This window comes from Myxocyprinus asiaticus, chromosome 43 (genome assembly GCF_019703515.2).
Source record: "Myxocyprinus asiaticus isolate MX2 ecotype Aquarium Trade chromosome 43, UBuf_Myxa_2, whole genome shotgun sequence".
NCBI lineage: Eukaryota > Metazoa > Chordata > Actinopteri > Cypriniformes > Catostomidae > Myxocyprinus > Myxocyprinus asiaticus.
In genome coordinates, this window is record NC_059386.1 from 29,816,058 (window position 1) to 29,937,953 (window position 121,896).

General features: G+C 38.4%; 2 protein-coding genes and 1 long non-coding RNA gene across 4 annotated transcripts in view; all 3 read left to right on the forward strand.

The window, feature by feature from the left end:
* LOC127433866 (uncharacterized) overlaps nucleotides 1-446 on the forward strand; it is a 7,489-nt gene extending 7,043 nt beyond the window's left edge. Inside the window, exon 3 of the long non-coding RNA XR_007895952.1 lies at nucleotides 399-446. This is a non-coding gene — a long non-coding RNA (uncharacterized LOC127433866). The remainder of the gene's footprint in view (nucleotides 1-398) is intronic.
* Nucleotides 447-19,287: 18,841 nt separating this feature from the next.
* Nucleotides 19,288-120,187, forward strand: LOC127433933 (CXADR-like membrane protein). Of its 2 annotated transcripts, XM_051686311.1 has the most exons (7): nucleotides 19,288-19,558; nucleotides 101,607-101,764; nucleotides 107,016-107,214; nucleotides 111,161-111,328; nucleotides 114,786-114,908; nucleotides 116,206-116,353; nucleotides 119,839-120,187. In XM_051686311.1, the coding sequence occupies exons 1-7, from the start codon at nucleotides 19,528-19,530 to the stop codon at nucleotides 120,185-120,187; spliced, it is 1,176 nt and encodes a 391-aa protein (XP_051542271.1). In that variant the 5' UTR covers nucleotides 19,288-19,527. The 2 variants fall into 2 exon arrangements, 1 of the variants encoding a protein (XP_051542271.1); XR_007895958.1 differs by lacking the exons at nucleotides 101,607-101,764; nucleotides 107,016-107,214; nucleotides 111,161-111,328; ... (1 more) ...; nucleotides 116,206-116,353; nucleotides 119,839-120,187 and adding exons at nucleotides 28,449-28,692; nucleotides 42,380-42,470; nucleotides 47,017-47,814.
* Nucleotides 23,751-26,592, forward strand: LOC127433932 (uncharacterized). Its single transcript, XM_051686309.1, has 2 exons — nucleotides 23,751-25,711; nucleotides 25,838-26,592. Exons 1-2 carry the CDS (start codon nucleotides 25,350-25,352, stop codon nucleotides 26,283-26,285), a joined length of 810 nt encoding a protein of 269 aa, XP_051542269.1. The 5' UTR covers nucleotides 23,751-25,349; the 3' UTR covers nucleotides 26,286-26,592.
* Nucleotides 120,188-121,896: the final 1,709 nt, after the last annotated feature.

Here is a 121,896-nt window from a genome sequence, read left to right on the forward strand (position 1 = left end):
TGGCAGCCCTATGAACCGTACATAGTAAAATGATGAAATCTGGCACACTGATAAGAGTGGGCATGAACAGCCCCCATACCAAATTTGGGGTCTCTAGAACAATTGTATAGCGCCACCACCATGTCAAAAATTTACTTTTCTTTTGTGCGTATCTTTTGAACCATTTGTCCAAGAAACAATATTGCATTTGATATACTCTCCTCCTGATGGTTTCAGTGGACCACTTACATTAAAACTCTGCCTCATTACAGTGTCCACCATCTTGGATTATGACGTTTCCAGTTTAAGTTTTTCATATCCTTCAAACTTGATCTGATTTGCCCAAACAATGGCTCAAAATAATCTGCAGACTGAGGCATAACTGACCAGATACCATTTTAATTTGTGCTTCCTTTCAGAAATTATGCCAACGCGAATTTAACGAGGTCGACGTAAAACTGGGAGTGAGACTATATCTTGGCAACGCTTTGTCCTATTGAAATTTTGTATGCTTCATCAGGACCATGATCTGAGGGAACATGCACAGTTTGGTGACAGCATCACCAATGGGTCAAGAAATGTCAAAATTGGCTATTTTGGACCATAACTTTTGTTATCAAAATGTTTGTATTGCATAAATAAATACTGTATGTAATGAGTAACCAAATGTGTTCATAGACGTTTACTTTCTTAAAATACAGTGTTTGATAGGAGGTTAGCTAAAATTTGATGCCTGTATTGTACCAGTTTGAAATTCTGTTTGTTGATTGGTTGGTCTAAAAATTATTTCAATTATTACGAATTGTCATAAGATTATGTTGTTGTTTTTTGTTTTTTTGATGGACGAAGAAAAAAACGCCTCTCTGGAAAAAAACCTAGTTCTGTTTTTGGACAATTTTGAATTTTCTTGATGTGAAAAGGCCTTTGTTGATATAACATTGGGTGTTCGTTAAAGAACTTCCTCTGTAATGATTTGCAGGAAGCTTTGGGTGTTTCTATTAGCGTGATTTCCACACTCCCAGTGTTGTTGTTTTTATGGGACAGCCTGAAATGGCTTTTTGATGGACAGCATCAGTGTGCCTTCAGGTCTGCTGAACTGAATATATCCCTGTGTACTCAGCACTCCAGTGTCTCCATATAACCATGACAACTGCTATTGTCTGCTGTCAGTCCTGGTCCCTTTTAACATCTCATATTTTGGTATTCAATATTTTAACATCTGTGTCCATTGCTGGGTCTACCGGGGGCGAAGTATTCTGCAGTCTATACCAGATGAGAGCCTCTTATTAATAAAGTGTTGGGGCGTGCCCATCCCACCTGGGCTCATGGCCATTGACTGATCAATAACCGATCCTGTCTCACTGACTCCAGATTGCTTTGCCTGAGCAAAGAAGGCCCTGCAGTCTCACTACTTTAATTGAGAGTATAACTTAGGAGTGAGAAAGTCTATATTTTCTTTGAGCTGCAACTTTCCAAGTTGGGGTTTATCAATTAAAGAGTCATTAGATTGTAATTTGTAATTATGAATGTTGACATTACAATTTAGTTTAAATGCATTTTGATAAAGTGTCAAATAATCACATAATGCACACACTTTGCTCTTTATATTGTTGACATTAAAAAGCTTCCTGTCTTTGTTGGAAAGTGACAAGAGAGAAATAACAATAATTTTTAAATTTTTAATTGCCCAATGCATTAATTTTATTCCACCCAAAATCTCCAAACTGGTCTCACAGAATGGTGTTACTATACCTACAATTTTGCTAAATAATTTTTACGTGGCTCTTTGCACATTTCACGGCAGTTTTCTGGTGAAATGAACTCTAAAGGCGCTACAACAACAAATGATCAAATTGTGTGGCAGCTCACCTGATAAAGGTTGCACTTGTGATGCAAAGGACCGGGTACGAGTCCTGAAGAGTTTTGCGAGTTGATATGCTAGCAGAAAGTGTCATAGAAGCACTATTAAATGACATGGTTGCTTCAGCAATTTTGTTTTTCACTTTTGATAAGGTTTAGGTTTCAGGTTTAGAGTAGAGAGGTAAGTTTTGTTTATTTAAATTTTAATAAAGCAATAACCTTAAAAACTTCATCTGTATGGGCACATTTAACACGCTTTTAGCATAACACAGTGGATATTTCACCTCGGAGCTGCCGCAATACGTGTAATGAACCACATAATATCATTTTGCAAAAATGTTGTCATTGTCTAGGCTTGGGATTGATGCCTTTTTCACGTATCATAATCAGAAGATTTTCCAGATGATTATAGATATATATATTGGGAATTTTTCAGATATAAATAGGGCTACCTGTTGCACAATAGTCTTTGTCTTTTCAAATATATTTCTCAATAAAACTTTGGTAAAGTATGAATGACAGGGTAAATTAAAGGGGGTCGCACACAGGACGCATCTGGTGGACGACATGGTGCATTCTAAAATGAGAAACAATTATTTTCTATGAAGGTACATACACAGCGCAGGCTCACCATCTCTGGAGGCTGCTCACGGAGTGTAACTTGCATAGTTTTCCATTGAATTCGACCTAGATCACTATCAAAGGACAAACATTATTTATTTTAGCCATCAGTGGATGATATATTGTATATATGTATGTATCTTTCCAATAGCTTACACAATGTATTTTCAGTTACAAGTATGTCTTTTTGTGGTTTGACAGTCTGAATGAAACCCCTTCAAAGCTACATACAGGGAAATTGCATTATATTTTTTTCTAATCATTCAGTTTGCAAAGTTACACCAGTTTCATACACTAACCTGCAAACTCAACGTCACTTTCATTCTTGAAGTACAAAAACCTTTATAACTTTTGTATGTGTCTTATGCAAAGAGCTCTTTGTGTTGTGATATCTGTGCCTTGCAGCCTGCTTCAGTAAATGTTATATCACCCTCTTGTGGTCTCCCAATGCTATTACGCCAGACTGTTAAACAGAAGCCCAACTGAGTGAACTGGAAAGCATGCAAATGAGGCTTCTAATTTAAATGCCGGCTAATGTTAATATATCGATGCCTCAAAAATATATTGATAAAATAATGTGCCTATCAATAATCAATATATCGATATTTTATGACATGCCTACCGCTGTCACATAATTTTCTTGAGATCAAGCTGAAAAACGATTGAATGCACATAATTTTGTAACTACAACTTCTGAACTTGTAAGTAAAAAAGGACTCGGGCAGCATTTCTCTCTCGCTGTGATTGGTCTGTGTTCTTGGGCATGTGTTTTTGAAGGACTGCCTCATACCAGCAGTGTGTGTGTGTGTGTGGGCGGGTTTGGGTGGTTTACAAATTGGTAATAACAAGGGTAGTATGCTATAAATGTGGTTTATGAGGACATTTCTAGTGTCCCAATAATTCAAATCACTTAAATAACATACTAAACAATGTTTTTTTGAAAATGTAAAAATGCAGAATGTTTTTTGTGAGGGTTAGGGTTAGGGGATAGAATCTACAATTCGTACAGTATAAAAATCATTATGTCTATGGAGAGTCCTCATAAGGATAGCAGCACCAACATGTGTATGTGTGTGTCCAACTGAATCATTGCATTTTTGCTGACCATCTACTTAACAGTGTTTGTCATTCAGGGAGCACTCCTTTAAGTCAGAGCCAATTCAACACACCCTACACAAGTCAATATCTACTCTTACCCACTCAAAACACCTACAATACTCTTTAAAAATGCAAAGCTCTCAGAGGTGCCCAAACATCCTGAACATCAGACAGTATAATTGCATATATTGATTAGGATTGTTGTGGAGTGATGCAGCACAGTTGTTGCAATGCAAAAGAAGAATTTTACTGATGCATTTCTCGATACATTGTCTGGTGTGTATTATGGATAATCATAAGCTCCATTGTCTCAGTCTTTTGTTCACAGTTCGTTCTCCAGTGCAGCTGTGCTGGAAACTCAACATCAAGGTGACTTCTTGTCTTGTGCTGGAGCCAGACCCTCTCAATATGTCTGAGACAGATCAGTTACAGGGTGAAAAATTCAGCACTCGATCACACTATCTAGAATGGACCTCTCACTGTCTTTCTCTCTCTTTCCCAACAGTTAGACCACAAAACAATGTTTATGACGTGATGCTCATGTCAACCTCAAAAATGGTTAATATCATGTGTGATTCTACATAATTGACGCATGAAGAATCTGAAGGCAACATAAGAGTTTGATAAAAAAAAAATATATGTATTATTACATGGCTCTCTGTAATAATTGGTTCTGATTGGTCAATTGCAATATAATGATTGCTACACTGTATAATTGACTGTTGTCCCAGGCAACTGATTTCCAACATCATAGCTGTGCTAGTTTCATGTCTCTCATATCACAATTCTCTGCTGTACAGATTCTTACTCCCCGTCTACACTGAGAGCAAATGGGGCAACAGAACTAGAATTGTCCTGTTATAATCAACCATGCTATTTACACTGTTAAAGGAATATTACAGTTTCAATACAAGTTATACTCAATCGACAACATTTGTGGCATAATGTTGATTACCACTGAAAATAATTTTGACTCGTTCCTTGTTTATTTTTTAATGAAGCAAAAATTGCATTTACAATGGAAGTGAATGGGGCCAATCCTAAACATTAAAATACACACCGTTTCATTAGTAAAGTCACAAGATGTATATGTTATACATGTTAACATGATTTTAGTGTGATAAAATCAGAGATTTACTGGTGTTACGGCTTTTACCAGATTACAGATTACATGCTTTATGTTGTCATGACAACAAAGTTGTTATATTGGATATAACTTTACACAGATAAAGTTAGTAAGTGAGTTTTTTTTACACTAAAATCATGTTAGTATGTATAATGTTTACATCTTGTGGCTATACTTTTGAAACAGTGTGTATTTTAATGTTTATGGACTGGTCCCATTAACTTCAATTGTAAGTGCCTCACTGTAACTGTGGTTTTTGCTTTTTATATAAACAAACAAGGGTCAAGTCTATTTTTGGTCGTAATCAACATTCTGCCACAAATGCTGTTGATTGATCCTAACTTGTATTGAACCTAGAATATTCCTTTAACGTGTATCCTAACCAGCTGCATCAGAGAGAAATTAAGAGCAAAAATACATTTTGTCAGTCACTTTGTTCATTTATTTGTATTGCTCATGCTGGTAAGCACCACCCAAAATGCAATGTCATTGGATAAAATCCCACTACAAATATCTATATATGAAACATAGAATATATTCTGTTTGGCATCAATGTGTCATGTGTATTTTGTTGATTCATGTCTTTATTTTGAAATGTTTAGTTCCTGTTTCCCTTTTCATGTGATTTCATGTTTTCCCTCCATGTTCATGTGTCATGTTTTCATTGGTTTATTGGTTAATTGTCTTGTTAGCTTGTTATCAGTTCTGTCTGTTTATTGGTTCTTGTTCTCCCATGTCTTGTATTTAAGCCCTCATGTTTGCCATTGTCCATTGTCAAGTATTGAATGTGAATGTAACTTTGTAGTCAAGCCATAGTCAAGTCCATGTTCTATGTTTTCTTTCACATTTATAGTTAGGGTTATTGGTTATCACGTTTGTAAATAAACTGCACTTGGGTTCGTCTCATCATCACCGTCATTGCCAGCAGCCAGCACACGTTACACAATGTCTTCGCATCACACATAATTTTCACTTTCGGTCTGGACAGGCAACACAGTCTGCTAAAATGTTGTATGCCATGACAAAATGTCTGACAAATTGAAGTCAAACTATATTGAAGTTGCATGCTCATGGTGTAAACAGCTCCATTGATTGTCAGCAGTGTTACAAATCATGGATTTGTTGCGTTGCTCGATTGCAGTGTGGACATGGTGTTAGACAAGTCATGGACATTTCTTTACATGACAGATGAATGGGTGAAACATGGTTGGCATCCATTAGGATCTTAAGCCTCTCATCAAAAAAAACAAAAAAACAATTCTGTCTCAGAGATGAATGAGGTAAAATCAGACTCATGAAGCAGCACTTTGGTCTCCCTGTCTGTGTTTGTTGTCAGTATGCAAGTGCTGTAGTGTGTCCTGGATGGAGCAGAGTTATAATCTGGGATCTCATCTGTGTGAAAGAGTTGGAGGTGTCAGTACAGTAAGATAAGAGCTGGTATTAGCAACATTGGAGCAAACTGGAGCTAATTTTGAAGTAAATTGTGGTTGGCAACAGCTGAAGGAGCTGTATGACTTATGAAGAGGATGAAAAGTTCGTACTGAAACTTAAACTGCGAATTATTTTCTCTGAAATGCTTTTAATAATTAACTGGATTCAGGAGTAGTACAGAATGTGTTTTGGTTTTGTAATATGTTTGCATCACAACAGTTTCGTGTTAATTTTGAAATGGTCTGCATGGTCTGATGTATTGTTCTTGTTGCATATGTCACTCTGATAATCAACACCTGTTCCTTGTTTTTCAATTAACCTGTGTACTCATAACCCATTGTGTGGTTTCATTTGTCAGCTCTTTTTGGTGTAATTAGTGGTCCTTGCTAATGTAAGCATCACAATTACTATTACTGGTTCCACTCTATAGTTGGTGTCTTTAACTACTATGTACTAGTATTAAAATACATGCAATACAATGTACTTATTGTGTATCTACATGTTGTTTTGCAAAATCCTCACAAGATTCACATTTGATGCTACTGAGGTTAGGGTAAGGGTTGAGACAGGGTTAGGGTTAGGCTTTGATTAAACCAAACCCTATGAATTATATTTAGTTCTTAACTTGCTTGTGCTGTAAAAATTAAAGATATGTCAGTTTGTGCAGCTTGTTGAGGAGAGGTGTGCTATTAACACCTATTAATACTATTGGACTTATGACACCCGAACAAATATATTTAAAAAAGGCAAAGAACCATATCTAGAGATCAAAGTACCGTAGCGACTTGGACATGGGCTCTTTTACTTGGGACAGGAAACAACAACCCAGAACAACCTTGCAACCCCTTGACACGCTAAAACTATTCAGGATACCTTAGCAAGTGTGTAGCAACACCCTGGCCTTACACAGTGGCAAACACCACTGACATTTTCTTCCGAAAATGTACAAATATGGTGTTGTTTTGTAATTCTTGTTGGTGTTACATACTGCATACAGTACTATTCCACAAACTTTTTTTTATTTTTTACTTTTTTAAATAGTGCATTGAATGGTATATACAGTATGCTGTGTGGTAAGCAAGCAGTACACTAATATTCCATTTCGAAAATAGCCATGAATTGTATTTGAACCTGAATAAGTTTCAGTTCTGTTATTAAATGGAAAGGGCTAACTCTACATTTCTGTTTTCACATAACAATCATTGTGTGGGACAAATTATAAAAAATATTATTCTCCGAAGGTCATTTTTCTTCTCTTAAACAGCAGGGTATTGCAAATGAACAGAACGTTTAATTGCACAGATCCTGGCAGTATTAATCTCTGTTGTATTGAGTCATTTGATAACTGTAACATGCTTCAAACTCTAATGCAATCCAGGAGTCCCATGCGTGGCTTTGCAGGAGATTCTGAGCTATTTTTGCTGGAAATTTGGGTCAGCAGTTTATTGTCCTCTTTAACCAATGTCTTACATCCAGTGAAATGTACAACAGAAGAATGGCACGAGAGGTCGGAAAGTAATCCGATTTCTCTGTACAGAATCCCAGCAAACATTTCTCTCATGATGGTCTGACGTTAACATGTCAAATAAATATTTGCTTATAATTATTTTACTTTTGTTCACAGTCAAAAATACTCAAGAATACATAATGTAAAAGTCATTTCATGCTTCTTAAATCACTGACATTGGTTCATGCAGTTGATTCCCAGCCAGGGGTACTTGGAAATATTTACATTTTGCTTTGTAAAACCTATAAAACAAAAAAATTTATTCAAATAACTAATCAAGATTAATTGCATGATTTTGTTTTCCGGCTCCTTTAAAGGAAAGAAACCCAAATGTTTAATGTGTGCAAGTTTTAAAAATGTGAGTGGATGACGTTCATTGCAAATTATGTGGCACTTTGTGAGCAGTGTTGGGTAGTAATGGACTACATGTAATTTAGATTATGTAATCAGACTACAAAAATCAAGTTCTTGCAATTAGATTATATTATATTTTAAAATGTGTAATCAGATTACAGTTACTTTTTATGGATTACATTATCTATCAGACTTGACTTTAAAAGAGGTGCCAAAGTTTACTTGTTTACTAAATGTAAATATTTACTTTTGTTTTTTTTACTAGTGTTTAATGAAAGGAGTACAAATTGGTACTTAATACACTTAAAATTAATTTTCATTAAAAAGCATTGATTTTTCTACGTTTATGCCTCTCATCCACACTAGAGCGACGTTTTCCTCCACCAAAAAAGGAGACTTTTGTAAAAGCTCTGTATTACTGCACACTTCGGAAAATGTCACGTAAGGAAACTAAAAACAGAGTTCATGGAAACAGATTAGTGTGGACGTGGTCTGAGTGTTTGATCTTTGTTTCAAAATGTTGTTTAAAATTATTTTTACATAAATCCTTTTTTCACACAATCCCATTTTTAATCTTTGGGTAATATGTTTATAACACACTACAAAGAATTACATGTTTGAAAACTCACCTCTACATCACAATTGCTGTAGCCAACTGTTTGCTTGGACTTAATTAAGTCCTGTGCTCACAAAACTATGATCTCTTCAAATATTATTCTTTCATTTCCCTCTCAACTAACTCATCACTCGTTCAGCTAGTGAACGCAAACAGAGTGTGAGCAGAATATCCTTTCACTGCTTTAAAAAATGTGAAATCCATTGCCATTTGAAGCAGACCACTGCAGCAACATCATCTGCAAGTCTAATAATGTTGGCAGTTCATGTCGTTGCAGTATTTAATGAATTTAAATAACCCAATTTAAACAATGACATGCGTGCGCCGGATGATTGATGCGCCCGTCGGTTATGGCAGGTCTGTCTGATGGTGTGGGAACTCACTGTAGTTCCCAAACTGCACTGTTGGAGGTGGGTGCAGTTAAGAGAGGTTTGGCTGTTACTCATCTGACATTAAAATAAATGTGCCATGCACACCTACTAATCTCTCAAGGATAATTAGTGCAAAACCTAGTTTGCCATTTGGAAATAATCCTGTCAGACCCCTCAGCTGTTTGGCTTCCAAATTGATGTTTGCTCATTTTATTCGTCCCACAGTCATCCAAGTTCAAGCTGGAAAAAACAGGTTAATGAAACATTAGAAAGCATGGGGTGATGAATCTGTGCACATAAAAACGTCTGAGATTACAGTGTAAAACATTTTAAAAAGTGCAGTTGTTAACTTAAAGAGCAATTTCTACCTTACTTTTAAAAATGATTTTGTTGGTGTAACCAAAGTAAGTGAGGTTGATTCAGTCATATTAAGTAACATTTTCACTTTTTGAATACGGGACAGTGATGAATAAGTAACAAAAAAGATTTTGACGAGTAAATAAGGGATCATGTACAGCCAGGGGTTTATTTTGTGCTAATGACCAGCTGACAGTACATTGTCCTGCTAATTAAATGGCTACTTAGCAAGTAAATAAATAAATGAACATTAAATATTAATTTGAGTTGAATTGTTTTTTGGCAGGGGCTATTTACACTAAGTGTAAATCCAGACTTAGAAACAAAAAGCCTCTTCTTTGTACTAAGTGCAAATAGTGTTAGATGCTGTTTGTATTGAAATACTAACATACTGTATAGTGGCATCATTGCAGCATGTTTATTGTGTTTATTTAGAGCCCCACAGACACCCTAGATATTCCGTTACCCCTAAACCTAACCCTAACCTTACCTTACAAAAAATAACCATGGTTTTATTACAGTAACAATAGTATTGCCATGGTATTTATGGTATTCTGCCAAAACAAAAGGTGGATTAGAACCCGGGTCATCCGCATGAAAAAAGCACAGTAACACTTTCTAAGAAGCCCATATTTATAATGCAATATAAAAGCATTATAAATGCATTATACTGAATTAATAATCTCTCATAGACCTTCTAAAAAGTTATAACTTCTCATAAATAATTATAACTACAGTTATAATACATTATAAGTCTTCCCATATTCATAGTTATACTTTAGAGTATAATGCACTATAACACAAGCAACATCCAATTTTAATGCAGCAGAAGTTAATAGTTAATCGTATAAGTGCTGTATAGTGTAAACAGTCAAAAGGCTTTATGACATGATCATATTATAAGTGGTCTTTGCCTGCTTTAAGTAACAAAAGCAATATCTTCTTATAAACAGCCATAACATAAACTTGTAACATAAAATACATTATAAGTTAAACTTATATAATGGAAGTTATTTATAAAATAAGTCTCCAAATAAGATGCACAAACATTAAAGTTTATTGAATAGAGTCTGGTATAGAATCAGTTTGATTTTTATTTTATTTTTTATTCTTGGGTGTGTTTACATTTGTGATACACATTACATATTTAGAGTTTCTTATATATTTTAACCTTGTAGCTTTACAAGTGTTTTTCATAATATCTGAAAATTTACATTGAATATGTGTTATTTTGTATTTTGTGCATGTGTAATGTATATAACTTCCAGCATGACTTAATGTCTTATAACCACTTAAAAAATATCTTATGGATGTTTATAAGAAGACATTGCTTTTGTCACTTTACTTAAAGCATACCTATTATATATAATAACTTCTGCAGATAAATTTGGATGTTGCTTGTGTTATAATGCATTATACTCTTAAGGTATACTAAGAATAGATAATTATTATTACATATTATAATTGTGGTTGCAGTTATTTAGTTATAACATATTATAATGAGTATTATGAGACATTACTGATGCATTATAATGCATTTACAATGCGTTATAAATATGGGCTTCATAGAAAGTGTTACCAAAAGCACATTCATACCTTCTTTAAACACAACACCATTGGAGAAACACTAAGTGGTGCAGTTTGTCTTCAATTTCTGTGTTTCAGCCAGACTATTTGAGTGCAAACAGCCACACTGTGTGGCATGTACTATTTACTCCTAGTGCAAATTGTCACTCTGTAAAAAACAAAACAAAAGAGACTGCAGTGTTATACAAGAGACATGAAACTAGCACTAGTAAATAGGGTGCCCAGGAAAATGGTCAGTTATGCCGTATAGTAGTCATTATATTAAAATATTTGATCTCAGAATGCTACAATAGACCATCAGAATGAAGTATTCAAAAGAGCTTTGTAATAAAACACGTTAATTTAGATGTTACTACATCAGGTGCGTTTTTAGTGTAGAAATTAATCAAAATTTTAAAGTGGTACTGTCAAGTTTTAGTATGCATATCAGTATTGTATTAGTATTGGGATTTTAGAATTAATATTAAATATTATTAGCCTACATTTAATTGTGTTATATATAACATTTTATTTCCTATCTTTCATTTTCTAAATATTAATGCAATCACATTTTATAAAATTCAGCGGACCTCTTGTTTCTTGAGACTTTGAGATAACGAGGTGGATTTCAGTACAATGAATTTCATATTTTGTTCATTCCTTGTGTTTGTGTAATTTTCATGCATGGTTTCCTGTCAGTGTGTTTGTGTGAAAGCTGTAATGGCTCTCTTCTTTCTAAATGAGATGACTGACTTTCTTAATATCCGCTCACATGTTCAGCATCTGTGTCCACTCAGTTTGATGAGCTCACATTTGCCGCTAACAGTAAATTTGTCTGATTTAGTGCATGTCAGTTGCAGAAAAAAAAAGAAAAAGAAACCTCCAGTTTTCCCCGAAAGCAATCACTTTAATTAAAGCACCAAGCACAACAATGTACTGTATGTGTGCTGACCACATAAACAGACCCGTGCAGTAATCCACTGATATGTTTGGAATGGGCTCTGTTCACTCTCTCAGATAATGTTTTCTTATCTGCACTCAAAAACTGACTGACATTTATATGTTTCTGAGAAAAAGAGGACGGGGTTAGTGTGCTGGCAGACATTTGCTTTGCTCCAAAACCTAGTGACCAAATGGTAGGCAGCTTGAAAGGCTGCTCCTAAGATCATGTTTACCATCTTATACCATGTTTTCCCAAATTCTAAGGCAACATCCATTGTATCCTGTGCAAAGAAATCAATCCGATTATGCATTGCGACAGTGAAAAAAATCCATCTAAGATGACTGATGAAGCAAGTAAAGCACTGCACAACTTTGTCCAAAAATTTAAAATGCCAGTTGGACATAAATTAAAATTAGAAAGCTATATTAAACGAGTTACAACAGATAGCGTATAATTGCATCTGCATCTGATATTTCAACCTGCCGAAGCGTGCAAAGTTTTTACATATCAAATGCTATGAACATATTCATGTAGACAAATGTGGATTATATTACTTAAAGAAATAGCACAAATGTGATGTGTGTTATTTAAGACTATTATTTGCTAAAATATTGAAATAATGCAGATAATTATTCCATATATGATAAATTTTTTAGGGGAAGCCATGCTTCCCGTGCAGTCTTAACCTTAACCAAATCCGCATACACATGAGTGGACGTTGTATTTTGGCTTCGCTTTATGCAACGTATAATTTAAATTCATTTAAACCGAATGATCTCAGTTCAGGAGACTCTGTACTGTCAGTAAAGGGTCATGTGATAAAACAACATTGCCCCAACCACAGCAGACTTTGTGTTTGGGAGAAACGGCAACAAAATTCTGGTAAGAAACCTAATTACGTTTTTACACCGAAACCTGTTTGAGTCAAAAGATTAGAGTCTCTTCATCCGATATGCCTTTTTTTTTTTTTTTATTCAAGTGATTTATCGTAAAACGCCATGCTGATAAACACAATGTACACTGATGTGTACTGTAGCATATTATTTCCTTAGAAATCCTATATTTACTATACATTATCATACTGAAAATCAATGGGTTCACCCAAAAACTGAAAACATTTACTTTCAGAGGCTTTATATGGTGCTAGGATGAAAGTAAGGTGCATTTCGAACTGTTCTGAGACCAGTGCAGACAGACAGCATACTGGAGGTTAAGTCATACACAAAATAGGGAGCATAGGAGCATCCTATAGCTCTCAATGCAGCTAAGTGCATTCAATCCAAACTTCCAATCAAAAGTTCAGTTTCAGGCTGGAGATGATGTTTGGACCACTCAACATGTTTGGCAGACATGGGACAATGGTAATCAGTACTTAGATTCAGAATTTATAATGCATAATTTTATTTTAACATGCTTTACTTGGCAGTGATGGATGGCCATTACTTTGAATACTTTAATTATGCTAATTTATAATGTAATGTCTGTAACGTCTCAAAAACATGAATAACCAGCACTCCTGGAAACATAATAAACAATTTGATATTAACATTTCTGACTTTCTATAGCTTGGTATTATTAAAAATTTCACAACTTAGTCCCGCTGTCCACATATGTTGCCACCAGTTTGAGGAAACTATTTGATCTTTTTTTTTTTTTTTTTTTTTGCATGTTTATTTGGTGCAACTTGTTACAAATCAAAAAGGGAAATGGGAAATGCACGCAGCAGTCATGCTCGGGTCTCAGGAGGTTAAAGAAATCGATATTGCCTTTGACCAATAAATATCTATGACTTTTTCATCGATTTGCGATTACAGGATAAGGATTTGTTTAGTTTTTTGTTTTTTTAATAAATATATATTTTTTTATTTGCCCTTAAATATTTTTATTTTGCATTAAATATTTTATACCTGAACAAAACCAGAAAAATGTATATTTGCTACAGAAATTTCAATGCCTTTTCCATGACTTTTTCAGGAGTAGAAAAAAAAAATCACAATTTAAAAATATCTTGATATTTCCAGGTTTCCATGACTGTGAAAACCCTGTTCTGTAGCATCGCTAATAGTGGGTGTCCATTATGTTGCTAGTAATGAGGTAAACACTCACTGAAAATAATTGACTTCAGGTTGCTCTGCTGCTGCAAAACGCTGTCTGTGTGAACGCCCCTTTATTCTTGCCTATGTAGCATAGCAGCTCATTGGGCTTTGGAATAGGGGCAATCCCTTGCCTTGTTCTCTCCTTCTCTCCATCTCTCTCAGAGGGCTTGAAAATGGCCTTTGAGGAAATAGACTCCATCTTTGAAGGTAATTGAATCTCAGAGCCTTGGACTTTTTGGCTTTCCTTTCATTTATGTGGTGTTCCATGGTTGCATTGTCCCCAAGCAGTCTTTTAGGAACCATTCCTTTCAAGAGTGGTACATAAAAGCTTTGATCACTCTGATCATCCAGGCAGCCACTCCAGTGGCTGTGTCCTGATTGTGCTTTCTGATTGAATCAAGAGAAAATGCAAAGATGACCTAGTACCATTACAGCCTCTGAGCCCGAGACTATGGTGTAGACTTCCAATTTTTCATCACCATGGATTCCAGCAAGACCACATGCCAGAAAGATTGAGTGCATGGGAAAATCCACAGAAAAAGAGTTATATTCCCAATTTCAAGTTGGGATATCTTTGAAATTCCTCCAGTGTTTTGCATGAGAGTGGTAAGATCATTTGGCAGCGAGGGATCTTGATTAATCCCTGCTATGCTCTCAGCGAAGGTTATTAATTGAACATTTTGATGAATGAACACTTGCACTGAGTTATGGGTATTCTGCAGCAGTAGAAAGCTTGCAGATTTACGACGTTCTCCCTGGTGACGTGGGGTTTTAACTTCTCAGTCTAAAGGCTAAAACCAGAGAAGGTTCAGGCAGAGGCTTGTGGTTTACCCTACTTTTATTTAGTTATTGTCATAAAAGAAAGCTTATTGGCATCTAAATTTCCAGTTGAACTCACATTGGCTGGTTATCACCCTTGCATCACCAACCCTTGTGAGTTTTGAAAATGTATGAATGGATTAATGGATTGTTTTAAAGTTTCAAACCCTTTATGAATAATTAAATGACACCTCGGTATGTTCTAAAGAAGGTTTGAGAACATGTGGACATTTGGTTTTTAGACATTTCCTTCTTGTCTGACCTAAATTTAGTTGGTAAACTTGAGTGCCTTGTAACTGAAGCCATGATGAATTAATCATGGCAAAGAGAACTTTGTCCTGAATCTTCAGAACATAAAATAGTCAGTTGATTGCAGACTGAAATATACTGTAGGGGAGATCAGGGAATTATATATTTATTTTTTTTTGTACTTATTTCTTCATAATTTACAGATTAGTGCAAATCTAAATGACATCTTCTGGTTTAAAAAACCAGTAGTATATATGCCAATAGTAATATATACATCATGGAAAACTTGATTACAAGAGCACACCTCAAATTGATAACATCATTACTTTTTAATACTACTGATTTCTTATATAGTATAAAAATATATATTTATATGGTATACACTTTTTATATGGTACTAATTATTTTACCTGTCAGGAATAATTTGTGTTTAAAACAAAGTCTAAGTGTGACCTAATTATTTAAAAATTGTTAAACACTTCTTATTAAAATATATTGATCAGCTCATACTGTAAGAAGAACATTATTCAAGCAGACACTGTATTAAAATAATGTTCATAACATATTTTATAACTTTTACTTCATAACTTTTCTACCTTCTTAAAAAGTACAACAATTGCTTCTGCAAATTCTCAGGTGGAGAAAGAGAATTTTACTAAGCACGTGCTGAATACTGTAAGTGTCATCACTTTATTTTTGTGGTTGGCTGCACTGCATGTAAATGAACAATGCATCAAACTCTTGCCTCTGTTTTGAACACCATGAGCATGTGGGCATCCATTTCCAATTCCTCGTATGATTTGACATCTGTCTGCACCAAAATATGTGACTTTATTTAAAAGTCTAAGTAATCTGCATCTGCTGCTATCTGTAATCAGGTCATGGCAATAACTCCTGTCCTCCTTCAGTGCTACTTTTCATAAGACCTTCATGAATAATCAGAGCATAAACAGGCCACTGTTGGTCTTTGAAGTTTTTGCATATACTAAAATTAATCCCATAATGCATTACAATGAAAAACAATTTTTTGGTGTCATCATTGGAGATGAATTCAAAATGCTTCAGCCGTACAAACACAAACCAAAATCCAGCTGCCTCAGACAGAAACTGAGGACTTTGTTCTTAAAAGTGGAGGAAAAGTTGTCACACGGGGAAACTGTCACAAGGGTTATATCTATAATTATTTTGAGATTTTGAGTCAAAAGTCTAATCTCCAGCAGTGGTGTTGTATGTTGTAGGTGGTTTCAAACACCTGTGAACTGTATTAAATTATAATAAAAAAATGATCACCCAAACAGAATCTCTGATATTGTTTTTTTCTTTGTTGGACTAAACAAAATAAAATAATAATAAAAATAGCTAATAATAAAGATTAATGCATTAACAAAATTTCAATTTCATAGCACATAACAATGAATTGAGTAATCTTTAAAAAATAAATCAATACTTTAAGTTGTATTCATTTAATTTTGTTTTAGATTATATATGTTGTGAAATTGAAATGCACACATTTTAAAATAGGCTAAAATAAAATAATAAAAAAAAAAAAAACATTTTTGGGAGTATTGTCTTTTTGGAGCTTGACAGACATAATCACTGTTGTCAGTATTGGGCAAGCTACTCAAAAAATGTAGCAAGCTAAGCTACAAACTACTCAACAGAAAAATTAGTTAAGTTAAGCTAAAAGCTACACTTCAGAGAAAGTAGCAAATTACACTACAAGCTACACACCAAAAGTAGCTTGCTACATTTAAACTACTTAATATTTTTTCAACCGCAGATGCATGGAACATACCGTCATAGGCAAAGCATCTAAAAGACTTGTTCACATGATGTTTATCAAAGCTTTGGTACAGTATATTACAGTTTAGTGCAATACAGTATATACGTATACAGTATGGTGCAATATGTACCGGTATATGCATGTAAAAAAAACAAAAAAAAAACATGTAAATTCATATTTATACTACTACTTCTACAAACACGTGTGTGTGTGTGTATGTGTGTGTGTGTGTGGGCATGTTTATGTGGTTTACGAGGACAATTTTTTAGGTTACAAACTGGTAATTACAAGGGTATTATGCTATAAATGTGGTTTATGAGGACATTTCTAGTGTCCCCATATTTTAAATTGCTTAAAAAACATACTAAACAATGTTTTTTTGAAAATGTAAAAATGCAGAAAGTTTTTTGTGAGGGTTAGGTTTAGGGGTAGGTTTAGGGTTAGGGGATAGAATCTATAGTTCGTACAGTATAAAAATCATTATGTCTATGTAAAGTCCTCATAATGATAGGTAGACCAACGTGTGTGTGTGTGTGTGTGTGTGTGTGTGTGTGTGTGTGTGTGTGTGTGTGCGTTTGTGTGTGTGTGTGAGCACATCTGGGCAATAACAATGTGATTTCTGATAGTGTCAGATGGAAATACCATGGTACTTTGATATACAATTACCATATTTATGTACCATTCTGTATTTGCATGGTGCTTCAAAGTACTTCAAAGAATGCCATATTACTACCATGGTAAATTGATATATGATTACCATATTCATGCTATTGTATTTACATGGTGCTTCAAGATAATAAAAAAAAAATACCCTATATGATTACCATATTCATATAGCCTACCACTGTATTAGCATAGTGTGTCCAGGTAATTGTACATGTCCGAAAAACATGATAATGTCATGGTACTTTTTTCGTGTAGGCTAGTACATGTTTTGATACTTTTTTGGTTGGAAAATGTATTTACCCGCAGAAGACATTTACAAGCTGCAAACTTGTTGCAAACTTTATAAAGACCTTCTTCATCACTGGCAAATGATGGGACGCATTTGCAGGTTTAGTTCCATTGATTGTAGATCCAATGCAACCAACATTATCTTTATTTGCCGTGTTATAAAATACTCTGTGAGCTTATTGGAAAGTGAGAGCGCGCACCAAATGATTCAGCAGCGCCTGCGCAAGCTTTCTGAGGCATTCTGCTTTCCTATCACATGTGACCAATTCATTTTAAAGAACCGACTCAGATGAGCGATTCATTTGTGATCTGACATCTTTAGTTTTGATTAAAAACTGGCATTAGTAAACACCGGGTACAAGGCGTGATGTAGCGGCATAGCTTTTCTCAACGCTACGCCGCTACCTAGTCAAAAATCTAGCGAAGCTACCACCTCACTACTCAGAAATGTAGTTAAGCTAATAGCTTCGCTGCCCATCACTGACTGTTGTTGTATGTGAAAAAAATAAAAATAAAAAAATCCAGAAGATTGTTCAAAAAGTCCCCCTTTGTGTTCCATGGAAAAAATAACAACATGAGGGTGAGTAAATAATAACAGAATTATCATTTTTAACCATTCCTTTAAGTGCTACCCACTGACTTTCCTGAAAATATGTTTCCTTAAAAAACCCTTCTCTATTTGATTGATTGTTAACACTTTAGGCTATGATTTAAGCAATAAGGCATGAGAGGCCATGCTATACTGTAAATATAGTCACGGATGAAGGACACGGTCACCACATAATAATAAACATTTTAAAGACACAAATGTAAATGCAATCCTACTGCCAAAAAATGTAGTCCCTGGCAGTAAACGGTAAACAGAATGTTGCTAGGCAACAATAATAACTGTCAGCTATCGGTGCTGCCGAGTGATACAAATAGAAATTCCCAGAGCTGTGCTTTATCATGAATAAAGCATGGCTGTTGACCAATCAGTATCCAGGACTGGAACTATCCATTTTATAATTAAAATTAGCATACAATTTTGATTAATAGATCATTACTTCATTCAAACTGCAATTAAATTTAGCCTATTCATTATTTCGTGTGTTCAAACTATTGATCCATTAAGCATAATGTTGATTAATATTATTAATATTATTGATTAATTATATATAATGATATAAATACATATGTTTAATATATATATATACAGATATATATATATATATATATATATATATATATATATATATATATATATAATTTATGTTCATGAATATAAAGATGTAATATATTTGTTTATGTTGATATTTATTAAATGTATTTATTCATGCTTATTAATTAAAGTTATAATAAAGTATTTCCCTGAAGTGCATCTCATAGTATACAGGCATCGAAGAGAGACTTACAGCCAATGATCGTCTATCTGCATGTGTCCCGTAAGGATTTCTACAAAATAAAGTGTTCTCCTTTAACTGCAGAGGTCCCCACATCCCCTCACACACCTTTACCAGCCTGTGGTTCCTTCCCTTCACCACCGAGAGCGAGAGGAGGAGGAGAGGAGGACAGAGATCGCAGATACGCATCCTAGTTGAAGTCAAGGAGAACTTTGATTCTTCAGGCATCTCTCGCGGATAACACGGACTTTTCTGAAGGAGCGCGAGGACGTTTGGACACCTCAGAGATGCTTTTTATGGTTTCAGTCGGTGATATCGCTCCGTTTATGTTGAGTACAAAACTGAAAAAAATGTGCTCATTCTGAGGAGCAAAGGAGACGTTTCTGTTGGATTTTCATTACGGTCCGGAGACGTGATGTCTGCCAGCGCTCGAGCCCTGTTCTTAGGTAAGTTTTCACGTGCTTTTATGAGTGATTGATTTAGCTGGTGATGTCAGTAGTTTCTACTAATGACTGTGACTTTTAGATGCTATTGGAAACAGTAATAAACATTAAATGCGACTTGAGCGGATACTATTATCTTTTTCCGTTTTTGTGAAATATGTTATTCAGCGTTCAGATATGTTGTGCATTAATTTATTAATATATTCATGTCCGTAATATAAGGTATGCTTGCAAATGGGTTGCCCACAAGTTTTCTTGGTATCAGAGATAGATAGCTTGCATGTTTCTTAGCCCCATATTGCAATATTTGAGTTTAAGATATGAAAAGAGATAACTTCGAATGTATTACGTTGTTTAGACCAAATAATTACAAGCAAATTACTTTAAAATGATAAAATAACGGTTTTTTTATTATTATTATTTACATTTGTTATTGATAAAAATACATATTTACCACTAAAACATATACAAGTGCTATAGGCAAATAAAGTGTTAAATTGTATGTAATCTTCGGTTATAAGCTTTGTTTCAGTGGAAATGCCGCAATAGAGCATTCTCAAACTTTGCCGTTGTCATAACACTCAAACTGATGTCCTCTGTAAATGAGAGACTAATAACTCAGTACAGTAGGATGTGTTAGAAGTGCAAAGCTGGGTATAGACTGTTCAGTAAATATCAGGGGAAAACAAATCACAATTCAGTATGCAAATACATGCACAGTATGCAAACGCACATGGAATAATGTACACTGATGATTAATTTACTAGACACGGAACATGTACTAAGGAAGTAAATAGGATTGATGTCAGGTTGACGTTCATTCTGTAGCACTGTAAGAATACCTGTGTGCTTTCTTTTCCTGCCGTTTACTGAAATGTTGTGCCTGGATCATAATCGAAACCGAGAGACACAAGGCGCTTTAGTCCTCAGACTCATGCACATACAGTAGCAAACGCCACAGCAATTATCATGAAGCGTGCATTGATTAGCTGCATTAAACAACGGTGCCAGACAAGCCATGCAAACAACAAAACATCTCAAGGCATCATCATCCACCGCCCGCAGACACGCCAACAGAACATAAGAGAGAGGACACACTTTATACCTGTTTATAAACAAATCTATCTGTCTGCCCGTCTGTCTGTCTGTCCGTCCGTCTACACTGTAAAAGAAATCCCGTTGTTTAAAAAAAAAACAAAAAAAAAAAGAATTATTATGTAAAAAATACAGTAACATTTTTACAGTTGTTTTTACTGTAAATTACAGTGCAGTATCGTCATTTTTATTATTAAATGATAAACTTAATATATTAACCTTCTGAAACTGTAAACATCTGCTTTTCACTTTATAATGTATTTTTAATTACTGTAGTAATTACAAAAGGGCACATGATGACATGAAGTTTATCAATAGTGACTCTTCCAGGAGCAATGACAAATCAACATGTAGAAACAGTGCTCAGTGTCACTCATACAAACACTAATCACCATCAGGGTAACACATGTGAAATTAAAATAATGAAATAAATATTAACTAAACTTCATCAAATATAACACAGAACAATCCAAAGTACATAACTGATATTAAAAATAAGAAGAAACCTAACTATTCCCATAAAATATAATGAAATGTAATGGGTCATGCAGGGAATTCTGTGAACGCCCGATTATTGTTTTTTACCATAACTTTAAAAATAATTTACCGTAAAAAGTACATGTACTCTCTTGTTAAATATAATCTACATTTTAGCCATTAATTATACAGGAAAATCATACTTCTTACATCTAAAAAATGTAATTTTTACAACATTTTACCATAATACTACATGTTGTCACGAACACTGGTGAAGATTCCTCAATCGACCACCGGAGGTCTCGCTCACTGGAATATTAACATTGAACTACACTTCCCAAGTGCCCACATGCCTGGACTGATTACCCTACACCTGCCTCATATCACTCAGACTATTTAAGCCCGATGTGTGTTCATACATTGTGAAGTCTTGTTTGCCCCGGCTACATTTCTGAGCGTTATTACTTACTCTGTTGTTCTACCAGTGTTTGACTCTGCTTTGGATTTACCTTGTACGATTCTCTGCTGCCTGCCTATTACTGTGTTTGCCTGGACAATCTCTATTGCTGTTTTGCTGCCTGCCTGATCCTTTGCCTGTTTGACTACATTACTGCACTGTCTCTGATATTGTTAATTGCCCTGGTTATTTTACCCACACCTGTTGGTACTCTGAACTTGTTGTGTTAATAAACTGCACATGGATCCCACTCAGCCAGAGTCAGTGTTACAGAAGACTTTTCCAACTACCGAACCAGCGGTCCTCATGCATCTGTCCAGTGAACTCTCTGCCCAAGCTAACCTACTGGCATCTCACCAACAACAACTTTGCCGACTCACCACACTAACGGAAGAGTTAGTGAAATCCGTGCGGAGTCTCCATCAGCCCACACCTGATTCCGCTTCCACAACGCCTCAAGCAAGTCAGGTACCAGTCTCAATGCTTCATAGTACAGTGACTGCTAATCCACGTTTAGCCTTTCCAGAAAAATTTGATGGCACCCCAATCAAGTGTAAAGGCTTCTTTATGCAATGCTCTATGTTCCTGGCTCAACAGCCCTTGTTATACCCATCTGATGATAGTAAGATCTCTCTTGTGTGTTCCCTGCTTACGGATAAGGCGTTGGAATGGGCAACAGCTGTCTGGGCCAATCAAGGACTAAACTGCACCACTTTCAATGAATTTGTTCAACGTCTGAGAGAGGTGTTCGAACATTCTGAGGGAGGAAGGAGTGCTGGCTTCGTCAGGTTAGAAATACTGCAGCTGAATTCACTCTGTCTTTTCGCACTCTCGCTGTGCAGACTGTGTGGGTGGAGGACTCACTAAAACTGCTGTTTGTCAAGGATTAAACACTGACGTGCAATCTGAGCTGGCCTGGCGTGATGAAGGCAGAACCCTGGACCAATTCATTGACCTCGCTATTCGTATTGACAATATCATTCGCTCCAGGAGATCAAATCGATTTACCAGTCCTCTCACTCAAACGCATCAACCCAGTGATGTCGCTGAACCCATGCAAGTTGGTCGAACTCATCTCACCACAGAGGAGCTTGAACACCGCATCAGGAACCATCTCTGTTTATATTGTGGCCAAACAGGTCATTTAAGAGCTGACTGTCGGACACGACCCCCTCAAACACACATATCGCAGGGTAAGGGTGTTGATTCCCTCTATCCAAACCACTGCTTGTATTGAAGTGCCAATAAAATGAACGTTCCTGTCAGATACCATCATCACTAAAGCCTTGTTAGATTCGGGGGCAGCGGGCAACTTTATTGATGAAAATTTAGCCCGACAGCATAAGATACCACTAATTCCTTGCAACTCTTCTTTGGCAGTGGCAGCGCTAGATGAGCATCCCCTGGGGACCGACCAGGTTCTGTACACCAACATTGACCTCATTCTGCAAGTTGGAATTTTACACACTGAAACAACATGCCTCTTCATCATCCATTCTCCACACCACCCAGTTATTACCTCGGATTACCCTGGGTGCAGGACCATAACCCGCAAATTTCATGGCGTGAGAGACAGATCATGCGATGGGATCCCAGCTGCTCATCCAAGTGTCTCAAACCAATCATCCCTATGTCTGTGAGTACCACTATGGTGACTAACGAGTCCAACATAGCACCAAATATACCTTCTGAATATGCTGATTTGTTTGAAGCCTTCAGTAAAACCAAAGCCTCGCAACTACCACCGCATCGATCTAGTGACTGCGCCATTGATCTGTTACCTGGTAGAGGCAGAATCTTTCCCCTGTCAGAACCTGAGGCAAAAGCCATGAAATCGTACATTGAAGAAGAACTGGCCAAGGGTTTCATTTGTCTATCCACTTCACCGGCAGCAGCAGTATTCTTCTTCGTGGGAAAGAAGGATGGGGGCCTTCATCCTTGTATTGATTATCATGGTCTAAATGATATAACGGTTAAATTCAGATACCCCTTACCCCTGGTCCCCGCAGCTTTGGAACAACTAAGAACTGCTACATTTTACACTAAGCGTGATCTACGCTGCGCGTACAACCTCATTCACATTCGAGAGGGGGATGAGTGGAAAACTGCCTTTTCTACCAGCAGCGGGCACTATGAATATCTCGTTATGCCATTCGGACTGTCCAATAGTCCATCTGTGTTCCAGTCTTTCATAAATGATGTATTCAGAGACATGCTTAATCAGGGCTTAATTGTATATATAGATGACATCCTGATTTATTCAGACACCCTGGAGGAACACATCAAGCATGTCTGGGCAGTTCTGAAGCTTCTCATGAAACACCAATTGTATGCCAAAGCAGAGAAATTTGAATTCCACCAAACTTCAATTTCCTTCCTCGGTTATATCATCAGTCCAGAAGGGGTGTCTATGGATGAGGGCAAGGTACGAGCGTTTCTAAACTGGCCTCAACACACTACTGTAAAGGAACTACAACGATTCTTAGGATTTGCAAATTTTTACAGAAGATTCATTCGAAACTTCAGCACTGTCACCGCTCCACTCACTGCCATGACAAAGGGAGGTAATACCAAGCTTTGCTGGTCTTCTGACGCCATCCAAGCCTTTAATGAATTGAAAAGTCGCTTCACTTCTGCTCCTATTCTGCATCATCCTGATCCCAACGTACCTTTTGTGGTTGAAGTAGACACATCAAACACTGGTATTGGCGTTATCTTCTCTCAATGCCAAGGTAATCCTCCTAAGCTTTTCCTTTGTGCATACTACTCATGTAAACTCTCCTCTGCTGAACAGAATTATGATGTGGGCAATCGTGAACTGTTAGCCATAAAAGCAGCATTCGAAGAATGGCGACACTGGCTGGAGGGGGCCAGACATCCATTTCTGGTATTAACCGATCATCGCAACCTCGAATACTTGCGCTCAGCCAAAAGACTAAACCCCAGACAAGCCAGATGGGCACTATTTTTCACTCATTTTAACTTTTCAATCACTTAACATCTAGGATCAAAGAACATCAAAGCTGACTCACTATCCCATCAATTTGACTCCACTCCTCAGTATCCCTCTCCAGAACCCATCATCTCATCCTCTCTGATCCTAGCTCCGGTCCAGTGGGACATCATGTCCGAAATCTCCCAGACGCATGCACAGAACCTGGCCCCTCCAGAATGTACACCCAACCGAACATTTGTGCCACCTACTCTACGAGAAAAGATAATCCGCTGGGTGAACTCCTCCACAAGCTCTGGCCATCCAGGCATTACTACCACAGTACGATTGTTAAGAAATCGGTTCTGGTGGGAGACATTACAGGCAGACACCAGTACATTCGTGAACACTTGTCACACTGCGCCACAGCAAAAAACCCCAGACAACTACCGGCAGGGTTGCTACAACCTCTACCCATTCCACAACAACCTTGGTCCCACATCGCCATTGATTTTGTCACCAATCTACCCATCTCCCAAGGTAACACCACCATATTAACTGTCATTGATTATTTTTCTAAGGCATGTTGACTAATACCCCTGTCTAAGCTTCCATCAGCCTTTGAAACCGCAGAACATCTTTTCCATTATGTGTTCCGATACTATGGTCTTCCTGAAGACATTGTCTCTGACCGGGGCCCTCAGTTTACATCAAGGGTTTGGACAGCTTTCTTTTGACTACTTAATGTCCATATAAGTCTCACTTCAGGTTATCACCCCCAGTCTAATGGCCAGACAGAACGTCTGAATCAAGAACTCACCAAATTCCTTCACATGTACTGTCAACAGAATCAAGCCGACTGGAGCCGCTTTCTTCCCTGGGCAGAATATGTACAGAACTCGATCCTCAAACCCTCCACAAAATTGACGCCCTTTCAGTGTGTCCTGGGGTTCCAACCCCCTCTATTTCCATGGTCTGGTGAACTGTCTGATGTGCCTGCTGTTAACGACTGGTTTCAGCGTAGTGAGGCTGTTTGGGATCAAGCTCATGTCCATGTACAGCGTGCCATCAACAGGGGAAAGGAACAAGCAGACCGCCATCGTCATCCCTGTCCCAACTACGTTCCAGGACAGTGGGTGTGGCTTTCAACCCGGGACCTTCGTCTCCATCTACCTTGCAAGAAGCTCAGTCCCAGGTATGTGGGTCTGTTCAAAATCCTAAGACAAATCAATCCTGTGTCATATCGCCTCCAATTACCTGCTAATTATCGTATTTCTCCCATTTTTCATGTCTCTCTGCTGAAACCTGCCGGTGGTCCAAGGGTGGAGTTGGAAGGCGGTGATGCAGGCCCCTCACCCATGATCATGGATGGTGAGGAGGCATTCCTAGTACGAGATCTGCTAGATTCCAGACGTCTGGAAAGCCAGATCCAATATCTGGTAGACTGGGAGGGGTACGGTCCAGAGGAGAGGTCCTGGGTCAAGGCGGATGATATCCTCGACCCCAATCTCATCACAGAATTTCATAGGACTCACCCGGAGAAACCGGCCCCTCGACCTCGAGGAAGACCCCGACGTCAGATGTGCTCTCGCGTCAGGAGCCGCTCGCAGGGGGGTGGGGGGGCTCTGTCACAAACACCAGTGAATATTCCTCAATCGACCACCGGTGGTCTCACTCACCGGAATATTAACATCGAACTACACTTCCCAAATGCCCACATGCCTGGACTGATTACCCTACACCTGCCTCATATCACTCAGACTATTTAAGCCCGATGTGTGTGTTCATTCATTGTGAAGTCTTGTTTGCCCCGGCTACATTTCTGAGCATTATTACTTACTCTGTTGATCTACCCGTGTTTGACTCTGCTTTGGATTTACCTTGTACGATTCTCTGCTGCCTGCCTATTACTGTGTTTGCCTGGACTATCTCTATTGCTGTTTTACTGCCTGCCCTGATCCTTTGCCTGTTTGACTACATTACTGCCCTGTCTCTGATATTGTTGGTTGCCCTGGTTATTTTACCCATGCCTGTTTGTTCTCTGAACTTGTTGTGTTAATAAACCGCACATGGATCCCACTCAGCCTGAGTCAGTGTTACACATGTATTGTCTTTTTAAATATATTTAAAAATGTAACGTATATTTTACGGTAACTACTCGTTGACCAATTTATGTTTTTTACTGTAGCATTTTTACAGTCTTTTACTGTTACATTTTCGGAAATTTTTTACAGTGTACTCTGATTCTTTCTTTTGGCAATAGTTGATCACATCCTAATGGGAATTTATTCCCTGTAGCAACAATTAGCCTATCATTTGAAAGATGCATAATTTCTGTTTCAAAGGAGGTGTTTTTTTTTTTAGCAACACACACTGGATTATCCTCAATGCGGCTGTAATTTTCCCCAAAATCCACCCATGATTGGTCAGTAATGCCATATTGATGATAAACCATGTATTCTGTATTCTGGAAAGGCTGGAAAGATTAGGTAGTTAGTTTGTAAGTTAGTTAGTTATTTCACATTCAGTTTTTAAGACATGTCATTAAGATGTCATTGAGTCAATAAGACTTGCAATTAAGTCAATATTTTAGGGATTTCCGCCACAAAGCATTAAAGCTGGAGAGTGCAATTTCTGTGCCACTAGTGTTTCTATATATTAGATAGATGAATGTATTTGAACAATGAAAAAATACATATATAAAACACAAAAGCTTTTGCATGGTGTCTTAAAATCCACATGTTTTGCACCATACTAACATAAAGAGTGTGTTTGCAAGCAGATCTAAGATCAGTCTATTTTTAGATTGGATCTCCAGGGGCAGCAAAGCATCTGTCAAGTATAAAGATGACATGGGCATCCAGAAACAGAGGTCAGGAAGTGACATCCTGCTGTGTGGCGCTCTCTCTCTTTTTTTCTCTCTCTGCCCTGTGAATGTTGCTGTCAACTAGACTTTAATAACAAAAGCTGAGTGTAGCGTTCTGAAATATGGAATACTGTATCTCCTTACTTGACCTCAGTGTCTCTAACCCTAACCCTGATGAGGCCACAACCTTTTCAAGCCAATTGCTCATTTACCGTAAGTGATTCCTGCATCTGCCTTCACATATAGCACAAATGCAATGACATAACAGGACCATTTGTCTGTCATAAAGAACTGTTCTCTATATCAAAGTGAATTCCATTTGTTACCTTCCTCTAAGTACAGTTTATTCTAGTGCTCATTTGGTGTCTCAGATTACATTTAGACAGATGACAAATGTGACCCAAAATAGGGGTAAGGAACAGCATGAGAGTGAGTAAATGATGTCAGAATGTTCATTTTTTTGGGGGGTGAACAATCTCTTTAAACGAGTCTTTTAGATTATATAATGCAATTGTCACTCTTGTTTATAGTGGAACTATGTGTGAATGTAAAATTACATTTGCAGAGATAAACTGGCTTAAAGGAATAGTTCACCCAAAAATGAAAATTTGCTGATAATTTACTCACCTTCAGGCCATCCAAGATGTATCTTCATCTAAACAGAATTTAAGATTTTTAGGATTTCATTTCAGGCCTCCACCTTCAAACAATGCAAGTAAATGTACTCCATTTTTTGACGGTCCAAAATGCATATTTAGTGTGCATCAAAATAATCCACACGACTCCAGTCGACAAATAAAGTTCTTCTGATCCCAAACGATTGATTATTTTTAGAAACAAAACAATACTTATATACTTTTTAACTACAAATCTCTGTGATGCACGCTCATGAGAGGGATGATGTAAGCTTGTTGGTAAGGTCACGCGTCACATGGAGGAGGAGCCAGGAAGCGTGTCATTGTTTACAAGAGAAAGAGCGCTGTACAAAAGTTGAATTGTCTTTGCTGTAGATTTGTATTTGTATAAGTGTATTGTTCAAAATGGTCGTTTGGTGTGTGTATCCTAGATGCTTCAACCTTCAGAAACACCAAAGAAAATGCACGCCAGGAAAAATATTAACTTTTCATCGATTGCCTATACATGATCATGAGCAATTGAAGCTCTGGCTTATCTTGCTGAACCTGGATATCAGTATACCCCTACATTCTCTCAAATATTGGAGGGTGTGCATTGAACATTTGACCCCTGAGGATTTCAGACCATCGAAAGAAATAAAGGGTCGGTTGTGCTGTTTTTTACAGCAAACTCAGGTATGTGTGAAAACTTTGTCATTGTCACGCCTCCCTCGGGCTCTGCAGCTCCCTCAGCACTGCGCTCCTCATCACCCGATTACTAATTCACCGCACCTGCACTCAATTCACTCGCTCATCACTGCCTGCGTAAATAACTCATCTTCACGCCACTTCACTGTCAAGTCTCACACAAAGGACTCGCAGTGTATATTCACCTGTCTGTATTTGCTCTTGATCTTTGTCGATATCTGTTTAGTGCTTACCCTGTTGTTTCGCCTGTTACCTCTTCTTCAGTTTGTGAAGCTTCTCTTCTGTGATATCACCTGTACCATTGATCTCACTGTGTAAACCCTGTAAATCCTGTGAATCTCAGTAAACGCTCTCGCACTTGGTTTCACTAACTACAACTTGTGTGGCTTGAATTCCTGACAGTCATATAGCCTATATATTTCTGCTAAAGAAAAAGCACAAGTAGATAACGCAACGTCATTGCTCCAAAATAAAGGATGGTTATTTACTGCAGTAATGGTTTTTTTTTAATTATTATTATTTGGAAATTATTTTTTTATTATTTTATATTGTTTTGAAATTGTTTTGGACTGTTTTGGTTTGTGAACGGCGCTTGGTCTGTGGTCTGTGCAAGTTTCTCTTGTAAACAATGATGCGCTTCCTGCCTCCTCCACATGACGCGTGACCTTACCAATGAGCTTACGGCATCCATCTCCTGAACGTGCTTCACAGAGATGTATGGAAGTGAACATTTATAGTTAAAAAGTATATTTGTAGTAAAAAGTATTGTTCCCTATCTGTCACTCACTCGACGTTGTGTCGATATAGTGACAATAGGGGTCACTCTTGGGAGCCCCAAACACCTCTGCTTTTTTGAAAAAAGGCCAATGGGAATTGGTGAGTGGAATTTGCATGCCACTTCCCCGGACATACGGGTATAAAAGGAGCTGGTATGCAACCACTCATTCAGATTTTCTCTTCGGAGCCGAGCAGTTGTATTCAGTGCACTGAATTCAATTCCCTCTAAAGACGCACCTCAAAACTGCTGGACTTACGGCGCATTTCAGCGGCTTCACCCCCTCTGCACCTGTGGAGTGCAGAGAACGCCCCTGGGCGCTTCAGCAGAGCGAAAAAAGAGAGTATATTCTAAAAGAGTATATTTTCATTCACAAAAAGAGCGGCACACACGGAACGTCTTTTTAAAGATGCCTTTCTGTTTGTGTGTTATTCCTGGTTGCGGTCATTATCTCTCCACTTCTGACGGCCACGATTGCTGTCTTACGTGTCTGGGCGCTGCCCACGCGGAGACATCGCTCGTGGATGGATCGTGTCCTCATTGCGAGAACATGACCATGGCAATGTTGCCACCCCAGCAGCTCCCCGCACCGGTCCTTCTACCTATGGGTTTGAGGCCACGTCGGTTAGTACTGGAGGCGATTTGGGGACATCAATGGGACCACCTCCGCCGGGTATCCCCCCACAGACATCCCATTCCCCAGCATGCTCGCTTGCCCTGGTCGGGCACACGGACAAGACCGCCGGCTCATTTCAGGGTGAGTTCGACCTCTTGTTTGGAGCCCGGGAAGATGATAAGTTATCGAGCGCAGCATTGGAGAGTGGGCTCATCCAGTCGGACACAGAGGCTTCGGATGGGCTTCCTCCTTTGGGAATGGTCGCCCAGTCTCAGGCCGACGCGGAAATGATGGACATGCTTTTGAACCCTCCACTCTCCCCTGAACCCTCGCGGCTCGACGATTGGTTCCTGGGCTCGGAGCGTTGCCCAGCTATGTGTCCAAGGTTCCCACAACCCCTTTTAGGGATCAGGTGGTGAACCTGAAAACGCTGCCCCAAGAGGAGGCAGACCCAGCCTTGGCATTGCTGTGTTCGGTGCGAGCTTTACACATGTATTTGGATTGCACGCAGAGCTTTAGTAGCTCTGAGCAGCTCTTTGTCTGCTTTGGTGGACATTGGAAAGGAAGCACTGTCTCCAAACAGAGGATCGCCCACTGGGTCATTGACGCCATCGCAATGGCATATCAGGCTCAGGATGTGCCACCCCCTGCGGGTTTACGAGCCCACTCTACCAGGAGTGTGGCGGCCTCCTGGGCCCTGGACAGTGGCGCCTCTTTGGCAGACATCTGCAGAGCAGCGGGCTGGGCAGCACCCAACACTTTTGCGAGGTTCTACAATCTCTGGGTTGAGCCGGTCTCGTCCTGTGTATTGGCAGGCACGAGCAGGTAAGTTCCGATACAGCTGGCAGGGTGTACCACTTGCGCATAGCACCTTTCCCCTCCTTTGAGGTGAAGATATGTGCTCTTGACTCCCAGTCATGTTCACAGACTGTGATCCCTGGATGACTTTCCTCCTTAGCCCTTGGGCATTGAGTTTGCGGAGAAACTCGCTGCCAGCCCAGTACGTACGCTAATGAGGCCCTGTACTGAGGTAAGTGCTCCACATGTGCTGGTTCCCCAAAGGCGACCCCATGTGATATCTTCTGCAAAATCGTTCCCCTGGCGGTAAACTGCGTGGGTACCATGCTTTGTAGAAACTCCTCCCCCTTCGGATAGGACCTACCATGGGACCTCTCCACATGACATACTTCCGACAAGACTTGGTAAGACCATGTGACGTATTCCACTCAAAATACCCCCCCCCTTTTGGGTGGGGTGTGGTCTCCGCAGTGTCTTCCTCTTGGGAGGGACACCCCCCACCCCCGACGTAGACACTTATGGCTCCCAGTCGGTTAACAAATTCCACTATTTTTGGGGTGAAAAAAGAGGAAAAGTGGCTTCTGCTGGGCTAGCCTGTCCCTATTGTTGGGCAATCGACTTGTTCCTGAAGGACCGTTCGACGCTCGTAAGAGCGTTGGGGGAGGTTACATGACAGCCTGGTGTGCTGGCTATGAGGCACACAGCGGTCTGCCCATCATGCACAGCCAGTTCACATAACACAGTTCAGATAGTTGTGGCGTTTTGTATAGGGACCCCTAGTGTCACTATATCGACACAATGTCGAGTGAGAGACAGATAGGGAACGTCATGGTTACTTTCGTAACCTCTGTTCCCTGATGGGGGGAATGAGACATTGTGTCCCTCTTGCCACAAAGCTGAACTACCCACTGAAATGGCTGGGACCTGGTCTCGGCTCCTCAGCACAAAACCTGAATGAGTGGTTGCATACCAGCTCCTTTTATACTCGTATGTCCGGGGAAGTGGCATGCAAATTCCACTCGCCAATTCCCAAAAAGCAGAGGTGTTTGGGGCTCCCAAGAGTGACCCCTAGTGTCATCCACAACAGTATATTCACTTGCATTGTTTAAAAGAGGAGGCCTGAAATGAAATCCTAAAAATCTTAAATTCTGTTTTGATGAAGACAGAAACTCAGATACATCTTGGATGGCCTGAGGGTGAGTAAATTATCAGCAAATTTTCATTTTTGGGTGGATTATTCCTTTAAGTAAACACAAAAGAAGGTTTATACTCTTTCTCAAGATTATGGACCGTATTAATGATGGCGAAACCAACATAAAGCCGGGAGCAACTAGACTCTGTCTGTGTTTACAGAAGGCTGTGTTAATTTAATAACTTAAGTTAGAAACTGTACTGTGTTTTTTTAGCACCTAGCTCTAATTTTAACCTTGATGAGCCCAGCTTCACATGTATCATGTTAGCTGTGTGTGTGTGTGTGTGTGTGTGTGTGTGTGTCCACAGGGACCCAGTGCTGTCTTTAATTAGTAGAGCACATCACAGCAGGGTCAACCCTCACAGAGATGTGTCATTCCGTTCAGATAAATCACAGTGACATCCATTCTCCCCACCAGACACACAACACCAGCCACTTACCTCCTCTGTTTACATACATAGCCACACACACACAATTTAGCACACATTTATTCATTCACACTGCCTTACATGTGCACAGCACACCCATAGAACAGTCCAGTGTTGTTGCTGTAGGTGTGCATGCGTGCGTGCGTGTGTGTGATTGGCTGTTTTGATGGGTGCTATGAAAGTGTGATATTGTACCTCACACTGGTTAACTTTTTTACACCTTACCCAGCCTTAAAGGCCGACATCTGACTGACTGAACTAAGAAAGAAATAAAAAAGATCATGAATGAATCAACAAATAAAAGAAATAACGAGGAAAGAAAAAACAAACAAACAAAAGAGAATGAGGAAAGAATTAAATAAATAAACTGAAAGAGACTGAGGAAAGAATGAAAGAATACAAATGAAAGAGAATGAAGAAAAGTAAGCACAAATGATAAAAAAGAACAAACACAAGAAAGAACGAAAGACCAAACACATTAAAAATTAGGAAAGAAAGAATAAATGAAAAAAGAACAAATAAAAGAAGAAAATAAAGAAAGATAGACCAAAACAATGGACAAAAGAACAAGGAAAAAAGAACAAACAATCAAAATAAAGATGAAAGAACAAACAAAAAACAAACAAAAGAATGAGGAAAGAATGAAAGAACAAACAAACAAAAGAAAGAATGAAAGACCAAACAAATAAAAAAACAAGGGAAAAAAAAACTTGAACAGGTGAAAAAAACAACAAATGAAAGACGAAAGAACTAACAAATGAAATAAATAATTAAATAACAAACAAAGGAAAGAACAAACAAATTAAATAAAGAATGAGGAAAGAATGAAAGAACAAACAAACAAAAGAAAGAAATGGACAAAGAACAAACAGATGAATAAAGAATGTGGAAAGAAAAAAATTAAAAGAACAAACAAATGAAAAAATGAAGAAAGAATTGAAGAAAAAAGAGAATGAGGAAAATAATAAAAGAAATCAAAAGAAATCGAACGAGGAAAGAATGAAAAAACAAATAAATGAAAAAGAGAACAAACACAAGAAAAAACAAAAAACCAAACACATGAAAGAACAAATGAAAAAAATGAAAAAAGAAAGGAAAGAATGAAAGAAGAAATAATGAAAGAACAAACAAAAGAACAAAAAACTAAAGAATGAGAAAAGAAAGAAAGAACAAACAAACAAAAGAAAAACGAAAGACCAAACAAGTGAAAAAAGATAGAGGGAAGAAAGGATAAATGAGCAAAAAAAAGAAAGAGGAAAGAACGAACAAAAGACCAAATAAACGAAAGAAAGAACGAGAAAATAACAAACGAAAGAGGAAAGAACAAAAAACAAAACAAATGAAAGAGTAATGGAAGAAAGAAGGAAAGACAAAATAAACCAAAGCAAAAAAAAAAAAAAAAATCGAAAATGAGGAAATAGTGAAATAAACAAAAGAACAAACAAAATAAAGAGGAAAGAAAGAACAAACAAAAGAAAGAAAGAAAGAAGAATGAAAGAACAAACAAAAGAATAAACAACAAAAGAACAAATCAAAAGAATGAGGAAAGAATAAAAGAACAAACAAATGAAAAAGATTGAGGAAAGAAAGAATAAATCAACAAAAAAGAAAGAGGAAAGAACAAACAAATGACCAAACAAACGAAAGAAAGAATGAGAAAAGAACAAATGAAGGAAAGTACAAGGAAAAAACAAAAGACCAAACAAATTAAAGAGTGATGAAAGAAAGAATGAAAGACCAAACAAACAAAGGCAAAAACGAAGGTTTCGTTTCAGCGCTGCTGACGTCTGCAGGGTGTTACACCCCTGAGAGTTTTTTAAGTGTATCTAATAGATTTGATTATTTATTTTTTTGCTTTTTATTTATTTTTTTGCTTTTGAACACCCTGAAGTTAGCTACATTTATTTGGATATTTCTGTAAGAGTTATGTTTCTTGAAAAACAGGGGAGGGGAATCAAAGTCCAAACTTTTAGGCTAGTATAGAATTGCATTGTCTAAGCTTTTCGGGCCAAGAATGAAAGACTCAAAACATAACCCTCCACCAGGATTACAAATGATATATTTTAAATATTTATTAACTCTGCTGTCCACTGCAACATGTCATCCACTTGATAAATGAGAAAGAACATTTTAAATGAAAAGCAAGACAAACGTCCTGGTTTCTTGCGTAACCTCCATTCCCTGATGGAGAGAATGAGACGTTGTGTCGATGTAGTGACACTAGGGGACACAACGTCTCGTTCCCTCCATCAGGGAATGGAGGTTATGCAAGTAACCAGGATGTTCCCTATCTGTCACTCACTCGACGTTGTGTCGATGTAGTGACACTAGGGGTCACTCTTGGGAGCCCGAAACACCTCTGGTCTTTGATAAAAGGTCAATGAAAATTGGCGAGTGGTATTTGCAAACCACTCCCCCAGACACACGGGTATAAAAGGAGCTGGTATTCAACCACTCATTCAGGTTTTGTGCTGAGGAGCTGAGTCAAGGTCCCGGCCATTTCAGCGGGTAGTTCAGCGTACAACGTCTCGTTCCCTCCATCAGGGAACGGAGGTTACGCAAGTAACCAGGACGTTCCCTATCTGTCACTCATTCGATGTTTTGTTGATATAGTGACACTAGGGGTCCCTATACAAAACGCCACAACTATCTGAACTGTGTTATGTGAACTGGCGGTGCGTGACGGGCAGACCACTGTGTGCCTCATAGCCCGAGGCAGGGAGCCGCTGGGGTGGCTTGCTTTCTAACGAAGGCAAGCCGCGACCGCAATGTTGCCATGGTCATGTTCATGATTCATCCACAAATGCTGTCTTCGCATGGGTCGCGCCCAGACACAAAAGACAGCGATCGTGACCATCAGAAGTTGAGAGATAACGACCGCAATCAGGAATAACATACAAACGGAAGGCATTTTTAAAAAGACGCATCTTTAAAAAGACGTTACGTGTGTGCCGCTCTTTTAGAGAAATATACTCTTTTATTTCTGCCGAAGCACCCAGGGGCGTTCTCTGCAGTGCACCAGTGCAGAGGAGGGAGAAGCCGCTGAAATGCACCATCAGATCCAGCAGAGGTGAATGAACAGTCAGCTCAGTGAACATCGACCGTTCGGCTCCGAAGAGAAAATCTGAATGAGTGGTTGCATACCAGCTCCTTTTATACCCGTATGTCCGGGGGAGTGGTATGCAAATACCACTCACCAATTTTCATTGGCCTTTTATCAAAGACCAGAGGTGTTTCGGGCTCCCAAGAGTGACCCCTAGTGTCACTACATCGACACAACGTCGAGTGAGTGACAGATAGGTAATGTCCTGGTTACTTGCGTAACCTCCGTTCCCTGATGGAGGGAACGAGACGTTGTGTCCCCTAGTGTCACTACATCGACACAACGTCGAGTGAATGACAGATAGGGAACAAAGAGTGATATGTTCATATGTTATATAACGGGAATATTTGGGGTGTTTACAACTTAATGTCGATCATTGTGTTAAAACAAACAGAAAACGCTTTTATAGTAATACACTAATGGAAGCTCATAGGGCAAGCAGACCAGGGGGTTATCCACAGTAAATATTTTTATTTATTTATGTTTTTAAGACGTGACTACTTTTTGGTGGTTAAACCTTTGGTTATAATGTTGGATGTTGCCATACATGCTGGAAGAATATAATGAGGTTCTGTCTTTCACTCTCTCTCAATATTTCTTTCTCCCCGTGCTTTTTACCAAACAGATGGCACCACCATTTCTGTTTTTTACGAGTCGTTAGACATAACTTCTTAATGAAATTGAGCCATTCCACAGCACTGCACATGTGTGTATTTTTTGCTCTAATTGTCCTGTTGCATCAGTGCATTCAGTTCACTGATAAAACCAAAACAGCAGCAGTTTTCTTCCAGGTTCACATTGTTCATTCATTCATGGCTAATACACCCAGAAGATATATCACAGACGGTATTTGGCAACTTCCTGATTATGATGCAGGATTTGAGTTGTATTTAATATTAGGTGTCCCATTAAACAATAAAGTAAGCACACTGTTTATTGAAATAGGATTAGTTCACTACTATATGACTCAGGCCTGCCTGAGATAACCTGAAACCTGGTTTTATTTTCTTGTCTGTAAAAATGTGTTCACCACCCTAGCCTTTAGAAGCTGACACCTTCCTCCTATTGTTAGTTAAATACTGAGAGCCAGTCTGTGTGTGTGCTGTGAAAAGCTGTATTTTCAAAGGACTGTCTGGTGTTGTTTGAGGTATGGAGGAGGACGAGTCAATACAGGTGCTGCAGTTGTCTTTGTGGTCGCGTGTTTAGCTGCTGTTTCCTGCTGTGTCTATTCTGAGCAGCTTTACCTTAGTGCTCATGCGGTCTGACAGCTTAACTGCAGTGTGCGTCCCTGCTTGAACAGTGGAAAGGCGAAGGTCTCGCTTGGATGCCCGGTCTGCCTTAGCTTGAGCCCAAATCTGGCATTTAAAGAAAGACATGTCATTTACTGCATCTAACAACAGAGGAAAAACAAGATCTTTAGAGAAATCTGGCATTGGATAAGGGTTTTGTTAATAAAGTCATTTTTCAGTTTGATTTTATAGACCAAGGAGATGAATTTCTATTAGAAAGATCGAATGTTTTTATTTACTCTGAGGAATAGGGTGGTTGAATCTCTGGAAAAATTGTAAAGCAAAAAATAAATAGAAATCTGTTGTCATTTACTCACCCTCATGTTGTTCCAAACTCATATGTTGTTTTGTTTTTTGTTTTTTAAGAATCTTTACGCAGCTCTTTGCATTCAACAACAAGCTTACTATATAGTCATCCTGTTTTTCAGTCTTCAAAAATAAAAAAAATAAAACCACCATAAAAGCACCTTTGAAGTATCGTAAGAGTAGTCCATATGACTTGTTCACTATATACCAAGTGTTCTGAAGCCATCCAGTAAAGTTCGCGTGTAGCCTGTATTAAGTCCTAAATTAAACAATTGTGCGTCAATGCCGTTGATTATGTTGATGTGGCATTTTTAAATCTGGATGCAAACGTGGGCAAGACGTATGCTTCGGTGGAGAGGAAGATTATCAGTGAACAATGACATAAATTTAGTCTCTTTCCCACACAAAGCGCATGAGTCGTATGGACTACTTTCATGGTGGTTTTATAGGGGTTTTGGAGCTTTACAGACATGTTCACTAAGGCCACACTCATTGTTAAGTTTGAAAACTCCTTACATTTATTTGATAGTTTCCTAATGTCATTATTTTCCAAAGTATGCAGTTATGGTGAGCTTTTTCGAAAGTCTCCATTTTTGGTGGAGGAAAACACAGTTCCAGTGTGGATGAGAGACGTAAACATACCAAAATAGATGTGTTTTCAAACTAAAACATAGTGTGAACTTAATATTCATAACAATTCTTTAAAATTTTGTGTTCTACTGCAAACATAAAAGAAAATGTGGTCCCACTTTCTATTAGGTGTCTTTAACTACTATGTACTAACATTAAAATACATACAATACAATGTATTTACTGTGTAACTACATGTTGTTCTGCAAAATTATCTCAAGATTCACATTTGCTGCTACTGAAGTTGAGGTACGGATAGGTTTAGGAGTAGGGGTAGGGTTAAGATTGGGGTTAGGGGTTAGGGGTTAGAGTTAGGTTATGGGTAAGGGTTGGGTTAGGTTTATGGTTAGAGGTACTACAAATGTAATTAAATGCAGGTACTTTAAATGTAAGTACAATGCAACAACACGTATGTACATAATAATTACATTGTATCAAATGCTTAAAGGAATAGTTCACACAAAAATGAAAATTCTCTCATGACTGACTCACCTTTAAGCCATCCCAGATGTGTTCAACTTTCCTTCTTCAGCAGAACAGAAGTGAAGATTTTTATGAGCACATTTCTGCTCTTTTTGTCCATATAATGCAAGATAATGGGTGCCATTAGGCTGCTGGCTATTTGACATTCCAAAAGGCATATTTAGGCAGCATAAAAGTAATCCACATGACTCTAGTCGATCAATGAATGTCTTCTGAAGCAAACCGATTGGTTGGTGTAAGAAACAAATCCATAATTAAAATATTTTTAACTTTAAATCGTTGCTTCCACCACTGGCAGGAAGCAATTTTTTAAAGTTAATAAAGTTTTAATCCTCTATTTATTTTTTTACACAAACCTATCGATTTGCTTCAGAAGACATTCATTGATCGACTGGATTACTTTTATTCTGCCTAAATGTGTCTTTTGGACCGTCAAATAGCCAGCAGTCTAATGGCACCCATTATCTTGCATTGTATGAACAAAAAGAGCTGAAATGTACATATAAAAATCTTCACTTCGGTTCTGCTGAAGAAGGAAAGTCATACACATCTGGAATGGCTTAAAGGTAGTAAATCATGAGAGGATTTTCATTTTTGGGTGAACTAACCCTTTAAGTACATAGTAGTTAAAGACACCTAATATAAAGTGGGACCAAAAATGTTTTTGGAGCAACATGAGTATGTGTTAATAACAACAACTTTTCATTTTTGTATCCACTATTTCTTTAACTGATGTCTTTTCCATAGTCAAAATTACAATAGATTTGTTGAGGCGAACGGGGTGTTTGGTTCATTTCAGGAGTGGATTTGATAAGGAATAACAAGGGCCTTCCACTGGCTGAATGTCACTTGGTTAAACAAACATTACTCATGTCAACAGCATATGTCACTCTCTTCACTGACCTCCCCTCTCTACTGCTCTCATGACATTGAGTAATGCTGAAAACAGGGCAGCATTTCCACTGCCTCCCTTAATGAGCTAATTAAGTCCACGGCTCACAGTTCTGAAGTAGCTGTTGGTAGGCAGAAGGAATCTCAGCAAATATACATTCTCAGTGCAACAGCTTTTGTTGGGTTTCGATACAGTGCTTTAGCAGAACTAGAGGATGATGTGTCAATATATATATTTTTTTTTTTAGACACTTGGAAGCAAATAAGAACTGTATATTGTGTTTTGAATTTCGAATTTCAGATTTACCCAACATTTAAAGGGGTCATGACATGCCTTTTTTAGTATTTTAATATGTGCCTTGAGGCTGTTTTGCACAAAAACAGTCGTTTATTTGTAAAATATGATCATTTTCCACCCTCGTTCTGACCGCATGTCAGAAACGCTCATTTTGGTGCTGCTTCTCCTTTAAGACTTGACAGTAAATGCCCACTGTTATAATTGGCTCTCTGCTCTTGGTTGATCTGCTCTCTCCTTGCCATCTTACTGCTCACCTCTGCTGGTCAGGCTACAGAAGTGATAAGGTAAATTCGGATTTGATGTGTTGTTGTGGAGGTGGTCAAATGCAAATGTCTACCACTGTGTGACATCACAATGTGGAGGAAGTAGAGAACGACTCGCTTTGGCAGCTTGTTTTCAACAAATTATCTTTTTGCAGTAAGGAGGAAGTTTTGAGTTCTGAAACTTACAGTATGTTTTTATAGTACAATGACCTCTTATATGTCAAAAGATCAAGGACAATTTGATTCCTCATGTCATGACCCTTTACATATGTCATGTTTAAAACAAACTGTGGTTGGTCACTTTCCTTGTCTATCACACCTCAGGCCTCAACCATCTCAGTGGGTGGTTCTTGCAAAGTAGACCAGACTTTATGTTGATAGCAAAAGCCTGGAAACATGAGACTAGGACAACATTAATGACTGATTAGATGTCTTGTGTCTGTCATGTGTGTTAACAAGAGGGTGTAATATTATCTGATGACTGTTTTAATCTAATCTGTCAGCGCTGCATCTGCAGAAAGACCTAAACACAGCCTCTTATAAAAAAAACTGTTAGTTTTTGAGTTCTGACATGAAATGTGTCTTGAGGGGTAGTTCCTGTCTTCTCCTCGTTAACGTGCGAGAATCTACATGACGCAGGAGATTTTGACGAACTTTGACAGCGGCGTCTGATCTCGTCTGACTCATGTGAGATGACTGATGGACGGAGGGGTTGTTGATAATGAGTCTGCGTTCTTTGATGACATGGATCATGAAGAGCATCAGCATTAGAGAGATCTGAGTGACCTTGCATTATGCAAAAGCATGACACCCCACTATTCGTAAGAGGAGTGACGGTATAGTTGCCGTGCCCATTCTCGAATGCGTGAGAAGAAAGCTAGCTGGGGGGAAGTGTGTGGACTGCTCATCCCATGCTGTGAATGTGTGAGAGACAGATGTCAAGGTTAGCTGACGTGCAAGCACGGTGCATTCTGCAGTCAAAGGAGAGAGAAAGAGAAAGCCTGTGTTGGATACTAGGAAATGGAATACTAGCATGCTGATTACTGCTCTCTGCACAGTATATATATACTGTGCCTACTACTTTTTAAAAATAGTTGTTGCGAATGGAATACTAGCCTACTGATTACTGCATACTGCACAGTATATACAGAATACTACAGTATATATAGAATACTATTACTGCATATTGTGCAGTATATATTGTATATGGCCTACTACTTTTTAAAAATAGTTGTTCAGAATGGAACAATAGCCTATTGAATACTGCATACTGTGCAGTAAATACTGTACTGTATACTGCCCACTACTTTAAAAAAATAGTTGTACAGAATGGGACACTAGACTACTGAATACTGCATTCTGCACAGTATGTACTGTATACTGCCTACTACTTTTTTTAAATAGTTGTTCGGAATGGAACACTAGCCTACTGAATACTGCACACTGCGAAGTATATACTGCATACTGCCTACTAATGCCTACTACTTTTTAAAAATAGTTGTTCGGAATGAAACACTAGCCTACTGAATACTGCATACTGCGCAGTCTATACTGTATACCATCTGCTACTTTATTTAATTAGTTGTTCAGAATGGAACACTAGCTTACTGAATACTGCACACTGCGAAATATATACTGTGTACTGCCTATTACTTTTTAAAAATAGTTGTTTGGAATGAAACACAAGCCTACTGAATACTGCATACTGCGCAGTATATACTGTATACCGCCTACTACATTTTTTAAACAGTTATTCAGAATGGAACACTAGCCAACTCATTACTGCATACTGTGTATGCAGATATTCTTTTAGATATTCTTCTAAAAATCTTCATTTGTGTTCTGCAGAAGAAAGAAAGTCATGCACATCTGGGATGGCATGAGGGTGAGGAAATGATGAGAGAATTTTTATTTTTGGGTCAACTATTCTTTTTAGTAATTATTTTAAACATAAGGGGTGTAACAGTTCAATTTTCTGAAATAGATCAGTTCTGTTGTCACTGTGATTGTCAACTAACAAACACCATGATTGTTCAACATCACATACACCAGAGATGTGTTCAAAAACAAGAGCTATATATCCACAATTAGCACCAAAAGTCCTTTAGTGACAAGTCATGAAGATTTGTCCACACCCCTTAGTGTTTTGAAGTAGATCATTAAAAGCATTTGCTAGAAGGCATCTCAACGGCGTCACAGCAGGAAAAATTGTTATTTTTTTCCTTGAAATACTGTTGTCATGACAAATACATATCTCTGATGAGCTATTCCAGAGATTGGACAAATTTGCGCCATGTTGAGTAACTCTCAAGTGAGAAGGCGACCGACCACCATTTTCCTGTTCCTGTTGCTGCTGGCGCCTAGCTTGAGTCTGTGTTTGTAGACTGCTAGCATTTTTAGCATTGCTTATCTTTCTGTTTTCAGCATTTAATCTTTAATCTCTGCCATTTTTCAGCTTGCATCCTTTTTTCCCAGCAATATTCTCTTATCGCGATTCAACTGCGTGCATTTTTCCGCATGCATCCGCTTTCTATTTTTATCACGATTAAACTGCGTGCACACCCATTTTCTCCTCTGTGTTACATGGATTATTGCTTGTCAAGAACCAACATAACAACAAACAACTGTGTGAGAGATTCACATCGATCTCAAACCCACGCTGCCCAAGAAGAACCACAACAACAAACAATTGCGGTAGGTCATGGCATCAACACACGTTATTGCTACTTGCACTGCATTCCACATGTTTATGATAGCTTCATCCATCAGCAGAGAGGGATTTACATGTGATAAATGTAAGGAATTAGTCAGGTTGACAGAGAAGATTAATGAGTTAGAGACACGCATCCGAATGCTAGTGGAGGTCAGTGAAAAAGAGAAGCCTGTAGATATTGTTTCGGGGTAGAACAGTGAGCAACACACACACTACGGTTCCGGCTGTAGAGCCCCTGCAGCAGGGTGTTTGGGTGCCGTATCAGCAACATACTGGTAGGGCAAAGCGATACCACTCTCCTGTTCCTGTAAGGATTTCTAATAGATTCTACCCACTCAGTGATGCACCCACTAAGAAGCCTGTTGGAAACGCCCTGCTTATAGGTGATTCTATTGTAAGGATTCTTTTGTACAAGTGCTGGCTATATAGATTTGATAGATAATGTAGATGGTCTAAGATTGTTATTCATGTTGGCACTAACGATGTCTAGCTTCGCCACTCGGAGATCACTAATGTTAAAGAGGTGTGTGAACTGCAAAAACGATGTCAGACACTATAATATGCTCTGGTCCCCTACCTGCTCGTCGTGGTGACGAGAGTTTATGGTAGCATCACTAATGTGTTGCTGAATGGCTGGATGTCTGAGTGGTGTCTGCAGAATAGCATAAGATTCATAGACAATTGGATGACTTTTTGGGGTAGACCGGACCTGCTAAAGAGAGATGGACTACATAATAATTATAATTATAATTATCCCTCCAGGGAAGGTGCCACTCTCCTCTCTATTAATTTAGCTCATTTTCTTAATAGTGATAGTGTTTGACTAACTGGGGCCCAAGTCAGGAAGCAGACAAACTGTCTAATCTGAACATCTGCTAGCTGCGTTGAGTCATCACACAGATCACATAAAGGAAACTGTATCACCTAGATATCATATAGAGACTTGTGTCTGCTCCCCGAACTATCAAACACAAACTCTCACTAAGTCATTTAGAAAAAATCTGATTGATATCAAACTTGAAAATTTACAAAAATTTAAGATAAACATCATATAAAGGTAGGGCTACTAAACATTATATTGCTTTCATCCAAAGCACGGGTTGTAAATAAAATTATTACAGATCATAGTTTAGATTTGCTCTGTTTGACTGAAACATGGCTTAAACAGGATAAATATATTCGTTTAAATGAGTCTACTCCTCAAGGTTATTATTATAAACATGAGCCTTGCCTGAAAGGTCGAGGAGGAGGTGTTGCTACAATTTACAGTGATGTTTTGGTGTTACTCAGAGGTCAAGATATAAGTTAAATTCTTTTGAACTGATAATGCATAATGTGACATCGTCAGATATACAGTAAATAAAAAAATCTCTTTTGTTCTTGCTACAGTGTATATACCACCAGGGTCATATTCTGATTTCCTTAGAGAATTTGCTGATTTTCTGTCAGATCTAGTAGTTACTGCGGATAGAGCTTTAATCGTTGGTGACTTCAACATTCACATAGATAAAGAAAATTATACTCTGGGATTAGCATTTATCGATATTCTCAACTCTGTTGGGGTCATACTAAATGTGACAGGATCAACTCATCGCCATAATCATACGCTAGATTTAATTCTGTCATATGGAATTGATGTCAATAATATAGCAATTCTGCCGCAGAGCGAAAACGTCTCAGATCATTACCTCATCTCTTGTATGCTGCACTAAGCAAAGGTCACTGAATCTATGGTACATTATCGATCGGGTAGAACTATTCTTTTGAAAACTAAAGATAGCTTCACTAATAACCTTCCAGATTTGTCTAAAATACTCAGTAAACCAAAAAATCTAGAAGAACTTGATGTAATCACAGAAAATATAGATACAGTCTTCTCTAGCACTCTTTATAGTGTCGTCCCGCTTCGATTAAAGAAAATTAAAGAGAAAAGCCCTGCACCATGGTACAATGATCACACTCATGTTCTCAAGGGAGCAGCTCGAAAAATGGAACGTAAGTGATAGAGTACAAATTTAGAGGTCTTTCGTGGTGCATGGAATGATATTGTCTCTAGCTACAGAAAGGCTCTAAAAGCTGCCAGGTCTGCATATTTTTACAAACTCATAGAAAATAACCATAATAATCCTAGGTGTTTTTTTTAGTACTGTGGATAAATTGGTAAGGAAAAATCTTAGAATGAATCAGATATTCCATCGCAGCACAGTAGTAATGACTTTATGAATTTATTAACTGATAAAATGTAAATCATCAGAAACAAAATTGGAATTATGCAACCATCTGCAATAGCACCTCTGCAGATAGTGTCTCATATTATTCCCCAAGAGCAACTTCAATCCTTTGCTGTCATAGGACAGGAAGAGATAAACAAACTTATCAAAACGTCAAAATCAACAACATGTATGTTAGATTCAATACTGACCAAGCTATTAAAAGAAGTGTTTCCTATAATTTCAGAACCTCTTCTTAATATTATTAACTCCTCATTATCTGTAGGGCATGTCCCAAGAAAATTTAAGATAGCAGTTATTAAACCGCTTGTCAAGAAACCACAGCTTGATCCTGGAGAGTTGGCTAATTATAGACCAATCTCAAATCTCCCATTTACGTATGTCGAAAATACTTGAAAAGGTAGTGTTCTCCCAACTATGTTCATTTTTACAAAACAAAGGTATATATGAAGAATTTTAGTCAGGATTTAGGCACCATCATAGTACAGAGACTGCACTTATCAGAGTTACAAATGACTTGCACTTATCATCTGATCGTGGCTGCATTTCTCTTCTAGTGCTTTTAGATCTTAGTGCTGCCTTCGACACCATAGATCATGAAATTCTCTTGGATAGGCTTGAAAATTATGTTGGTATTTGTGGACAGGCATTAGCTTGGTTTAGGTCCTATTTATCCGACCGCTACCAATTGGATCAGTTTTAGGGCCTCTTCTTTTCTCCTTATATATGCCTCCTCTGGGTGACATTATCAGGAACCATGGAATTAGTTTTCACTGTTATGCAGATAATACCCAACTTTATATTTCCTCGAAACCCGACACAATTTCACAATTCTCCAAGTTAATAATGATAATAATACCTAGAATATCAAAATCCACAAAAGGAGCCTGCCAGATCCAGAGCCTGCCAGATCCAGCTCCGGTCCTGCATGATGTCCGACTCCGGTCTTGCCTGATGTCCGACTCCAACTACCGCTTGACCACCCCTGCTGCTATTTCTGAGTTAATTAAGAAATCGAACTTGTCAAGAAATCGAACTCGTCATCCTGTCATCCAGCTCGTACTTTCCTACTAAGAAACTGTGTGTCTGCTATTTCTAGGCCCATCGCACTCCTTATCTGCCAATTGCTGCACTTTGGTGTGGTTCCACTGGAGCTAAAGACTGCGGCTGTCATCCCAGTCCTAAAAAGGCCAGGTCTAGACCCCTCAGATTTGAATAACTTCCGTCCAATCTCTAATTTGCCATTTCTATCAAAGCTGTTAGACAAAGTTGTAACAGCGCAAATGCAATCATATTTATCCTCACATAACCTTCTCGAATGTTTTCAATCTGGTTTCCACCCTCGACACAATACTGAAACCACTCTCCTTAGAGTTTTAAACGACCTTCTCATAGCCGCTGATAACGGCAATGTCAGCATTCTGATTTTGTTAGACCTTAGCTCTGCGTTTGACACCATCTCTCACAGTACTTTTATCTCATGTCTATCTGCTATCGGTATTACTGGCACTGCCTTCTCCTGGTTTACTTTGTCAGTGCAAATCCACTACTGCTTCTGTTATGCATGGGGTCCCACAGGGTTCGGTGCTCGGACCACTACTCTTCATTATCTACATGCTTCTGTTTGGCTATATCATTCACCAACATGGTTTCAATTTCCATTGTTATGCTGATGATACTCAGCTCTACATTAGTTTTAAACCCACTGCTTCTATTCCTGCTGACTCCATATCAGCATGTCTTGAAGATATGAATACTTGGATGACTGGTAACTTTCTCTCACTTAACACTGATCATTTCTTTTTATTATTAATAGGTCCATCAAGCCTCACATCACGCCAATCTTCGCAACCTGTCAACATTGCTGCTGTCCTAGTTGACCCTCTGTTAAAAATCTAGGCATTATCTTTGATTCTTCTCTCTCCTTCCTTCCTCACATTTCCTCACTCACTAAATCAGCTTTCTTCCATCTCTGTCATATTGCTCAGCTTCGTCATGTATTAGATTTCAATGACGCAGAGACCCTAGTTCACACTTTCATTACTTCCCAAATTGATTACTGCAATTCACTTTTCTATGGCCTGCCTAAAAAGACAATAAATATACATCCAAAACTCTGTAGCTCAGGACCTCACTCACTCAAAGAAATGTTCTCATATCACGCCTATTCTTCAAAGACTACATTGGCTGCCAGTTCACTACCGCATTCAATACAAGATAATCCTCCTCACATTTAAAGTGTTACATGGTCTTGCTCCTCCATACATTTCTAATCTCATTCATTCTTACACCCCAGCTCACTCACTTTAGGTCCATGGACTCCAGCCTACTAAAGGTACCACGGTTCAAGCTTTCATCCTTCGGTGGCAGGGCTTTCTGTATCTCTGCACCCTCATTATGGAACTCCATTCCTCTTCCACTTCGCAACCTCACGACCCTACAAGTATTCAAAACCCAACTCAAAACATATCTCTTCTTTAGTTGTTACTCCATTTGATGTTGTTGTGTGAAATGTGTATAACCTTGTTATCTCTGTCATTGTGTCTCTCTGAAATGTAAAGTGACCTTGAGTACCCAGAAAGGTGCTATATAAAATAAACATTTATTATTTTTATTATAACTACTACATGTTGCTGTGTGATGATGACTAACTGCAGCCTGTGCCAGCCAGATATCACTTCAGTCTACTATGATGGACTTCACAGAGGATGAACAGATGCCAGCACCAACCGTCAGACATGGGATACTTCACTGGACACTGCCTGAAACTTGGACTTAAAATGGACTCCACCAGAAATTAATCTGCCACAAGCTTACAGTCAAACTGCAGTGCACCTTACTGACCACTGCCTGCATCACCTTGGTCAAAGGATGGACTACATTCTTAAAATGGAATACGTAGATAATAAATTAATTGCAGCCTTCATCAGCCAAATAACAATAGACAATGCATCTGTTTGCACTTCCGCAGTTAATTAATAATGTAAATTCTAAGATTTTAGTCATTAATCTTACAGTTAATACAATTTATTTTTGTTTAAACATTGGCCCCTAACACTTACTTAGTTTGCTAATTTTAAATCTTGACTTGTATGTAGAGGTGGGTAGAGTAGCCAAAAACTTTACTCAAGTAGAAGTAAAAGTAATGATGTTAAAAATTACTCGAGTAAGAGTAAGAAAGTATCCAATAAAAAGAATACTCAAGTAATGAGAACTAGTTACTTTCACATATAACGTAATGGGTGTTTACTCTCCTATGTTCCAGTACATGATACACATTTAACATGCATTACAGAATGATTAATAATGATAATAATACTATTAATATTATTGTAAATAATGGAAATTGTCATCATTCACCACCATGTTGTTCCAAATCCATATGACTTCTTTCTTCCATGCATCAAATTAATGTGATAGATAAACCAAAGAATTTAAATGCTCTAATTTTCTCACCCTCATGCCATCCCAGATGTGTATGACTTTCTTTCTTCTGCAGAACACAAGTTAAGATTTTTAGAAGAATATCTCAGCTCTGTTGGTCCATACAATGCAAGTGAATGGTGACCAGAACTTTGAAGCTCCAAAAATCAAATAGAGGCAACATAAAAGTAATTCATATGACTCCAGTGATTTTCAGAAGCAATATGATCGGTGTGGGTGAGAAACTTTAACTTTATAATATATAAAGTCCTTTTGTTTTTACTTTTAATTCTCCTCCCTGCCTAGTAGGGGGCGATATGCATAAAGAATTGAATCACTAAAAACACGAAGAAGAATGTGAAAGTGGAGATTTATTAGTAAAATGGATTTAAATATTGATCTGTTTCTCTCCCACACTTATCATATCCCTTCTGAAGACAGATTGAACCAGTGTCATTTTAATTCCTTTAATGCTGCCTTTATGTGCTTTCTGAGCTTCAGAGTTTTGGTACCCATTCACTTGCATTCTAGTATAAACTAACAGAGCTGAGATATTCTTCTAAAAGTCTTTGTGTTAAGCAGAAGATACAAAACACATCTGGGATGGCATGAGGGTGAGCAAATGATGCGAGAATTTTCCATTTTGGAAAAAGGGTGGAGAAATTATGATATAATATTAATTAAAGGCTGAACTATCACTTTAAGGATGCTTCTCTGATTTGGATGAATTTGTCAATTAGAAAAGAAGTTTGGAAACCTTTTTCTAGTAAATATTACGGTGAAAAATGTGAACAATGTCACACAGTCCCAAGTTATATATAATGTTTAATTATACACTGAAGCAAGATCATGCTTTATTCATGCCTGCTTTCGTTATTTCACAGCTTTTTATGCCCTGTGTGAATTTAGTTCAGTGACGGTCCAGCATTGTCAGTGTCTATAGAATTTAGATAATTAGCTCTGTATAAGGGTAAATTGCACCTTATCTCTGTGTTTGGAAACTTGTTTTCCATAAGAAAAAGCCGCCCGCATCTGTCAAACGCTGTGCACGCGCAGAAATGCTCGCAATCGTGATAGGCATGGCAAAACATTTGCACTTAATGCAGATGTTCACAAGGATTTATACAGTAGGCACTGATATGTTGCAGCGCTGATATAAAAATGCAAACTTAGAAACTGAGGTCATAAGAGCCCACAGTTACGGATTCATGCTGAAAATGAATGAGTAGCACCATGACACAGACAAGCCAACATTGTCACAATCTCTAAAATTTACCTCACCGTGTTTTCTTAAGTTGGAGCTTCAATTTTAATCTTGAAATATATCCTTGTATTGGTGTAAAATTAAGGCATTGTGTTGAGTGAAGAATTTTTTTATTTTGTTTGTGTGTGCGCTTGCTGCTGTAGTGTTGAGCGTGACTGGAGTGACAGCATGCAGCTGTGAATTTATGCTATCATAAGAGTCCCATTCAAAAATCTCAATAAATTATGCATGTATTAACACTTATTAAATTAAAACCAGTAATGTAATGACATACTGCGCAGTATATACTGTATACCGCCTACTGATTTTTAAAAATAGTTGTTCAGAATGGAACACTAGCCTACTGAATACTGCATACTGTGCAGTATATACTGTATACTGCCTACTACTTTTTTAAAATAGTTGTTCAGAATGGAACACTAGACAGCTGATTACTGCATACTGTGCAGTATATACTGTATACTGCCTGTTACTCTTTAAAAATAGTTGTTTGGAATGGAATATTAGCCAACTGATTACTGATAACTACATATTGTGCAGTATATACTGTATACTGCCTACTACTCTTTAAAAATAGTTGTTCGGAATGGAACACTAGCCTACTGAATACTGCATACTGCGCAGTATATACTGTATACTGCCTACTACTCTTTAAAAATAGTTGTTTGGAACGGAACACTAGCCTACTGAATACTGCATACTGCTCAGTATATACTGTATACTGCCTACTACTCTTTAAAAATAGTTGTTCGGAATGAAATATTAGCCATTTGATACTGATTACTGCATATTGCGCTGTATATACTGTATACTGCCTACTACTTTTTTTAAATAGTTGTTCTGAATGGAATATTAGCCAACTGATTACTTTATACTGTGCAATATGTACTGTATGCTGCCTACAAATTTTTTTAAATAGTTGTTTGGAATGGAATACTATTACTGCATACTTTGCAGTATATACTGTACATTGCCTACTACTTTTTAAAAATAGTTGTTCGGAATAGAATACTAGCCAACTGATAAATGCATACTTTGCAGTATAAATTGTATACTGCGTACCACTTTTTGAAAATAGTATGTGAAACAGTACGCACTAAAAACACTAGGTTTTGGCACACCTGCCAATGGCAGGTGGATTGAGAAAAATGTCCGGATATAGGCTGAAAATTTCTTACTGACAATTAAACTGTATTTTGCATAATTTTATTATCAAACATTTATTTTTATCCCTATGATAATAATACAAATAGAACACCGAAAGCTACAGTACATTGTTGCCATCACATTGCATGTTTTATTCAGTGAGAGGTGCCCAGTTATCATCTCAGAAATAAATACACTTATTTTGTATTTTTTATCCAAGTTTGTTATCTATATACAGTATGTTGCTGGGTTTTAATAAATTTTGCATGCTCAAAGCCAAGTGTGACCACACTTGAGTATTATGGTAGTCTGTTATTCCGAACAAAAGGTGTTGTTTTGCATTATTGGAATGAGGTTTATATGATTTCCCTTTCATTATCTGGCACATTTTGGCTGTTTTCTTTTCTGAGTACAATCAGGTGTTTGGCAGGTTCCTCTCGTTGTCTTCCTCTTGTTTTCTCTTTCCTGTCTGCCTACCTGGCTTCCTGCCTCTCTGCAGTATTCTGCCTCAGCTTGAGAGACTCTTCTCAAAGGACATCACACACGTCTCTCTCTCTCTCTCTCTCTCTCTCTCTCTCTCTCTCTCTCTCTCTCTCTCTCTCTCTCTCTCTCTCTCTCTCTCTCTCTCGAAAACTCCCTCTCTCTCGCTCCCTCTGCATTATATTACAGCATATCATTCTCACTATTTAAATGTCAGCTGGACTAAAGATGCCATCACTGCAGTGTGATCTCTTCCTCTGTCCATGACACTTTTATGAGAGGCAGAGCGAGGCTGTAATCACTGGACACATGCCCACCCTTTCTGTCCTCTCTCTCGCTCTCGCTCTCTCTGTGTGTGTGTGTGTTTGTGTGTGTGTGTATGTGGTCAATCTCTATAGGGATGAATCTCACATAAACATGTCGAGGTCATATTTCACGAATTTATATTGTGCAAAAAGAAAATTAAGCCTATTTTAAGGACCATCGAGATTATTTACATTGTGATATTACTTTTGTGACCATTAAGCACATTTTACCCCCAAATTCTCATTAATTAAATGTGTCTGGGTGTTTTACTTTTGAGTATTTTCCCCCCATTCTTCTTCTTCTTAGATTCTTATTAATACAGTAATTTTTTTAAGTATTTTTCGTAAAAGAAATACTGTGATATACTGATTTTAACACGAAAATAAATAAATAATGCAATTAGTGAAGAACGTTTTTGCATTATTGTAATGATAATTAAGTCGGGTGTGGTGCTTAATTGTTTTAAGAAGTAATTTCACAATCCAAATATCTTACTGGTCCTAAAAATTGACATTTTCTTCAAGCAAAATTAATTTTTTACATTAATGTGATTTTTGGGGTGAATTATCACCTGGACATCTTTTGTGAGATTCAGCAATAAATGGTGTGACATCTTCGTGTAAGGTGCCCATTGTAAATTCATAATGTTATTGCAGACTTGAATCCATATATCAACACACCTTAAGTCAGCAGCTTTCATAATTAATGCCTTTTTTAATGTTTGTTTGTTGTAGCTCTCATGTGCTGCAGGAGAGATGTGCTTGCTCTAGTCAATTAATGCTGCAAGTGTCCTCACATAATCAATGCAAAACTGCTGTGCTGATTAAATTATTTCCTATCTCTCTCCCTCTCTTACACATCCTTGAGGGAGAGAAGCACTTAGGAAGTGAACCGGAAAAAAGACAAACTCAGCCTGACCCTAAATTTTTGTCCATTTTAGCAACAACGTAAATATGGACTCGATACTTTAGAACAATTAAAGGGATACCCTAAAAATGAAATTTCTCTCAGCATTTACTCACCCTCATGCCATCCCAGATTTGTATAACTTTCTTTCTTCTGCAGAACACAAACAAAGATTTTTAGAAGAATATCTCAGCTGGGCCTTACAGTGCAAGTGAATGGTGACCAGACATTTGAAGCTCCAAAAATCACATAAAGGCCTTATAAAAGTAATCCATATTTCTCCAGTGGTTAAATCTATGTCTTTAGGAGAGATATAAAAGGTGTGGGTGAGAAACAGGTCAATATTTGTACATTTTAAATATAAATCTCCACTTTCACTTTTACATTCTTTCACATTTTAAAAGTGAAAGTGGAGATTTATTACTGTTTCACAATAAAATAGTAGGCAGTATACAGTGTATACTGTGTAGTAGGCAGGAAGCTAGTATTTTATTCTGAATTGTCAAGCAGTTCCGGGCCTGACCAGATGCTGCAGGTAAGGGGATGTCATGTGTTTTCATGTTGTGAAGACTTCCTGTTGCTTACTATACCTACAGGTATATTCAGGTCTTTCTACATTTAAACAATTTTAATTGCATTTTGTGAGAACAGCTACCTTTTTTTCTCTTGCTCCTCTGTTGTGCAGTTGAAATTCTGGTGGGTTTAGGATTATTTTGATGACACCATAATGAGCTAGCACTGTTGTGCCTGCTTATAATATCTCCCTGAATGTTCCTATCTTTCCACAGTCTCTGGTGGATATCAGCACATGCCTTTGAAGTTCTTGCACTGTTCCGAATCCACTCATGTGACTCATTTAGTTTCAGATTTTAGTTCCCACTGTTTTCACCACACTGATGAAAAGAAAAGAAGTGTCTGAGCTCCAATTACCGCCGACACTCATTAGGAAATAAAAAAAGTTCTAGTGGCACTTACAGTAATACTATGGAGAGTGAACATAGAGGAACAGATTTGTTTATCTTTTAAGGTTTCTACTTTTTTTCCAGAGATCCATTGCATTTATTAAGTGATGGCTGGGAATGTATTTTATAATATTTCACAATAAGTCTCCATTATCCTCATATTAGTCCAATAAAATGATGTATGCTGCAGCTGCTCTGTTACCAATAACACAAACATTCTTTAGTCGTTTTTGGCTTCCAAATGAATATTTTACAAAAACAGTTTTCACCCGAGTGAATTTAGGTAGATGGATGATACCTTTTTTCTTTAATAGAATCATTTACTCACCCTCATGTTGTTCCAAATGTGTATGACTTTCTATTTGCAATTGCTAGTTGGTTGCAGATGGTATAATGGAAAATTCTCATTTTATTGGATAAAAGTGTGTAAACACCCATGCAAACAAGATCATCAATATTTCTTTCCATTTCTGGTCCAATATTTGTGGTCCATTTTCCTAGAAAAAAAAGACTAAATTCATATTCATCAAGTTTTATTTGTCAACTTTTATGAGCACACTCCCATATAGATGGCCTCAAAGCTATTAGATATGCACTAAAAGAATCAGAATCAGAATGAGCTTTATTGCCACGTATGCTTACACACACAAGGAATTTGTCATGGTGACAGAAGCTTCCAATGCAAAGAGAATACAACCATATATACATACATACAAACATATACTGTACATTTAAACATATTCACATATAGTAACATAAAAAAATAATAATAATATTATACAATAGAGCAATAATGTTGTTCGAATATTTTATATACAGATATACAGTTATGTGCAGGTGATGTAACATATTGAAGAAGAGGTAGGGTATGTTAAAGAATATAAATGAAATATGGATATAAGTAGAAATGGATGGACTGAATATTGCACATGGTTGTATTGACAAAAGGAAAGTATTTGGGGTCAGTTTTAACTGTTCATGAGGTGGTTGACCTGAGGGAAATAAAACTGTGCCTGGCTGTTCTGGTGCCACAAAGCTTCAATTCTGTCTTCATTGGGTCTTTATTTATTACTGATTGGAACATATGAACAACAATCTGGTCCCTTAAAGAGGCCTGGATGTTTCTATATGCATTTACTTTACTATATTGTCACTGGAGTTAGTATTATTTCATATTGTCTCTTTCTTAAAGCGAGATTTGAGGTAATTCAGAAAGCAACAGCAGAAATGAACTCTGTGTCAATCCACGTTTCACTTTGTTTCTGTCTGTGCACTGGGCGAACACATTGGCGTCTGAGTAACGCTCTGTGTATGAATGTCTCGCACACATTTTCGCTCTGATATTAATGAGATGCTACAACAGAATTAAACAGAATTAACACCATCTTTGTGGCTCACCGCTGCTATAAAGCTCTTAACTAGAATACTGTGGTAATTTGGTTCCTTTCATTTATAAATCTGCTCTATGATGTAATTCCAGCATTAATTGGTCAATGACAGCGAACAGTCTCTGTTGTATTGTTCTCCATGGACTCAGAGTTCCACCGGCATTGCAAAAATGTTACGCTGTTCAGTAAATTCCGCAAAGATGAGGCTGTCTTAAATCTGATGAGAAATCTTAACGGGGCAGAAACAGTGCTGATCTTCCACACTTAGGCGTTTAAGTAGACATTAGCAGTGTTGAGGAAACTACAGTTTCAAAGTAGCTTCCCCAGCACAGCTAAACATAATTTTAAATTGAAGTGTGTATTGTTTTTATGCTAAAATTATTTCTCCTATCTCAGTTTTATTTGCAGAGACATAAGTAAGATAAGTAAATCATTTGTACTTTGATTCCCCCAAAAAGTGAAAATAATACATAAAATGTTGTCACTTTCAAAACATTGCTCTGTTTGAGTAACCCAATCAGCAACATTGGCACAACCAATGCTGTGAGTTTAGGGTGGGGCTATCTGTCTACCAATGTCAGACTGTTCGGGCAGACTGTTTGATTACACACTTAAAACTAAGAGGGGCAATATTTGAAAAATATATATATTAATATATTACTATCAGATCATGTCATTTATTTTTACAATCAGAGCAGTATTTATCTGGCATGAAAACATTATCAACTTATTAATGGTAACAGCAGCTACATTTACACTTAATACAACTAAGTAAACACCTTAATTTATATAAATGAGTCAAGACAGTGACAAATAGCCGTATTTAACTAAATATTTTGCTACACAAAATAAATTTTTTGGACTGTTATATTTACATAAATTGTTTGATTGAACCGATTCACACAAAAAAATACAAAAATAAATCAGGCTTCTCAATGGGTACGAGAAAAAAAACATAATAGTCAAGAATGTTTAATTATGTCCTTAGTTTCCATTCACTTTTACTGTATGGAAAAAAAGATGCAATGAAAGTAAAGGGTGGCTGAGGCTAACATACTGCTTAATGTCTCTTTTATTTGTTCCATGGAACAAAGAAAGTTGTATGAGATTGGAACAACATGATGACATAAATTTTATTTTTAGGCCTTTGTGTGCCCAGACATTGCACACTGAATCAAAGGGGGCTTCAAAACATGTTTCTAGTGATTGTGGAAGTGTGTTCCTCAGCCTGACTCTCAAACAAGTCACATATGTTCACAGACGGACTGACCAGCACCCCTCACTGGCTGGCAAACATGCCAGGTTTTTGTGCCATGCTTCTGGACTGTGTGAGGTGAGCACAAACATGAGTGTAAAACCACAACAGGTGAAAATAGATATGCCAGTTTTGCACATTTCTTGTAGGCACTGTGTGGAAATGCAGAAAATTTATTGGATTGTAAACAAGCTTCTCATTAGCAACACATTGATTTAATCAAACTCGATGGCTGGAACGGACAATGACACTGATTGCATGTTTGCTTTAAAATGCTAATTTTCTAAATCAAGACATGAAGCTCATTTGGGAAATGTTTTGGAGAGGAAACAAGTGTATACATTAGACTTATAAGAAGGGTCGACAGCGGGCACGTTTATATGTTTCAATATGCTAATAACTACCAAAAATCGACTTATTCAAAAAATCTGACAATGCAAGAAAACCTTGTTTATAAGAAGTTAAATTGCATTTATATGACTTTTTATTTTTATTTTACATCAAATGAAAACAGTCATGCGCACACTGACTAAACTGATAAGTACGGTGGTAAATGTGTTTACATGCAGAGCAAAATTGGGTAATGGGTAAAAATTTACTTGTGTCGATCTGTTTATGCTTAAACTGTTTATAACCTTACTTCGATAAAGGAAAGCCAGTTAAGCCATTTACGTGACCACTCATATTGTCGGCTTATTAAAGGGACAATTAACCTAAAAGTGAAAATTCTCTCATCATTTACTCACCCTCATGCCATCCCAGATATGTATGGCTTTGTTTCTTCTGCAGATCACTAACAAAGATGTTTAGAATAATATCTCTGTTTGTCCATACAATGCAAGTGAATGATGGCCAGAATTTTTAAGCTCCAGAAAGCATATTAAGGCAGCATGAATGTGATCCATTGGTTTCCAGTGGTTAATCCATGTCTTCAGAGACGTTATGATAGGTGTGGGTGAGAAACAGATCAATATATATTATACAATATATAAGTACTTTTTTTTAATTAAAAATTCTCCTCCCTGCCCAGTAGGTGGCGATATGTATGAAGAATGAGAATCACCAAAAACAAAAGAAGGAATGTGGAAGTGAAAGTGAAAGTGCAGATTTATAGAAAAAAGGGACTTAAATATTGATTTGTTTCTCACCAACACCTATCATATCACTTCTGAAGACATAGATTTAAGCACTGGAGTCGTATGGATTACTTTTATGCTGCCTTTATGTGGTTTTTGGAGCTTCAAAGTTCTGGCCACCATTCACTTTCATTGTATGGACCTACAGAGCTGAGATATCCTTCTAAAAGTCTTTGTTTGTGTTTGGGAGAAGAAATAAAGTCATAAACATCTGGGATGGCATGTTTCAATGATACCAGTCTGTCTACACCAGGAAAATAAATAAATAAATTTTATATATATATATATTATTTTCTTTATCAGTATTTTTTGTTTTCTAGTAAAAATATTGATACATCCTTAGGTCTTGCAGTGTAAATGTAGTCTAATAAACCTGCCACTGTCTATTATATCATTAATATTAACCAAACAACTGACAAGGAAACCACTATTATTAAAACGTCTCCTTGAATAATAATTTAATTGAGAAATACCTGAAGGCCACATGACATTTTATTTATTTAATTGGTTTAAACTGATGTGTTTAATGTTTACGATGTTAAAAATATTTTATCGTATGCCAGCTTAATATGCAGAATCATCAATAAGTAAGCCATTTGTAGGTTGATTTTACTTAAAGTGTAACACTGTGACTCTGGAGTGCTATTATAACATTCCTGTTTATTTCAGTGGCCCATCCTGCCTGACACAGCAACATTGGCTTGACCAATGGTGTAAGTTTGGGGCAGTGCTATATGTTTGTACAACCAATGGAAGATGGGAGTTTTCTTGAATCAGCGTTTGTTTTTTAAATTCCGTTTGGTGATGCTTGTGGCACAGGAATTACACACTATTTATGTTCATGTTTTACCTTGCTATGGTATCAAAAGTTTTATCGAGACTTGGTATCTACTACTGACATTTTGATATTGTAATAAGCGTTAAATCCCCATTGTTTTAGCCTGCCAAATCAGTGCAGCAGTCTCAGGGACAGTGAATGATGAGAAGTTTATTAAACACATTGCACAGACTCTTATTAAAAAAGAGAGAGAGCCACACTCTGAGGCCATGGGAAGCTAGAAAGAACTACAACACCGAATGCAGAGAGAGTGAGAGCATTCTTCGCACACAGCTTGAGGTGTTCCCCATCTGCTGCATGGCAATTCCGAAAGCTTTCACACTAACAGAGATGGATGAATTGATTACATTTACAGTTTTCCATAATAACCCTCCTCTTCTTCCCGTCTGGATATCCCATTTCATTTTTTTTTCATTGTCTCATGCTTTCTCTCAACATTTCCTATAAGTTTATTCTTAAGTCTCTCTTTCTGCTCCACAGAGAATTTCTAATCTCTCTTTCTCTTTCTTGTCTCTTTATCTATCGGGTTTGTTATTTCTTCTAACCAGGGGTGTAAGAACCATTATTACAGGGTTCCCAAAAAAAAAAAAAAAATTGACATTTCAGCAAAAAAGTGAAAGAAATGAATTAAATAATGGAAACGTGATCAATATGGTATAATCAATATATACTTATTTTCCAGTTATGGTCAGCTCTAAAATATTTAAGTAGCTAGAAAAAGCTCTTTGTGTGAGTGCAATCTCAGTTTAAAAATGATTTTAAAAATACTTATCCTGTATCAGAAGTCAAAATGTGTGGGAATGCTGCTTTCCACATACTCTTTATTTCTTTTTGCTTGGTCGTAGTAACACACACACACACCCCCCATCCCACTTTGCTGTTTATGCATACCTAGACTAACCTATTCTTTTATTCAATCGTTCATGATCATGAATTGAAATTCATCACACCACTAAATCTCATTTTATGTGTGGCCTTAAGTTCAAGATGGAGAGATTAAACCAGTGTTTGTCCACATTGAGTTTCACATTTGTCCAAACTCAATATCCCATTACCATCGTGCCTCATAATATCCTGCTTTGATTGGTTTAAATTGTCTTCTTGTGAGCAAAGTAATTGCAGTTTACCTCAGCTAAGATTGGAGACCACCCCTGATTGGTGCAGAAGCCAGATCAATTTCCATATCCATCAAAACCAGGTCCCTCCTGGATTAGCTGCCAGCACCGACATCCACGCTGATCTATGTGCACCACGGTGGCAGGCGGAGGCAGATTACGTTCGGGTTTGGGACTCCTAACTCACGCAGGCGTTGGTGTCTTTCCGCCCACCTGACAGATGCGGAATGCCTGCGGCTCTGAATGACGATAACAGTTTACATGACATGTTGTGACTATCAATCTCTCCTTCTTGATTAAAATACTGTGTGACGAATCGTATTTACTGCAAAGACACCAGCTGTGGGTGCTTCCACTGCTCTGTTTTCATAGAGAGTGATGCCCCCTTCCACATGTGGGTGTGAATATGAGGTCAGTCGCTGCTCTGTCGTATTCTTCATAGATCTCCTAGGAGCACACTGTCATTCTGTGGAGACCACAGGCTTGTTTTATGGAAGCATATTTGAGCAAAATCTCTTGTCTGTTCTTAGAACCTATTTAGTTTTTCATCTCAGTTTAATCAGCAATTAAACAGTGACGGACCACTTATATGTGTACAAAAGGGAGAAAATGTAACGCTTAAAATGCCAGCTGTAGTTCCTATAGGTTTACCATGATTTGTCTTGGTAAAGAGAGACAAAAGGAGGAACACAATTAAGAGCAAAATTGTCCACTACTGCATTGCACTTGAGTTACAGTGCGTTAGAGAGACTTAAAGGCTTGGTGGTAGAACATAAATCTAAGTGTACTCTGAATCACAAACCTGGCAAGATCTGAAGCCTCAGCACAGTGCATGATGGGATATGTCACTGGGTGCTGTAAAAGTGCTTCAGATCACCAAATATCCCAATTACTATCTCAGCGATCTCCTCAGAACTTTGCCTGTCTGTCTTTTACTTTCTGTAACCCAGAATTCATGACTCAGCAATAGACAGCAACTGTGCCCGCCCACTTTTTGAGCCATCTTGGTTCTGGAAATGTTCTTTCTTTTTCTTTTCTTTTTTTTTTTTTTTTTTTTTTTTTTTTACATCCTATTCTTTTTTTTTTTTTAAAGGGATTTAATAAAATCCTTCATAAAAGAGTTCTAAGCCATGAACCAATCTAACCAGCTCCGAGGTGTATCACAACATTACAAACTTTGATTTAAAGAAAAAAGTATTTGAAAATCAGACCAAAAGACAAAGCTACAAGAATATGTACTTAATCTTTAATGAGGGAATTAACTACAATCCTATGAACCATTGTGAATGATGTAATTGAATTAAAAATAATGGAAGAATGTAAAACTACTGATCTAAAGATGTTGATTGTAACTATAAAATTATTTTTTTTTAAAATCTATTTTAATTATATTGGCAAATATTAAGATATATTCAAATATATAAGTAGTTTGCAAGACTGCTGCAGAGCTTGATTGCCGTGCTTTGTAGTTCTTCACCAGGAATTCTGCATTTAAACACAATTTTTGAAGTTGAAATAACGCAGACGGATGGCTTAAGCAGAAGCATATAACATTGATTAACAAACTCTGAGTCCTTTAAGCAATATTTAGTATATATAAAGTATTTTTTTTCTCGTTTTTTTCAGGATATTTTTTATTAAATGTAAAGTAAAAAAAAAATTAAAAAATGTAACTACAACAGCTATAAATACACATACAGTGCAACACATAACTGATTAGTTTATACATTCATTTTCAACCCATTCAATAGCTCCGTGCCATTGGACCATCCGTATTAGTTGAGCCCTGGAATTCCACTCTTTTCTCTACTAAAAAGACCAGCATATGTTGTGTTTTAAATGCTGATGTGCTGGTTTAACAACAAGGCTTCTTAGCTTGCTTAACCAGGAAGACTTACTTGGTTCAACATCATCAGAAAGACCATGCTGGTCGACCAGCTTCCCCAACTTAGTTTTGCTGGTGAACATCGTGACTATGCAGGTCTACTAGCTAGACCAGCACCAAACAAGCTGGTATTTCTTAAGCCTGTTGCCTGCAGTGCAGCATTCCTGTAAAGGATTTTGTGTTGTCTCATCTCTAATGTGGAAAATATATTTTTCTTTGACAGTCTATGGCTCACTGAACATCTTTGTCTGTTTCCCGCATTTAATGCAACCCAGAATTGAGAGGATGTGGATAATGAATTATTGAGAGCGGATAGCTTGACCTTTGCTAGTGATATGAATCAAACATTAGTGGGAGATCAAGCTAAAGAAATTTACAGGGGCTACATCTAATAAACAGAGGCCAGCGGGTTAGGAGAAGTGCTGAGGCTGGAAAATCCAGAGATCCATTACCCAGTAATTCATTTGAAGGAAAGGCGGCTCGGGCAACCACAGATGCATTCGATCCCGAGGTGGAGCCATGGCAGGGTTGGGAGGGGACGGTCCTGTGGGGATTCTCTGGCTTGCTGCGATGTGCATGCTCTGGTGGAGTGCTGTCATGATTTTCTTGCGTTAAAACGATCTACGCTGCATTAAATGCTATACAGCCTTATGTTTTGATTTAGCTTCAGGCCCAGAGGAAAATTTTAGGTAACACTTTACAAAAAGGTTGTATATGTTAATATTAGTTCATGCGTTAGTTATCATGAACTAATAATAAACTGTATTTTTTGTTGTTGTTGTTGTTTTTGTTTTATTTACAGCATTTACTGTATTCATCTTGGTGAATGTTAATTTATAAATATACTGTTGTTTATTCTTAGTTCTAATAAACAATGTTACAATTGTAACGTAAATATATATATATATATATATATATATATATATATATATATATATATATATATATATATATATATACACTATATTGCCAAAAGTATTCGCTCACCCATCCAAATAACTGAATTCAGGTGTTCCAATCACTTCCATGGCCACAGGTGTATAAAATGAAGCACCTAAGCATGCAGACTGCTTCTACAAACATTTGTGAAAGAATGGGCCGCTCTTAGGAGCTCAGTGAATTCCAGCGTGGTACTGTGATAGGATGCCACCTGTGCAACAAGCCCAGTCGTGAAATTTCCTCGCTACTAAATATTCCACAGTCAACTGTCAGTGGTATTATAACAAAGTAGAAGCGATTGGGAATGACAGCAACTCAGCCACGAAGTGGTAGGCCACGTAAAATGACAGAGCGGGGTCGGCGGATGCTGAGGCGCATAGTGCGCAGAGGTCGCCAACTTTCTGCAGAGTCAATCGCTACGGACCTCCAAAGTTCATGTGGCCTTCAGATTAGCTCAAGAACAGTGCGTAGAGAGCTTCATGGAATGGGTTTCCATGGCCGAGCAGCTGCATCCAAGCCATACATCACCAAGTGCAATGCAAAGCGTCGGATGCAGTGGTGTAAAGCACGCCGCCACTGGACTCTAGAGCAGTGGAGACGCGTTCTCTGGAGTGACGAATCACGCTACTCCATCTGGCAATCTGAATGACGAGTCTGGGTTTGGCGGTTGCCAGGAGAACGGTACTTGTCTGACTGCATTGTGCCAACTGTGAAGTTTGGTGGAGGGGGGATTATGGTGTGGGGTTGTTTTTCAGGAGCTGGGCTTGGCCCCTTAGTTCCAGTGAAAGGAACTCTGAATGCTTCAGCATACCAAGAGATTTTGGACAATTCCATGCTCCCAACTTTGTGGGAACAGTTTGGGGATGGCCCCTTCCTGTTCCAACATGACTGCGCACCAGTGCACAAAGCAAGGTCCATAAAGACATGGATGAGCGAGTTTGGTATGGAAGAACTTGACTGGCCTGCACAGAGTCCTGACCTCAACCCGATAGAGCACCTTTGGGATGAATTAGAGCGAAGACTGCGAGCCAGGCCTTCTCGTCCAACATCAGTGTCTGACCTCACAAATGTGCTTCTGGAAGAATGGTCAAAAATTCCCATAAACACACTCCTAAACCTTGTGGAAAGCCTTCCCAAAAGAGTTGAAGCTGTTATAGCTGCAAAGGGTGGGCTGACGTCATATTAAACCCTATGGATTAAGAATGGGATGTCACTTAAGTTCATATGCGTCTAAAGGCAGATGAGCGAATACTTTTGGCAATATAGTGTATATATTAGTATATGTAGAAATTAACATTAGCCAATATTAAAATAAATGCTGTGAAAGTATTGTTTATTGTTAGTTCCAGGGTTTTTCCTGGGTCAAAAATGGTCTTCTGTGGTGACTGATGTACGGTGGGTATCCAACCAGATTGATCCTTACTAATGCGGGGATTAACGAACACCATGTTAAAACTTTAAATTCTCACACATGTGACACGTTCGCAAAATCACCACCAGGAGGCGCAAAGGGACACTTTTGGCACCATCTTTTTTTTTTTTTTTTTAGCACCATCGTGTGAATAAAGTGAGTTATTATGAATAATATTGTTAATATTACCCTGTATAATATTATAGCAGATGCTATTTACACTTGCGCAAACAGCCACTCCAAAAATAATCAATGTTATCGATCTTTGGGGCAACATCGGTTAATAGCAAATATTAACTACTAGAAAAATATTAGACAGACAACAAATAACAAAGAACGTAACCTACAGTCAAGTCATTTTATTTTTATAGCGCTTTTCACAACACACATAATTTCAAAGCAGCAAAATTTTACAGAAAATTATGCTTCAACAGAAAAAGCTGTAATATAGTAATGTCTTCGAGTAATAATAGTGCAGTTTAAAAAAAAAAGAGAGACATGATTGTAATAATTATATTTATATTTAGACCCCCAGGGAGCAAGCTTAAGGTGACTGTGGCAAGGAACACAAAACTCCATAAGATGTTGGTTAAAGGAGAAAAATAACCTTGGGGGAAACCAGGTGCACTATGGGGGCCAGTTTCCCTCTGGCTAAACAGCATGAACATAATGCCAATATTAATTATTTATGTGTAGTACAAGTCAAGATTAAAAATTAGCAAATTTAGTGTTAGGGGCCAATGTTTAAACAAAAAAATATTGTATTAACTGTAAGATTAATTACTAAAATCTTAGAATTTACATTCTTAACTGCGGAAGTGCAAACAGATGCATTGTCTATTGTTATTTGGCTGATGAAGGCTGCAGTTAATTTATTATCTATGTATTCCATTTTAAGAGTGTAGTCCATCCTTTGACCAAGGTGATGCAGGCAGAGGTCAGTAAGGTGCACTGCAGTTCGACTGTAAGCTTGTGGAAGATTAATTTCCAGTGGAGTCCATCTTAAGTCCAAGTTTCATGCAGTGCCCAGTAAAGTATCCCATGTCTGACGGTTGGTGCTGACATCAGTTCATCCTCTGTGAAGTCCATTGTAGTGGACTGAAGTGATATCTGGCTGGCACAGGCTGCAGTTAGTCGGGTTTCGAGGAAATATATTGTTGGGTATCGTCAGTGAAAACTAATTCCACGGTTCCTGATAATGTCTCCCAAGGGAAGCATATATAAGGAGAAAAAGAGAGGCCCTAAAACTGATCCCTGTGGCACTCCATACATAACTTTAGTTTGATCTGACAATTCCTCATTTACACAGAAAAAGTGGTAGCAGTCAGATAAATAGGACAAAGCTAATGCCTGTCCACAAATACCAACATTCTTAAGCCTATCCAAGAGAATTCTATGATATATGGTGTCAAAGGCAGCACTAAGATATAAAAGCACTAGAAGAAACAAAACACCTAGGATTATTGTGGATATTTTTTATGAGTTTGCTAAAATATGCAGACCTGGCAGCTTTTAGAGCTTTTCTGTAGCTAGAGACACTATCATTCCATGCACCACGAAAGACCTCTAATTTTGTACTCTTCTACTTGCACTCCATTTTTTGAGCTGCTCTCTTCAGAACATGAGTGTGATCATTGTACCATGGTGCAGGGCTTTTCTCTTTAATTTACTTTAATCGAAAGGGTGCGACACTATCAAGAATGCTAGATTAGACTGTATCTATATCTTCTGTGATTACATTAAGTTCTTCTACATTTTTTAGTTTACTGAGTATTTGAGACAAATCTGGAAAGTTATTAGTGAAGCTATCTTGGTCGAAAGAATAGTTCTACCCGATCGATAACGTGACGTAGTTTTAGTGACCTTTGCTAAATGCAGAATACAAGAGATGAGGTAATAATCTGAGATGTCATCAATCTGTGGCAGAATTGCTATATTATCAACATCAATTCCATATGACAGAATTAAATCTAGTGTATTAATATGGCGATGAGTTGATCCTGTCACATTTTGTCTGACCCCAACAGACAAAGAATATCAATAAATGCTAATCCCAGTGTATCATTTTCTTTATCTATGTGAATGTTGAAGTCATCAATGATTAAAGCTCTATCTACTGTAACTACTAGATCTGACAGAAAACCAGCAAATTCTGTAAGGAAATCAGAATATGGCCCTGGTGATCTATATACTGTAGCAAGAACAAAAGATGACAGAGATTTTTTATTTATATCTGACAATGTCACATTAAGCATTATCAGTTTAAAAGAATTGAACTTATTTCCTGACCTCTGAGTAACACCAAAAACATCACTGTAAATTGTAGCAACACCTCCTCCTCAACCTTTCAGGTGAGACTCATGTTTATAACAATAACATTGGGGAGTAGACACATTTAAACTAATATATTCATCCTGTTTAAACCATGTTTCAGTCAAACAGAGCGAATCTAAACTATGATCTGTAATAATTTTATTTACAATTAGTGCTTTGGATGAAAGTGATTTAATGTTTAGTAGACCTACCTTTATATGATGTTTATCTTCAATTTTTTATTTTCAAGTTTGATATCAATCAAATCTTTTCTAAATAACTTAGTGAGAGTTTTGTGTTTGGTAGTTCGGGGAACAGACACAGTCTCTATATGATCTAGGTGATACAGTTTCCTTTATGTGACCTGTGTGACATCTCAAGGCAGCTAGCAGATGTTTGGATTAGCCAGTTTGTCTGCTTCTTGTCCTGGGCCCCAGTTAGTTATCACTATTAAAACTATGAGCCAAATTACTAGAGAGGAGAGTGGCACCTTCCCTGGAGGAATGGAGTCTGTCTCTCTTTAGCAGGTCAGGTCTACCCCAAAAACTCATCCAATTGTCTATAAATCCTATGCTTTTCTGCGGACATCACTCAGACATCCAGCCATTCAGCAACATTAATCTACTATAAACCTTGTCACCATGATGAGCAGGTAGGGGACCAGAGCATTTTATAGTGTCTGACATCATTTTTGCAAGTTCACACACCTCTTTAACATTAGTGATCTCCCACTGTCTAAGCTGGACATCGTTAGTTCCAACATGAATAACAATCTTAGAAAATATACGTTTAGCATTAGCCAGCACTTGTAAGTTTGATTTGATGTCAGACGCTCTGGCACCTGAAATGTATTGTACTATGGTGGCTGGAGTCTCTATTTCCATGTTCCTTACAATAGAATCACTTATAAGCAGGGCGTTTCCAACAGGCTTCGTAGTGGGTGCATCGAGGGGGTAGAATCTATTAGAAATCCTAACAGGAATGGCAGAGTGGTATCACTCCGAGACGTCACCCAAACTGCAGGGGCTCTATAGCCGGAACCGAAGTGTGTGTTCTGCTCGCTGTTCTACCCGCATCCGAAACAATATATACAGGCTTCTCTTTCTCACTGACCTCCACTAGCATTCGGATGCGTGTCTCTAACTCATTAATCTTCTCCATCAGCCTGAATAATTCCTTAAATTTATCACATGTAAATCCCTCACTGCTGAAGGATGAAGCTATCATAAACATGTGGCATGCAGTGCAAGTAGCAATAACGTGTGTTGATGCCATAACTTACCGTAATTGTTGTTGTGGTTCTTCTTGGGCAGCGTGGGTTTGAGATCGATGTGAATCCCTCATGCAGTTGTTTGTTGTTATGGTGGTTCTTGATAAGCGGTGCTTTGAGATCGATGCAATAATCCACGTAACACAAAGGAGAAAACGGGTGTGCGCAGTTTTGAACTGCATGGCGTTTCTCCTTATTACATGTAGTGTAAAAGTCAAACGCATGTATTGAGACAAATATTATACAAATAGTGTGGTCACAATACTTCTAGCCTAATTAATGTAATGGAAAATTGCGATTCTTATTAAAATATTTTACAATATTTATTTGATGCTTCCATGAAGAATAATTCTGTTCACTTTTTCTTTCGTTTGTATTGTCAGGAGAATATAACCTATGATACAATGATTCACATATAAATTAATTAATTCACATTTGATAATCCTGTTTAAAAATAGAAAATACGGGCTAGCCTTCGACACATTAAAAGAAAGCACAGGTTTATTTTTGGAAGTTACAATTATTTGAATATGCTGCCTGATGATGCTTGCTCATAACGTCTGTGTATATGAATAAAAATACTCACTAATGAAATGTGAATGAATAATTGCAAACAAATACTCTCCGATGCGTGGGCGTCCTCGTGAGCGCTGAATGTTCCAGGAACGTCTTTATCATGTGTCTCCACTGCTGCGTCCCTCCAGCTTTGAGGCCCTCGACTTTGGCCTTTTGAAATTCTATGGTTATAGCGCCTCTTAGCGGTTTAGAGCTGCTAATGACTCATTCACGCGGTGATTGCAGCAGTAGAAAGCATATTCTTGTTGGATACCTCCTGTATGTTCGTCTATATGCTCGAAGTTGGGTTATTACATAATTGCATTAATGAATATATAACATAATTACTTAATTGCATTTCATGTTTACATTGGATATGAGTTATTTTTCACCATCTACAGTATATGCAATGCACAATTTTTTACTTTAAGGTGCTAAATAAGGTTTATAAGTTATCATTAAAAATAAATTCACCTATGGAGAAAATAAATGGGATTTTAACTTCCAGAACCAGACTGTTCCGCTCTATAAGGATTTATTCTGCAGGACCAGTCGGGCCAGTAGTTCAGCTTTTTACTCACCCTGCCAACATTCTCACTTATCCTGCCGCAAATATAATAAGCTATTTTTAACACAAATGTTATGTCAGAATTGTTTTTGAAAATTCTGTATATTTTTGCGACCTTTTTGAATTCAATGCAGAATTGTTTACTTTATGGTGCTAAGTGAAATCAAACTACACTTAATTTAGTTAACACCTTATTTCTATGATGTATTTTTTGAAAGACTACTGTAGCTACATTGATCTATCAAAAAGTTTTCCTCCTGTCTAATATACAGTATGTTCTGTTAGAAGGATGTTTGATATTAGGAAATAAACTGGCCTTTTTTGCCTTCAGATATTTCTAAAGATTACTTAAATTATTAGGAGCCTGATGAAAGTAAAACAACATCTGTTCTGGAGTAGGAAATAAACTTTTTCACTAGCATAGTCCCAACTTAGAAAAGTGTTCTACTCAAGGGAACAGTCAGAATATTATAACTAGTCTTGTTGCATTTATTTATGAAAATATTTATTTTGCTGAAAAATATTTAAAAGAAACAGCTAACTACAACTGCCACTGTTGTAATAAAAAAGTATAATATATCCCACCTAATAGGTTAGCATATTTAATATGAAACTGCAACATTTTTTTTCAAAATTGAAAAGTGATTAATTTTAGTAAGGGTGAAGATGTGTATTTGAAAAATCTTTATTGTGGCACATGTCAAAATAATCCAGTGGACCCCTTGCGCGAGTGGTTCTGTGATGGCTCACAGACACATGAAACCCAGGCTTCAGTCACGTTGCACAAATGCACGCCTCAGATGAGAAGCTTATGCCATGTTCACACAGTAGCAGAATACGGTTGTCAGACCTGTTTTAGTGCTTAATACGGTTGCGTTCACACAGGGCAGTTATTTATGAGTGTGACAACCGCATTCTATAACTAAACTGACACCCGCAAATTTTCAGGCCTCACAACCGCATTCTCAGAAAAACCTGTGCTGTGTGAACGGAACCGCATAATAATGTGAATGTGAAAGCCACGGTGCACTGTACACAAGTGTGTCTCGTGTGTTTCATGTGGGGTTTCGTTAACTCACAGAGATGGAGATATGAGCTGCGTGTCGTCCGAAGATCCAGCCGCTGTCTTCCACCGGAGCTGATCAAGGGCACAATCCGGGCGACACAAAAGTTGCGCTCTTCACTCAGTTAAAAAGCATTCAAAGCCACTGTCGGTTAATTCTGATCTTATGGATGAACTCGCGCTTCGATTTTTTTCCTTTATTTAATAACGGGGTGGCAATTGTGATAAGACATGCCGGTGTTATGGAAGTCGCCATTTTTTATATTTACGTTAGTAACTGTCACTATGATTACAGGTGTAAGAATACGGGCTTGACTTCAGTTGTTCATTCATAGAGACAGTATACAAGCTGCTACTGTAAGCTGTTGTATGAACAGGACATTTCAAGACTCACACCTGTAAGTAAATACAGTTGTCAATCCCAAACACTGACTGCATGAACATTGCCTTATTTAGCGCATATAAAGCGCAGAGTGCAAGATGAACATCATTAATTTTGTTTTGGCCCCAAATTTTGCTTGGGCGGCTGCAAAAAAATATATATATATATAATTCAATACAGGAAAAACCCTAAATTTCGTGTTGACTATTGCGCTAACATACTTCATGATAACATTGTGTAATGTTAACGTGAACAGCCTTACTTTAAAGTGTTACCAAATGTTATTGCTTAGAGGTTGCCATAGCTCAGGAGAATGATTGAAGATCTCCATTATGTTTCTTTTATGTCTCAGATGTTTTTAATTAGGAGAAATCAAAATACAGTAGAAATAAATGAGACAATTGTTGACATACGGTAAGTGTATAGAGCGATAAAATTAATGTGTAATAACATAGCTCAGATAATTTGGTAAACGATGAATTTGATGAGAAATGTTCCTGTCTTTTGATTGCGGACTTTGGTATCTTAGCAAATCTGAGCATGGTATGACACATTGTTGAGATCTCCTCTGAAACTCTAGAGGAGACACGTGAGAAATTATCTAATTTTAATCTCATTGCTTTCTTGAAGTAACAGCTGATGTGTTATTTGTCTGTGGGTGACTCCTACGTCTTTGGTGTTTTAGTGTTTATTTAATATTTTGTGTAGTGAAAAATTACTTGTCGATGAGCACTTAAAGTCAAACTTGTGTTGTCAGTCTCACTGCTTTGATGGATATTTAGAGTCTTCTATTGTTTCTAGTTTCTAGTGAAGCAGCCCCAGAAAAAAGGTCTTGCACAATATCTTTTCCCATTAATAACAGTTAAAAAGGACAGCGTACTGAAGTCGTGAGGGTTCGTACAACTCTGCGATATCTCCTGAGGTCAGTTAGTCCAAACACAGCTGGAATGTAGACTGTCCTTTCAGGGCAACAGCGCCATGAATTTAACACTGTCAAAAGTTGCAGATGTTTGAGTGTAAGCCTACTTAGAGCCACCACACACAGAGACACAGAAAAAGGCAACAGCATGATCTAGTTATTTCATTTTTGGCTCTCTGAATAAATGAAGTATCAGAATAGTCTTGTAAACTTTATTTTAATTTAGATTTACATACATTATTTGTCAGAAATTGCTGCCCAGTTTTGGTGTCCGTCTGTGTCCATCTATTTTCCCCAGTTATGTTTTGCTGGCTCTAAATTTAGTTCTTCCTCCAGACACACCAGAAGCAAAACGCTGTTACCAGTTCAGCTCTTCAGACACAACCAGAATCAGACCCTGAGTAGACGACTGCTTATGTCAGTCACAATTGATGCTGCCATTTATTCCATCTCATTAATAGCCACTGACATTCATGCTTAATTTCTTATTAAGTAAAAACAATGGCAGATTTTATAGTTCATGATGATGTAAATAATTTACCACAGGGACTCTGAATGTAGATCTGCAAAACCTGGTTTTGGTCTAAAGTCTAAAGTCCAAACTTGGGACTCTTCTGCATGCTGTCTGACTTTTGAACACTCTTATGTATATTTGTGCATGTACTCCTCTGCTGTTTAGTACTGTTATGTTTTACATATTATTCAAATAACAATTGACAAGATAAAGGGAACATTTTTATTCATAAGTTGTATTCATTTTATTTATTTATTTTTTGTTGACGTTTTGTTCAGAAATACATGAAATCTACATTTCTTTAATATATTTCAGTTAGGGCAACTCTCGGAGATAGTTTAAAGATTTTTATTGATTATAATGACAGTAAAGAAAGTTTGGTCTTGGTGGACTAGATCTGCTTTACGCATGCTGCTGTTGCTTGACTTGTCAATATTCTGCTGCTGTTGGCATGAAAACATGATGCTGCTGAGACAGAAGAGACATGCTGCTGCTACTGTACCAACAGCAAGATAAAGCCCCCTGTTAAGCAGATCTAGACAGGTGATGCTGGGGAGGTGGAGGGATAACGCTACACATACTGTATTACGTGAGGTGAGTAGCAGCTTTATATATTTTGACACATCCCAGATGTGTATGACTGTCTTTCTTCAGCAGAACACAAATTAAGATTTTTGGAAGGTCCTTATAATGCAAGTACATGGGTGCCAGCACTTTGACGGTCCAAAAGTCACATTTAGGCACCATGCGACTCCAGCCGATCAGTTAATGTCTTCTGAAGCTAATCGATAGGTTTATGTAAGATAAGTCGATAATTACATTTGTTTTTACTTTAAATTGGAGCATCTGTCCAGGACAGCTCAGATGCTGTTTGAAATGGCCAAAGTCTCGCGTGACATTCGTTCTTTTGTTGTAAATAATACCGCTTTCGAATTCTCACTTGAACTCGCTGACGTGCTTGCGTCAAGCGACAGCTACATGCATCAGCTGCTGACAGGAAGCGCTTTTTAAAAGTTAAAAACATTTTAAATATTGCTTTATTTTTTACACAAAGTTATTGATTTTCTTCAGAAGACATTCATTCTGGAGTCGTGTGGATTACTTTTATGCTGTTTAAATGTGACTTTTGGACCGTCAAAGTGCTGGCACCTGGGTACTTGCATTATAAGTTCCTGACAGAGCTCAAATCTTCATTTGTGTTCTGCTGAAGAAAGACAGTCATACACATCTGGGATGGCATCAGGGTTAGTGAATTTTCATTTTTGGGTGAAATATTCCTTTAAGTCAAGCTTAAAGTGCCCCTAGAGTCAGGCATTTGGTGCAGGACTTGGCAGAAACGTGAGAATATGTTGTAAATTATCTTTAATGGTCTCCTCATCAGAGCCATCTTCCTCCTGGTCTGACAGCTGACAGACTCCAGGGATGAGGCACAAGTCAGCACAGATTAGAAAAGCCTGCATGAAATACGGCCTGAAGTGCATTGTGTGACCGTGCTCTGGGTGGGGCCAGGCTTGCAATGGTGCATGGCTGAGTTTGGTTAACGGCCTAGTCTTACAGGTCCTCCACTACACAGACCATGTAAGTGTGTGTGTGTGTGTGTGTGTGTGAGCAGGAGTGTGTGGAGTACCTACAGTGGAACCTGTCCTGAGAGACCCTGCTTCTAGTAGAGATGTTTATGGTCCTCATAAAAACTATAGCAGAGATTCTGTCCCCACCCAGATTGTAAGGTCAGCTACATTGCCTCTTTTTGCTGTGCATGACATGGTTTTGCATTTTAAAGGATGTGGTCCATCGTTCTCACTGTATTACATCCACTGTATCATCCTGATAAACAGTTTACCTCTGAACTATGGATTATACAATGATATATAATATATATGAATAATGCACTGGCAAGGCAAGGTTATAATGGAACTAAAACAAAAGTTGGGGTGTAATGGTGGACACAAACCCTAGTAAATGATTTTGGAAACACAGGCAACAAAATATATTTATAAATGCATATTATGATAAATATATTACAATCTATATAAATTATGATTCATAGGCCTGTTTTTAAATATATTTTTTCAGGTATTTCTCATTAGGCGCAACTTGTGAATGAAGAAAAAACAATGCCTGAGGAAATGGAAAAATTGTGCAGCAAAACATTTAATGCCATTTTGGAGCCAATTTTGTTTTTTTTAATAAATGGAAAGATGACAGGTTTTGCGCTTACATCTCACTACTTTTTGCGAACTTTCACACAATATACACATTTACATTTGAGACATTTTGATAAAAACTGATAAAAAAGTGTCTTATGTGACTGACTTGGCAAGTTTCTAAATACTTTAAAATGTTTAGATGCTGCTGACTGCAGTAGACGTACCACTTCGCTGGTGTACGTGTTTCGTGTCGTTGTAGCACTCGTGGGTGATAGTTTTCTTGTTGAGCTTCAATTATTATTAAATTCCACCGTACAAAGAGTGCAAATGACATGTTAAATGTCCCGCCTGCGCACACGTGTATGTGTGTGTGAGTGAGTGAGAAAGAGAGACCGAGAGCTCCAATCTTGATCAGTCCCGATTCTGAAACAAATCACACATTTCAAATTGAATTATGCATTCCTACAGCATTAAAAAAATAGTCATATTTAAATGCTGTATTTAATTAAATGACTTTAAATGAGACCTCTCAAGAATGAGCTTCCCAGGGGGTCTCGTGTTGCACCAAAGGTTAAGCTCAATCAACATTTGTGGTACACTCCAAAAAATATTTTAGCTTATTTTTTTAAGATTTAGACTTCTCAGTTTCATGAAAAATTCCCATCAAATTACATTTTTTAATATTTAACTAAATTAAAGTAATAAAACGTATTTCTTTTTTTGTTTGTTTGTTTGTTGTAGTTTTTTTTTTTTGTTGTTGTTGTTGTTGTTTTTTTGTTAAGATTACTCACTTTCAATTTTCTAGAAATTTTTGTTATGAAATTTAAAAATATTATATATAAAAATATTTTTTGAGTATATAATGTTGATTACCACAAAAATAATTTTTGGCTCGTGCCTGTTTTTGTTTTGTTTGTTTGTTTTTTTGTTCTGTTTAAAGCAAAAACCATGGTTACAGTAAGGCATTTAAAAAAATGGAATCCACACACCACACCAATTAAAAAAACAAAAGAATGAGGCTTGATGTCCAAATTCCAATGAGAACAGAGTATTACTAAAATAATCCAGTATACTGTACATAGTTGAAAAACAATTAAAATGCACAAACAAAAAGTGAATATGTGCACTAAATAGAAAAAAAAGGAAAATAAGCAAACATTTCTTCAGCACTTAACATACATGTAGTCAAGAAGGCATAAATATACATTAATATACATTTATATGTTAAAATGCAGCATTGGTTACACACACAAAGATTTGATACACTGGATCATGATCAAGGATAATAGGATAACAATCATTCAATTAACCATTTAATCATTCATTCAGTTAAACATTGCACAGGCACCACCAGCATAGGTGGAGACATCCATAGTACACTCTACGGCAACAATAACAATGACAGCATCAACAACAACTGGAGGAGGACAGCAATGACACCTACAAGAAACAAGAAAGGTTCAAAGTTGTATTTCTTTTTATTTTATTTTTTATTTTTTTTGTGGTAATCAACATTAAACATTATGCTGTTGACTGAGCATAAATTGTTTTTAAACCGGAATATTCCTACAATTTTGATTTCATGTTGACTTTAATTAATAAAACTGAGACATGGCTGAAACTAACGAAAACTCCAACATTTAACGTACATTTGAAAATAGTATCATTATGCTATTATTCAAATAGTGTATAATTTGCAAAACAATAATAGAAATAAGTCCAGTGTGTTTCTCTGACTGTAATGCAGTATAAATACTGATATGGTTAATGTTGGCCTGTAATGCAGTTTAGAAAGTCTAATTTCAGTCTGCTGCAGTTTGTACCCATTTAACACAGCTACACTAGAAATGAATCATTTTTTGCCGTTAAATCAAGGGAAAAATGCCATCATGTCTTGGCAATCGGCTGACTGCATCTGAGCCCAAAATCCCTTTAAAGAACATATATGAGAACAAGGATTGTCAGCTTTCTGCTACACCACATCTTGACTAGTAAAGTAATTGTGGCATTTATTCCCTAACAAAGAAAACACAACATTTATGTTCTCTGTTTTTCCCAAACTGTTTCGTTGGGCTTCTGTGGATTCTCCATGGGGGATTCCAAGTGTGTTCAGTGATGTAGAAATTTCTCAGCTCAAAACAAACCTGTTTGCTCTTGTGTTGAGTGGCCGGGTGGACAGACGACATCCGTGGTTTTGACGTCTCTAACTATTAGTTGCCTATCCATGAGCAATCTCACAGTCTTGGTGTATCTGCTAATGGTTCAGTGGGCATGAGTGATTTAGTGCTAATGAGGTAAGTGATGACAACAGAATTAATACTGTCCAAAAAAACAAAAAGCTGGATAACCATGGCACTCTTATTAATTAAAAAGCCTTTATCATCTCATGACTAAATACAAAATGTAAAACAGCTCTCTTGCGCATTCGGCTTGAGACTTCCTCAGGGATTAACAACTACTCATGTTATCTACGGGTTGGAATGTCCACAATGTAAGGTTTTCTATATTGGTAGAACAAAAGACGATTGCAAGACCGTCTGGCTGAACATAAATATGCCATTAGGAGGGGTAATGAAGGGTATCCTATGACTAAACATTTTAAATCAATGCACAACTGTAATCCGTCTACTCTTAAAATACTATAAGGTATTGACCATATAAGTACTTCAATCAAGAAAGGTAATAGAGAACAAAAACTTAATCAAAGAGAGACTTTTTGGATATACAAGTTAAATGCTATGAAATATCCTGGATTGAATGAGGATTTGGATTTTAGTCCTTTTCTATAATTTTTTGGTGTGTGTTATAAGTGCTTGTATTTCTGTTCTTTTGTTAAGTTCATTATTTGTAATATTCCCTTTGAGTAAGAAAACAAGTAACATTAGCAAATGCTTAACACTACAGTTTACTAAATTATTGATATTGCTCTCACCTGTGTGAAGTTTGTTTGTTACTCTCCCTGAGGAAGTCTCATGCCGAAACACGTAGGAGAGATGTTTTACCTTTTTGTATTAAGCCATGTGATAATAAAGGCTTTTTAATTAATAAGAGTGTCATGGGTATCCAGCTTTTTGTTTTTTGGACTATTACAAACCCTTGACCATAGAGAACCTTAAATTTATACACCACCCTGGAAGCACTCTCTATCGTGGAACATTGTTTAAGAATGAATACTGTGTTGCTTCAGTGAATCTGCCATTTATTATTTTACAGATCCAAGCAAATCTTGTCTTAAACTATAAGTTCAGTCATGACATTTTTTAAAGAATTAGCATAATAATGTAGGTATGACATATTGATAGGATATTGGTATTGGCAGACTAGATCTGCTATGCTGCCTGCTGCACAGCAAGTACGGACACTTGCTACTGCTAGAACATACACAGACATACTGAGTTAAGCCTGTGGACATGCTGTTGCACAGTTAGAAAAACACAAGACATGCGGCATCATCATGTATGACATGCTGCTGCACAATTAGACATAAATACAATCCCCCAACAAAACACAAATGCATAACCCAAAACACAACCCCTCAAACAAACCGATCCACTGCCAAGACTTGTGTACTGCTGCTGCTCCAAAGAGCCATGTGCAACGAGTGTATGCTAGCTAGGTGTGCCTCGGCCTGATTGGCCAAATGGCATTACTCTAATTAACTAAATCTCTATGTGTGACAGGGCCTGCTTGGCGGAGTGGCTTAAATGGCTAGTGATCTAATGTTCGGCCCGATGGTGGAAAAGCAGCAAAAGTGTACATGGACTTGGAAAGCCGAGAGCTTATTTAACTAGTGACTTAACCTAGCTATGTGTGTATTGTTTAAACAAATGACCTAAGATAGCGAGGTGTGCCAATGCCTGATTTGGCTATGACATACCCTGATAAAGACATGCTTCTGTGTGTCATAGCCAAAATTAGACCTTACGATGCAAGCTTATAGAAGAAAATACCCCATCAACCACCTGAGCAAATAGAATTTTTGCATTCTTGCAAACTGAGCAAATTAAAATGTTAGGCAAAGAGAGAGTATTTACTGCAAGTTGACTGGCTATCCGATTACATGTCAAAGGACATATCAGCTTACACCATGTGAGCGAACTGATTGGTTAAAATATAACAACTTCAAAGAACTTATCAACTTGCGCCATTCCGGGTGTCATGCCTGATCTTAGGCTGAGTTCGGAATTGCATACCCATTCTACTCGTACTACTTCTGTCATATCTGTCTAATGTATAAATTCCTAATTCAGCGTTCGTCATTTGTTTTCAGTGGGCTGTTTAATTTAGTCAAGGAATAGTCTTGCATCTTATCCTGGTTAGATGAAAGCAGCTGTAAATCAGACCATAAATCAATGTCATAAGGTCAGATCAGGGTTAATGCAGTACTAAAGTTATTACACTGCAAAATAATTACACTATTAAAGAAATACTCTGTTCAGTTCATATAACATTTCAGGAAGAACAGTTTATATAACTTTTCAGGAAGAACTTCTTGAATTTTTCTAATGAAAAGCTCATGCTAATTCTATGTATACTTAATCATGTTAAGGTATTTATTAAATTATACTAACATTTATCTTATGAATAATTCATATTTAAATTATTACATTTTTACATTTATTATTTATTTTACATAATTTTGTTATTAACAAAAACATAATATATCATCTTGTTTTCCAAGAAAAATATCTAAACATCCTTAAAATAAAATAAATTTAACTGAGAAGCAAAAATAAGATTTGTTTACATAGAATGTATCTTAAATATTGTAATATGTATTTTGACTTGTTCCATTAGCAGATTTTTTCACTTCTAAGCATAAGCCATTTTTTATCATTTTATTTCATTTTATAATTTAAAGTCAGCTCAGCTATAGTCAGTCTCTCTCTCTCTCTCTCTCTCTCTCTCTCTCTCTCTCTCTCTCTCTCTCTCTCTCTCTCTCTCTCTCTCTCTTTTCTAGAGAAAGGTTTAAAATCATTAGCTTCATTTAAGGGATAGTTAACCCAAATTGAAATTTTGTTCTTATTTACTCAGCATCTGTCACAATCAAATGGGATGTGCAATACTGAGTACACAGAAGTGTGATTGAGATTTGAGAGCTACGATGGGAGGAAAGATTTACAAACATAATCGTCTGTTCCTCACATAGAGCTATCATATATCTTCAGAAGACTTGGAATATAGCACACGAGTGGTGAACTACTGTTATGGGCATTTTACTGTGCTTTTTTGTCATTTTGAAGCTTGACAGCATGCATCCCCATTCACTTTCATAGTATGGGAAGTCCTAATACCCTTTTGTGTTTATATGTGGGTGAACTAGAAAGACTAAAAGACTGGCCTCTACACTTTTCATCTGTGTTCTGTTTTGTACACAGTTCTTCATTCATATTTAGCAACAAAAGCTCTCAGCATGTCCAAGCACAGATTAGTTTTTATACTCTGTTGTGTGTAAGGGAAGAATCAGACGTGAAAGTGTTTCTGGACTGATTTCATTTGATGGCCTGTAATGTTTAGAGCACTCTGCCATCATCCTGTAACTGTGGATTTTATGATGAATGGAAATGGAGGCGTTAGTTTTCATCATGGTGAGGCTGAAGATGGATGGATAACAGTCACACCTCTAATGTCATCACTTATTCTTTCCATACACACAATCAGTACTTTCATCGTTTAGAGGGATAGTTCACCCCCAGAAAATGCTTCAAACCTTTATTACTTTCTTCCGTGAAACACCAAAGAAGAAAATTAGCAGAATCGCTGAGCTGCTCTCTTCTTTCATTCTCTTTTACATCTCTTTGTTTGTTCCACGGAAGAAAGAAAGTCATACGATATTCAAAAGAACACATTTTCATTTTTAGGTGGACTATTCCTTTAAATGTCTTTTTTACTGTGAAATTCTCTATGCCTTGTTTACTGGAACCCACATTTACAGGAAAAGTGACAGAACAAATTGGAAAAGCATTTCACATCTCAACTGCAACTGCTCTGTGAAATGGTAAAAGGTTGTTTTTTGTAGAGATTAATTCAGGCGAGTGCCCTGGAGCAAGGAGAAGGTCTGGCCCACTTTCCCCACACATTGTTTTAATCTAGCTGCAGCGGCTGAAACACTAGCCTAGCGAGGGCTTTACATGAGCGCTTCATTCATCTGCTTCCAAGCGCCCTGTGCCTCACCAAGCTCATTTTAGGACCCCTCACATGTGGAGCAGATCAGGCCATGAGCTGCTTACCTAAGGGACAAACGAGGTTATGATCCCATTGATGTGAAATAGAGTTAAAAAAAAATTAATTGGGTTTTGGAGTTGAATACAAATCTGATGTTATTTATTTGTTCTGTAAAGGGATAGTTCACCCAAACATTTTAATCATTTACTCACTTTCATATTGTTCCAAACTCGTATGACTTCCTTTCTTCTGTAAAACAAAAGAAGTGAATTTTTAAAAAGACTTCACCTGGTTTATATGGCATAATGTAAGTGAATAGTAACTCTGGTCTGTCAAGCTCTTAAAAGGACAAAAAAAACAAAACAAAAAAAAAACACCATAAAACCACAGTGCATTTGATCAATACAACTCATGCATTATATTCCAAGTTTCTGAAGTGATGCAATCACTTTGTGTGATGAACAGAACAAATGTATATTTTTATGGTGTTTTTGTGCAGACTTTTAAAAAATTCATCATTTGTGTTAAATGGAAGACAGAAAGTCATGCAGGTTTGGAGCGATATTAGGATGATAATTTTTGGTTGAACTGTTCTTTTAAAGGGGAAATATAATGAAAACAGTTTTATTAACAAGATCATTTATGGAAACTACATTAAGCAGCAAAAACGTCCTGGTTACTTTCGTAACCTTCGTTCCCTGATGGAGGGAACGAGACGTTGTGTCGATGTAGTGACATTGGGATCGCCCTTGGGAGCCCCAAACACCTCTGATTTTTGAGAAAAGGCCAGTGGGAATTGGCGAGTGGAATTTGCATGCCACTCCCCCAGACATACGGGTATAAAAGGAGCTGGCTCGCAACCATCATTCAGGTTTTGTGCTGAGGAGCCGAGACAAGGTCCCGGGCATTTCAGCAGGTAGTTCAGTGTTGTGGCAAGAGGGACACAACGTCTCGTTCACTCGACATTGTGTCGATGTAGTGACACTAGGGGTCCCTATACAAAACACCACAATAAGCTGAACTGTGTTACATGGACTGGCGGTGTGAGATGGGCAGACCGCTGTGTGCCTCGTAGCCCAGCCGTGGCCTCTTCTCCTCTTTTTTCTCCCCAAGAAAGAGTGGAAATCGTTTACCGACTGGGGGCCATAAGTGTCCGTGTCGGGGGGGGGGTGTCACTCCCAAGGGGAAGACACCACGGAGATCACACCCCACCCGGAGGGGGGGCATTTGCGTGGAAATATGTCACATGGTCTTACTGAGTTTTGTCGGAAGTATGTCATGTGGAGAAGTCCCGTGGTAGGTCCTACCCGAGGGGGGCGGAGCTCTACAGACACAGTGAACAGGGGCAGAGGAACCTCTGCCCAAGGAAGATGCAGTTTACAAACAGGGAAACCATTTTAAGGAAGATACATCACACAGGGTTACCTACAACTTTGTGAACACGACTGGGAGTCAAAGTGCACGTCTTCACCTTGGGGAGGGGAAAGGCGCTATGCACAAGCGGTATACCTGGCCAGCTGTCCCGGAACTTACCTGCTCGTACCTGACAACACACGGGACGAGACCGGCTCAACCCGGAGATTGTAAAACCTCGCAAAGGTGTTGGATGTTGCCCAGCCCGCTGCTCTGCAGATGTCTGCTAAAGAGGCACCATTGGTCAAGGTTCAGGAGGCCGCCACACTCCTAGTAGAGTGGGCTTGTTGCCCCGAGGGGGGCAGCATGTCCTGGGCATGATATGCCATCGCGATGGTGTCAATGACCCGGTGGGTGATCCTCTGTTTGGAGACAGCGCTTCCTTTCTGCTGTCCGCCAAAGCAGACAAAGAGCTGCTCGGAGCTTCTAAAGCTCTGCGTGCGATCCAAATAGATGCGTAAAGCACGCATCGGACACAGCAATGCCATGGCTGGGTCTGCTTCCTCCTGTGACAGCGCTTGCAGGTTCACCACCTGATCCCTAAACGGGGTCGCGGTAACCTTGGGCACATAGCCCGGTCGGGGTCTCAGGATCATGTGAGAGTAGCCCGGACTGAAATCTAGGCACGTTTCGCTGACAGAGAACGCCTGCAGTTCCCCTACCCTCTTGATGGAAGTGAGCGCAGTCAGGAGGGCAGTCTTCAAAGAGAGTGCCTTTAGCTCAACTGACTCCAGGGGCTTGAATGGAGCTCCCCATAGGCCCCGAAGGACCACAGAGAGGTCCCACGAGGGGATGAGGCGCCTCTCAGGAACCTGATGATCAAGTCGTGCTTCCCCAAATACTTACCATCTACTGCATTGTGATGTGCCGATATAGCGGCTACATACACCTTCAAGGTGGAGGGGACAGCCACCCCTCCAGCCTCTCCTGCAGGAAGGAAGCACCGATCCAACTGTGCATCTCTGGGGGCCTTCGCATCGGGAAGAACACCACTTAGTGAACAGACGCCACTTCAAGGCATACAGGCATCTCGTAGAGGGAGCCCTGGCCTGAGTGATTGTGTCTACCACTGCAAGTGGTAGGCACATAGGTGCAAGGCCCGGTTCAGAACTCACAGGTCCAAGATTGGCCGCAACCCACTGCCTTTTTTGGGTATGATGAAGTAGGGGCTGTAAAACCCCTTCCTCATCTCGGCTGAAGAGACAGGCTCTATTGCGTCCTTCCATAAAAGGGATGCAATCTCCATGCGTAAGGCACCGAGGTGAAGCGGACGCCACTGAACCTGGGCGGGCGCCTGGCGAACTGAATCGCATAGCCGAGTCGGACGGTCCGAGTCGGACGGTCCTGGCGTGGGCGTGTTTTTGCCACAGCTGGGCGCAAAGGGGTGGGGGGGGCCGCCCCTGGAGTTCCATACCTGCCATAAAGGAATGGTGGCCGGTGGTCGTGATAACGACGGCTGTGAGCACTGGATATGTGAGCCAGGAAATGTGGAAACCACTCCTTTTCTGAACGTGTAGGTCAGACACGAATCAAAGAAAAGGCAAAGGATTCTCCTCCTGGCCCTCCACCGGGGGATGGAGTGGTCTGCTTACCATCTCTAGGCCTGCAGCAGGTCTCCATGTGCCTGGGTTGCCCATCTCAGGGGCGCTTCAAAGCCTTCCTTGGGTTCTTGGTGGCCGGCCGCGAGACGGGTGGTGTCTGCTTCCTGCAGGTGGCTCCACACCGGGGCCGGGCTGCGGTGGAGCCGGTGTTGTTGCGGCAGGAGGACGCACTTGGCGATGAGCAGACGGGGTGCGGGGTCTTGAACCGCGCCGAGGCAGGATGTGCTGAATAGTTTCATCGCCAAGAACTGCTGGGTGAAGTCCTCGATGGTGTCGCCGAACAGGCTGATCTGGGAGACGGGGGTGTCAAGGAAGCATACCTTGTCAGCTTCCCACATCTCGACCAAGTTGAGCCATAGGTGGCACTCCTGGACCACCAGGGTGGGCATCGCCTGCCCGAGAGTCCGCACATTGAGTTTTGTCGCTCAAAGTGTGAGGTTGATTGTGGAGCACAGCTCCTGCATCAATCCCAGATCAGAACTACCCTCATGTAGTTCTCTTAGTGCCTTGGCTTGGTGCACTTGCAGGAGAGCCATGGCATGCAGGGCGGAGGCGGCCTGTCCAGCGGCACCGCAGGCCTTAGTTGCCAGAGATGACATAAACCTACAGGCGCTGCATGGGAGTCTCGGGCGGCCCCGCCAGGTGGCGGTGTTTTGTGGGCACAGGTGCACCGCAACCGCCTTATCCACCTGGGGAATCACTGAGGAACCAATCGTCAAGCTGCGAGGGTTCAGGGGGGGTGGAGGGTTCCACTCCAGCCCGACGCACGCAGCCACTCGGGCAAGCATGACTGCTAGCTGCGCGTCAGCCTGCAACTTGGCGACCTCACCTGAAGATGGGAGTCCAGTCGAGTCCTCAGCGTCAGCCCGCTCTCCGATGCTGCAATCGAGAGCTCATCCATTTTGCGAGCGCCAAAACAAGATCGTGAACTCGCCCTGAGATGAGCTGGCAGTCTCATCCCAACGGGGCAAAGGAGTGTGCTGGGGAATGGGAGGTCCGTGGGGAGTTACCCAGTGGAGTGGCTCCCATTGGGGTCCCCAAATTGCCCCCAGTGCTAACCGCCGTGGCCTCAAACCCGTAGGTAGAAGGACTGAGGCGGGGAGCCACTGGGGTGGCTTTTCCCTCTAAGGAAGGAAAAAACTGCAACCGCAACGTTGCCATGGTCACGCTCTCGTAGTGAACACATGACCCGCCCACGAACGCTGTCTCAGCGTGGGCAGCGCCCAAGCACATAAGACCGCGATCATGGCCATCGGAAGCGGAGAGGTAACGTTTGCAACCAGGAAATACATACAAACGGAAAGGCATCTTTAAAATGACACTCTCTGATAATGCCACTCTTTTAGAAGGGAAAATATATTCTTTCAGTAGGAAGAATATGCTCTTTTAGCGGTTCTCTGCACTCCACCAGTGCAAGAGGGGAGAAGCTGCTGTAATGCGCTGTAAATCCAACAGCTTTTCGAGGTGAATGGAACGGCAGAGGATTCAGCTCGCTGAACACAACCGCTCGGCTCCGAAGAGAAAATCTGAATGAGCGGTTGCAAGCCAGCTCCTTTTATACCCGTATGTCCGGGGGGTGTGGCATGCAAATTCCACTCGCCAATTCCCATTGGCCTTTTCTCAAAGATCAGAGGTGTTTGGGGCTCCCAAGGGTGACCCCTAGTGTCACTACATCGACACAACTTTGAGTGAGTGACAGATAGGGAACTGCACATTCTGAGCATGTCAAGATAATAATGTCAAAACATATGACTAGCTAAATTTACATATAAATGCCTTTTGAACACTTTGTTACTAATTTCATATGTGAAGAAGGTTAGCCAATCATAACAGAGTACCTTTAAATGTACAGTAGCAAAAACAGCCAGAGAGAGAGAATGTAATATGATCATGTATATAAAAAAAAACAAATAAAAACAAACTTGCTACAAAAATGCTACCAAAAGCTAATGTATCGCAAATGCAAGCAGAGAGTAGTGACCAGTATTTACCCCAGCTGAGCAGCATATCTGTTTTCAACAGAACGACGGGGCTGATGATGTCATCCTGTCAGAACACTCTTCACATCTGATTAATGTCTAATTACTCTACTCCTCTGCTGACTTTGCCTGTAAGAGTTATATTTGCTGTTTTGAAAAAAACTGCCTTGCATTTACTTTAAAGGACAGTTCACTCAAAAAAGAAAAATCTGTTATTTACTTACCCTCATGTTGTTACAAATCTATATGACTTTCTTTCTTCTGTGGAACAGGCATAGATGTTATAGTCTCAGTCACCATTCACTTTCACTGCATCTTTTTTCCATAAAATAAAAGTAAATGGTGACAAAGCTAACTTTATGTCTAATATCTAATGTTGAACATTCAGCAGTAGGGTTGTTTCCACATCACTCTTTCAAAAATGCACCCAGAAAGCTGTGCCTAGTCTTGCCGCCATTCTAGTGAAAAGCACATGACAAACTGTTTTTGTCACTGAAGTGGTTGCCCGTGCCGCATGCTTTTAAGAGCATCTGTCATTCCTTGCATTGCAAAATGCGCATTGAAGCCTGGTCATACCAGACGATCCAAACCACATTTTTTTGTGTGTACCAGTTAATTTATAGCAAAACAGCTATAATTTCAGCTTTCATTTCAATTAGTCAAGTTTTATAAATATTAAAGGGAATAGATCATTTACTCACCCTTATGTTGTTCCAAACCCAAATGACTGACTTTCTTCCATGGAACACAAAAGGAAATGTTAGGCAGAATGTTAGTCACCATTTACTTTCATTGTTTGAAATAGATACAGTGGAAGAGAGTGGTGAAGAAAGTCATTCATATTTGAAACAACATGAGGGTGAGTAACTTAGGACAGAATTGTCATTTTCAGGTGAACCGTTCCTTTATATTACATTAGATGAAAGAAATCCAAACAAGGCTGTGAGGGATGTGGTAATTTAGCTTTTGTACGGGCCAAGCCATTTGTTTAAGCAGTCAGCAACGGATTCGGGTAGAAAAAGATGCATTTTCCCTATTCCGCTCTCCCCCGTAGTCAGCTAGATTTTCTAGCTAATGGGCATGAAAGTTGCAAATTGCAGCAAAATGGATGTGGCGGGATAAAAAGTGTATTAAAGTATTGATCTGAACAGGTCAATGGCGAACTGTAGCGCTGCATTAGGTTGATGGCAATGAATGTTTACGTCCCACATTGATAGATATGTTTAGCTATTGATATTGGTATTTCTGTGTGAAATGCGCTATAGTTATTGACTGAAATGCAATTGTTTTGTCTCTCGGAGAGGAAACCATCCTAAAAAGAGAGAAAACTGTAACAGGTATGTATGATTTCAGCTAAAGAATGGACAATGGCTTTTTTTTTCTTTTTTTTTATTGAATAGTTTTTAAGGAATAGTTCACCCGAAAATGTTTACCTGAATAGTTCATTTCAAACTCGCATGCTGTTATATTTCTTATAGAACAATAAAATAATTTGTGATAAAAGTGCTTGAAAACGCATTGATTTTCTGTGTTTATGCCTCTCATCCATACTAGAACAATGTTTTCTCCACCAAAAACTGAGCATTTCAAAGATACTCTCACCGCATACTTTGGAAAGCAATGACGTAAAGAAACTACATTTTCAAACAATAACAGATAAGTGTGGATGTGGCCTTGGACACATTAAAACAACAAACGTCATTGGTTCTCATGTGCATTGTATCCAAACGTTGTACAGAAGTTTGAATATAGGGGATAGAGAATTAAATGTGACTTTTTTTTAGTGAATAACGACTTAAATTTTGGTCTGTTTCTCACAATAAAATGTATCGTATGACTTCAGAAGACTTGGAATATGCTGCATGGGTCATAATGAACTACTTTTATGATGTTTTTTCAGCCCTTTTTGGAGCTTGACAGCCATGGTCACTGTGAACTGTATGTCATAGTATGGAAAAGTGCCATGTATGCATTCTTAAAAAAAAAAAAGTTTTGTGTTCCATGGAAAAAATAACCACATGCTGGTTTGGAACGTATGAGGAGGTGCACTCTCAGACAAAATGGTACTGTTTAAGGTGGGTGTCACTGTGGTGGCCCCCTTGTTTTTTTTACATACTGTATTTGTACCCTTAAGGGCACAAGGTTACTTTTTTTTTAATTCCCAGAGGAACAAAACATAAATGTACCTTTAAAGGTACTCAGTAGGTCCTTAGGGTACAATTATGTAACCAAACGAGTTTTAAATTTAACTAAAGGTACAGAAATCACTCCAGTGATAATCCTTGTACCTTAAAAAGTAAAAAAAAAGTTTCTTGGAGTGTGTAAATAATTGTTGGATTATTCCTTTAATAGTAGCAAAGTTATGAAAACTGATTGAAAGTCCTGAAAAAATTAAGGGTTGAGTAAAATCGAGAAGTAAAAACTCTGCTGATATGATGTTGTCAGATACATCAGGACTCTTTGTGGATTCAGACCAGGTGGAGGGAGGGAGGGAGGGAGGGGGAGAGAGAGAGAGAGAGAGAGAGAGAGAGAGAGAGAGAGAGAGAGAGAGAGAGAGAGAGAGCGAGCCGAGTCCAGCGATCTGACTTCTCTTGTGCTGAATCTTTCCTTTTCATTAATTCTTTTTCCTTTCATCATTTGAAGCACAGGATGACTCCCGATCTCTCAGTCCTCAAAGATTTGTTCAAACTGCTCAGGGAGTGAGGTGCTACTGTACGCCTAAAATTAAATGTAGTTCTTTTCAATGCAGTTTTGTGAATTATTGCATATGCTTGAGTAAATATTGTAGCATTTCGTGCTGGTTTTGTGGTGAGATGGTTGATCCACAGGGACCTGCTTTGCAGTGCAGCAGCTCTTTACAAGATCTTCTGGTAACACTTTCTATGAAGCCTGTATATTTAATGCATTATTAACGTATTCTTAATGCATTATAATGCATGCATAGTGCCTTATAATAAACCTTATAATATGTTGTATCTTCTCATAAATAATTGTAACCACAGTTATAATGCATTATAATACTTACCTATTTGTGGTTATAAAGTTTAAGAGTATGATGCATTATAATACATGATCAATTCCACATTTCAGTTATAATGTATTATAGGTCTCAGAGTTATAATGTATAATAAGTCTCAGTTATATTGACATTGTTTACTTTATAAGCACAAGATCACTGTAAGATGCTTGTTGCAATCTTAAAGAGACAGTTCTATTTTAGCACTTGTTATACAAATGAATGGAAACTCAATGTAAATACTTGTACAGTGTGCACATTATTTTGTTAGTTTGAATCTGGGGCCGGTTGCATAAAACTTTTTTAGACTAGTCTTACTAGTTAGTTGTCTTAAATTTTAGTCTTATCTTTTTCAGTCAGTTGCATAAAAACTTAGATTGGTCAAATTTAAGACCGAAATATAATCCTGCAGACCCCTAGGCTAACTTTTATTTGCATTTTATGTTGCCATGGAAAATAACTGTCAGCTGAGCTAGTGGGGGCTTCAGTTGATGGCTGAAAGGGGCTTGAGTTGAGACTATGTAGAATGTAGAAGACTTTGACTTGTACAATGGTAACAACATTTCTTGTTTTTTTATTTGGGTTAAAATCACTAAATTTGTTCATTGGAATCAATTTTGAAGCATTGTATTTCTCTAATAAGCAAATATTTTCAGCGAATGAAAACTGTATTGAGCGTCCACAGTCGGACATTTTTTTAAGCTGTTCAGTGTCTTACTTTTCCCACAATCCAATAGGAATTACAATTTCTTACTAAAGACAACTGTGTTTTATGCAACCGGCTTTTTATGGCATCTTTAGCTAGTCAGACTAATTGTTAGACAAAGTCTTAAGCTCAGAGGCGCAAAAAACATATATGCAAGGTATGCAATGCATAGGGGTGCCATGTAAAGGGGGTGCCAGCGGCTCACTAAAGGTGGTGCAACTGGCCTCCTCGACCCCCCCCAACAAATACATTATTATTAACATTTAACTTCTGTCATTAAGGTGCTTATCTACATTTATAACACTACGATTGTGAATTCATAAGAAAATGTACTTTATCAATTAAGAATTTCTACGAGCATCAAGTTCTCATCAAATGATGGTGGCGAAAGGGAAATGGGGGAATGTGATGCATGCGTCATTCTGCCCGGTTTCAGCGATGTCTAGGTTAGTACGGGACGTTTTGTGTTTAATCCAAAAACACAATACTCTTTCGCATAGACGAAAGATTGTGTTGTGGATGCAAAATAATGTTTTTTTGCACCGAAAAATGAGGTGCAAATGCAAAGGAAACATGAAAGTTGAAAAACAGCCACGCAGAGATAGATATTATTGGTAAGTGTTTTTTCCAATTGCTAATATACAATTAATAGGAAGGTAAATTGGAATATATGGGATACAACTTTGTTAAAAAAAAAATTTTACTGTAGGTTTGCAGAGGTTGCTGCCTCCGAGGTATTACAACGATAGTTTACAAGAATACAATATTCTACCAGTCACATAGATCATTGCAGAATCATGTTGAATTCATCTACAGGTGTGTAACTTTTATGGGTTATACACTGTTTAGGTTGTTTAATGTTAAAAATATTGTCTGTAGTCCACAGTGGCGCCTGCAGCTGTACGGCCGTATGCACTGTGCGTATCATGAGCGCTCCGACTGACCTGACCTAATGAAGTTTGTTCCGTACTGATGTTGTTTGTTTAAAAGAAATAGGGATGCCGATTATATTACACGTTTCTTTTGATCTACTCAGAAGAATGATTCATTCTTTTGAGTCAGTTCTTTACAGTAAATTGGCTAAACAGGCTTGCAAAACGGTCTGGGGGGCGGGGGGTGGAGGGGATGCATAATATAAATAAATAAAGCATATTCAATATAGGGATGCCACTTGTGAGTGGATGTATTCCTGGGGGTTATGTGGATGGTAAGGCAAGCCCTATAATAAGAAAACTGATTAACACACACACACACACACAAAAGAAGTAAAAAGAGACGCTCCAAACTAGGGCAAAACACTGCTTATGGCATCCCAAGTTTAGTGATGTGCTTAAGTGTAAACAGAGTGCTTCAAAAGTGCATAAATGTAAGATTATTGAGGGTGCGCATCATGTAGTTCACGACATTAAACAGTTTTCTCTTCTGCATCAGTTTATTAAAGCAATCCATTGTTCTGTCAGACACCCCAACATAAAGAATCAGCAACAGACTCTAAATATTGTCCACAAGACCTCACAAATAAACATGTGGACTATGAGTAATAACGGGTACATTGCTTACAACAGGCAAGTTACAGTCCGTTCGTGACTAAAATGGACATTTATTGTTGAATGCAGTGAATTTGTACAGAAGCAATGCTTTAAATAATGAGGACGATTTAAGATGCAACTTTTCAAAGTTTACTTGCTGATAGTAACTACACACAAATGCATTGCGTGCAGTCAGCACGCTTAAACATTACAAAAAGTGGCATCTTTAATTCATACTTTAAAATCACAACAGCTAAAAATATTAAACGTACTAGTTTGTTGTTGGATGATTAGTGGAACATCCTGTCCCAAGGATGTGTTTCTTTCTATGACTTCTGTCTGCTTGTTTTACATCCGTCGTCTTCAGTCAGTCATTTAAATGCTGCCAAACAGCCGATTTAAGTTGCTTTTTTTATGGATATGAATCTGTTAGATTGAATTCCTCTGTTATATTTTGGAATTTGTGTGTTTAAGCTTCAGTTTCACTGAAAATTCACGTTCAGTTCGGGACACCTGGCCATTAAAGCACCACATGGCCACCATCCGTAACCATAGCAACAGCTCCAGTACCCACACACCTACATTTAGGCTTACAGAATCTTACGAAAAACTCTTTTATATTATATATTTATACATTATATCTAAAATTTTTGCCACGTGTAAATAAAGCATTTAACCATGGAATCTAAATTCTTACAGTTAAATTATTATAAACTGTATAATCGCATTATCGCTAATTCAATGCATACTCTTAAATATTTATACACTGTATCATATCAAACATTCAGAAAAAGGATTTGGGTTAATGTTTCATAAAAAATTTACCCTTTCAGAAAACTTTACCCCTAACCCAACCCTTACCCCAAAACCTAACTCTTACCCCCAGTCCTAACCCAACCATTACCCCAAATCCTAACTCTAACCCATAATCCTAACCCTAACCCTACCCTTACTCCTAAACCTACCTGCACCTCAACCTCAGTAGCAGCAAATGTGGGCATTACTGACTTGCCAGAAACCACCCCTCACACATTCTTGGCCGCATTATACATGACATTAGAAAATACAACATACATGAATGCGGTTAACCAGACTGTAAAGAACCATACTTTTTTTCAACACAGTGTTTATATGTAGAAATATATCTTTGCATGATTTTCAGGATATAAATAGCCAAGAAGCTGCACATAAATAAAAATCATTCAACCAATTACCTTCACAGTCAATTACTGTATGTGTTGTAACACATTTATGAAAATGTAATAAAGAGTATAATAAAATCATATTGAATTTGATTCCTGGTTTTTCTGTTTTGTATACATAAAGATTAGGCTACCTATTGAATTTGTGTGCATTTTTCTTTAAAACAGTTGTATAGGTTTTATTATAGGTCATTTTACAGTTTTTCTTAATATATTAATAAATGATTTGCATTTTGAATGTTTATTCCTTTTATATTCTTTGCAACAACTTTCATTATACCTTAAGTTTCATGTCTTATAACCACTTCATAGTATCTTATGGCTGTTTAAAAAAAGGCCCAGCTTTTGTTACTTTACTTAAAGCACACAAAGACAACTTATAAATGATAATGATCACACTGTAAAGCCTTATGAGTGTTTACAAGAAGACATTGCTTTCGTTACTTTACTTAAAGCAGTCAAAGACGACTCATAAGATGTAGTAAGGTATTGTGCAGGTTTTTATCCCTTGTGGTTATAAAGTAAACTATGTCAATATAATTGAGACCTATAATACATTATAACTTTAGTGGATGAAATGTGGTATTGATCACATATTATAATGCATCATACTCTTAAATGTTATAACCACAAATAGGTAAGTATTATAATGCATTATAACTGTGGTTACAATTATTTATGAGAAGATACAACATATTATAAGGTTTATTGTAAGGCATTATGCATGCATTATAATGCATAAACAATACATTTATAATGCATTATATATACAGGCTTCATAGAAAGTGTTACCATCTACATGTGATTTTATCTGCTGTCAGCTGTGTTTTCATTTGAGAGAGGAGCTCAAATGTGAACAGTGAGCTGCCAGGAGAGATGGCAGGTTTTTGTGGAGGTCCAGCAGTGGGAGAACATCTCTGTTGGATGTGCAGGGCATGAGGGTCACACTTATGTTTTATTATCGAAAGCCCAGTATGGATGCAGGGACTCATTTATTCATATATTTATTTACTGACAGACATAGTGAAGAGCTTTACAAAAAAGTACTGTGGTGGCATCATGGTACAGTGATAGTATCTAATGTAAGTACCATGGTACTTTCATATACCATTATAGATAATGGTACTCAATGATTACCATATTTATTTACCATATTATTTACAAACCATGTATGTACTTCATGGTATTTTAAAGAGTATAATACTAATACAATGAAATAGATAAAAAAAAAATAAATAAAAAAAAGCATGGTACATATCTAAACAAAACAATGGTTTTTCCATGGTACAAATCCAAAAACATGGTATTACCATGGTAAATATCTAAAAAACTATGTTTTTTTAGATATGTACCATGGTGTTTTTTTTAGAGATTTACCATGGTAATACCATGTTTTTTGGACAATTACCATGCCAAAATCATAGTTTTTTAGATATGTACCATGATGATACCATGTTTTTTGGACATGATACCATGGTAATACCATGTTTTTATATATGTACCATGGTAATATCATGTTATTTTTTTGTTGTTTTTTAACATGATATCATGGTAATACTATGTTTTTGGACTTGTACAGTACCATAACAAAACCATAGTTTTTTAGATATGTACCATGGTAATACCATATTTTGCCAGGGTACATATCCAAAAACATGGTATTAACTTGGTATCATGTAAAAAAAAAAAAAAAAAAAACAGTATTACCATGGTACATATCTAAAAAACTTCTATTTACGCTCACTTCCTTGTGATTCTTGTCACATTGCATTCGGCATGTACTAACACTGAGACAGATGAACTCGTTTTCTCTGCATGTGTCACCCAGAGTGATTGACGCATGCGGCGTTCAGCTGGAGATAATGAGCTTATTCACATGAGTGTCATCGCCCGCTTCAACACCTCCAATTCAAATAAGATGCTCATCAGCCTCCAGATGCAAAGCTGAAAACATAGAGAAAAGACAGTGAAATCCTTGCCTCAAGACAGTATTTTGTTTTGCCGTTTTCTTCTCATATACCAAGCACCCTGTGGTTTGGATGGCAGCGGAACGGGTACCAGGGCATCAGGTAGCATTCATGGGTGTTGATGCCATGAGCTGAATTCTTGAGCAGGAAGGGATTAAAGAATTCTTCCTGCCATAAAAGTGTCACCTGCAGTCACTGGAGAGGAATCAGAATCAGAATCAGAATGAGCTTTATGGAATTTGTCTTGGTGACAGAAGCTTCCAGTGTACAAATAATACAGCAACAAGGCAGAGATAATAATAAAAAATAGAATAAAAATAAAAAGTGAATAGAAAATATAAGTATATATAGAAATACACAATAAGACTCTATATACAGGGTTTGGGAGTAACGAAATACATGTAATGGGAATATGTATTTAAAATACAAAATATAAGTAACTGTATTCCACTACAGTTACAACTTAAATCACTGGTATTTAGAATACAGTTACATTCAAAAAGTATTTTGATTACTGAAGAGATTACTTTACAATTTATTGTCATTTGTTTCATTTAATATTTAGTCCTTTCAAATGGAAAACATTTATACATATAAATGATGCGATCCAAAGTGCATTTGAACAGCAATGAAACACTTTCTTATGATGTGTTACATTCATACGAGCAGACAGAGAAGTACATTTGAAGTAAGTTTGGAGCAAAAGAAATAGAAATAAACCTTGTGTAAATTGTCAGCTTTACGCTAAGCTAAAATGCTATTTCTAGCCAATTAACATGCACGTTACCAGACACAATCATATTTTTTTATCAAGAAAATTTACGTTAGATCATAATTTCTTTTTTTCTAGTGAGACCTTTGATATTAGGGCAAAAATCGTATTCTTGATCATTTTTGTATTGTTTTCCTGTAAAAATATCTAAAAATCCTTAAAACAAGATCAATTTGATTTAGAAACACCACTGCATAAGATATTTATGTTTTTCAGAGAATGTATTTTTAACATGTGTATTTTGTCTTACTGTACTGGCAGAGTTTTTATAGTCAAAACAAGTGAAAAAATCTACCAGTGCTGAAGAAGTAATCCAAAGTATTTAGAATACGTTACTGACCTTGAGTAATCTAATGGAATACGTTACAAATTACATTTTACAGCATGCATTCCGTAATCTGTAGTGGAATACATTTCAATAGTAACCCTCCCATCCCTGTGTGTGTGTGTATATATATATATATATATATATATATATATATATATATATATATATATATATATATACAGTATCTCACAGAAGTGAGTACACCCCTCACATTTTAGTAAATATTTTATTATATCTTTTCATGTGACAACACTGAAGAAATGACACTTTGCTACAATGTAAAGTAGTGAGTGTACAGCTTGTATAAAAGTGTAAATTTGCTGTCCCCTCAAAATGACTCAACACACAGCCATTAATGTCTAAACCGCTGGCAACAAAAGTGAATACACGCCAAAGTGAAAATGTCCAAATTGGGCCCAAAGTGTCAATATTTTGTGTGGCCACCATTATTTTCCAGCACTGCCTTAACCCTCTTGGGCATGGAGTTCACCAGAGCTTCACAGGTTGCCACTGGAGTCCTCTTCCACTCCTCCATGACGACATCACGGAGCTGGTGGATGTTAGAGACCTTGCACTCCTCCACCTTCCGTTTGAGGATGCCCCACAGATGCTCAATAGGGTTTAGGTCTGGAGACATGCTTGGCCAGTCCATCACCTTTACCCTCAGCTTCTTTAGCAAGGCAGTTGTTGCCTTGGAGGTGTGTTTGGGGTCGTAATCATGTTGGAATACTGCCCTGTGACCCAGTCTCCGAAGGGAGGGGATCATGCTCTGCTTCAGTATGTCACAGTACATGTTGGCATTCATGGTTCCCTTAATGAACTGTAGCTTCCCAGTGCTGGCAGCACTCATGCAGCCCCAGACCATGACACTTCCACCACCATGCTTGACTGTAGGCAAGACACACTTGTCTTCGTGCTCCTCACCTGATTGCCACCACACACGCTTGACACCATCTGAACCAAATAAGTTTATCTTGGTCTCATCAGACCATAGGACATGGTTCCAGTAATCCATGTCCTTAGTCTGCTTGTCTTCAGCAAACTGTTTGCGGGCTTTCTTGTGCATCATCTTTAGAAGAGGCTTCCTTCTGGGACGACAGCCATGCAGACCAATTTGATGCAGTGTGCGGTGTATGGTCTGAGCACTGACAGGCTGACCCCCCACCCCTTCAACCACTGAGGCCGTTGTGAAGAAGGCTCACCAGCGCCTCTTCTTCCTGAGACAGCTGAGGAAGTTTGGAAATAAACCACCACATCCTCACACGGTTCTACACTAGCACTGTAGAGAGCACCCTGACTGGCTGCATCACTGCCTGTTATGGCAACAGCACCGCCCTCAACCGCAAAGCCCTGCAAATGGTGGTGCGAACTGCCAGTCACATCATTGGAGGTGAGCTTCCCTCCCTCAAGGACATCTATACCAGGCGGAGTGTGAAAAAGCTCAGAGGATCATCAGAGACTCCAGCCACCTGAGCCATGGGCTGCTCTCACTGCTACCATCAGACAGGCGGTATCGCAGCATCAGGACCCGCACCAGCTGACTTCATGACAGCTTCTTCCCCCAAGCAATCAGACTTTTGAACTCTTGATCGATAATGATACATACGTATATCAGTACCGTACTTTATTAGCCTCAGACTGGACTCACATTTTATACTTCTCTTAATAACACACTGACAACTGACAGACTCATCATCATCTTGGATGAGGCCGATGACAGTAGTGTCATCTGCAAACTTCAGGAGCTTGACAGAGGGGTCCTTGGTGGTGCAGTCATTGGTATACAGGGAGAAGTGTAGTGGGGAGAGCACACATCCCTGGGGGGCACCAGTGCTGATTGTACATGTGCTGGAAGTGAATTTCCCCTGTCTCACTAGCTGCTGCCTGTCCGTCAGAAAGCTGGTGATCCACTGACAGATAGATGTGGGAACAGAGAGTTGGTGTAATTTAGTCCGGAGAATAGTTGGGATGATGGTGTTGAAAGCCAAACTGAAGTCCACATAAAGGATCCTTGCATATGTCCCTGATCTGTCCAGATGTTGCAGGATATGAGGCAATCCCATGTTGACTGCATCATCCACAGACCTGTTTGCTCAATAAACAAATTGAAGGGGATCTTAAATTTTTCAGGACTTGCGTTTAAATGGGAAGAAAACATTCCTAACCTCACACCAGCAGGCCAGATGCAAAATAGTGTTTGATTGAGAAATATTGGTGATGGTAAGGGCTGTAACGATTTTGTCCCCAGAATTCATACAGCTTAATTAAACATAGTAAATAATGATTTAAAGGTACACTCAGTCAGTTGATCTATTTATTCTTGTCTTCTTCTAGTTTTTGGAGAGGCATTGACTTGTGGTGAGGGCAGTTTGTTGCTGGAAAAGTGAGGCAAGAATCAAGAAAACAGCAAACAGCTCTTTATTTTCTTTAAGTTTGTTGTTGTGCCTACTCAGCTTTGCTGGAAACTGTAAATGCACAAACAACCGGGAAGAGACGGAAGGGGGGTGGGGTTCTGGTGATGTATTGAGTGTGTTTTTGTGTGTTGGGGCTTGAAAGAAAAGAGAAGGCAAGAATATACAGATAAATGTGCTTTTCTGTACAGTGTAGCACATGGTTCATCTTAAACTGCATTTATCTGTCAAGGTTTGGGCTGCTCTTGAAATATTACCCTCTGTGCAGTTTAAAAGTTTAATATCACACATGACTGTCTGGCGTCTTGTATGTGAACATCTTCCTAGAGTGAGATGCTCCACATTAAAGCTGTAGTTTATGTCTCTGTCTGTGGTCGTCCTACATCGCACTCCATTTTCATTTTTAGACTAGACAAACAAATTCTCGCTTGAAATTTTCTGCGTTGTTTCTGGTAAGAAAATGTTAACTTACAACGACTGTTACGCTGCTATTGTACACCGCTGTTCTGAGGTAAATTTTCCACTGTGTGGCGTTAAAATCATGTTAAATTTTCTCCCAAATAAATTAAGTTTGTAAGGTTAAAGGAAGAGTTCACCCAAAAATGAAAATTCTCTCATCATTTATACACCCTCATGCCATCCCAGGTGTGTATGACTTTCTTTCTTCTGCTGAACACAAATAAAGATTAAAAATGTTTAGAAGAATATCTCAGCTCTCATACAATGGAATTCAGTGGTGCATGGCCAGAACTTTGAAGCTCCAAAAAGCACATAAAGGCAGCATGAACGTAATCAATAAGACTCCATTGGTTAAAACCATGTCTTCAGAAGACAAACTTTCTAATCTGTTTATTTGTGTTGTTGGCAGTAGTAGCGCCACCGCATGTAGTGCAAAATGGAACAGGATATCTGTTTACTGTTGGCGCAACACGACGCACCGCAAAGGACACTTCCATGGTAGACAGCATCATTCTATGGGTTCTATTGCTTTTAACGCGATGCGACTCTCGCGTCCGGTGTAGACAGGGTGTGAGTGTTAACTGTTGTGATTGAGATGAACAGTTTAATATATTCGGATGCAATGTGTTGGATGTGTTTTATGTGTAAACCCGGACATTTAGTTTTATAATGTTGTTGAGCTGGTTCATTCTCTTGCAACTGATTTTCAAAAATGGCTCTAATTGAGGAGCTGCACGATATTAGCCAATCAGAACAGTGGGTGTTTACATTGAAGTTTTAAGGAGGCGCTTAGGCCAAAACCGAGCGTTGCAGACAGAGGGCCAAAAACAGGGTGGAAAATGATCATTTATTACTCAGTTGTGACTGTTTTGTTATGTACCATGAATTTGGACAGTTTGAAGGGTATGGATGTCATGTGTGCTATTGGCTGCTCTATAATAAGATTGCTGCGATCTGTGGGGAGGAGAATTTACTGGAGCACAACTTCCCCTAGGGCATCTTCATAGAAATCTGCTTTTCCACAAGCTTTCAGTTGCATCTCAGCCAAGCTGATTGGTTCCTATTGTTAATGAGCCCCTGTTTCTCTCCCCTTCCCCCCCAGTCTGAGCCACAATGTGCTAAAAGGGGCTAGAAAATCTCAAGCTGTAGCTGATGCCAGTCCAGGAGAGGAAAAACATGACAGATGAATGCTGAACCTTTCTCGCTCCGCAGGCTTTAATATGGCCATTTTATCCCAAGCCTCAGTCCAACAGAGAACTTAAAGGAAAAGTTGAGCCAAAAATGGAAATTCTGTCATTTACTCATCCTCATGTAGTTCAAAAGCCTTATGACATTCATTCTTCCATGAAATGCCAAAAGGAGATTTCAGGCAAAAGGTTAGGGACTGACAGCGTCAGTTTCCATTGACTTTCTTTGTATGGAAAGAAGGTTGCAATGAATGTAAATGGTGATGAAGGTCACGGTAATAGTATGTTTTTTGTTTTCTAACATCATTGTTTTCTAAAGTTTGTAGTACTAGAGAGCGCTTTCGAAAGTCTCCATTTTTGGTTGAGGCGTAAACGTAGAAAAATCAATGTGTTTTAAATATATATATATATATATATATATATATATATATATATATATATATATATATATATATATATATATATATATATATATATTGATACATTTATGCCTCAGGTATTGCTCAATTGTATACTGCACAATTTGGCCAATGTATTTCCTCATCCTGGTATTGTATGTGTAACGGGAGCCAGCTGGTAGGTGATAGCTGTGCAGTATGTGTAAACCTCACTCCCCTGGCCTCAAGAGGTGCACTAGTGACTGACGCTAGAGGCTGTAGCATTTAGCCTTCTCGTTAGTGCTCCTGTCATCCATAGCAGAGATGCCGGTTCGAATCCCACTTGAAGCGGGTCGAGTAGGACCGGTAAGAGTGGTGCTGTGACCCGGATGTGAGTGAGGTTTAGGGGGGTGAATGTAAAAGGAGCCCGCTGGTACGTGATAGATGTGCGGTATGTGTAAATTTCAAGAGGCGCACTAGCAAATGACGTTAAATGCTGTAGCCTTTAGCCTCCTCGTTAGTGTGCCCACCTCCCATAGCGGAGATGCAGGTTTGAATCCCACTTGGAGCGGTTTGAGCAGGACCGGTTACAGTGGTGCCATGACTCAGATGGGAGTGAGGTTTAGTGGGGTGAGTGTAACGGGAGCCAGCTGGTACATTATAGCTGTGCGGTATGTGTAAACCTCACTCCCCTGGCCTCAAGAGGCGCACTAGCGACTGACGCTAGAGGCTGTCGTTTTTAGCCTCCTCGTGAGCATGCCCACCTCCAGTGCCGGAGACGCCGGTACGCTCGCTTGGAGTGGGTTGAGTAGGAACGGTTACATATGCATACAAACAATTTGCATACTATGTAGAGTTTACATACCATATACTTCAGATATAGTAAGAGTATTATGGCAGTGTAATGGTTGCCAGCTGGTAGGTAGAGGTGCACTAGCGACTGATGCTAGGGGCTATAGCCTTTAGCCTTCTTGTTAGCGCGCCAGCCTCCCTTGCCAGAGACACTGGTTTTAATCCCGTTCAGCATGGGTTGAGCAGGACCGGCTACAGTGGTGCCGTGACCCGGATGGCAGTGAGATATTTGGGGATCAGTGTGTAACAGTCGCTAGCTGGTAGGTAGCTGTGCAGTGTGTAAACCTCCCTCCCCTGGCCTCAAGAGGTGCACTTGCGACTGACACTAGGGGCTGTAGCCTTTAGCCTCCTCGTTACTGTGCCCGCTTCCCATGCCAGAGACACTGGTTCGAATCCCGCTCAGAGTGGGTTGAGTAGGACCGGCTACAGCAGTATGATATTAGAAACATAGCATCATACTCATTGGACATTTTTTTTTTTTTACACCTTTATTTCAACCAGAGTTCTGAGATCTGGCATTGGTCATTTTGTCTCCAAATAGTAAATGCGGCATCAGGACACTATTTTAAAACCCCTTTGACTCACGTATCATTCTCTTAATCTTGACTTTAAGGCAGCGAATGCCAGATCTATCTGATTTTACAGTATTTCAAAGACGGATTCCCACGATACTGTGAGGCCATGCAAACAAGGATTAATTTGATTGTATCTTTTCCTTTGAAGAACGACTTCTCATTCTGATCGTCTTTAACACGTTTCATATTAATGCTCTGCCCCACAGAATTCACCTGCTTCTGTCAGAGCCCATTTTAGCTGGCCTGCATTTTAACCCATTTAATACCAAGATAGATGCTTTTGCAGAATAATTTGCTTAATAAAGTCTCTATGATGTCCTTCAATTAACACATGATATGATCTCATCCTGCACTGAGTAGAGAAAATGAAATGTTCCACATGCACCATTCAGTTAATTAATGGTATTGTAAATTTAATTAAGACTCAGGTGATGAGCGTGTGCCAAATGAGAAAAATGCGCATATGGAAAAATGCATTTAAATGTCAATTTATCTTATAGATGCTGAAAAAATTATAGTGATAATTTTGGAGAAAAGAGATAAAATTAGCGTACTCAGGAACAGTGAGTGCAGAACTGTCAAAATAGTAATCTATGGTCTTTGTGAAGCTTAAGCAGAAAGTAACCAAGTGTGCCAGCACTCCTCCCATGATCTCTCTTCTCCAGCACTATATTTATAAAAGACCAAGATTATGTGTTTTCCACACTTTTTTTTTTTTTTTTTTTTTTCATAGGCTTTGGCATTTTGGGTATGTTTTCAACGTTTTTTTTTTTAATTTATTTTTTTATAATAAAAGTAAAAGTATGCAATATGTAAACCGTGCACTGTATGTTCATTTTCTGTATTCTCGGAATACCTGGATGACCTACTATGTACATCATGCCAAAGAGTTCAAGAATGTTTACCAATGCTTATCATTTAATATATATGTCCATTGAACTGCCAAAGATTAAGTAAAAACCCAAAATTAAATAAAAATGCAATATGAGTATCTCTGGACTGGAGATGCTGGATGTAATTTGCTCAGTTAAAAAGGCATTAAACAACCTAGCATACTTCAACAAAAATCAACAAAATGCAGTACATAGTGCATACTCTGCATTCAACAATACAATAGTATTCCATTAAAAACATAGCCCATGTGTAAGATTTTCAATCCAATCTTGAAAATAGAGAGACACTTGGTAATATGTGTCACTTTCTACATTTTTCAAGCATAATGGTGTCAGATACGCCTCAGGTGTAGAGTTGTGTGGCTGTCATAACAGTGCACAGGCTGTGTGGGCATTATTGCTGTAATCAGAATGCATGCTGGGGATTAATTAGCTTGGCCTTCATTTAGCTGCCTCCCTGTGTTAATGAAGAGAAGTTCAAATGCAAAGGGTGTTGAAGTACAGTAGAAATCGCTGCACATTTTCCACTCTATGCATGGCCACAGCTTTTTATTGCTTGATGAGTGGAAAATGTGGATGATAGGACAGGTTGTGATGGTTTGGAAACGGAACAGAACCAGTGGATCAGTCCGGTGCAGTGTTGGGTGCCGTTCACACCAAATTTTCAGTTGTTTTTTCATGATAATATGCATTAGACAGACGTCATTGACCAAAAAATATATTGTTCATCGCTAGTTCATGATACCTAGTGTATTTACTAATGTTAACAAATATGACCTTATTGTTAAGTGTTTTCGGTAAATTTAATGGTACATTTAAAATGTTAAATGCTGTCATCCTAAATGAAATTGTTCATTCATACATTCCTCATTGTTTTGTGCCATAAAAATATGGCCCTCTTATATTATGTTATTGGACAATCATATACTGTATTTAAAAATACTGTATATATTTCCCCCTTTAATGTAGTTGGCTACTTTTTGTTAGCACTGTAGCTTGTAGTGTAGTTAATTACTTTTTCAAAAGGGTTGCTTGACAATAGTTAAACTACTTTAAATGAGTAGCTTGTAGCTTGGCAAACTACAGTTTAAAGTAGCTTTCTCAACAGTGGTCACATGATATCTCTTCCCACTCTCTAAAACCTCCAATCTACCTCTGCATCCTGCAGTATGGCTAACTAAAGCCCTTCAGTGATGCTGCCATCCTAACTGCTCCCTGGCATAGGGCCTTAATACTTCCTCTTCTCTCACTCTCTCTCTCTCTCTTTAGTATTGCTGAGTGTGCTTCAGGCAAACGGCCAGACGGAGATGAAGAGGGTGGTCGGAGACAATGCCACACTGCCGTGCCACCATCAGCTGTGGCAAGCTGACACCTCCCTACTTGACATCGAGTGGATGCTGCATAAATCCAGCACACGGCAGAAAGTGGTGAGAGCGGGTCACTGATCTCCCGCCACTGCGACATTGCATTGCTGATGCGGGCCTTTGCAGTGGCTCACTGCTCACCCGAGTCCCTGATCTGCAGTGCAGTGCTTCTTTGAAGGTGTAAACTGCACCATCATCTGGTGCTGTAATCAGCAGTGTAAAACTGCTCACTTTTAATATGTCGCTGGTTTGCATCGTATCAGCCCCTAACAATTACTTTTATGACCTAATGATGTGGAATTGGCCGCAGGACAAGTTTTACATTTTAATTTGGCCATGGCTCAAGCAAATCCTTAAAGTTCTTTCCGACACAATATACAATAAATCCGACAAGAGAGGATCAAACCTCCAACTTTAGCCAAATAACAAAACACTTAAGAGTTATTTTTCAATGTTCTGTGTTACAGTACTTTTGGAATTGTTCACTCATGCTCATGTCATACCAAACCCTTATGCTTTTTTTATTTTCAGTGGAACACAAAAGTAGAATCCTCACTTAGGTTTGTCCATACCTACCCCTAACAGTTCAAAGTGAAATATCTATCAGACTGCAACCCACCCCCCACCCCCCACCCCCCATATAGATTTAAGTCTTCTGAAAACTTGCGATACCCTTGAGTAAAAAAAATACCTACATTTAAGTAATTATTCACTGATAATATTGACTTCCCCCACAACTCATGTCCAGAATTTAAAAAAAATTGTGTTCAGTTACTATATATGTGAGAATCAATGCCAATTTGGCATCAATGGCATTGACTAGCCATTTTTTATTCAGAACATTTTATTTTTTATTTACATTTTTGCTGCTTGATAGCCCCATGTCACTTTGAACTGTTGCATAGAAAAGAGCTGTGTGACGACCAGTGTTGGGTGTAATCTGATTAAAAAAGTAATTCGTTCCTGTAGTCTAATTTCCTTTTAGTCAAAAAGTAGTGCAAATTGCATACAATTTAAATTATTGTAATCAGATTACAGTTACTGACTTTCAGTTAAATTACTTACATAAGTTAAGCATAACCTACGTAAAATAATATGATTTATGTAGGATGCATTTCAAACATGAATTATGTTCATATGTATGTTTTTCTGTGACAGCTGAAGGGACAACAAAAATGAAAATAAATATATTATTTTGAATTTTCAAAACAAAAACTTCCTATAAATTATTTTAGAAAGAAATTTAAAAGCAAAGTAATTAGTAGTGTGATTACTTTTCTAAGTAATCAGTAAAGAAATATGATTACAAATTTTAGAGAATTAATTTGTAGTCGATTACTATTTTTGAGTAACTTACCCAACTCTAGTAACGATTTTGTGTTAAAATATTTACTTTTGGATTCCAGCAAAAAAAATACCAGCATACAGGTTTGGAATGACATCAGGGTGAGTAAATAATGACAGAATTTTCATTTTTAGTTTAAATATTCCTTTAAATTGACTGCTGATGAATATTATTATTATTATTATTATATATATATATATATATATATATATATATATATATATATATATATATATATATATATATATTTATTTATTTATTTATTTTTGCTCAGTTGTGAACCCTCCCATTGAGATCCAAGTAGGGGGAAAAATCAGTAAAAAGGTCATGAAACATGAACATTTTGTCATCATTTACTCACCCTCATCTTGTTCCAAACCCATATGACTTTCTTTCTTCAGCAGAACACAAAAGGAGATGATAGAATCAGAATCAGAATCATCTTTATTGCCAAGTATGCTTACACATACAAGGAATTTGTCTTGGTGACAGGAGCTTCCAGTGTACAACAATACAAAAACAATACAAAAACAGCAGCAAGACATAGATAATAATAATTAAAAAAAACTTAAAAAAAAAAAAAACTAATTACACACATACGTACAGACACACACATACATACATACACATATACACATGGGTAGTGGAAATCTAATGCAATCTGTTATGTACAGTGCAAATACAAATCTGTTATGTACAGTGCAAATGTTTTTTTTTTTTTTTTTTTTCAGAGGAATGAAATGGCAGAAGAGGTTGGATGTGTTGGATAAATATAAGAAAGACTAAACTGTGTATTACACATAGTTATTGCTCAATGGGGCAGTTTAACTGTTCATGAGATGTTTAGCCTGAGGGAAAAAACTGTTCAGGTGCTCAGAGCTCTGAAGCATCAGCCAGAAGGCAACAATTCAAAAATGTAGTGGGCAGGGTGAGTGGGGTCCATAGTGATTTTTCCAGCCTTTTTCCACACTCTGGAATGTATAGTTCTTGAAGGGGGTGGGGGGCAGGGGGAAACCAATAATCCTCTCAGCAGTCTGAACGGTCCTTTATAGTCTTCTGATGTCTGATTTTGTAACTGAACCAAACCAGACAGTTAGTGAAGTGCAGAGGACAGACTCAATGACTGCTGAGTAAAACTGTATCAGCAGCGCCTGTGGTAGGTTGAATTTCCTCAGTTTGCGAAGGAAGTACAACCTCTGCTGGGCCTTTTTCACAATGGAGTCAATGTGGGTCTCCCACTTCAGGTCCTGTGAGATGGTAGTGCCCAGGAACCTGAATGACTCCACTGTTGCCACAGTGCTGTTTAGAATGGTAAGGGGGGTCAGTGTTGGGGTGTTTCTCCTAAAGTCCACAATGATCTCCACCGTTTTGAGGGTGTCCAGCTCAAGGTTGTTTTGACTGCACCAGACAGCCAGCTGTTCAACCTCCCTTCTGTATGCAGACTCATCATCATCTCGGATGAGGCCGATGACAGTGGTGTCGTCTGCAAACTTCAGGAGCTTGACAGAGGGGTCCTTGGCGATGCAGTCATTGGTGTAGAGGGAGAAGAGTAGTGGGGAGAGCACACATCCCTGGGGGGCACCAATGCTGATTGTACAGGTGCTAGAAGTGAGTTTCCCCTGTCTCACAAGCTGCTGCCTGTCCATCAGAAAGCTGGTAATCCACTGACAGATAGACATGGGAACAGAGAGTTGGTGTAATTTATTCTGGATTATAGCTGGGATGATGGTGTTGAAAGCCGAAATGAGTCCACAAAAAGGATCCTTGCATATGTCCCTGGTCTGTCCAGATGTTGCAGGATATGATGCAATCCTATGTTGACTGCATCATCCACAGACCTGTTTGCTCAATAAGCAAATTGAAGGGGATATAGAAAGGGTCCAGTGATGTTCTTCAGGTGGGCCAACACCAGTCTCTCAAATGATTTCATGACCACAGACATCAGGGCAACAGGTCTGTAGTCATTAATCCTGTGATTTGTGGTTTCTTTGGGACAGGAATAATGATTGAGCATTTCACACTGCTCTAGTGATCTATTGAAGATCTATGTGAAGATGGGGGCCAGCTGGTTAGCACAGGATCGAAGACACACTGGTGAGACGCCATCTGGGCCTGAAGACTACCTCGTCTTTTGCTTCCAAAAGACGCGGCTCACATCATCTTCACAGATCTTAAGTGCAGGTTGAGCAGCAGGAGGTGGCAGGAGGGGGGTTGCAGGAGGTGTTGGTGTTTGTGTGAAGTGAAGGTCAGCGTGGGTGTGGGGTGTGAGATTGGGCCTTTCAAATCTGCAGTAGAACACATTCAGGTCGTCAGCCAGTTGTTGGTTCCCTACAGGGTTGGGGGTAGGAGTCCTGTAATTTGTGAGTTGTTTCATGCCACTCCACACTGATGCAGAGTCGTTAGCTGAAAACTTGTTTTTTAGCTTCTCAGAGTATCTTCTTTTAGCCACTCTGATTTCCCTGTTCAGTGTGTTCCTGGGCTGAATGTACAAGACTTTATCCCCACCTATGTAAGCATCCTCTTTGGCCTGACGAAGCTGCCTGAGCTCTGCTGTAAACCACGGTTTGTCATTGTTGACCTTTAAATAAGTCATAGTAGGAATGCACATATCCTCACAGAAACTGATATATGATGTAACAGTATCTGTGAGCTCATCCAGGTCTGTGGCTGCAGCCTCAAAAACACTCCAATCCGTGCAATCGAAGCAGTCTTGTAGTTCCCGCTCTACTTCATTTGTCCATCTCTTTACAGTCCTTACTACTGGCTTGGTTGATTTCAATTTCTGCACGTAGGTTGGAAGAAGATGAACCAGACAGTGATCAGAGAGTCCCAAAGCTGCTCTAGGGACAGAGCGATATGCATCCTTTATTGTTGTGTAACAATGATCCAGTATGTTCCTGTCTCTGGTGGGGCATGTGATGTGCTGTTTGTATTTGGGCAGTTCACGTGTGAGATTTGCTTTGTTAAAATCCCCAAGAATAATAATAACTGAGTCCGGGTATTGTTGTTCTGTGTCTGTGATTTGATCAGCAAGCTGTTGCAGCGTGGCATTCAAACACGCGTTTGGTGCGATATACACACTCACCAGAATAAACGAGGAAAACTCCCGCGGCGAGTAGAAAGGCTTACAGTTAATAAAGAGCGCTTCCAAATTAGGACAGCACATCTTCTTTAACGTTGTTACATCTGTACCCCAACTTTCATTGATATAAAGCATGTTCCACCGCCTCTCGTTTTCCCCGTTAACTCCGCGATGCGATCCGCTCTGAACAGCTGGAAGCCCGGCAGATGTAACGCGCTGTCTGGAATGGCTTCACTCAGCCAGGTTTCTGTGAAGCACAAGGCAGCAGAGGTTGAAATGTCCTTGTTTGTGCAGGTGAGGAGATGTAGTTCATCCATTTTGTTAGGAAGAGAGCGGAGATTCGCTAAGTGAATACTCGGCAGCGCTGTTCGAAATCCGTGCCGACAGAGTTTGACCAGCGCACCGGCTCGTCTCCCTCGCCTGCGTCTCTTGAACAGCAGAGCTGCACCTCCAACTAAGATGTCTAGCAAAACGTCTGAATATTCATAAACTGGGAAAAGATTGTCTGGTATATGCTGTCAAATGTTCAGCAGTTCGTCTCTGTTAAAACTGACTGGAAAAAGATTACTAAACACAGGACAAACAAACAAAAACAACAAAAGAACTGAGGAGCTCCACACCAAGGCAGCCATCCACGGCGCCATCATGGTGATATAGACAGTTATGTTAGTCTCAGTCATCATTCACTTTCATTAATACAATGAAAGTGAATGGTGACTGAGGCTGTCAGTCCCTAAAATACTGCCTAACAGCTCCCTTTGTGTTCCATGGATGAAAGAAAGTCAAACAGGTTTGTAATAACACAAGGGTGATCATTTTATTTTTTGGGGTGAAATATCCCTTTAATACACATTGTTTCCTTTTTAACACCTTGCCTCTCTCACCAGGTGATCACGTACTTTGCGGGTCGAATCTATGACCCCAATGAGAGTGAGGAGGGACGGCTGTCCCTGGCGGGCGAGTTCCTGAAGGGCGACGCTTCGCTCATGATCAGCGACCTCTTGCTCACCGACTCTGGAGAATACATCTGCAAGGTCAAGAATGGCGGGAAGTACTACTGGAACACAGTCAACCTCATTGTGCTCTGTGAGTCTCTGGCCCTGCAGCTTGGCTTTCATTAACTCCTCTCGTAGACTGAAGGAATGATAAAAACATGACAGATGCTTATGTCACAGAGTGGGGCTCCAAAAAAAGCACCAGGAAGTTGTCCCTCGGCATTGTGCGACAGTTGTGCCCGATCCTGGCATGAAATGACATTCAGCGACTGCATGACAATAAGAATGACTTGCAGATGTGCCGGGTGCTCATATTATGCATGATATCATGAAAAAACAGCTTTAATTTACATAATCTATAAGCAGTTTTGGGGAGGCTACTTTGAAACGTTAGCTTCCCAAACTTAGTTTATAATAATTTAAAACAGTTCAACTACAGTCAAGTTACTGTTTTGATAAAGTAGTAAGCTACACTACGAGCTACTTACAAAACGGTGCGTTCTATAGAGTTGTTCAGTTGTGACGTCAATTTGTAGGCAAACCCAGAAGGCCAATTCGCCAAGGGTTCCCTCTGGGTTTTCCAATAGGTTTTTAAAATGGGTTTTTCAACTTATGAGTGAAATAAGGTCTGTGGTACACATTACTTGACGATACGTGGACGTTTTGTTCTACAACATAAATTACACACTTTCATACCTCAAACATGAATTTTCAAACCACACTGTGTTCAAAAAAACTTCCACTGTGAGAGGTTCTCACTGAGGGCTGAAATGCGTGGGGCTTAAATATAACAGTCATTGGTAACTCACTATTTAAGTCATTTTTATTTGAAATTCTGTTTGGAATGACCCTACAGCTTAGCTACCATTATTGTTCTCCCTTTAAAGTGCCCTGTGGAGGCATAATTTATGCGATTTGGAAAATAGTAAAAAAAAGTAGTTAAATACATTGAAGCTATTTGAGCAAGAAATTAATGAATAATTAAAAAGTTATTTATGATTTATCAGATGATTTATTTTTAAAAACAGAGCAGTATGTCACAAAATTAATGAGGATCTTAGTTATCACTGTTATCAGTTTATAAAACAGATAAATTCACAATAAATACAAAGAATGGTGGTATTTAGGTGCACAGTTCAGCTAACCTCCTGCAATCCAGTTTAACTTGGCACGCTAAAGTGCTGAAATAACACTGTGCCTATATTAAATTAAGTAACTGTCATTCTTTTCAGTGAGAACACACTTTCTATGTAAACAGGGTTGGAAGGGTTACTTTTGAAATGTATTCCACTACAGATTACGGAATGCATGCTGTAAAATGTCATTTGTAACGTATTCCGTTAGATTACTCAAGGTCAGTAACGTATTCTAAATACTTTGGATTACTTCTTCAGCACTGGTAGATTTTTCACTTGTTTTGACTATAAAAACTCCAGTACAGTAAGACAAAATACACATGTTAAAAATACATTCTCTGAAAAACCTAAATATCTTATGCAGTGTTGTTTCTAAAAAAGATCAATCAAATTGATCATGTTTTAAGGATTTTTAGATATTTTTACAGGAAAACAATACAAAAATTATTATCAAGAATATGATTTTTGCCCTAATATCAAAGGTCTTATTAGAAAAAAGAAATTATGATCCAAAGTGAATTTTCTCGATAAAAAAATATTATCGTGCCTGGTAACGTGCATGTTATATGGCTAGAAATAGCATTTTAGCTTAGTGTAAAGCTGACAATTTACACAAGGTTTATTTCTATTCCTTCTGCTCCAAACTTACTTCAAACTTACTTCTCTGTCTGCTCGTATGAATGTAACACATCATAAGAAAGTGTTTCACCGCTGTTCAAATGCACTTTGGATCGCATTATTTATATGTATAAATGTTTTCCATCTGAAAGGACTAAATATTAAATGAAACAAATAACAATAAAATGCAAACTTTTTGAATGTAACTGTATTCTAATTAGCAATTATTTAAATTTTAACTGTAGTGTTGTATTTTAAATACGTAATCCCGTTACATGTATTCATTTACTCCCCAACCCTGTCAACATGTACGACTGTCCATTCCACAAAGGACGTATTGAACTGCATTTCATGCATCGCAACATTTTCCTTCTATTTTTTACTCCATTGTTTCTTTTTTATTCCCTCGTTCCATCTTCTCCACTTCATTAGCCATATAAAGACATTTAAGAGCACTACAAATTTACGTATACATTTGTACAAATGGCCTGCAGGTCTCAAACGACACGTTCGATTCCACGGGACAAACATTAGCATTTGTCTTGTTCAACACAAAGATAATGGCTTGGCAGAGGACATGGCTGCAGCTTCCTCTGTGCACCGTAATTGATCCTGACAGAGTCAGAGATGGAGAGGACCTGCATCCCACTCAACGGCTGTAATTGCACCCACCCACCCCACCCCCCGCGAGTGCCGGAGCAGAATTGTCCTGGCTCAGCAGATAGAGGCAGCAGGAGCAGATGCTGATGGCCAGGGTGGGCAGGAGCAGGGGGTTTGAGGATTGACTGGTGAACACGTTGTGTTACAGATTCATGTTTTAGAGCTCGGTGGCATCACACTGGGTTTTCAGAGGTTCACAATGTAGTGGAAAAACAGATTTGCATAGGGAGCAATGTAAAGAGGGCAAAAGTGCATGTGTGATTGTACAGATCTATCTTTGCTTACAACAGTCACATGCTTAAATTGCCCATCACATAATAATGCATCCCAAAACATATTATGACCATCGTCACTTTGTGTAGATGTTTCAGACAACCCATGGAGATTTAGCTATACTACAGCGGTAGATATATTTGTGCTTCAAACATCACTTGTCCAGACAGAATTCATGGAATGCAGAACATAAAACAAAAATATTTTAAAGAATGTTTATATTTCCATACAATGTAAGTCAATGGGGATCAAAATTTTCAAGCTCCAAAGATGCACATACAGTTTGCATAAAAGTAATCTTTCTAATACAAGTAGTATATTCAACGTCTTCTGAAGCACTATAATCACTTTGGGTGAGAAACAGACCAAAATGTAAGTCCTAATTCACTATAAATCATGACATCCGGCCCAATTGGAACACAGTGCAGGCTTCAAGACGGTGTTGCTCTGACACTGCATGCAGTTGCCAAGTACTCAATCCCAGTATCTTTGTACATCAAGAAGTAAAACAATGTTTTCTAGTGTTTACCATCAACCTTTTGACAACCATGGTACTTTTTGCCCTGGACTGCATTTTCAAAATAGCCCTACTCAGCATGAAATCCACAAACCTGGCAACAATGTGTTTCTTTTGTATACAGCATTCTGCACATGCATCAAGCACAAGGTGGAAGTGTGTGAACAAGCTTCTTTCATGAACTACCAAGGAGATGTCAAGATTTATAGTGAATAGTCACTTCAAAAGACATGGATTAAACCACTCGAATCATATGGATTACTTTTATGCTGTCTTTGTGTCCATTTTGCAGCTTTAAAGTTCTGTTCCCATTGACTTGCATTGTATGGAAATACCTCTAACATTATTGAAAAATTCTTTGCTTGTGTTCTGTAGAAGAACGAAAGTGATACAGGTATAGAATGGCATGAGGATGAGTAAATAATGAGAGAATGATCATTGTTGGGTGAACTATTCCTTTAAGGCTTTTGTTTTTATCTCATTTGTTACATATTGCAAAGCCATTTTTGCCCTGATGCCAGAGTTATAATTAATTTGTTATGAATAATCTTAGATTTTGGTTTGTGCCCATTCCAAAAAAGTTCCAAAAACAGGACAAAATAATACAATTATATGAAGGACCTTTCATTTGTAACTGGATTATCTAAAAATAGGCATTACCACATGGTATGAATTTTTTTTAACTGATTTTCCAGCTAAAATAACAGTATTGTGATATATACCATTATCTTGATATACAATTACTCATATGGAAATATATGATTTTGGTCATATTGCTCACGCCTTTTTCACATGATATTTCATAGCCGTGTGGTCTGTCTTGCGTCATGCAGTGAAGCCATCCAAACCACGCTGTTGGATGGAGGGTCGTCTGCTGGAAGGAAGTGATGTCAGAATGAGCTGTAAGTCCACAGATGGTTCTGACCCAATCAGCTACAAATGGGAGAGAGTCCTGGACAAGGGAAAATATGTCGGGAAGCTCCCACCTCTGGCTCTCATAGGTGAGCCCACCAATCCATTTCAAACACCTACAACAAAGATTCTAACATACTGTACTGCACATGCTGTGTTGTGTGTAATCAGATTACAAAGTAAATAGTTACTGTAATCTAATAACCCTTTAAGTACAGACATAATTTAGAATTCGTCGAGCAGAAAAACAAACTTTTCTGTGAAATGTGCTTTAGAAAGTAACTTTAAAGTAATTAGTAATATTTTTACTTTTCAATGAAGTAATCAGGAAAAGTAATCTGATCATTATTTTAGAGAAGTAATTAGTAATATTTAATGGATTACTTTTTGAGTAACTTCCAACACTGTTCATAGGTTATTAGGTTGCATAATTTGAAATTTTCCTTAGAAAGTTTATTTTCTAAGGAAAAGTTTATTACGCAACACAATTGGCAGTGATTCTTGACCATGAAAAACTTTAACTCACAATTTGAATCACCATTTATATCTGTAAGTATGAGCAGTAGTAATATTGATGATTATTACTATAATTATAGGAGCACATCTGTGCTACACTAAGATTTTCTGATGTGTTGTAGGTGTTGATACAGAAATGTTCTGTTGCCTGTCACCTGTTGCTCACGTTTTTAAACACAAAACTAATTGGCTCTGTTCTGATCTTTTACTACTTCTTTCCTGTGAAGAAAAAAACTGCAGCATTAAGTTAATCTTGCAAGATTGGGGAGTAAATCATGTGGACGTCTCCTCTCTGGAGGTGCAGAAAATAGATGAAGACACTACAGGGCCAATTTAACACTGCAAGCATTCTCAAATTAATTTTACATCAATTCCATCAGCACTTTTACCCCACATGCTCCACTACCTCCTCAATTAGCCACTCTTATGAGATCCGATCCAAGATCTGACGTATGCACACTCTACACTTTACCAGCCTCTTAAGGCTTTATGGAAAATTTTCCAGAACACGCTCTGTTCATTCAACTAAACACTTACAGTGGCTGTTTCACATCAGAAATTAGGTTTTGATTAAATGAGCACTAACTGAAGGGTTGTGACTTTGATCCCCAGAGCCTGAAGTGTGACACCATGTCCTAACATGGTGTTTAGGCCTGATGTGTGTGGCACGTCACAATTTTATTGATTAGGCCTATATATATAAATAACTTCTGACCATTATATCAAAGCCAAGTTGTGATGTTTATGGTCTCTGGACTACGAATTTAAATAATCTTTTGTTTCTAACCATGGCCCCATTTACACCTGGTAAGATGCGTTTCAGGTGAGCCAATCACAAGTGGTCAGCACTAAATACAGGACTAAATGGGGTGTAAAACGTTTTGTGATCAGATCACAAAAACCACAAACGGACCATATGTGACCACATAGCATTTGAGGTGTAAACCCTAATCCGTCCTGAATGCTTCCCAGACAGCAGGGAAGCGCCAACCCTCACCTGTCAATCAACTGCTGGCTAAAACAAGAGTTTAAACTTTGCCGGTTACGTGTGGCTTTAAAAGAAAATAACCGCCCGATTGGAAAATTTGAAAAGGCAGATATGAACACAAGCACAAGACCTTCACAGATCTTCTTTATTGTGTCTGATATCAACATGCAGGGACACAGATGAGAAGTACACACATCTAAAGCTGAACTAACAGAGGTTCTCCACTAAAACAATGGATAATTCTGCTTGAAATGTTGCATTTGTGCTATGATTAAATTTAAACTGAATCTGGTAGAAATCACATGCCAGTTTTATTCACGCTTTCTTTGTCTTTTCTGAATTTTTTATGCTTTAATTTCATGCAGTAACACTTGTCATGAAATCAGAGACCCTCCCCTCAAAATCCGAACACAAGTGGTCACAGGAGATGCATTTACCAGATTTAAACAGTGATGTGTCTCACCTGACCACATGTGATCCGATCACCCGAGACCAGAAGCGCAAAAAACATATATGCAAGGTATGCAATGCATAGGGGTGCCATGTAAAGGGGGCGCCAGCAACTCACTAAAGGTGGTGCAATCGGCCTCCTCGACCCCTCCAACATCCCCTCCCCCCACTTATAATGGATGATTATAATGATGACCCGCCCCCCCCCCCCCGCTTGACAGATACATGGAGCACAAAATGTTGTCTTGCATACCTGCTCGGAAATGTGTAGTTGCGCCCCTGCCTGAGATGCATCTTAATACCAGGTGTAATTCATTCATGTGCAACTTCTGAGTAGGACACTCTTATTTACGATCATTCTGATAGCACGTGAAGACAGCATAACACTAGAGACGCTACACCAACTTTGTGTTTTATTTACTTTTTCACAAATCATGACTACAGTGGCTGAATAGGACTTTATAAACAGTTATTTTTTGCTGTATTACTCACACACTACTATGTTATGATATCAATATACTTTTACTCTAACGTATCATTTGAAAAACTATACATTTTAATGCTTGTATTCCAGACCCACCTACATTCACACATGTATTCCAATATGATTAGCTTCAGTGGTAGCTCACCTGATAGAATGTTGGACTTTGGACTCAGAAGACCGCGGCTCGAGACCCGTTAAGCACGCAAGCTGACACGTGAGACAAAAGTGTCATAGAAGCTACACGAGATGACGTGGTTGCTAAACATTTTTGCTTTTCATGTCATATTTCATTTTACAACACTATCGGTTAGGTTTAGGGGTTGGTTAAGGATAAGGATGTCTGTTTTGTTCACCGAAAAAAAATAAAAAATAAAATAAAATAAAAACATATGCTTTTTTAAAACACTGTTGATAAGGTTTAAGCCAAAGTTTTAGGTTAGGAAGGTATGTTTTACTCATTAAATCCCCCAACTAATATTCACCTGAAAAACCTTGTCTGACTACGACACCATTTTACTCACTTTTGGTGGCCCCTGCTGGACATTTCACTAGGAAACTGCAGCTAAACGAAAAGGGTATAGCAGGCATAGCTCCAAAAAGGGGCATAAGCTCCAAATCACCATTAAAGATATAGGGAGCTCCTAACCTAACCCTTTCCCTAACCTTAACCGTGAGTGGAAGTGATGCCCCCTTTGGAGTTGCCGCAACCCCCTTTTGTAGTAACCCCGCTCCTTTGGTGTAACCCCGCTCTCTTTTGGAGATTCCGCCCCCATTTCGAGGTCTCTGGCCTGCAACTATACCTACTGAGCTAAACATTTATTGAAGTACGTAATTTCGTTTTGCAAAAATGTTGCCACGGTCACGTAAATTTCATTTATTTCATTTCATTTAAAAATTCAGTTTTTATACCAATGAAAGTAAGAAAAAGAAAAAAAAATTGACACATTTTACCTGTGACCAACAAAATATCTTGTTGCGGATGGTTTGGAAGAGATAGGATTAGATTTAACATATAAATAATTTGTCACATCACCATCTGGCCAGGAAATGTCATGAGACTGTCAACAATTTGCACATCAAATAACGAGTAACTTCATGTGTTTTGTAGATCTAAAGAACCCAGAGATAGTAACGTTGAGAAATCTGACGAGGGAAAGCGCAGGCATCTATAAATGCACCGCCAGCAATGATGTCGGGGAAGAGAGCTGCACTCTAGAGGTCAAAGTTCACTGTAAGTATCTCTGTGTGCCTATGGCTATGTTTGGAGAGGAGTACGAGCATATTGCATAATGCACATTATTATAGTATACTGCCTAGTATCTTTGTAAAAACAGGTAAAACAGTGTGCAACAATAAATCAAACATTAGTACTGTATGCTGCATTGTTGTCACTTGACAACACTACAATGTATGTTAAAGTCAGTGAATTGTAATTCTGAAATAAATGCGATTATTTTGCTTTTTTTATTCAAGTTTGTGCAAAAGTATCTTAATTTTTGGCAGTCAATCAAGAAAGAGATGCTAAAAATAGCAGATGATAATGCTTCCTGTTTATTCGCCCCACTGAAAATGGAAGGGCAAGTCATGGGTTTTGCATTGTGGGATACAGTATTCCACACAGTTTGTTCTGATTGTTTACTGCACATGTTAGCGAGTGTAGTAGGTCATCTGGGTATTCCATTCATGCTGAAAACTTTCACACTGTGCAAAGTATACATACAGCATAACGCAAATGTTGTATTATAGTATAGCATGGTAGTATGCTATTCCGCATGTGTTTCTGCTTGTTTAGGCACTTTGATACAGACAAACACAGATTAAAAGGTTTATGCAAATCATATTCCTTATGCCTGGCTTTTTAGTCTTGCTTCAGACACTTTTATGTAATTACTGTCAACACAAGTCATTCCTTTATCACCAACCACAAGAGTTTCTGTTTGAACATGGTGGTGAGATCCTGACCTGGTCTGCTAAGCAGCCTGATCCCTCAGTACCATTTAACATCCAAATAAAAAATTCATCCCTTTCTTTATCATTGCGTTCATTGATTTAATTCCTTCCTCCAAACCTTTCTCAAACAGCTCTGCTGCATAATTAAATATCAGATGATGGAATTAGAAGAAATAATGAATTATGTGGCTGAGAGAGAAATTTATTCATGCAAAAAATGGCATATTATTAAATGAACGTAGTGAGTATGGTAGGTTGATTAATGCTGTGCTGTTTTCTGGAGTATTCTCATGGTGAAATACACTCCTTCAGGTATCTGCAATGCAGAGAGGGTTAGTGGTAACTGCTTGTTTGTTGGTTGTTAGGCTATTTTGCACATGAAACTTTGTTTTATGTGTCTTTGTCTTTGAATGTAGGGTGTTGCTCATAAATATCTGTGGTAGTTTTTACACTCATGGGCTCTGTATGTGTATTATTTTTATGTGAGGGATTTGCATATAGAATAGAATAGAATAGAATAGAATAGAATAGAATAGAATTATTGGAATATTACAAATAATAATAATTATATTCTGCAGATGTCCGGGGCATGGGTGTGGTGGCGGGCGCCGTGGTGGGTGTGTCCTTTGGTGTTCTCCTCATCATCCTCATCGTCTGGCTTGTTTTTCGCCACAAAGAGAAAGAGAAAAAGAAATATGAAGAGGAAGAAGCACCTAATGAAATAAGGTAAATATAACCTAAATCATATTTATTTTTACAGTAGTTTAAATAAAGGTGCAATATGTAACAATTTTCATGTAATTTTCTTTTTTTGCCAATGTGTGAACGGCTTGTAATGCAACATAAAAAATGAGCCCTTCCCGGACTTCCTAGGTTGCCTATTAAAGCCTGTAGACTGATTTTCATGTGAAGGGAGCGGGACGCTTTTGCCAGGAAAATCCAAAAGATGTGACATTTATGCGTGCTCCCGAGAGCCTTGCCTCAGACAGTACTAGCTTCTCTTCCGCTATTCAACAGTGACAACAAATTGCAACACTAGGTAACGTTATCTTAGAGATGGAATCCAACAAACGTCTGGCTCCCAGCACAACACCGACTCCTACACAAACTCAGAGTAAGCCAAAAAAAAAAAAAAAAACATTTATCTACTGAATCCAGTCTGGCTAAGTGGAAACGTGATCGTGGTCGAGCGAAAACTAGAGTGAACATTGGCAGGACATTTGATTCCTGGAGGGAACTTCGTTCGGTTTTGGGGATCAAAACCGAACCTGAATTGCCGTTCTTCTTATTGGACAGGTAAACTTACATAACTGCAAAGCATGTGAAATATAGTGCCTAAGGACTGATCTGTGTAATTTTAGCTAAACTACAATGACACATGAAATGAATGCTAGACAATGTTCAAGATAATGCAAAAAGACCCATTCATTAGTGTAACGTAATTTGGTTATACAGAAAATATATACATTCTATTATTATAAAACAATAGCGCATCGATATATCAGAATGACAGTTATGATGGAATCACATCAATATTGAATTGTGTCAACATATTTATAATGTACAGTCTATGTTATAAACAGCTACTCTAATCATCCACCAAATTTAGCTAACAGCTATTGATAAAGCTGGATAGCTAGCTAACGCCGACATAGGGTATTGTATAAATGCAGTCAATGTATCATGCAAAGAAAAGTGATTACTTCAAACTACAGTCTTGCATAGTCAGACCTATATCCACACTTTGTTTTATCCCTGTTCCAGCACTGGAGAGTCAAATATAATATACAGTCTCAAAGTTTGTAGTAAAACAATCATAATTGTGTCATTTTAATTACGCTACCTCATCTGTCAGCATGATGCCGGTGAATCATGTTGTCTCTTTGTACGTCATTGTTTTGGTCGATGCTCGCTCGCTCGCGTCCCTATGGAGTGTGTGCACGAGCAACAGGTAGCTGCAGTTCACTTAACGGCCACAGATGTCATTAATAACAAGGGTTTCTGAATCTTACATAATTCACCTTTAAATAAAGTTATTGCAACAATATGGCTTGACACAGTTTATAGCCATGTTCAAGTGGCAACTCGGTTTCTCTATGTTGAATTGTGTTCTTGTCTGGGGTAATTTACAATGTCAGGATGAATTATGCAGGTTTGGAGGATGAGTCAACATTAACAATGCAAGCGACAAGCAGATACACAAACACACACTACTCTCTCTGAGGTTAGAGTGATACAAAAAAAGGTTCCAGCATGGTAGAAGTTACTTTTTCAGATTTGTTAGACACAGTAGCCTTAAAGGTTTAAAGCTGGGCTGTCACATAATTTAGTTTACATGATCATTACATCTTTTTCTCTACGTTTTGACTTCCGTCCACACTGAGACAGCATTTTTGATAGCAAAAACTTAGATTTTAGAAAATGCTCTCCCAAGTGGATACACAGTCTTTGTGTTTTACTGTGGACAGGGGAAACGGAGATATCTGAAAACGATGATGTATTTGTTGTCATGTGACACAGTCATGTGATCCATTCAACTCAAAACAATCAAGATGTTGTGTAGCAGCATTGTTGTGCCTGCAATTCACTTTGATAGCATTGATAAAGATAAATGTTACTTGGTACAACCTTCAGATTACATTCCTTCAAAGGCGACGAGAAGTTTACTCAGAATTGCTGTCTGGCAACAGAACACGAGGACAATTGCGTTTCAGACTATACATGGAATGACGATTATTTGCATGCGTACTAAGGGGATTTAAGAGATTTCATACATTTCAGTGTGCAACTTATGGAAAACGCTTCAAAACGGCAGTGTGGACAGAGAGTGTTTCGAAAAGCCACAATTAATCAAATATATAAATATTTGCTGAAATAGGCCCCCAAAAATTTTAATTAAATAAATAATAATCAAAATAAATTATATATAAAATATATATAATAATTCAGATAATTCAAAAACATTACTTTAATGTGGCAGACGAGTAAACCATTCATTGGACAATACAAAAAGTGGTTTTAGAAGTTAATATGTTGTTTATTTTTTTCTATTTCAGTAAACAAGTCTGTAACTGGACTACTGTCCACAGCAGTCCATTTTGCAATTATGTTCGTCAATCTCCCTGAAGAAGACAGGGCTGTTTTCAAAGGATGTGTTCTTGCTTTCCTGCGCTATACATGCGCCAGTAGGGCATCAGACTTTTGGAGCGTCTCACTCCGTTGCATTTTATTTGTCTTTAGGATGCTGTGTGAAGAATGCAGTCTGAAACTTTGAAAAATGCATCTCGAGAAACTGTTGTGCTCTGTCTAGATGGCAGTTTGTTGCCTGTACAGCTGGAGTTGCGTTTATTGCCCCCTGCTGACTGCGACTTGCAAAAACATGAAGTTAGTACTTCCATCTTGAGTTGCTCCAGTAAAATTCCTCAGTACCAAAGTTACATACGGTCAGGAGGCATAATTGCTTTATTTTTATGCATAATTTTTTAGATAATTACCTTATTTTCCTAAATATAAGTCGCATTTTTTTCATGATCTGAAAGGTGCTGGGACCTAGTCCAAAGCAACTTATTTACATAATTTATATGTAATTGATGTCGGCCGATCGAGCATGCTGCACATCAGAACGCATATGCTTGCACACAAACAGATGAAAACGTCAGTTGTAGATATGGTAGAAGCATTTTGAAGTAGCCAATTCAGAGTATGTTGCCTTTACAAAGTACTTTATGCAACCAGTTTAAATATTCTGTACCATGATAACATTATTGTTCTAACAAACTCTAGAATACTGTCAAACGCATCTCCTCACATGCACACAAAAATTATGTTTTATCTCACTTGTAGTAAAAACATTCAGTCAGTGAAACAATAATTAGTGCATAGCAAAAAGGGTTGGAAAAAATCTGAAATATCCAACTTCACGGAACACGTCTCGGCGTCTGAGCGGCTGAAGGAAGTCAGGCGGCTGCTCCCAGGTCCTAGTGCCTATTACATGCGACCTCTGTCAGTGCGACTTAAACAGAGATGCGATTTAACTGTCTATTCTTTCTCTCAACAACGTGATTTGACCAGGTGCAACTTATATTCAGGTGCAACTTTACTTTCCTGTGAAATGAGCAATCTTATGCGATTTAATTGCCATATGTTTGAACACCCCTTTACTGTTCACCATCCAGGTGGCAAATCTGACACTTTCTCTATCTGTGTTCCAGGGAGGATGCAGAGGCTCCCAAAGCCAAATTGGTGAAGCCTAACTCTCTCACCTCCTCCCGATCTGGTAGTTCTCGCTCAGGGGCGTCCTCCACTCAGTCGATGGTGCACAACAGCGCCCCCCGTGGCCCCAGGCCTCGCCTACCCGTTGTAGCTGCTCTTAAAGAGGGCGGGCAGCATGGAAACTACCCTCCAGTACCGCCAGCATATAACCACGTGGTTCCTAAACCTCTAGAGCCCGGCAGTAGCCCCAAACCCAGCCCGGCAAAGCTAAACCCGGGCAACCTGGCCAGGATGGGCGCCACACCTGTGATGATCCCCGCCCAAACCAAGGCATTTCAGACTGTTTAGGAATAACTACGGACCAAATATATATATATATACACACACACACACACACACACACACACATATATATATACTGTATATACAGTTGTGGCCAAAATTATTGGCACCCTTGGTAAATATGAGCAAAGAAGGCTGTGAAAAATGTCTTTATTGTTTATCTTTTTGATCTTTCATTCAAAATATTCACAAAAAATCTAATCTTTAATTGAAGTAAACTAATTGAAAGCAGGGGAAAATCATAATATATATATTAAATAAATATTTTTCTCCAAAACACGTTTGCCAAAATGATTGGCACCCCTAGAAATTCTATTGAGTAAAATATATATGAAAAATATTGCCATTCATATTTTACTTTTTTTAGTACACCTGGGTGACTAGGAACATGAAATTGTTCAGCCATGACTTCCTGTTTCACAGGGGTATAAATATGAAGTAACACACAGGCCAAATTCCCTTAATCATCCATCACAATGGGTAAGACCAAAGAATAAAGTTATGATGTGCAGCAAAAGGTTGTTGAGCTTCACAAATGGGAAGTGGCTATAAGAAATTATCTAAAGCATTGAAAATACCCATTACCACCATCAGGGCAATAATTAAGAAGTTCCAATCAATGGGAGATGTTAAGAATCGGCCTGGAAGAGGATGTGTCTATATTGTCTCCACGCATGGTGAGGAAGGTGGTTCAAGTGGCCAAAAATTATCCAAGGATCACAGCTGGAGAATTGCAGAAATTAGTTGGGTCTTGGGGTCAGAATGTCTCCAAAACTACAATTGGACATCACCTGCATCACCACAAGTTGTTTGGGAGGGTTTCAAGAAAAAAGCCTCTGCTCTCATCCAACAACAAACTCAAGCGTCTTCAGTTTGCCAGACACTATTGGAACTTCAAATGGGACCGGGTTCTATGGACAGATAAAAAAAAAATAGAGCTTTTTGGCAGCAAACACAAGAGATGGGTTTGGTGCACACAGAGAGGTAGCCATATGGAAAAGTACCTCATGCCCACGCTAAAATATGGCAGTGGATCTTTAACGTTGTGGGGATGTTTTAATGCCAGAGGTCCTGGACATCTTGTTTGGATAAATGACATCATGGACTCTATCAAATACCAACAGATACAAAGTCAAAACCTGACTTCCTCTGCCAGAAAGCTTAAAATGGGCCTTGGTTGGATCTTCCAGCAGGACAATGATCCAAAACACACACCAAAATCAAAACAAAAATGGTTCACTGACCACAAAATCAAGGTTTTTCCATGGCCATCCCAGGTTTTTTTTTTTTTTTGTTTTTTGTTTTTTGTTTATTGCAATTGTTTGATATCCATTAGAGGATAGATTTTTGTGAATATTTTGAATGAAAGTTCGAAAGGATAAACAAAGACATTATTTTCACAGACTTCTTTGCTCATATTTACCAAGGGTGCCAATATTTTTGGCCAAAACTGTATACACACACACTGCATTGAACGGAGATGTCGATTCCCAGATCTGGTAACAGGAAAGTTCCCCAAGGATTTCTCATTTCTACATCTGTGGAAAACTCGCAGAGGTGGTCAAGCCATTTAAGGAAACATAATGCCCCTCTGTTGGAAGTGAAATGTTTTTTTCGCACTTCGCCGACCTCTAATATCAAAAGGTTTTTTTTGTTTTTTTTTTGCCACTGATGTGCACATTGAAGTGGAAGAAGACCCCTGTGGAGTGCATGTA

What these genes read in the sequence shown, in the direction of transcription:
- LOC127433933 (XM_051686311.1), top strand. Translation starts at nt 19,528, where the DNA reads ATGTCTGCCAGCGCTCGAGCCCTGTTCTTAG. An exon ending in CCAGCACACGGCAGAAAGTG is followed by an intron (nt 101,765 to 107,015) that starts GTGAGAGCGGGT and finishes CTCTCTCACCAG; the next exon opens with GTGATCACGTACTTTGCGGG. An exon ending in TCTAGAGGTCAAAGTTCACT is followed by an intron (nt 114,909 to 116,205) that starts GTAAGTATCTCT and finishes TATATTCTGCAG; the next exon opens with ATGTCCGGGGCATGGGTGTG.
- LOC127433932 (XM_051686309.1), top strand. Translation starts at nt 25,350, where the DNA reads ATGTACTGTCAACAGAATCAAGCCGACTGGAGCCGCTTTCTTCCCTGG. An exon ending in TGCAAGAAGCTCAGTCCCAG is followed by an intron (nt 25,712 to 25,837) that starts GTATGTGGGTCT and finishes CGGTGGTCCAAG; the next exon opens with GGTGGAGTTGGAAGGCGGTG.